This window comes from Manihot esculenta, chromosome 9, assembly GCF_001659605.2.
Source record: "Manihot esculenta cultivar AM560-2 chromosome 9, M.esculenta_v8, whole genome shotgun sequence".
Taxonomy (NCBI): Eukaryota; Viridiplantae; Streptophyta; class Magnoliopsida; order Malpighiales; family Euphorbiaceae; genus Manihot; species Manihot esculenta.
In genome coordinates this window covers 4,048,110-4,163,565 of record NC_035169.2, presented here as the reverse complement: position 1 = coordinate 4,163,565, position 115,456 = coordinate 4,048,110, and the positions used below count along the sequence as shown (strand labels likewise).

At 29.7% G+C, this 115,456-nt stretch overlaps 9 protein-coding genes and 1 long non-coding RNA gene across 21 annotated transcripts; 2 read left to right on the top strand and 8 right to left on the bottom strand.

The window, feature by feature from the left end:
- Window positions 1-2,686: 2,686 nt before the first annotated feature.
- Window positions 2,687-4,712, bottom strand: LOC110622482 (heat stress transcription factor B-3). Its single transcript, XM_021766987.2, has 2 exons — window positions 4,194-4,712; window positions 2,687-3,318 (listed from the first exon to the last, which is right to left on the bottom strand). Exons 1-2 carry the CDS (start codon window positions 4,449-4,451, stop codon window positions 2,851-2,853), a joined length of 726 nt encoding a protein of 241 aa, XP_021622679.1. The 5' UTR covers window positions 4,452-4,712; the 3' UTR covers window positions 2,687-2,850.
- A 5,923-nt stretch (window positions 4,713-10,635) lies between these two features.
- LOC110623515 lies at window positions 10,636-11,454 on the top strand. The gene is made up of 2 exons (XR_002489299.2): window positions 10,636-10,920; window positions 11,023-11,454. It is a non-coding gene; the product is annotated as an uncharacterized LOC110623515 (long non-coding RNA).
- Window positions 11,455-25,770: 14,316 nt separating this feature from the next.
- On the top strand, window positions 25,771-34,964 carry LOC110623439 (thioredoxin reductase NTRC). Its single transcript, XM_021768384.2, has 10 exons — window positions 25,771-26,029; window positions 26,721-26,928; window positions 27,052-27,157; window positions 28,047-28,312; window positions 31,349-31,628; window positions 32,196-32,303; window positions 32,972-33,058; window positions 33,229-33,333; window positions 34,416-34,546; window positions 34,709-34,964. The coding sequence occupies exons 1-10, from the start codon at window positions 25,807-25,809 to the stop codon at window positions 34,767-34,769; spliced, it is 1,575 nt and encodes a 524-aa protein (XP_021624076.2). The 5' UTR covers window positions 25,771-25,806; the 3' UTR covers window positions 34,770-34,964.
- A 5,911-nt stretch (window positions 34,965-40,875) lies between these two features.
- Window positions 40,876-52,817, bottom strand: LOC110608317 (putative disease resistance protein RGA1). 2 transcript variants are annotated; one of them, XR_006352080.1, is made up of 4 exons: window positions 52,335-52,817; window positions 50,032-52,236; window positions 49,755-49,912; window positions 40,876-41,047 (listed from the first exon to the last, which is right to left on the bottom strand). XR_006352080.1 is itself a non-coding variant. In XM_043960229.1 (3 exons), exons 1-2 carry the CDS (start codon window positions 52,641-52,643, stop codon window positions 50,032-50,034), a joined length of 2,514 nt encoding a protein of 837 aa, XP_043816164.1. In that variant the 5' UTR covers window positions 52,644-52,817; the 3' UTR covers window positions 41,373-41,552. The 2 variants fall into 2 exon arrangements, 1 of the variants encoding a protein (XP_043816164.1); XM_043960229.1 differs by lacking the exons at window positions 40,876-41,047; window positions 49,755-49,912 and adding an exon at window positions 41,373-41,552.
- On the bottom strand, window positions 40,876-61,954 carry LOC110608318 (putative disease resistance protein RGA1). 10 transcript variants are annotated; one of them, XM_043960231.1, is made up of 6 exons: window positions 61,536-61,953; window positions 59,223-61,426; window positions 58,787-59,099; window positions 58,566-58,656; window positions 58,322-58,434; window positions 57,775-58,197 (listed from the first exon to the last, which is right to left on the bottom strand). In XM_043960231.1, exons 1-2 carry the CDS (start codon window positions 61,842-61,844, stop codon window positions 59,249-59,251), a joined length of 2,487 nt encoding a protein of 828 aa, XP_043816166.1. In that variant the 5' UTR covers window positions 61,845-61,953; the 3' UTR covers window positions 57,775-58,197; window positions 58,322-58,434; window positions 58,566-58,656; window positions 58,787-59,099; window positions 59,223-59,248. The 10 variants fall into 10 exon arrangements, with proteins under 10 accessions (XP_043816169.1, XP_043816166.1, XP_043816171.1 ...); XM_043960236.1 differs by having other exon boundaries at window positions 58,322-58,676; window positions 58,787-58,823; window positions 58,983-59,099; XM_043960235.1 differs by having other exon boundaries at window positions 58,322-58,656; window positions 58,787-58,823; window positions 58,983-59,099.
- Window positions 41,515-44,399, bottom strand: LOC122724569 (putative disease resistance protein RGA1). Its single transcript, XM_043959864.1, has 3 exons — window positions 43,982-44,399; window positions 41,697-43,863; window positions 41,515-41,552 (listed from the first exon to the last, which is right to left on the bottom strand). Exons 1-3 carry the CDS (start codon window positions 44,288-44,290, stop codon window positions 41,515-41,517), a joined length of 2,514 nt encoding a protein of 837 aa, XP_043815799.1. The 5' UTR covers window positions 44,291-44,399.
- A 6,713-nt stretch (window positions 61,955-68,667) lies between the features above and the next one.
- On the bottom strand, window positions 68,668-74,549 carry LOC110622679 (ABC transporter G family member 15). Its single transcript, XM_021767274.2, has 9 exons — window positions 74,290-74,549; window positions 71,677-71,756; window positions 70,882-71,343; window positions 70,628-70,750; window positions 70,404-70,538; window positions 70,041-70,322; window positions 69,532-69,804; window positions 69,332-69,439; window positions 68,668-69,194 (listed from the first exon to the last, which is right to left on the bottom strand). The coding sequence occupies exons 1-9, from the start codon at window positions 74,531-74,533 to the stop codon at window positions 68,832-68,834; spliced, it is 2,070 nt and encodes a 689-aa protein (XP_021622966.1). The 5' UTR covers window positions 74,534-74,549; the 3' UTR covers window positions 68,668-68,831.
- A 3,190-nt stretch (window positions 74,550-77,739) lies between these two features.
- Window positions 77,740-83,424, bottom strand: LOC110623738 (short integuments 2, mitochondrial). 2 transcript variants are annotated; one of them, XM_021768758.2, is made up of 8 exons: window positions 83,103-83,424; window positions 82,915-83,019; window positions 82,744-82,821; window positions 81,260-81,401; window positions 81,054-81,124; window positions 80,378-80,474; window positions 78,910-79,127; window positions 77,740-78,139 (listed from the first exon to the last, which is right to left on the bottom strand). In XM_021768758.2, the coding sequence occupies exons 1-8, from the start codon at window positions 83,265-83,267 to the stop codon at window positions 77,888-77,890; spliced, it is 1,128 nt and encodes a 375-aa protein (XP_021624450.1). In that variant the 5' UTR covers window positions 83,268-83,424; the 3' UTR covers window positions 77,740-77,887. The 2 variants fall into 2 exon arrangements, with proteins under 2 accessions (XP_021624450.1, XP_043816285.1); XM_043960350.1 differs by lacking the exon at window positions 81,260-81,401 and having other exon boundaries at window positions 81,054-81,119.
- A 5,949-nt stretch (window positions 83,425-89,373) lies between these two features.
- Window positions 89,374-90,529, bottom strand: LOC110623671 (protein MIZU-KUSSEI 1). The gene has a single exon (XM_021768679.2). The coding sequence runs from the start codon at window positions 90,383-90,385 to the stop codon at window positions 89,570-89,572; it is 816 nt and encodes a 271-aa protein (XP_021624371.1). The 5' UTR covers window positions 90,386-90,529; the 3' UTR covers window positions 89,374-89,569.
- A 7,442-nt stretch (window positions 90,530-97,971) lies between these two features.
- LOC110622095 (agamous-like MADS-box protein AGL18) lies at window positions 97,972-103,394 on the bottom strand. The gene is made up of 8 exons (XM_021766478.1): window positions 103,192-103,394; window positions 101,851-101,932; window positions 101,398-101,462; window positions 101,103-101,202; window positions 100,967-101,008; window positions 100,586-100,627; window positions 98,398-98,564; window positions 97,972-98,059 (listed from the first exon to the last, which is right to left on the bottom strand). Exons 1-8 carry the CDS (start codon window positions 103,392-103,394, stop codon window positions 97,972-97,974), a joined length of 789 nt encoding a protein of 262 aa, XP_021622170.1.
- Window positions 103,395-115,456: the final 12,062 nt, after the last annotated feature.

The following is a 115,456-nucleotide window of genomic DNA, read 5'->3' as shown; positions in this document are numbered from 1 at the left end:
ACATTAATGAGGTCAAAGATATTAGCTCTCTAAATCACAAACTTTGAGATTTTTTATTTTCTTTTGTTGGGATGTGGGCAAGAATTTGTGCTGACTATGTCCAACCCCCAATCAATTCTCCTATTTATATATGGACATTTTCAATGATTAAGTACTCAATTATCAATTAATTCTTTTTGCCAATGTTTAAAAATAGAATTCTTAGTGGTGGGCTCTACTCGTAAAAAATCTAAAACTTTAGGCTCCGTTTATGAAAAATAATTTATATTTAAAAAATATTTTTTAAATATAATTTATTTTTATTATTTAATTTTAATTTAAAAAATAAAATTTATATATAAATATACTAATAAGAATCTCAAGCCTAAATTAATCTTGAAAAGAATTTAACATTAATATTTACGCTAATAAATATATTTTTAATTGCAACTAACAAAATATCTATAATTATAACAACATACAATGATTATATATTATTGTTATATAACACTAAACTTTATATTTTTTATAACAAAATTTTTACTCCAAATTTTAGTAAAACGTGCATGAAAAATTAATATTCAGCGTTTTAATTAGAATATAATAAATAATTAAAAAACAGTTTTAAGTTTTCTTTACTATTTTTTTATAAAAAAATTATTTTCAATTTTTTAAATTAAAAGCAATGTGATTTATAATTAATCAAATTGATAAATTATTTAGAAAATTATTTATTTACAATGATAAAAATTTAATTATTTGTTTTTAGGAGTCCTTAAAAAATTTTAGAAGTTCTTATAATGATTTTTTTTTCTTAATTATGAATGGAAATAAATATTTCTTAATTATTGACAAGTGAATATATTGTTCAATTTTTCAATTTCAGGAAACCCAAATCTAAATAATATGTATTCAATTACTACACTTTAAATTATTGAATCGAAACAAAATGAGAATAATGAGTTTCTTAATTCTTACAAAATTTATTAAAAGTTGAATTTTGAAAACTAGAGAAAACTTGTAATTAGAATCTGACCTGCAGTTGATTCGATTTTAAATTAAGCTAAATTTATAAAATTAAAATTTTTAAACATTTAAATCGAATCGAACTGATATTATATAAATAATTAATAAATTAAATACTAAATAATTAATTATCATTATTTTTTAATAAATATGAGTTGGAAATTAAAAGAAAAGAGAGCCTAATCATGAATTTCTCATATTTTGAAATTTTAAGGTAGTATGATCATATTTAAAAATATTATTAATTTCGAGGAAGGAAATAACTTTTATTTCCTCAATTTTGATGGAAAGTGAGTGAAATTTTTATTTATTTATTTATTTACTTATTAAACAAATGAATAAAAAGAAACTAATTTTTCAAAAGTATCATTTTTCCATAATGGGAAAGACACTACTCAAAGGATCTTATTGCAAGTGGTTATAATACCTATAACTAATTATTACATAAGTTTTAGAGATTTTATTTGATAATATTAATTATTATAATAATTCTTTTATTTTTAATATTGAGAAAATATTTCTATTAGTAATAATTAATATTTCAAAAATTTATTATTTAATTCTTATGATATAGAGAAATTATTAATTAGTTCTTTAATTTTAAAATATATATTAAAATATGCCTAACATTTTAAAAAATCTACTAATTAGTCTAAATATTATAACCGTTAAGTATTGTGAAAAATTATAAGATATTCCTGATATGGAAGAACTAATTAATAAATTTTTTAAAAATTTAAAAAATTAACTAATAATTTTTTTAAAATTATAAAAGTTAAATAATAAAATATTTAACGACAAAATGAACGAATGAACTAATTCATAATTTTTTTAAAATGTTATAATTTTTTAATGTATTTTTTAAAATTAAAAACTAATTAGCGAGTTATCTATAAATTAAGTGTATATGAAGTTCATTGTTGGACAATTTGTTTTTCTATTCTTTTTATTTATTATCTCATATTTGAAATTTGAGATTAAAACCTAGCAAGACTTAAGGAAAAATAAATAGGCGAATTATCAAATTATTATAAAAATATATAATTATTATATTCTATAAAATACAAGAAATTAAGGTGTACACAATTTTTTAGTCTATTTTAGAGTGTTTTGAAATTAAACCGCAAAAAAAAAAAAAAAAATCATTTTCTGTTTTTCTTTTTTTTTTTTTTTTAAGCCATTCAAATTAACCATCTATCTACATTAAAAAAATCAATATTTTTTTTATATATTTCGTACTTGTTTAATTCAACCAAACTGTAAAGACCTCCATTAAACATTAGAATTTAATAATTATATTTAATAATTATATTTAAAATTAAGAAATTTGTAATTCTACCGCAATATTTTTTTTACCAATCCTTATGTGTTGAAATGATTTTTTTTTCTTATGCTTCAAAAAAATTTTCATTCAAAATAAATAAAATTTTATTTAAAAATTTATTTAAATTCTTTTTTATAAATAATTTATTATAAAATGTCTATAGAAATGACAAGGGTTATCCATATATATGCATACATGCATGAATATTAAAGCTAAAAAGTGAAGTAAATAAGAGTTTAAGTAAATAAGAGTTTAACCCACAAAACAAAATACATGGCAAAGCAATATAGTTCAAGTACAAAACAGCGTAAATATATATATAAATCAATGTTGCTAACGTTGTATTGAATTAATTTACTAACGAGTAAAATGCTCTTAGCGAGTATTTAGTTTATTTATAAGATCAAATTTTAATTTTATTAAAAGAGAAAAGTGTCGAACCATTTATTATAATGTTTATTGGTTTCCTATTGCTTATTTGATTATTAATCGATTGATTCTATATTATAATTAAAAACAAGTTATTTGCATGATTGAGCTAGTAAAATAGTTGCATACTCTCTAATCTCATCCCTCTTTCTCTTCCTTTCTCCCCCAACTTCTAATCTCACACCAAACAACTTTGGCCTCTCATCATCATCATCACCATTTCCATTTTCTTCTTTCTCCAAATGTGCATATTTAGCCACCATTTCAAGTAGCTCCTTGCACTTCCTTTTTGTGCTAGTGAGCTCCGAACTCAATACCCAATTTTCTTTTTTGAGACGTTTATTTTCATCGATAAGAGTACTGTATTCAGATGATGAAGAAGTTGATGACGATTTTTGATCTTCATCAGACTCTTCTGGTGTAGCTTGAGTTGGTGCAGTAGGTTGTTGCTTGTTAGTCCATGCTTTTCGTCGACGAATTTGACAAAGTAGCTCTCTTTCACCCTTTCGAAACATGTCATTGCAGAACTCCCATCGGCTAGTTGCTACTTTACGAAAACCCTATACCCACATCACAATGTAATACACATGCATTATAGGTTAAATGATAAAGATTGAGAAATTGTCTATCATTTTGAATTTTAGGAAGTTTACCATACATGGAATGTTAAATATTCAAAGGCCAAGACCTACCATCAATAAATTCAAAGCAACTTTTATTTTTATCAATTTTTTAATTTGAAAAAATAAAAGGAAAGCAAAGAAACTTGACTGTTGAATTATTGAGATGTAAAAAACTTTGAAGCTTCTGAGTTAAGCTAACATGTATCACAAAAAGATTTAAAAATTGAGAAATTAATTAATTAATTCGTTGATGCATCAATAACCTATTCTATCAACCAAGAACAATGACCTATTCTATCAAAGCAAAAGGGTTTAGACTGAACCATTTAATTAGTTGATGCATCATTGAAGACCAAGTAACTATAAAAGCAAATGGGTTGGTTTAGATAGTACCATTCAACCTATTCTATCATTCAACAATCAATGATAACCTAAAAACTAAAAGTTCGAACTTATATGCTCGAAGCGAAAATTATTATTTATAATCGTAACAGCGATATTATTTAATTCAATTTAAATTTTTTACTTAAATTTTATTATTGTAATTAATATTTATTAATAAAATTATGTTTTAATTATTCATATGATAAAATTATCATAATCAATTATTATAATGAATTATTTACTCATTGTATACAATAATTTTTCCAAACAACACCTCTATAATATTTAAAATATATATAAAAAAAAATATCACATACACTAGACTGCGTGAAAGCTTTGTTATTTGAATTGGTCAAAGGTTAATATACGAGCAGGTCTTTATTATTTTGTACCACCAGCAATAATTATTTTTTTCTCTATAGACTTACATAGGTATTGAGTTGCCGGATGAAGCTGGAAAAGTTGCTGTGCTTGAACAGAGTCGGTAGGAGATCACAGGCAAACTGTGCCGGCTGCCACACCACGAACCCTATTCCGTCTTCATTCCAAGAAATCACGTGGTCGGTGGCCGGATCTTCCACCAGCATGTAGGTTTTGAGTAAGAACGGTGGCGGAGTAGATTTCCGAACATATTCCAACAAACGCTTATTAATGTTATTATTATTATCTGTAGCTGCAGACTCCATGAGAAACTAAACTTGGAAAGCAAAGAAAAGAAAAGAAAAGAAAGGAAAAGAAAAGAAAAGTAAATTAAATTAAGGGGGAGGGAGAGAAGAGAATAAGAGCAGTAATGAACTCCCAGCCCCAGCAGTAGAAACCCAACACGACTCCACAGTTCATGAGAAATCCAATGGCTAATTCATGAGAAATCCAATGGCTGATTTTCTTTCTCTCTTCTCTCTCTCTCCCTCATCAGAAGAAGAAGAAGAAGAAGAAATAAATGATTGAAACGTAAGGGTAGCTATCCTTATATAAGCATCGACTGGTTTATGAAGAAATTTATCAAAAATTACGTGCATGTCGGTCCATGATTATCGCTGAGGAACCCACGTTTTCAACCCTAGGATCTTATTACGAATCTTATTTAGTCTTTGATGGCTAAAGCCATGTAGTGACTGGTCAATAAACAACAGTGAGCGACACACTTTTTCTCTGCCACTTTCCACGGGGAGAATTTCATGACTAGCCTTCTAGAAGTAATCAAGAGTATTTAAATTATTTGTTTTAATTCCATTTGTAATTTTAAACTAATTTTTTTTAAAAAAAATTATATTTTATATGTATATGCCAATCATTATTAATGCTCCATTTATTCTACAGAAAATATTTTCAGTATTTTTTTAATGTTTTAGAGCATCTAGAAAATTCATAGAAATTTTTTTTCATATTAAAGAAAAAAATAAACCATTTTAAAATATAAAAAATAAATTATCTGATTCAAAATATATTTTGTAAAAAGTATTTTTCAAATATAAGTTATTTTTTACAAATAAATAAAGACTAAAAAGGAGAAGAAAAAAAGGAAAAGAAAAAGAGAAAGGAAGAAGAGAAGAAACCACTTGATCACTTGGTAAATTAATGAAACAGGTAATTAACTAGTACATCCTTGACTTAATATTTTATTGCAACTATAAGATTTATGAATTTTTAAGATATTTATTGATTTATATCTGTTTTAAAATCATTCGATTAAAATATTTTTATATTTTATAAAACTTAATTTCATAAGCATTCTATTTAAGAAATTATGGATGAATGTGTTTTAATTTTAGTCACAAAGACTAAATAATATGAATTAAAATTTTAAAACTAAATAATACATATAATTAAAATTATAAAAATTAAATAATATAAATATTTAAATCGATTAATTTTATTTTTTTAAAAAAAATATTAAATAATTGGATATTATAGAATAAAAGACGTTTTAATTGAGTAATTTTAAAATATGAATAAATTAGTGAATATTTTACAAAATTTTGGGGACTTAATGGTAATTCGCTATATGAAACACTAGATCCTCACAAATCAATTTCATTTCCTTGATATCTCCACATTTTAAATCTTGAAAAAATTTATTAATTTAAGCATATAAGCACATAAATTAATGGCAAAGGCTATATATAGCCTAGCATTCTACTTTTGCACTTGATGTAATAATTACCATAACTTAAAGAATTAAAATAAATTATTTTATTTATATTAAAATTTTAAATTAAAAATTTATTGCAAAGTTCCTTATCCTAATTAAGACTCTTTTGATTTAAGTTAATTATTGTATTCCTATAAATTATTATAAATAGTTTGAAGAAATTGATTAACTAATAGCAAATATATATCAATTTTTTCAATTTCTGTATAAAATAACTAAACCTCAGAGATTATTTATAATTGTATCCATATTTTTAAATTAATTTTAACTAAAAAGAAATTTATCTAAGAGTCTATAAATTTTTTGTCGCCACCGACTCGTTCAGCTCATTGTTGAAAAATCCAGATTAATCTCACTGATATAAGAAAAGAAAAGGCCCTATTTCATCTCCACAGCACCATATTAATATAAAACAGAATGAAAAAAATAATCGAATCATAATAGTTTCATTAAAGAAAGAAGGGTAAATTTCGTCGCTAATGGTTCAAAATTAATCATTAATACTTTTAGACTATAAGCCAATTTGGGTAAATTTTCATCCTATGGCGGTGCCAACAAGTTGGATTCTATGATGGTAAATAGAGAGTGAGAGACTTTTTTGGCAATGTGAATATATTGATTGATACTTACTAGTCGTACAGGTAGTGTCACAAGTTGACCACCAAACACTTAACAATTTTAAATGACAATGCTTTCCAAGAAAAAGGTGATTTTGAGAAAGAAAAATATTTATAAAATTCAATAAAATAATGTTTTTTATTAAAAAAATTACTTTTTCCTTTTTAAAATTCTTACTAATACTTTTATATATAAATTTATTAATATATTTTATTTTTTAAATTAAAAATAAAAAATATTTTAATACTTTTTACAAATAAATGGAGACTAAATATAATTTAGTACCGTAAAGATAGGGAAATAAAGTGAGAGGAAAGAAAATAATTGGAATAGAGTTTTAATCAAAGAGAATTACTACTAGCTTTTTGAATTTTTTAAAAATTAATTAGTTTATTTTTATTTAAAAATTATTAAATTTTCATATCTTTGTATTTTATAAAATTAAAACTATTGACTTCTTTTGTAAAAAAGTCGTTCCTCAACTAATTTTAATTTTTATATATTATATATAAGTTTTTTTTTAAATATTTTTTAAAATTAAACCATTAAATTCTTTTATTTTAAATATAAGAATTAATAAAATTTATTTTTTTAAAAAAATTACTTTTACATCCTTAAATTAAATTTAAAAATAAAACATATGTCCGTTAATTTTTAAAACTTAATATATTAATTTCTATATTTTAGTTTTAAATTAAAAGTTTCTCCATCAAAATACTATTTTTTTAATTTAATAAAATTAAAATATATGAATTAAACTATTTTTCTTAAATTTATAAATATAAATATTAATTTTTTATTTTAATTTGATTATCGCAAAAATAATAAATGAAAAATTAAATGGAAATACTTGCCATTTGACCAATTCTAAATATAGAAATTAAATTATTAGATTTTAAAGATAAAAAGATGTATATGTTAATTTCTCAAAAACGTAAAAATATATATTTTTTTATTTCAAACAGCAATGTTGGTGATGTAATTGAATCTGAATAAATGGAATTTAGGAATGAGACTTTCTATTCTTTAACATGCACTACCAACTAAAAAAATAATTAAAAATAATTTTTTATTAATTTTGTAATTATATTTATTTTAAAAATATTAATTTTTTAAAATAAATAAAATAAATTATAATATTCAATTTATATATTATTATAACATAAGAAAAAATGAATAATAATTTTAAAAAAATAAACAAAAAAGAGTAAAAAAGGATTGTTGGGAAATAAAATTACTATAACGGAATGGTGACGATTTTCTCTCCCATTAATATAAATTATTCCTTTTCTTCTTTTAATGCCATCTTTTCTTTTCAAAAGTAATACTTCTCTGCTTTTGTTTATTATATTTTGAATGAATTTATATTTAAAATCTTATCATTTTATAAACAAATTTCATTATTATTTGATAATGGTCGGGCTCATTATTCTTGACAAGACCAGGCCTATAAACATAAGACAGGCTCAAAGCCTGCGAAGTCCTTTAGATTGACATATCAGTATTTTAGGTTCTAACTCAGACTTGCAAAACAGGTTGGATCACTCGCGAACTCGGGTCCAGCGAGAAAAAATTCAGTCCGGTGATGTGACATTAGGAAAGATAATAGACACAGTCACTTCGTAATCCTACCCACATACGCGTCGAAAAAAATTAAATGACCATCTGGCATGAAGAGAAGTCTGACATATCCATATATATGTACGGATTTGAGTGACAAAGACAGATAGCACAGTCGCAAAGAGACTGTTAAACGTCACTAGTAAATAAAAGAAAAAAAATAAAAGAAGAACGTTTTTCTCAAAATCTAAATTTATATTCATACCATAAATTCTATTTTATGGATCTCAAAATATTATTATTAAATTAAAATTTAAATATAAAAAATATTTTGATAATATAAAATTTTTAATATCCATAATTTATTTTGAGGTACTTAAAGAAACACGTTTGTTCACGGGTCAAACTGTCTAGAAGGAAGACAAAGAAGACAAGATCCTATTTAACCCACATGTTAGATGTTTACATAATAAACAAAGAGTTTCTTCTTGGTATATATACTCAATTTTGTTTTTTTTACATTTATCCTCTGCTTGTTTTCTTAAAAATAACTTATATTTAAAAAAATAAATATAATATTTTTCAATAAAATTACTTATTTTTTATTTTTAAATGTAATTTAAAAATAAAAAGTATTAATAAATTTAATATAAAAATACTAATAAAATTTTCAAAATTATTTTTTAAATTATAATTTAATAATATTTTTTATTTTTAATTATAATTAAAAAATAAAAAATAAATCATTTTGATTAAAAAAATAAAATATTTTCTAAAGATATTTCTTGGCTTAGCTTTTCTATTCTTCCTATCTTCCGCCACCAACCAATGTTGCACTCTTTTAATATTATTATTTTTAGTATTATTTATATTATTTTAATTTCTATTTAATTTTGCTGGCTACAATCTAACTTGCCAAAACTATTCGTCTGTCACACGCTACCTCTTTAATTTCTTCACATTTTCATTAATTATTTGCCAAAATTGTTTATTATGAAATTTTCACTACTTTTTTTAATTTAAATTAAAAAAAAAAAACAAAATGTTATACACAAAAATAGCTAATTCTATTTTTAAAATTAAAATAAAATTTAAACGATAAATATTATAAAATGGAAATAGAAAAAAATTAAAGTCACGCGCTGGGATGTGACGATGAAAGCAGTGGAAGAAAAAAAAAATACAAGGTATTTGGACATAATAATGGAAGGTTCTGATTTTGGTCGGGGAAGCTTGGCTTTCTTGACTTATTATCCTGTTCTTTTCTTTCTTTTTTTTTTAATTTTATTTTATATAAATTCAATATTAATTTTTTTAATTGTGAGCTATTTGTGCTTTTCACCTACCGCTGCCTTTGTGTTCCCATTTGCTTATAACTCTTCTCAGCTTGCATTAATTGCAGTGTTTAAGAATAAATTATTAGTTTTTAAAATTATTTTTAAAATATTTTTATATTTTATAAACTAAAATTTTTAAACTTCTGTTAATGTTAATCTATTTGTTTTAGTTTGTTTTAAACGTGTACATTATTTAGTTCATAAAATGTTAATAAAATTCTTAAATAGTAAAAAAATGATTTTTATTTTTTTAAAAATAATTTAATTTTTTATTTTTTATTGACTAATTTTTTTGAATATTAAAAAATATTTTTCAATAAAATAAATAGAAAGCTTAGATGTAATTAGGGTTTATAAAATAATTTATACATTTTTAGTGGGGTCCATTTTATTTTTATAATATATAGAATTCATTAATTTTTTTAGTGATATATCAATGTTTAATTAGCGACTTTTGTGAGTAAGCCAGAAAATATTATTTTAGATATGATATTTTCTAATTTAATTTAATAAAAAATTGCTTTTTTGAGTTTGAAGGAACTCCTATTTGGTAATTGTTTCTCCTTGGATAAGAAAGAGCGTAATAATCATTATGAATAAGAAATTATAATTGAATTCAATTAATTAATATTTTCAAATTCATTGTTTTCGATTTCCTTCTGAGTTTTAGATTTTTAAATTATTAATTTTAATTTTGAAAGAATTGCATTATAATTTATAACAGAGAAGACAAAATAAACTACAGCTGCATTTAATATAAATTTTCTCCATAAATAAATCTAATTAAATTCTTATATTTTTATTTAAAATTAAAAAAAATTTAATTTAAAATTTTTGTTTATTTAAATTTATATACTTTTATTAAGAGTAAAATAAATCCAGCCATAATATAATAATAATTTTAACAATAAAATATTATTTTTTATAGTTTAAAATATAAAAAATTAAATAATATTAGATTAAGTGAGAGTCAGTTCGACCCTATAGTAAAAGTTGTTTAATTGGAAAAAAAAATAAATGAATTTATTTGCTCATTAATAAAATAAATGAATTTAATTGGATTTATATTTAAATTATATAAATTTAAATATAAATATTTGATGTAATAATTATAAATTTCGTTTTTACATGATCATGAACGTGATTGTCACTCGCAGTTGCGCGATTACGGAAGAGACCGTGGGCAACAGATGCCAACAATTAACTGCTACACTATGCGTGCTTTAGCTACTGTTTTCATTTTCATTGTATGGTATGAAACCGATATGGTCGCGACTCCGAGGATAAGAATCGGAATCGGAGCCGTACACACCCACCGCCTCACCATGACCTCCACCTCTCTTTCTCTTCCTCCTCACTCTCTCTTCTTCCTCGGAAATCGCACAGTCCCTGCTTCCCGTCGTTCTCTCTGTGTCAACTCGCTCATTTCAACTCGTTCAACTACTCTCCGAGTCAAAGCTTCCTCCGCCGAGCCGCCCTCTTCCCCAGGTCTCTCTCTCTCTCTCTCTGTATATATCTAGCTGGAGAGCAACATAGACTTGAGTAATTCTACTTACTCGCAATATGGAACTTTGATTTCCTCATTTTCAGGGCATGTCATTTTGGTCCAAATTGCAGTTTTTATTGAGTGTATTTGTTCTTGCTGATTGAAGCCCTTTTGAAGATTTTGCATGGGTTTGATTCGGTTAGAAATAAACCATTTCTGGAATGTGGTGATTATATAACACGGCGAAATTTATGACTAAATTATAGAATAAGCGGTTGCTGTTGGTAAAGTAAATTACTGACTATGTACTGATCATCTAAAATACAACGATTGAATTACCCTCCATTTACGATGAAATGTCATAGTTATTTTCTTGTAGTGATAAGTATTTAGCTTTTGGTTTATATTGGTTCAGGTTTGTTCACTGGACATTGGCTAGACTATCTAGGCATGTAGTGTTGATACACTGTATTTAAACTATCAACATTCTGAAGATTAGACTGATTTGTTTCCAATTATTTTATTTTGGCTGTCTCTTGCTTTGGAAGCGATTAAACAATTGATTATGTATATATAATAATAGGAAATGAAACATTGAGGTTCTTCGCTTGTAGTTGATGCTCCTCTTGTTTGCCTTTATGACAATTGGTTTAAAACAGAAGACCGGAATCCCCAAGATCTCCCGGATACAAGTCCAGGATCCCTAAGATCTCCTGGCAATGAAGACCCTGAGACATAGAGACCTCAGAGGTGGAAGACCGGGATTCCCAAGATCTCCCGGATACAAGTCCAGGATCCCCAAGATCTCCTGGCAATGAAGACCATGAGACATAGAGACCTCAGAGGTAGAAGACCGGGATCCCCAAGATCTCCCGGATACAAGTCCAGGATCCCCAAGATCTCCTGGCAAGGAAGACCCTGAGACATAGAGACCTCAGAGGTGGAAGACCGGGATCCCCTAGAACTCCCGGGAAAACAAAACAAAAACGGCCGGTGAGGATTTTAAAGACCTCTCGGAGCACGAAGACCGGGATCCCCTAGAACTCCCGGGAAAACAAAGAAGACCGGGATCCCCTAGAACTCCGGGGAAAACAAAGAAGACCGGGATCCCCTAGAACTCCCGGGAAAACAAAACAAAAACGGCCGGTGAGGATCTTAAAGACCTCCCGGAGCACGAAGACCGGGATCCCCTAGAACTCCCGGGAAAACAAAGAAGACCGGGATTCCCTAGAACTCCCGGGAAAACAAAACAAAAACGGTCGGTGAGGATCTTAAAGACCTCCCGGAGCACGAAGACCGGGATCCCCTAGAACTCCCGGAAAAACAAAGAAGACCGGGATCCCCTAGAACTCCCGGGAAAACAAAACAAAAACGACCGATAAAGATCTTAAAGACCTCCCGGAGCACGAAGACCGGGATCCCCTAGAACTCCCGGGAAAACAAAACAAAAACGACCGATAAGGATCTTAAAGACCTCCCGGAGCACGAAGACCGGGATCCCCTAGAACTCCCGGAAAAACAAAACAAAAACGGTCGGTGAAAGTCTTAAGGGCCTCCCGGAGCAAAAATTCCCAATATCATGTGCAGGGACAACTCATAAAAACACAGCTCCGATCTCACGCGAAAGATGAGTCCTAAGCTACCAATGAAAAACCAAATTCCGACCTCCCGAAGGAGCTCGGGGCACAATAGCCAAGAGCGCCACAGCTCCATGCCGACCTCAAAAAATGAGCTCGGTACTGGAAAATCCAATAAGAAGACCGAATTAAAGGCCAAGTGAATCCTAAGCAAAATACGTACCAAAATACAGAGAAACAGGGACAATCATAAGAGGCACCGACCTCGCGAATTGACCGCTGACACTAAACTAGCTCAACTAGCCTAGAGAGAGGTCTAAACAGCAAAGAGCCCGAAAAATACTCAGGGGTACAAGAAGCATCACAGCCTGTAGGCATAAAAGCCTAAGCAAAGGGCAAGGAACCGAGCTCCCAAACTAAGTCCGACCTCACAAACGAGCTCGGGGCACCAAAGCGAAAAAAGCGAAATTCCGAACTCCCGAGCTCGCAATACAAGAAGCGTCATAGACTGTAGGCATAAAAGCCTAAGCAAAGCGCAAAGAACCGAGCTCCCAGCTCGGATAGACTCGCAATATGAAACACTCAGGAAGAATGAAGCTAAGCATGGAGGAAATAATAGAGAACCGAGCTCCCTCTATGAAAAGGCCCATAAATGCAGGAACACATAGGAGGATAAACGAAGGCAAAGGACTGCGCTCACAGCTCGAGTCAGTTTGCCATGAACAAACATTTAGCAAGAATAACCCAAGAAGAAGGAAAACGACAAAGGCCGACCTCCCCATCCCAGTGGAGCACGCAGATTAAGTTGCACTGCCTGACAAAGGATCACCTCGAGGAGGACCAGACATCCGAGCTCACAACCAGAAAGCAAAGTAAAATCGCCTAAAAGGAAGCCGTGCAAGTACAAATGAAGTATAGGGATCTACTCCCTCACTATTCATGTAATAAATACTGAGGAAGTAAAGGGGCAATCCAAGGAAAATCTAATGGCATGAAGCAGATAAAACCTCAGCTCCAGTCCCTGTCAAGACAGAACTAAAGGCAGAAAGACGAGCCCTGCTCATCATCGCGACAGGTACATGATTTGACTTATTATTACTCAGCAAAGGCTGTGCGTCCGATCTCACATTAATAAAGTAACGAGGATAAAAACTTGTAAATTGAAAGCCTTGATCACTGTTAAAAACAGAGCTCACGAGTGCAGCTAGCCCAACTCGGAAAGAGCTTACGGACAAAAATGCCTTAGTGAAACAAATAAATCTATAGGTCAAAAGTTCATAGCGGATTCCTTAGGAAAATTCCGAAACACATAGTTTAAGTGATTCATTCTTGATAAACAGAGATAAGTTCAAGTATGAAGGAAAAACAAGAAGCAGTCCAAATAAGTGAAAGTAAAATTTCATTAAAAGAAAAAATATGTCACAGCCTATTCTAAATCACCTACTCCGATGAAGGCAAAATTGTCCTTAAAGGACTTACATGTTTAGGCATATCATCATCCACACTTACATCATTATCATTCACACTATTTACATTACTATCTACGGGAGGACTATCATCTTCTTGCCCAGAGCCCCTCGTACCAACAAAAGGTACGATCTCCTGCCCTCGAGGCCCAGCGTCTTCATCCCCTTGCTTGGGTTCTGCCTCAGAGGACCCAGCTACAGTGCGAGAGGTTCCTTTGGGTAAGGGCAGATCGTCCTCACCATATAACACATCCTCACCATCGGAGTCCACCTCAGCAGCTCGGAGCTTTGCTAGAGGGGTAGAAAGAGCAAGTCTGGAATCTCTCAAACCTCTATTGAAACCGGACACCTACATGCGAAAGCTTTTATGCCAAATAGCGACCTTCATCTCATCAGAGGCTTTATACTCCGCAAGTCGTGACTGGCAGGCCTCAGCTATATTTGCTTTCAGTTCGGGAGAATCCTTGTAAGTTTGAAGATGAGCTTCATATGCTTGTTCAATCTTCTCCTTTAGCTCAACTGATTCCTTATACTCCATCAAACGCCTCTTGCACTCCAGCTGGATCCTGTCCTCAACATGTTTGGCCTCCTCGAGCAGGGCTGAGCATTTATGCTCCAAAGTCCTGACTTCTTGACTAAGCTGTTGATTATGAAGTTTGGACTCCTCCACCAATGAAGCCAGGTCTCTGATACGCTCAGAACTTCTGCTCAGCTCCTGCTTGAGAACCTCCACCCGAGCTAGGGCTCCTTCCTTTTGAACCTTCACCTTATCAAGGTGAGCTTGAGCTCCTTCAAAATCAGCCTTCAGGGCCTCATATTGACGCTGGACCTCATCCTTCTGACTCACAGGCTCGTCCTTTTCACGAAGGGCCTCCACCATGGAGGACAGCTGCTTCAAAACTTCTTCACATCGGACCTCCGCTGCAGCCGCCCTCTCATCAGACTCCTTGAGAACCCTGCGAGTATGAGACAACTCTGCTTCCAGGGACTTGGTATGCTCCAGTGCCTCAGCCGCCCTCCCATCAGCTCTTTTGAGGGCCTCCAATGCAGAATGCAGCTCCACCTGGAGGGACTGGGTATGAACTCGAGCTGCTGCGAGGTTGCCCCTGGCATCACTAGTTGCGGATAAATTCTCCTCCAGACGCGCCTCCTCAATCCGGCGGTCCACAGATTCCCGGAGAGAGTGGTCGCGAGCATCCACCTCCATAAAGAGGCCCGTCACCTAATACAAAGGAAAAACTGTTAAAACAAAGAAAACCAGAATGAAAACAAAGGAGGTAGCTTAGCTTACCATCAGAAGCATCTCCCTGATTGTGTCTCCGAGCTCCCCATGAGGTCGAGAACGAAACGCTGCTTGCTCCCTAGTAGAGCTAGCTAAGAGACCAGTGAGAGCAAGCAAGCGTGGATCCGAAGCCTCCAGGACGCCACCAAACATCCGCTCCTTGACAATCTCAGCAACCACGCTTGCCGGAGACTGATGAGTGATATCCTCTGCTTTCAGAATTTCGTTGTCAGGAGTAGACAGTAGTGGTATCACGGGGACATCTTTCTTCTTTTCAAGAGGAGGGAGAGCCGGAGTTGATGCTTTGGAACCTTCTTTCTTCTTTCCAATAGGAGGGAGAGCTGGAGCTGATCCCTTGGAAGCCCTGGACTTCTTCCGAGCTGGAGCTGGGGCAGGCACTTCAAGGGAGGCAGGACGTTTGTCCCCTACCTTCTCTATAACACCTCCGTCCTTGGCAGGGTCAGACCCCACCTCTTCAGGGGCAAGAGCATCATTGGTGGGAGACTCCGAGACATCCTCGTCCACGAGAATAACCTCCTCTCTTTTCCCTGGAGCTCCCTCTTCCGTAATGGGGACCTCGAGCCTCCCCCCGGGGACCTCCTCTTCAACAGCAGCGGAGACCCCAAAAGCGCTCACAATAGGAAGGACAAGGTCCGACCTCACCGATCCAACGCCCTTAGCCACTTCAGAGATAATCCTGGAACCCTCTTCCGTCCCCTCGTTAGAAGTACCTTGGGGCCGGGGGGCTTGTATAGACTGATGAGCCGAGCTCGACCTCCCGTGGCTGGAAGGCCGGGACGACCTGCTGCGTCGAGAGCTGGGCTTAGAAGCCCGAGAAGAGACCAGAGGAGGAGGTCGAATAGCCGACCTGGAGGAAATAGTTTCTGCCACTTTTTGAGTAGCCTCTCCCACGGATCGCCCCGCCAGCAGGACGTCCAAAGCCGCATCCATACTCTCTCGGGACAATATGAGGTTCTTGGGAGGCTTGATTTGGTCCATCTTGGAGTCAGAAGCTGCAAAAAATATAAAATCAAAACAGGTTAGCATAATCCCAGTAAAAATCACAAAGACAAAGCAAATCGGCTGGACAAGGTACAATACCCGCATCCTGGATATCCCTAAGGTTACAGGCAAACATACACTTCTCGACGTCGTACTTCTTGTCAACAGAAGTCAATCTAAGGTACCCAACCTGCTTGGTAAGGCTCAGCTGGGGCAGGTCGTTACAACCCAGAGAGACCTCCCCCCAGTCGAGCTCCACCCCCCACGATGAACCAGCGTCTTTTTTCAGCTCCGCGACTACAAAACCCTCTATCCAACCCTTTATGGAATCCTTATAGCCCGTGAGGATGGATAAACCCCCACGGGGGGAAAAGTAATAAAAATTGTTACTTGCTCTGACTAGACGAAAAAAGGTCACGAATAGATGAACCATGGGCGTAAATCCCCAGCTCAAGCAAATGGATTCAAAGCAACACATGAACAAAATAGAATTTGGGGATAGCATTCGGGGAGTTATCCTGAAATATTGGAAAACCTCGGTAAAGAAGGAGGTAAACGGAAAAGTTAGACCAAAGTCCCGTTGTTTAACAAAAAAGACTATGCTACGATCCTTCTGGGGATCTACCAAACCGGGAGGAGGAGGATCTGGAAGAACAATCCTCTCGTTCCGGAGAGGAGCTCGGATAAGATAAAGGGGAGTGTCCAAATACCTCCGAGAAAAGAAGTTAGTTATGGTAGAGAGAGTGATACTGGACTTGGTATTAAAAACTTCAGGAAGCTTAGAAATTTCCATGGAGACAGAAGAGGCGTACCTGAAAAGCAGGTAGAGCAGAGGAGCAGAGGAAATCGAAGGAGAGCAGAGAACAGGAGAAGGCAAGCATTCCGAGAAGACAAAGAAAATTCAAAAGGCAAAGCAGTGATGAGACGAAGAGTGGCTCTGAACAGTTTTGTCCTGGGGCGGCGCGGTCATTATTACACTCGTAGTTTACCCCCTCATCAGTCGGACAATAACTGACGAGAAGGTAAAGGGGCAATTGATGAATGCTGGATTTCTCCACCCCGGTCAGGGGCCAAGCCCTCGATCACGGCCCATCGCTCGGAGGCCCACGCGACCCCAATACAAACAGGTCCAGCCCGTTCGAACCTTGATACAGGGTCCATATGGATTTCTCAACCAGGCCGACCCGGTTCCCATTGCCTCTCAGGCCAGGCCAGCCTTCACTGCTTCTCAGGCTGATCCTCCTTGGGCTCAGTATTATTCCTATCTCCCGGCCCAGCCCGGAATCGGGAAGAAGGCCCCACCTTCAGCCTTGTAGACCCATCCACACACGCTCGAAGGGAATCAGGGGCCGTTACGCATGAGACAGGTACCGGATATCCTCGTACAATCGTATCAATATGGCAGAGACAGGTGGTCCAATGATAGCCGGGCCGTTGCACGTCACTGGCATAGGAGGAAAAGAGATAAAAGGGGAATGATCCTCCCCTAAGCTCTAAGTTTTTTTTTATTATTCCAAAAACCTCTGTAAAACCCTATTTCTCTGGATCTCAGATCATCAGAAAGATAAATTAACTATTGTTAAAACTGTTTTATAATAATTTACTAAATGCAAAAATGTAATTTTTGAAGTATTTATAAAATTTTTATGCATTCAAATTTAAAATATAACAATAATAGACTATTAAAATTTTAAAATAAAAATAACTTTATATATATTATTATAAAATAAAAATTAAATAAATTTAAATAGTAATACACATAGCCAAATAATATATTATAAATTTCAATTGAGTTGAAAATAAATTTATATATTAAAAATTAATAATTGACTTCAAATCGAGATTAGTAAATGCGATCCCTAATAGATTTTAAACAAAGCTAATTTTCATTTGTAAATATCAATTATGGATTTATATTATAATACAAGCTTTTTTTTACCGTGCAAGAAATTGTATTAAACTGGTTAAAAAATAGGTCACATTAATAAGGGATTAACTCAGTAATAAACTAAATTTATAGCCCAAACTCAAAGGTGCCCAAATCCAAAAAAACAAACAAGAGATTGCAAGAAGCCATCCAAAAGCACTGCACTGCACTGCATCGACATTAGGGGAAGGTATATCTCAAATCAAGAAATGGAATTGAATGCGATAAAGGTATATCTCAATTCAAATCAAGAAATCGAATTGAATGGGATAAATAATCGAGTAACTAAATTAATTGATTTTATTATATACTATTATACTAATCCTTACTTAATTCAATCAAACAGTTTAAATTTAACATTTTTCTTATCCTGTCTTGTCCGACCTAATGAACAGTTTCAAACGTGTTAAATTTATAAATTTCAATTTTAATATAACCGAATTGATTTTATTCAGTTTAATTATATTTTAATAATTAATTTAGTTGAATTTCTAATGTTTTTAAAATTCGATTTTCAGATTTTTTAGACCTAATCAACATAATTGCGTCGCGGATCCACACTAACTATATTGTCCCAACCTCAGCAGCGAGAACAATAACAAATTTCACACAATTGCAAAACCACCCAAACAAAATAAAAAGAGAAAAAAAACTAAAAAACCTACAACTGATTCAACAAAAACTCAAAACAACATCATTCCCATTTGATTGTACCATATAAAACTGTAAATATGCAATTGGAGATCCACGAAGAATCAGTACCACTATCTGCCGAAAAAGAGGTCGGCCCTTTTTAGTCTAATATAGCCTAGCATCAAGAACAAACTTAATGCTTCTATATCGAGACTCACTAAACCCTTTCACCTCTAACAACAGTGACACAATTAAAGCTTAAAATTCACATCTATGAAAACACTCTTGTTGAAAATTAGAATGGGTTATCCATATGGGTTAACTCAATTTTATCAAAAGACATATCCTTATGAAAAATGTGACCGTACGAATAAACATGTTCTTATGAATGAACATGACCTTATGAAAAGTCATATCTTAACGAAGGGACATATTTTTAAGATAAATATGAAGAGTCGCATCTTTTCGATATAACTCTTGAACTCTATATATAGGTGTGCCTAGGTTATACTACTTGACTTTTGAAAACGCTCATCGAATAAGTATTGAAAATCTTTTATTCTATAAATAAAATACACATTTAAATTGTGAATCCTTAATATGGTTTGTATTAAATGCATGTGACTATATTAGAGACTAGTGATATAAATGATAGTCCTCATGTAATTATGTATAGACATTTCTTCATTCGTATCAAAGTCCTAATATTTATTTTTCTAATCTTCTATATATGTTTAACATGTTATAATGTTTATGTTGAATTAAAATTTTTTTCAAATATTTTTTGATAAAAAATTTAAATTTTGATATATGCATTATTTTAGACTTTAGTATTTCTCCAAAATAATATGTTATTTGAAATAAAATAATATGTCATTTTATATGAAATAATATGTTAATTTACCCAAAATAATATGATTTTTCAGATGAAGTGTTTTATTCTTTCATTTAAAAAAATATATCATTTTAATTGAAAATATATCTTTTTTAAAATAAAAAGATGTGTTTTTTTTTTTAAAAATGTGTGGTTTAAAATGAAAAACAATTAAATTGAAAAAATTATATTTTTTCAATTTAAAAAATTATATCTTTTCAAATTGAAATGTTGTGTCCTTTCAACTAAATTTTTTTTTTAATTATAGGGACACATAGCCTCACATGATTGCTATATATGTATGGACATAGACCTTTCATACACATGTATTGAATTTGTGTGGGGCATATATCACATCTCTAAATTTTTTTAATAGTAAAAAAAAATTAGTGATCTTAAATAAAATTTTGTACACTTTATATTTTTTATATTATTTATTTTTTAAAAAATAAATGAATTTCTTTATTGTAAAAAATTATATAAATTGTTTAAAATTTATTTTAATTATTTTTAAAATTTTAAAGTCACCACATTGCCTTAAAATAATTTATTTTATATAAATAAATTATTTTATTATCATTTAAATTTTTTGTACATAATATAAAAAATATTAGCAGCAAATTCATTATATATCTCGATAAGAGTAATTGATATGAAAAGATATAAAGATTTAAGTTTAGTTTGATTATTACTCAATCAAATAGGAATACAGATATATTGTGATATAAATTAGATCATAATATTAATAATTTTTATAAGTAATTGGATTAAAATTTTATAAAAAAAAAATGCTAACTAGATAGCAAAGAAGATTGCGAGTCATCTTATTGAATTATCAATTGTTAATAAGAGATATTAAGAGACAGAATCGTGATACAAGATTATGTAAAGTTGATTGTAAGCACATTTAGACTTAAATCTTGATTTTATTAAATATTAAAAGTTTTAAATCATGTTTATTTTATATTGAATAGTATGTTTGTTTTCATAAATTCTTTATATAATAAGTCATGTATATGCATATAAGTTTTTTTTTTAATATTTCAATATTTATATTGATATTTAATCTTGAATTTCTGTAATTTAAGATTATTGTTCTTTTATATAATTAATTATATTAAACTTTGCATATTAGAATCTCCTATGATAATTGGAACTTAATGAACTTTTGATTTTAAATCTACTATGAAATAGATACTAATATACTTAATTACGATATAGGATAAATAGTATATGAATTTATTCTTGCTGCATTATGTCTCTTTAGTTTATATTTATACATCAATATAAGAGCCAAAACCTTATTGTTATTGATTTATTTTAACATTTGTGATTCAATGAATGCAAAAGTAAGGCAAGGTACAAGATAATCTATTTATTAGTCAGTTACCACAAGTTTATATAATATATGAACTAATACAAAATCCGATTTAAGTACTTAAAAATTGTGGGTTGTGCTGCTTTTGTTCACATTCCTTCTTATATATATGGAAAATTAAATTTAGGAGGGAGGAAGTATATCTTTATAAGATACTACGATAATTAAAATGATATATTTTTATTAGTGAATAAGATAGTGATATAGTCATTGAATGTGAATTATAAGATGTCACATAGAGAATAAATTTCTAAAAATAAATCAAGACGTATCTCTATATGAAACTATTTGAATCCATCTGATGTTGCTAGTTCCAGTGGGAGTAACTATAATATTGATAAATCAATTTATCAATCTTAATCGCGATAAGCAATAAGCGAGTCGACTCTCCATCATCGCTATGAGATTGAACGGGAAGATTTATAGTTACTTCACAATAATTTAACTTGAGAACAAATGATTTTTCATTTTAGTATTGTCTACAACTCTACAAGTAGCTTAGTGACTAAGTATAGTTCCTAGTATAATTGAGTGTATACAATAGAGCTATTGAACTAATAATGGTCTATTGTGGTAGTTTATATTCAATAATTTATATTAAGAATCTCAAGTAATATGGAAAAACAAATCATATTGATATTAAATATAATTTTATAAGAGACATAATTTTAAAGAAAGAAAGCCGTAAAATCCTTTATAAAGTCTGTTACAAAGATCATAATAGGCATGCTAAGTCATTGGATTTGCATGGATATTCATGTAAGTTACATTATTAAAAATAATATTATTTATACTTAAAATTATTTTGTGATTCATATACATAATATTGTATATATGTTTAAAACATATATTAAGACTTGAAAAGTATGCCAGACAGATAAGAATATGTTAATATAGTTCGATACAAATGACGTGATTTTATGAAAGGATATGACTTTATAAAGAAAAATATTCTTGCGAAAGGATAAGTCCTTAGGATAAATATGAGAGTCACGTCCTTTCGATACAACCCTTAAACTCTATATATAGATGTGTCTATATTATTTTATATATAGGCATATAAATGCACTTAGTACTTTTAGAAATTCTCATCCAACAAATGTATGAAATAATTTTTATTTTATAAATAAAGTATATTTAGATTGTGAATCCTTAATATAATTCGATATAAATGATGGTCTTAAAATATTATACATAAAAATAAATTAGAATTCATGTATAAAAATTCATGTGTTGAATATATTATTATTTTTTTCTTCAACCCAAAACTAGTCATCAATGCAAAAACAAAATCCAAATAAAGAAAACAAGAACTAAACAAGACATGATCGGACACCCTCCGCCCTTCTAGATATCAACAGCCACACAACTCTACCATTGTAAGGTATTAATAATAAAATAGAATAATTATATTGTAATACAAGCTAAAGACACATACTTTACGACATTTGATTCGATAATTCATGCTAAGGAATCAACTATTCATGAAAGATCCACGACATTAATATACAAACTAGTTTTAATTTTGATTGGATAAAATAAATAGTATAAATAGTTAGAATTAAGTGATTTAAGAAGTATATATTAAAATAATGTTTTTAAAATATCAACTTAATGTTTAAAATTTTATTAATATCATCCAAGTTTCTATATATATAAATTTCCATTATTTTTATTTTTTGACATTTTTAATCAATTATTGACTAAAATTAACTTTCCGGTCCTAAAAATCAAAACTAAGACCGACTGTAAACAAGCCGCCCCCTAACTTCGCTCCGAATTGGAGCCATTGAAAACCGATCCTAAATGATCCGATATAGGGCCGATACTATAGTATTCTTTCCCGTTAAAGGCTCGTCAAATTTGATTTAGTGAGAGTAGGACGAACTTTTTTACGTGGAAAACAATGATTGGGTGAAAAAAATGTGCTTTATTATCTGTTGTGGCTCAAATCATCTGGGTTTATCCTACCTGGAGATCACGTGCTCTCAGCCTACCAAAATTGAACGTCCGAGGAAAATGATCATTCCGAAGGAAATATTGATAGCCGTTGATGAAATCCAACGGTGTATGATTCTCTCAAGAGGTCCTCTTCTACAGATAATTCTATATAATATAATAAATTAATATATATATCTTAAAAAATAGATGAATAAACTTTTAAAATACAATAATTAATTAATAATGTTTTTTAAAAAATACTTCTTTCATTTAATAATTTTTATTTATATATATTTTAATTATTTTAAAATTACTATTTACTTTTTTATATTATAATAATATATAAATTAATTATTTTATTTCTCAAAAAAATTTTAAATTTTTTTTTAATATTTAATAAAATTTAATATATTTAAAATAAATATAATTAAAAAATTATAATAATTAATATATATTAAAAATAAAATAAAAAAATAAAAATGATGAAACAGAAAAAAATTCTATTTTTTAGACACGTACTTTTATCCTATTTGACTCACCGTTGGAATTCTATAATTTTCTCCTACGATGAGAAACTTCGAGGAGAAAGGAAGCGACAGACTAAACTGTGCCTCATCTTACTTGCTCGCGTGTACTATCATACTTTACTCGCCTGTGTATGTCTACACGTTGTCTTTCGTGTAATAAAACATTTTCAATAATTAAAACGCTTGTTTACCTTTTATGTATGAATTAGAGATATGGTTAATAATTATAATTTATATATTAAGGGTGTACAGTATTTACTTCAAATTAAAAAAATTAATTGAATTTAATTAATTTAAAATTTTAATTTAATTAATTATTTATTTTAATTTAATTAAAATTTTAATTTTAAAAATATTAATTAAAAAAATAAAATAAAATAAAATTAATTAGTGATAATAATATATTATTTTTAATAATATAAAGATTAAATTATAATTAAAATTAAAATATTTTAATTAAAATTTAAAATATTAAAAATAAAGTATAAAAAATAAAAAATTTATTAAAAAATTTAACTAATCAAATTAAATGGAATTAATCTAAATTAGATTAATTTGATTTAAATCAATTTTTTTTCAAAATCAATTTAATTTAATTTTCATAAACACTAAAATTTCAATTTTTAATTTATTTAATTCAATTTAATTTTAAATTGAACCAACCGAATACTTGTAATTTATATATATAATAATTTTTTTACTAAACGTCTATTCTCTGTGATTTATTTCTTATATATGTATAAATAAGAAAACTATACAAATATTTTACATTAGATTTTGTTCTTAAATTCACTTATAAAATTAATTTATAGGAATTTTTCTTAATTATAAAAATATTTAAAGCATATATTTAAATAAACTATATGTACAAAATGAATTATAATTTATATGCCATCAAATTTTCATTATGTCTATATTCGCAAAATCTCTTGCTTAATAGTTGATACCAATTAAATTTTTAAAAAATTTCACAATTTATTTTATTTCATTACAATATAAAAGCAAATACATACATTTTTACACATTTATTTTGAATTAAAAGCAATTCATTATATTTACTATTTTTATTAATTTACTGATTTAACGTCGGAATAATAATTATAACAGCCAACACTTTATATATATATATTTAAATTTACCAACTACAATTCAGCGTTATTTCAGCCACATTAATTAATAAATTTATATATAAATTTTAATTAAATTTTCAAAATATAAAAAATAACTTAAAATTAAGAAATTATTTTTTAAAAATTAAATTAATATTTCTTTTTAATGAAAAATATTTTTCATTGATTAATGTCTTGAGTATTTCAAATATTAAAAAATATAAAAATTATTTTGTCTATAAAACAAACAAACCCTAAATAGATGAATTTTTTTTTTATTTTAATATTTCATTAAATACTTTGTTTTCTAATATGTCTTTCAATAAGTGGAGTAATTATAAAATATTAATGATTTTCATTGTATTTATATAAATATTTTTATTGAAAGGATAATATAATTTTTATTTATATTTTTATTAAATACAATATATTTATTATTATCCTTAATTCGTCTGAAAAATATTAAACAACAAATAAAAAATAAAGAGCGTAATAATCATTATGAATAAGAAATTATAATTAAATTCAATTAATTAATATTTTCAAATTCATTGTTTTCGATTTCCTTCTGAGTTTTAGATTTTTAAATTATTAATTTTAATTTTGAAAGAATTGCATTATAATTTATAACAGAGAAGACAAAATAAACTACAGCTGCATTTAATATAAATTTTCTCCATAAATAAATCTAATTAAATTCTTATATTTTTATTTAAAATTAAAAAAAAATTAATTTAAAATTTTTGTTTATTTAAATTTATATACTTTTATTAAGAGTAAAATAAATCCAGCCATAATATAATAATAATTTTAACAATAAAATATTATTTTTTATAGTTTAAAATATAAAAAAATAAATAATATTAGATTAAGTGAGAGTCAGTTCGACCCTATAGTAAAAGTTGTTTAATTGGAAAAAAATAAATGAATTTATTTGCTCATTAATAAAATAAATGAATTTAATTGGATTTATATTTAAATTATATAAATTTAAATATAAATATTTGATGTAATAATTATAAATTTCGTTTTTACATAATCATGAACGTGATTGTCACTCGCAGTTGCGCGGTTACGGAAGAGACCGTGGGCAACAGATGCCAACAATCAACTGCTACACTATGCGTGCTTTAGCTACTGTTTTCATTTTCATTGTATGGTCTGAAACCGATATGGTCGCGACTCCGAGGATAAGAATCGGAATCGGAGCCGTACACACCCACCGCCTCACCATGACCTCCCCCTCTCTTTCTCTTCCTCCTCACTCTCTCTTCTTCCTGGGAAGCCGCACACTCCCTGCTTCCCGTCGTTCTCTCTGTGTCAACTCGCTCATTTCAACTCGTTCAACTACTCTCCGAGTCAAAGCTTCCTCCGCCGAGCCGCCCTCTTCCCCAGGTCTCTCTCTCTCTCTCTCTCTCTGTATATATCTAGCTGGAGAGCACCATAGACTTGAGTAATTCTACTTACTCGCAATATTTCCTTTGATTTCCTCATTTTCAGGGCATGTCATTTTGGTCCAAATTGCAGTTTTTATTGAGTGTATTTGTTCTTGCTGATTGAAGCCCTTTTGAAGATTTTGCATGGGTTTGATTCGGTTAGAAATAAACCATTTCTGGAATGTGGTGATTATATAACATGGCGAAATTTATGACTAAATTATAGAATAAGCGGTTGCTGTTGGTAAAGTAAATTACTGACTATGTACTGATCATCTAAAATACAACGATTGAATTACCCTCCATTTACGATGAAATGTCATAGTTATTTTCTTGTAGTGATAAGTATTTAGCTTTTGGTTTATATTGGTTCAGGTTTGTTCACTGGACATTGGCTAGACTATCTAGGCATTTAGTGTTGATACACTGTATTTAAACTATCAACATTCTGAAGATTAGACTGATTTGTTTCCAATTATTTTATTTTGGCTGTCTCTTGCTTTGGAAGCGATTAAACAATTGATTATGTATATATAATAATAGGAAATGAAACATTGAGGTTCTTCGCTTGTAGTTGATGCTCCTCTTGTTTGCCTTTATGACAATTGGTTTAAAGCTGTTAGGTGCTGATTTTTTGTTTATTCTTGCAGCCAAAGGTGTTGAGAATGTGGTAATTATAGGTTCCGGTCCTGCTGGATATACAGCAGCCATATATGCTGCTCGTGCCAATTTGAAACCTGTAGTATTTGAGGGGTATCAGATGGGTGGTGTGCCTGGTGGACAGCTTATGACTACCACTGAAGTAGAGAATTTTCCTGGGTTTCCAGAAGGAATAACTGGTCCAGATTTGATGGATAGGTAATGGAAACTGCGGACCTTTTATTTACATGCTTTTTTGTTATGTTACGTTCCTATTCTTGTATGGAGATGATATATGCATATAAGAAGCAGTTGTTTCAAATGACTTTTTTTATTGACTAGGATGCGGCGGCAAGCGGAACGGTGGGGAGCTGAACTGTTCCAAGAAGATGTGGAATATGTTGATGTTAAAAACAGTCCTTTCACTGTGAAAAGCAGTGAACATGAGGTGACGTTTGGTCTTATGGCATGCTGTTTTATAATTATGCTGGATAGGTTACATTAATTTCAATTGCTGAAGTACTCGGAATCTTGCCTTGTGTGCTAACCCAAGACCTTGATTTGAGTCTGCCCGGAAAGGCCTTTTCTGGTTTCAAAATTGATTTAGCTTGTCATCAAATCTGATGGCAGCTTATTACTGAAACCAGAAGATTTATTTTCTTCTATCTTGTTATGGTTACTGTATGACTTGGCATGATTTATATATGTGTACATGTTGGCATTTGTTTTTATATCTCAGCGGTTTTTCTTATATATCTTGTGCTGATTAGAAGGTAATTACATGCATACATGCATATATTCTGTGGGCTTCGGGCTATGAGTGATGTATCCCTTCTTTCATGGATACATGTCTCCCCTTTTAATGCCCTTCCTACTTCGCTCATTCATTGTGCTAAGTGGCAGCTCTAGAAAAATTTTTCAGCGGAGGTAATGCACACACATATATAGTGATGTACTGAAAAATTGTAATTATTTGGTTTGCATGGAGGCATGTTTAATATTTAGTGGGGTATAATACATATACATATAATTAATGTAAAAAAAATTCTAATTATTTGATTTAGGAGACATTAAAAATTTAGCAGAAATAATTTTATAGAATTATAAATTACACATGAAATTTTATGTGGACAGTAGGGGCAATTCTGCAAATAATTCTTTAGAAAATTTATAAAGAAATAGTGGGTTAGTGGGAGAAATTGCCCCCCATATAAATCTGCCAGTGGTGCTAATAATATGATGTTATCATTATTAATTGGTGTTTGAGAAAAGATTAAAAGAAAAGAGCATCATTGTGATATGATTTTTTTAATAATTAATTTACATTAACATTTCAGGTGAAGTGCCACAGCCTAGTTTTGGCTACAGGAGCCACTGCAAAAAGGCTCAGGATACCCCGTGAAGATGAATTTTGGAGTCGGGGAATTAGTGCTTGTGCAATTTGTGATGGAGCCTCACCACTGTTCAAGGGGCAGGTTCTTGCTGTTGTTGGAGGTGGTGATACAGCTACAGAGGAAGCATTATACCTAACTAAGTATGCCCGTCATGTTCATTTGCTTGTACGAAGGGATCAACTTAGGGCATCTAGAGCAATGCAAGATAGGTGAGTTTTTGATGGAATCTTTTTTTATTTCCATTAGGTTCTATGATTGTTCAGAAGTTGGATAAACACGTCTCTACCAACTACCTTCAGCATATCTCCCTTGTTAGTTCAATGCTGAATGCAAAATTGTAGCATGCTTTGAAGTTCTTAATGGCTAATTACTCAAAAATTCTAAACTTATTGAATCAGTTGGGGGGCTTGAGAGGCGGTGGTTTACCTTGTGGTGGATGTCAACAGTTTGAGTCTGTGAACTTCAGTTTTTTTCTTTCACAAATATACATTCTATTATTATTTTTTTTTATCAATGTTTCACATGAACTTTTAAGATTATCTTAATTTAATTTCTGGTCACTTTTGGGCTAGTTGGAACTGGAACTTGCCAATATGGAATCTGAGACCAATTAAAAAAAAACCTAATTTGGCAATATAATGTTGATTCAGCAAAAAAGTTCCCAATTGATTCCTTTTACAAAATACCCTGTTTAGATTAGGTCTTCCACTCTCTCTCTCTCTCTACTTGGCCTGTGCTTATTTCTTGTTTTATTTTCCTTCCTATTCATCTCCATCAATTGGACCTTCTGTCTAGAATCAAAATCATACCTGCTTTCCATAATTCCATCAATTCAACCATCCATAGAAATATATACACAATGCCAAATTGTTTTGAGTAGCCCACCTGGCATAGGCTCCAAGATCCACAGACTCGCCCAATCTTGGTACTCTCGGAGCTTTTGATGCTAGAGTTCAATATCACCATCCTGCGAGAAGATGCTGACCTAGTCAGAAAGCTCTTTAATTTGGAAAGATAAACAGTGTATTTGATGTTTCTGAGTCAGCTTCTTCTTCTTCTTCTAATTCTTATTCTTCTTTTTGTAAAAAAAAACCTAATTTGGCAATATAATGTTGATTCAGCAAAAAAGTTCCCAATTGATTCCTTTTACAAAATACCCTGTTTAGATTAGGTCTTCCACTCTCTCTCTCTCTCTACTTGGCCTGTGCTTATTTCTTGTTTTATTTTCCTTCCTATTCATCTCCATCAATTGGACCTTCTGTCTAGAATCAAAATCATACCTGCTTTCCATAATTCCATCAATTCAACCATCCATAGAAATATATACACAATGCCAAATTGTTTTGAGTAGCCCACCTGGCATAGGCTCCAAGATCCACAGACTCGCCCAATCTTGGTACTCTCGGAGCTTTTGATGCTAGAGTTCAATATCACCATCCTGCGAGAAGATGCTGACCTAGTCAGAAAGCTCTTTAATTTGGAAAGATAAACAGTGTATTTGATGTTTCTGAGTCAGCTTCTTCTTCTTCTTCTAATTCTTATTCTTCTTTTTGTAAATTTTCGATTGGCATTAAAAAGCCAAACCTTTTGTATGTTTTGGCAATTTAATCCAATTCTTTAAACCTGGGCATGATATTCCAGATTTTCAAAATTGTTTGCTTGCAGTGTATCCAATTTTAAAATTCAATTTAGAAGACGTGTGTATATCTCACTTGGGCTTCTTTGTTCCTTATACATGGATTCAACATGACACACATAGCGCATTTTTTTTTAATGAATACATGGTAAAATTAGGGATTTTGTTTCGTGAATTTACAACAATAGTAACCATGGTTCATTTTTGTTTAAAAAAAAGGCTTATGTGCCATATGGGATCCACATAAAGAATACAAAAAAGTTAGTTGTACTACCATGTGGGATTATACACACTTCCCCAAGTTGTATTTCAAAATTCGATAAAATTGCAACTTTGAAAATCTGGACTATTATATTAAGATTTAAAGAATTGAATTAATGGTGTATTTGGTTTAGATAGTTGATAAATATCTATACAACTAATCCGAAGTGTTTTGTTATCTTTAAAAGAAAAACAAAGGGTAGCTGATAGGCAATTGATATGAGGCGAATCAGCTGCATTTCGGATCAGTTCTAAAAGTAGACCTAGTTGATATTCTAAAAGCAGAGCTATTTCCCATCAACAGGTAGCTATTTCCATTAGTTGGTAGCTGTTTTGATTTTATTTTTTATTTAAACCATATTACCCTCTTATAATTTATTAATTATAATTTTTTTAAAATTAAATTTTTACATAAATAAATTATTTAAATTACAATACATCATGCATAAATTAAAAATACTATAAATGTTAATTAAACTAGTTATAATATTCATTATTATAGGATAAAAATTATACACGTACATAAAGAATATTATGTTTTAAAATTTGATTTTTAATTATTACCTATGTTGTATAATAAATTAACACTTTAATATTTATTTCATCAATATCATAATTTGATATATATTCTTATTAGTCATTTTACATACCAATAATAACAGTTAGACATAATTTACCAAACCAGCTGTTCTGCTATCAATTTTTAGCAACAGCTATCATCAGTTATATTCAACAATTAAATCAAACAAGCTCTGTAGTGACAAAACATGCAAATATTTGGCTTTTTCATGTCAATAGGTCTTTGTTTATTTATTTATTTATTTACTTCTATGAGTCTCAGATGCCATGTCAATAATAATTTCTAGTACCAGTTAGCCAAAAGCTGGAAGGTAAAATTGAAACACTTTAAAAAGTTCAGCTGAGACATTAATAAACAAGTAGAATGAGGAGCTATAATTGAGAAATAAGTACTGGATTTTTGTTTTTGGTAATTAGGCCTTTTTGGTGGATTTAATTCCATAATTTTCCTTAAACTCTGTGAATTTTGCAAAATTTTCTTCTAGATATTCCAATTTTAATAGAAGTAAAACCTCTATAAAATGGAATTCTTTGGAACCTGTGCTTGAAGGACTTTGCTGTCCTCCTCTGCCTCAATTAGCTTGTTAAATTCTGGGTCATTACATCAAATTCTTAGTTGTTGACAGTTTGTTTTGTAAATACTATTTTCTTGCGTCTTTATCTGATTGGTTGCCTTGATACCCTGAATATATGCTACTGAACAATTTGTTGTTGAGTTTTCAACTCCCTGAATGTTTGTTTAACAGGTTGATTATCGCGAATGTTTCAGAGTGTTCAACAATCCAAACATCACGGTGCACTTCAATACAGAGACAGTGGATGTTGTTAGCAATACTAAAGGGCAGATGTCTGGTATTTTGACTAGAAAAGTTGATACTGGAGAAGAGTCTGTACTTGATGCAAAAGGCTTGTTCTATGGCATTGGTCATTCGCCTAATAGCCAGCTGTTGGAAGGTCAAGTTGAACTTGACAGGGCAGGCTATGTAGTAGTTGAGGAAGGTTCTGCAAAAACCTCTGTTGAAGGTGTGTTTGCAGCTGGAGATGTACAGGTAATCTTTCAATAAGTTGTTAAATTGTTAGGATGATTGGTCTAACAATGCTCATTATTGATTCACTTTAATTGGCGAAAAAAATGTGGTTCAAGAATGTATCATTTTATCTGTCGTGGCTCATCTTATGATTGGAATAAATCATAATATGATATGCAGAGTAAATGGTAAAATTTCCTTAATGAAGTCCTGGTTTCGAACTTTGAGCTGATGTGTAAAATATTTGCTGTCAAGATCTCAGTCATTTGCATATAAACTTTAATATAAGTGATTCTTGCTATAAAAATAGAACTAATTGTTTTCTTTGAAAATTGTCTGGCTTTGCGAAATTTGAAGAATGATGAGCTATTGGTGCAAGCTTGAATGATGGGCAACAGAATTGGATTATTGTGGTGAACTTAACTAGTTCAAATAAATGTTGTGAACCACATGTTCTAAGCATGGTTACTAACATTGTATTATGTTGCCAATAAATTTGCATAACCTTCTGATTATGAATTTCTTTTGTTAGGAAAACCCTGTAATTGTTGCATGTTTTGTAATTCAGCTACTTAATTTGTTGAATAGGACCACGAATGGAGGCAAGCTATAACTGCTGCTGGATCTGGATGTGTTGCTGCATTATCAGTTGAGAGATATCTTGTTAGCAATGATCTACTTGTAGAGTTCCATCAGGTAATTCCCTATTCTCCTCTTTTTTCTGGAAAAGAGAAATGAGAAAACATCCTGTTATTTTTAAGCCCACCTTTATGCCCTCTACTTATTTCTTAGATCAACCATATGGGATCTGTTTTATGACCTTGTCGTTTTCAAATAGTTGTTTCTCACGTAGTTGTTTTATGATCTGTTTTATGATTATTCATGTCCCTTTGGCACTTGATTATTTATATTATTATATGCCACCATATACTCTTCTATTACTCTAACTTCAACAGGAACCAATACATGAAAGTTAAAAATCTAGCATGCATATGTGAAAGATTGCAATTTGTGTTGGAAATTCAAAATTTTAGGTGAATGTCATTTCTCTAATATTTGGATCAATACGAGTTGAAAAACTCTCTACTCATTCACATTTTGGTATATTGAAACAAATATGTTGGAAATATTCATTCATACAGACAAGGATTTGGACTTCTGTGTTCTGTTAAAATATGTTTGTTTGATATTGGAATCAATGCATGAAAGTTAAAAAATCTAGTGAGAGGCTGAAGTTGGCTCGAGTTGAGATTAGATCCTCTTGTTTATAATTTGGTATTCTGAAATTTGTTTTCGTAAAATCTCGAGTTATTTACCCAAAGTCGTCGGCAACATGACACATTCTTCATGATTCTGCATGACAGCCTCCAACGGAAGAGGTTAAGAAGGAACCGACTGACAGAGACGTTAAAGAGGGCTTTGACATTACACAAACAAAGCACAAGGGCCAGGTTTATATTGTTACCTTAAAATAAAATGCCATCTGATGCTTCTTAATTTTCATGAATTATATCTGAGCACTTTTGTGATAGTCTTCCTTGTTGATCTCATTAAGTTTTCATGTTTTTTATTCTTAATTTATTCTTTGTTTGCTTTTTCCGTACTTATTTTTCTTCTGCAGTATGCTCTACGAAAATTGTACCATGAAAGTCCACGGCTCATTTGTGTACTGTATACATCACCAACTTGTGGTCCATGTAGGACTTTGAAGCCGATTCTTAGCAAGGTATGTTATTTCTAACATGTTAGGGTTTGTTTGGTATTGCTGTTGAGAAAAAAAAATTCTTGAATATATAAGTTAGAGAGTGTTATAAAGTTGATTTAACATTAAATTTGACATATTTTAGTTATAACTACACCAAAATAATAAAAGTAGCACTTTCCAAACTGCTTTATTCAACATATCTAAAGTGATGCTTTTTCTTAAAAGCACATTTATGAACCTGAATTCCAATTCCAAGCAGGCTCTTAAACTGTGGCTAGATCTTAATGCCCATGTATTTTGGCCTTGATAATATGATATTCTGAACATGACTTCGATCATTGTGTCAATTCACCTGTAAAATTTATTATGGGAATATGTTTGGGTGGTGAAATATTGCTAGAAGTTGAAACATGTTATCTTGTTCAATTAATATTTCACATCCTAAGTCTTGTGAGTTCTGAAGATGATAAACCTTCAAAACCTTGAGGTGGTAGAAGACAAAATAAATGATGAAACCATTTTAGATATGTTATGGAATCCTGTATTTTAATTGCCAAGACTTCTAGAAGGCATAGTCAAGCAAATGTGCCTCGAGGTTTTTGATGTGCATGACAAATTGTGTTATGACAATTGCATAATACTAGGAACACATGCACTCATAATTACAATAATAGAGAAAGAGACATAAAAAATTTAACGGGATTCAACCATAAGGTCTACATTAATGGGCAAGGCAAAAATAAAGTTTCATTATGATTGAAAAAAAGTGAGTCTCTCAAAACTTTAGCCCCTAGCCCCAATATTTCCTAAAATCTCTAATTACTCAGGAAAATGAAAAAAATATAATTATTTATAACTCTCCATATGAGAAAAAAAAATCCTATTGGCCCTCGCCCTCTGCTTCCAATATAAATTCCCATTTTTTATTCAATTCGAGTTGCAATGCAAATTTTTTTGAGTCGGATCACAATTTGACCCATAGAAAATATATTCAAAATTCAAGCACATAAATAACAAATTGTTTGCTCTTATTTTATGTTGATTGACATTCGAGTAAGCGCACATATTGCTATGCTCATGACCTTTATCGCGACTAAATGCAGGTGATTGATGAATTTGATCAAAACGTGCATTTCGTTGAAATTGACATAGAGGAAGATCCAGAAATAGCAGAAGCAGCTGGAATTATGGGCACCCCATGTGTGCAGTTCTTCAAGAACAAGGAGATGCTCAGGTTGGCTAGATTATGTTATTTGCATACCTCTTTCATTATCCGTATGCCTCTTCATCGATCGTTCTTTCGATTCTTCCTTCCATTTCTTCATGTAAATTTCTTTATCGTTTGCATGATTTATTGATTCTAGATGCTTTAAAATGTTATATGCTGGTCTTGCAGAACTGTATCAGGTGTCAAAATGAAGAAAGAGTACAGAGAATTCATTGAAGCAAATAAATGAAAGAGCACTGAATTTGCAGTTGCCATCGTTTTTGTCATTCAATTTTGTTCCTAGCAAAAGAGTTGTAGCCAAAATACTGCATTATAATTCATACAATGATACTTGTTATTGATAAATACTGCATTGTAGATTATACATCCAGAGCCTCCAAAGCACTTTTACATATGTAAAATTCCAACCTTATATTTCCTTCAACCTTATAGTTCTTTGAGATTTGACAAAACCTACAATTTAATTTCTAACTTTTCTAGCGATCAACAATTTAGTTTCAAATTTTCATTTTAACAAAATAATTATTTTATTAAACTATAATAATTTAATTATTTAAATTTTATTTTTTTATGACAGGTTATGTTTACTAAATCTCTGTGACCCTCTATAAATTATATATAGAGAGAATGCACATAGACAACATGAACAAATGATTAACTTCAATCAGCGTATTGTAATAAATTTAAATTAAACTTGAGACCTCTTAATTTTCTGAGTTCTTAGTTGTAGCTAGTTTGTTAAGTTCTTAGTTTGTTAATGTAATGAGATAAGAAATAATTGGATAATTTTAATGTATTTTTCTATTGGAATGGGCGGGTATATATACAAATTACAAAATTTTGTTAAGGTAGCTTCTAATAATTTTCTATCAATCAATTAGCATGTGATTATGTAATTTCTTATAATTATGTGCAAATTATATTCGCATTTTAACACTCTCCTCAAAGATATTTATCATATCTAACTTGTTAGAAAGATATTCTATTCGAAATCCATTTAAAGTTTTGATGAGCATATTACTCAGTTGCTCTCTTGTTTTCACATAACTGGTGAAAATTAAATTTTATTGGATCTTTTCACGGATGAAGTAATAATTAATTTCAATATGTTTAGTCCGTTCATGGTATGCTGGATTGAAAAAGCAATGTGAAGAACAGTCTGATTATCACACCAAAATTTCGTGGGTAACACAACATCCATACTAACTTCCTTCAACAGATGATTTATCCACAGAATCTTATAAGTGGATTGAATCATGGCTCTATATTCTGACTCGGCACTGAATTTGGATACCATATTTTGCTTTTTACTTTTCCAACACACTAGGTTTCCTTCAACAAATACACAGTAATCTGTAGTCGACCTTCTATCACTTTTAGATCCCACCCAATTAGCATCAGAAAAACACTCAAGTGCAGTATGTCCATTATCTTTGTAGAGTATACCGAGTCCAGGAGTCCCTTTTAGATAACATAGAATTTATTCTAGAGTGGCACAATGTTTCATCGTAGGTGCAGACATGAACTGACTTGCAACGCTTACTGCAAAAACAATATTTAGCTGAGTCATTACCATAAGGTAGTTCAGCTTTCCAACCAATTTCCTGTACCTCTCTGGTTCATTATAAGGGTCTCTGTCATCTTTTATAAGACATATATTAGGAATCATTGGTGTGCTACATAGTTTAGCTCCCATCTTCCCAGTTTTTGCTAGCAAATCAAGGACATACTTCCTTTAATATAAAAAAATTTCCCTTTTACTTCTCAAGACTTCAACTCCTAAGAAATATTTAAATTGACCAAAGTTTTTGGTATGAAAACTCGCATGCAAGTAGTTTTTGAGAGAAGAGATCCATGTACTATCATTCCCTGTACTATCATTCCCTGTAATGACAATATCATCAACATATACAACAAAGAGAATAATATCAGTATCTCAATTTTTATAAAAAACTGAATGGTCACACTTGCTTTTTTTCAACCAAAATTTTTGAACAACTTCACTGAACTTGTCAAACCATGCGTGGGGATTTTGCTTCAAACCATACAAAGATTTCTTCAAATGACAGACTTTCCCATACTTCTCCTAAGTAACAAACTCTGGTGGTTGCTCCATATACACTTCCTCTTGGAGGTCACATGCAACCATATACACCTCATTTTGGAGGTCACCATGTAAAAATGCATTCTTGATATCTAATTGGTGTAAAGATCAATGCTGAGAAGCAGCTAGGAAGATGAACAAGCGAACTGAGGTCATTTTTGCCACAAGAGAAAAATTGTCAGAATAGTCAATGTCATAGGTTTGGGCATAACTTTTGACAAGACCAGCCTTAAGTTTCACTATGGAGCCATTTGGATTGACTTTGATGGCAAAAACCCATTTACAGCCCACAACCTTCTTGCCAGGGGGTAAATCAACTAGTTCCCAAGTATGATTTTCATCTAGAGCCTTGATCTCCTCAAACATTGTATCATGCCATCCAGAATGAGCCAGGGCCTCTTTAACTGTCTTAGACAAAAAAATGGAATCTAAAGAGACAATTAAAGAGGTAGAAGAAGACATGTGATTATAAGACAGAAAGTTAACAACAAAATAGATAGATTTACACTGTCGTTTACCTTTATGAAAACTAATGGGGAGGTCAAGATCACTCGATTATGGGTCTGATGGCGAAGAAGATTCTAGTGCAGAACATGTATCATTAGGTACTAATCTCCGAGAGTAAACTTGAATAACTGATGGTTTAACAGGAGGCTGAGTATTAGGACAAATGTTACCATCAGATTGTACAATAGAAGGCATACTCGAAGAGGTCCCACCATCATCTATGATTCTATAGATGAGTCACTCATCATCATTCTCTTGATCAGGAGATGTTTGTGCAACAGGATAAAAAGAAACTTGCTCAGAAAAGACTACATCTGTTGATACTAGATACTTGTTGAGGTCTAGAGAGTAACACAAATACCCCTTTTGAAGGCGAGAATATCCCAAAAAAACACACTTCAAAACTTTAGGATCAAGTTTAGTCACATGAGGTCTGATATCTCGAACATAGCAAGTATTGCTAAACAATTATGGTTCAAGAGGAAATAATAGCTTTTTAGAAAAGATGATATTATAAGGAGTATTACCGTTTAGTGCTGCGAAATGCATGCGATTAATGACAAAGCATGCAATAAAGATAACATCGGTCCAAAATTGCTTAGGAACTTACATTTGAAACAACAGAGCTCTAGCAATCTCAAGGAGATGTCAATTCTTCCTTTCAGCTACCCCATTTTGAGTGGGTGTATCAACACACGACGATTAATGAAGAATACCATGTTGAGTCATATAAGCCTAGAATAATTCTAACATATATTCTTTAGCATTGTCGCTCATCAAAATTTTCACATAAACATTAAATTGAGTCTTGATTTCAGCACAAAAAGCAGAAAAATAAGAAAATACTTCTGTATGATGCTTCATAAAATAAATCCAAGTCATTCTAGAGTAATCATCCACAAAAGTGATAAAATATCTGAATCCAGCCTTATATCCAACAGGACATAGCCCCAAACATCTGAATGAACTAATTCAAAAGCAGACTTAGCTCGTTTATTAATTCTAAAACTTAAAGAGTTTCGATAATGTTTTGCAAAATGACATGACTCACATTCCAATAAAGATATCTTATGAAATTGAGGGCATAACTTCTTTAAAACCGGTAAAGAAGGGTGTCCCAACCAACAATGTGCTTCAAATGGAGACACGATACTGGAACAGGTAACAGACTGAGGCACCCATGCATCTAAAATGTAGAGACCCCATATACATGTCCTTTACCAATAATCTACTTCGTCACAAGATCCTGAATAAGACAATGATCCAGAAAAAAAGAAAACACAACAATTTAGGTCTTTGGTAAGTTTACTCATAGAGATTAAATTAAAGGTAAGATTAGGCAAACTTAGCACAGATGATAGGGTAATAGAAGGAGTAAGTTTAACAGTTCTAGAACCCTCAATATTATAGATTGACCCATCAGCTATAATAAAAGGAAAAAGTACTTTATAAGATTGAAACCTAATAAAAATATGAGGATTGCCTGTCATGTGATCCGTGGCACCAAAATCAATGACTCATTTATATGAAGAGGAAATAAGACGCGTTTTACCTGTCTCAGCCGCTACTAAAGACGTTAGAATAATTTTAATAATATGAGTCTTACTGTCAGAAACCATTTCAACCAAAACCCTATACTCCTATACCTTCAAACGAATTAAGGGAAGATAACAAAATCTAACCTAGTGAACAGTATCAAAAAATGCCTCCACCCAACACTCAAACGGCAAACGAACCACAGATCTGACAAGAGGGCTGCAAGGCGACTTTGGCATCCTTCTTAGGTGGACGATGAGAGACAAATATTACCCTAAATGGGTAACACAAAATAATAGGAGCCCTAAGTCTCAAAAAATTTAAAACTTGACAGGAGAGAAAAAATTAAATCTCTACGGGAATGACTCTGATACCATGTAATAAGATAAGAAATAATTGGGCAATTTCAGTATATTTTTCCATTGAAGTAAGTGGATGTATATACAGATTACAAGGTCTTGTTAAGGCAACTCCTAATAATTCTATATTAATCAATTAGCTTATGATTATGTAATCTCCTATAATTATATACAGATTATGTTCACACTCTAACAATTAACATACTTCAAGAACATTGCTAATAAGTTAGATAATTTAAAATTTAGGATGAAATAGTAATTTATAAGTGAATATATATTGATGATTTGAGATCCAGATGACTGTAGAGAGTAAGATTTTGGTATGTGTGAGTAAGCTTAGCTCCTTGGTTCACCCTCTTTCTTCCTTGTATCTCTTCTCTTTTGTTTTCTAGCGACGTGTCATTATCACGCAAGACCGTGTGTACGAACGTTCCCTTATTTTCATTGTCAGGCGGCTATTTAATTCCTTCCGGTGTCTATATGGACCTGATCCTAGATGTATAGGGTTTATAGCCTTACCCATCAAATCAAGTGAGCTGGATTTTGACTTCTTACACCCTGATCACGTTAGATCAAACATAAATCGAGTGAGCTAGATTTTGACTTTTTGAAACCTGACCGTATTAGATTAAACCTGTTAGCCCGATGTCCGGACCACTGGCTAAGGAAGTAAACCGGTGTGTTGAATTGTCATGAGACTCTAGCCCGACTCTCTCTTATGGATATATATATATATATATATATATATGAAATACTAATGGTTGAAGTAGACACGGTTAAGATTTTGAGCTCAAAAGCTTTTTTTTAGAAGATAAAAGTTTCATCTGTAAATACACATAAGGCTCGTAGCTCATTAAAAAATTAAAGATTAAAAAGATTACAGTGGGTCCAACTACAAACCTAGTCCATACAAACAGTCCAACCTATACAAAACCCCAGTAGCCAATTCCAATCAAATTCAAGGAAAACTTCCAAATACACTGAACGTTCTAACACAATTCTATGTGATGATCGCTGGACCACTGACACTTAGGCCGTAGTCAAGCCCTTGTAGAAAAGTCAGGCTCAAAATCCATCATAGCTCAATACGCAAATTGGTCGATTAGCGCACAACTCAAACCACAATCGAGTAGATCGGGCCGACCGAGGCCCGAGCTCATAAAAAAGGACCAACTCACCTGACGTGACGGGTCAGTGGAGGAAAGGACTCGGCTAAACTATGGCACTATCAGCACGAGAGCCGGAGGGGAATTAAATAGCCTCCTGATGATAAATAGAAGGAGTACGTCCGATAAGTACGACTCTGTATGATAGCGACAAGTGACACTATAGCAGGATGACAATTATACGTCACTAAAGGATAAGAAAAAAAGGATTAAAAGAGGAAGGTCTGAACTATTCAGGCTAAGCTTACTCGCACGTACCAAAACCCTTCGTTTTTCTGAATCTCAGATCATCGCTATAAAAGTCTCAACTCAAGGGAAGGGGTTGGAGATTGAAGGTTTGATGTTTGAGAAAATAAACTATAAATAGTAGTTACATAGTTTCAATCACCCAACCAAAAAATGATAACTCAACCGAGAATCACCATGCTGGAGAGCGGGAGACTACAACCAAGGACATCAGGAAGAGGAAAACGAGAAGATAGCGCACTCTTGAAACAACCAAGCCCCACATAAACAAAACAACAACGAAGGCGATGAGATTTAAAAGACTTGGGCAGCATTGACTTGATATGTGGAGCTCCATAATGAATAATGGAAAAAAAAATGTAATACAAGAAATTGACCTTCAAGTAAAGAGATTTTGTATCCCTTGCCATCTTTTTCCTTCATGGCTAAATGTAAGCCTCCAAGAGATGTGCAGGAAACCCATGACCTCTTCTTCATCTTCCGAAGATTGCCCATCACGTACGGACACCCAAGTGAACAAAGAAGAAGATTTGTAGTTTTAGCAATTAGAAATCAGTTTAAATTAGCAACAACCAGCTTCAGCCAACAACTGCTGTATAAGACATATATATTCTTAGTAAGATGCAGCAATTGATTGTAATAAAATAAAAATTCAATGGAAAACTGAAATGGAAATTCATTTCTATGACATTTATTCATATCCAATTACCCATTTGTTTTAATTCAAGGTAATGAACTTTAACTCACCTAATTTATAGCCATCTTTGCTTCTTCAACACACAGGCTGGAGAGGAGGAAGAGAGCATCCACGAGAGTTGAAAGACATCAAAACTACTATATATATATATATATATATATATATATATATATATATATATGTTTCCATGCATACAAGCAATATTTCGCAGAAGCACTAGAGAAAAATAAACATATCATATAAAAATAAAATAAAATAAACAATAGTTTAGAGATACATACAAACAGTAAAATTAATAACGAGTTTTAGGAGTTGTTGCAATATAAAACAAGACAACATCAAATACAAATATGGTCACATTAAGCAGTAGCCTGTGTTCCCTTCCCATTATGTGTATCTGCCAACAAAAACAACAAGTAATTTTAATTTAAAATCTTAAATAAAAAGAAAATTGAAAAAAATCTAAAACTAACATTAAAAGCAAATGAAAATATAATTTATACAATACCTAATCTTCTGTTGAACTGATCTCAGAAGCAACCTTCATTAATAACAATTTTAGGGATATGAGCGATTTTGGACCAATCTTCACCAACTTCACGTTCACATCTGCTGCTTAGTTTAGCACAATCGTTAATCACAAGTTGTTGAAGAGATGTCATATTATGTAGGCAAGCAGGCAATTTCTTGAGGTTTCTACAACTTCCTAGTGCTAATAGTTGCAGAGAGTTGGTGGATCTTGCAAGAAGCCATTCTGGTATCGCTACCAATTTTGGTAACCATGCAAGTATCAGCTTTTGAAGGCTGAATTGAGCCAAATCTTGATCATCTACCTCCCAAGTCAAATTAAGGTTTGTACAATTTACAATATGAAGAGTCTCTAGTGCAGTGAGGTATTTTATACTTTGTGGCAAAGAGATTAAGCTGTCACAGTCATAAATAATCAATGTTCGAAGATGTTTGAGACCTTGCATGTCTTCACACAGGTATTCTAAATTTTCATTTTTATGAATCCCCAAAAATCTAAGAGATGTCAAGCACCCTAGTCCATTCTTTGACAAACGCTTCTGCTTTCGGGGAAAAATTAGAAATCTAAGATTGATCAAGTACCTTATATTACTGGGCAAATCCTCAATTTCTTCTCCAAGCCATAAAAATTGTAAACTTTGTAACTTGCAAAAAGAATTGGGGATCTTTTCAACTTCACAAGCTTCGGGTAAACATAAATACCTCAAATGCTTTAAAGAGCCAATCTTTTCTAGCCATACCTCAAATTTGGAATCGCGAAAGTCCAACACCCGCAGAGATTGGAATCTTAACAAACATAAATTCAAGGCTGATTGGCTCATTTCCTCAGTGTTAAAAATAGCAGTTCGCACATGGTCTAAGCCTTGTAAGAGAGTGGGAAGATTTTGGGGAATTGAAAGAAATAACAAATGGCGAACGCCCTTTGAGATGTCTTTGGTGCTTGTGGTTATTGTTGAAAATTCATTTTGTGTCAATGATAATGCAAGGTCATGCACTAAATCATGCATTTTACACGAACTGAATAACTTGTTTTTCGAGTCTTCCTCAAAATCTTGGAAAAAAGATCTAGACCTCAACTCCTGAATATAGCGCAACCCAATATCTTCTAGCTCTTCATTTTCGTTTGTTGATTCAAGAAGTTCATGTGCCATCCAAAAGTGAATTAATACCAAATGAATGTATTCATAGTCCTTTGGATAAAAACAACAATAAGCAAAGCACCTTTTCAAATAAGCAGGTAAATGATCATAACTTAATCTTAAAGCAGGTAAAATATCATTTTCCTTCTGCTCTATTTGCCATAACCCATTATCTCTTATTGATTTCCAATATCTTTCATCTGTTTGCGTAAAAAGGAGGGATGCTATTGTCTTCACTGCTAATGGAACCCCTTTGCATTTTCTTACAATTTCTTCCCCAACTTTCACCAAGTTTGGATAGCATTTCTCTTCACCTGCTTTAAATGCACATTTGGTAAACAAAGCCATACACTCATCATGAGGAAGACCCTTTAACTCATATTCTGAAACACTGCCCATAATTGATGCTACTTTATTGCTACGAGTTGTCACCAAGATTTTGCTCCCATTAGCACCCGTACACAAAAGCTCATTCAACAAATTCCATCTCAAAGGATCATCATTCCATACGTCATCTAAGATGAGTAAATACTTCTTATCACCAATTGTTTCTCGCAAGATTCCTTGTAATGGCTCCATTTCCAAATGCCTTATGTTCTCTCTACCATTGGTTATGCATTGAATAATTTTCTCAGTCAAAAGTTTTACATCAAAATCCTCTGATACACAAACCCACATCTTATGTTCAAAGTTGTTTTGCACTCGTTCATCATTATAAACTAATTTGGCGAGTGCAGTCTTCCCTAAACCACCAATTCCAACAATAGCAATAACATCAGTTTTACCACTATCATTAGGCTTCTGTAAAAGTCTAATGATATTTTCTTTATCCTCATCTCTTCCAATAACATTAGAAGCCTCTACAAAGGAGTGAGTCATTGATCTTTCTCTGGGTATAACACGCCTTGCTTCTTTTCTTTCTAGATGAAACTTGGCCTTATGAGATGCAATTTCATCTAATCTCTCCCTTATTTCTTTTATCCGATGACCCATTTTAAAACGGAATACAAGGGGATTAGAGGATGAAAGAAAGCGACCCACCTGAGATTAAATGTATAATATATATAAATAATTGAGATAAAATATATATATATATATATATATATATATATATATATATATATATATATATATAATTGAGATTATAATTACTTCATACCTTTTTGGCAGTGGTTCCATACAATTTAAGGACTTGTTTTCTTTGCTGCTCACATTCAAATTCATCGAGGAGATCTTCAGCATCATAAAGAGCATCTTTAAGCTTAGCCAACCACACTCGCAGCTCGTGATTCTCCACTTCTTTTTCCTCAGCATCCAAAAGTACAGCTTTGATAGTAGTCAAGACATCCTCAAGCTTTCTGAGTTCCCCATGGACACCCCACGCAATTGAAATTTCTTGATAGGTGTTAGAAGCAAGCTTTTCAAGGACTTTGTCAGCAACAATGGAAGCAAGTGATTCTAAAGCCATCTTATGAAAATCTGTTTATGGGTTTGAGTTTCGTTTTGGGAATGAAGTAATTATGAACTCTGGATGAGCCTATCTTGTATACACTTTACACCAAAAATCAGTCTTCTTCATGAGTCTTGGTCTTTGTCTTTTTATTATTTCTTTTTCCAAGAAGCAGTAATGAAATTTCTTAGAAATATCTCAACCGAGAGCTTGTTTGATTCTTTTGAATTATTGCCTCCACCTCTTCTACAGTAAACCCGTGAATCCTGCTTTTGGATACAGCGAAAGTGGGGCAGGAGAAAAAAAAAAATTAAGTACAAAATTTATTAATTAATTTCTTAATTTTAAATAATATATTAAAAAGTAAATTATATTTTAATTAATAAATAAATAAATTTTTATATTTTTAAAATTAAATATTTAAATTTTTTTATAATCACTCTTTTCAAATAAAAAGTTATTTATTTATTTTTTTCGTTAAAAGTATAAAAATATCATTATTATGTTTTTTAAATAAATAACTATATGTTTAGTTCTTAAATATAATATAATTAATAAATTAATTTTTATATTTTTAAAATTAAATATTTAAATTACTCCGTTGATTTAAATTCTAATTTTTTTATTATTTTTTATAATTAAAAATATAAAAGTATTTTTTTAAATTAAAAATATTAAAAATTAGAGTTTCATCCATTTTACCTCATCTATTAAAATTTAAACATTTTAAATTTTTATTTTTCTTTTAAAATAACACTTAAATTCCAGTAATTTATATTTCAATTATCAAATTCAACTAAATTTTAATACTTTTTATTATTCAATTTCCATTTATTAAAATACTCTTGATAATTTGAAAAATTTTAGAAAATATTTATAATTTCAACTATTCTTGAGTGGTATAAAAAAACTTTTAAATAGATCATAGATATTTAAAAAAAATATTTTAAAAATAAATTATACTTTTAAAAGTTTAACTACCTACTATTTTTAGAATAATGTATATAATGGATAAAAAAAATTTTAATTTTAGATGGAATGAATACATAGAAATTTAAAATTTTAATTTTAAAAATACAATATCTAATCTATTAATTACGTTAAAATTTAAAAATTAAAATATAATTTACGTAATATAAAATATTTTAACATTGATAAAAATTTAAACGTTTATAAGAATATTTTAAATATTTAAAATATTTATTTTTTTTAATTTGTTATTAACGAAATTATGGATAGATGAAAGGCTTTCTTAATTAATTTTCTAATAAATTAAATATTATGGTACAAAACTCATTAATTAATTTTTTAATTTTAAATTAATGTCTTTATATTTTTATATTTTTAAAATCAAATACTTAAATTATCCTATAATTTCGTTTAAATTCTAAATTTTTTATTCATTTCTTAAGATTAAAAGTATGAAAATATCTTTATGTTTTTTTTTTAAAATAAAAATATTAAAGAGTGAGGGTTTCATTTATTTTCTTTATCTATTTAAATTTAAACATTTTAATCCTTTAATTTTAAAAATATAAGAACTAATATATTAATTATGCTAAAAATTAGAGACTAAAATATAATTTACGTATTTAAAATATTTTATTCATATTGACAAAGATTTAAGTGTTTATGAGAGTATTTTAGGTATTAATCTCCCTTTGATTTGTATTATAAATAAAAATACTTCTAGCTAAACGGACTCCTATTTAGACGGACTGATTATAAATAGATTTAAGTGTTTAATTTTAAAAATATAAAAATTAATTTATGTGATTTATTTAAAAAATATATGATTTAAAGTATAAATTTATGAGGAAAGAAAATAAAATTTTATAAAGAAATGTGTAATTAATTGTTGTTAAATTTAATACTAAAAAATTGGCAAATAAAAAAGCAGTGGGTTATGGACGTCTTTGAATGGATCAATACATCTTGATTACCGCACCAGCAATATATTTAATGTGACAACTCACTCAGTCCTTTAAAATCTGTACTATACTTTTTGGATACAAGAAAAGTGGGGATGGCCTGCCAGCCAGTTTGAAGTCCTCTGCGCAATCAGGCTTACCCCCCAACCTTTTTCCCTCCCTATATTAAAAAAATTGGAAGGAAAATAAATTAGAGTTAGTTACATTTTTTAAATTGAATACATAAATTTTTTTATAATCACTATGTGCAAATGAAACGTTTTTTCATTTATAATTTTATTAGTCAATAAGTTAATTATTGAATAAATATTTTAAATATCTAAAATACTCTTGTAAATGTTAAAAATTATTGTAGTCAATATCTATATTTTTAAAATTAAACTTTTAAATCTTTTTATATTCTGTCTTTCTAATATCAGACTCTTTTTATCCATTATAAATATTAATTCAAAGTTACTCGATGATCAAACTTTTAAAAATATAATTTTTTGTAAAAGTATATATCATATTTAAGAATACTTAATACTACTTAAAAATGGTTGTAGTTACAAACATTTTTTAAAAATTGTATGAAAAAGTAATTTCTAAAAGTATTTAAATGAATGAAAAATTAAAGAATAAAAGTGTTAAAAATTAATTGAATGTGATAGTCTATATAAAAAGAATTAGGGATTTAAGTTTTTCTCGAATGAAAAATAAATGATAAGGAAAAATGGTTGCAATCTTATTTTCTTAACAATTCTAATTTTAAAAGAGGCAATAAAAACATTTGTACACCATTAAATGCATGAAAGGATTGGAGTCGAATGCTTATTATAGATAAATTTAAAGATTTAATTTTAAAAATATAAGAATTGATTCGTTATTTATATTAAAATTTGAAAATTAGTATAATTTATCCTAAAAAATGCAATACAGATATTTATACGCTTTTAACCGTACGAAATGAATGAAAGGATTAGAGTTTGGATAAAATAATTATAGAGAGACTTAAGTATCTGATTTTAAAAATATAATGATTAATTCATTAATTATATTAAAATTTAAAAATTAAAATATAGTTTATTATTTATATTTATTAAAAAATTAATATTAAATTCTGTGATATATAAAAGTTTATTAGTTAGTATATCAATTTTAAAAATAAAATTTAAATGTTATTGAATTTTTTTAAAAATATATTAATTAATATTTCTATTAATTGTAATTATTAGTATAGAAGAAAAGTCTCAAATAAACTCGATATAAATTTACTGATTAGTAGATATTTTTATAAAATTAAAAGATTAATTAATAATTTTTATATAAGTAAAAATACTTAATAGCTAAATTAATATAAAAATTAATTAATAATTTTTTTATAATTTAATATATATTTTAATATAATGAAATAATAAATTTTACCATTTCATTGGTGAAATTTGTTAGACAAATCTCAATCAAAAGCTTTGGTTATTTTCATTTTGCCTCCACCTTATATTTACTCAAAAGCATTTTTTATTTTAATTTTTTAAAGTAAATCTATTTTTTGCAATTAATTGTATTACATAAAATATATGATATTAAAACTTTATTTTTTATGAATAATTATCAAACTAATAAATTATGTGACGCTTTCAGTGAATATAAAAAACATTAACACTTCAAGAATTAAAAATAATAGTATTTTTTTTTAAATAATAGAATAAAATATTATTTTTAATTAACTATAATGTTATTAATTTTTAATATATTTTTGATATATTAATTTAATAAAAATATATTTATACATTTGATCATTCAATTTTATTAATTTATTATATTTTTTGTAAAAATAAATATCACTTTGTGTACATTTTTCATATAAAATCTATAAAATTTCTATATATTTAGTTTGTTTTCTTTGGCAATAAAAACTACCCAAAGGAATCTAGAAAGGGTTGAAAATACACTCAACTTTTGTTGGCACCTTCAACGTGAATGATAGAAAATTGGGTTTATTATTTAAGTAATGTAATTTAAAAAATAATTTACAAATTTATTGTGGTTATTTACATAATTAATGTTTACTTTAAAAAGGCCAAATAAAAAAAAATTCTTTAATATTGTGTTCTTGAAAATGCTATTTAAAGAAGGGTTTTCATATCACAACTGAAATCAGAAATACTTTTAAATTAACACTCCGGTTAAAATCACGTTTTTTAAAATAATCAAAGGCTTCTAAACTAATTAGACAGAAAAATTAAAAAAATACGATTATTTATAACTCTTGATATGAAAAAAAATCCTCGCCCTCACCTTCTGCTTCCAATATAAATTCTATTTTTTATTCAATTCGGATTGTAATGTAAAATTTTTCGAGTTGGATCACAAATATAAGCTAGATGGATCTGTCGATCGATTTAAAACCCGATTAGTGACCAAAGGCTTCAACCAACTATCTGGTATTAATTACATCGATAATTTTTTTCCAGTAGCCAAACTAGTTACTGTGAGAATGTTTGTGACCATAGCTACAGCTAAAAACTAGCCAATACACCAATTAGATGTCAACAATGCCTATTTACACGGACATGTGGAAGAAAACCTATATATGCTACTCTCGAAGGCTATGACAAAGCACAACCAGAACAGGTGTGTAAACTAATCAAGAGTATTTACGGCCTAAAACAAGCAGGAAGAATGTGAAATAAAGAACTCACCGATTGTTTGAAGCAATATGGGTTCAACCAATATCATTGCCTGTTCATAACATCACAAAAGGACTATTTCTTAGCACTACTTGTATACGTTGATGATATACTTTTAGCAGGTCAATCACAAGAAGACATCTCAAATGTAAAAGCTTACCTCGATGGACTCTTTACGATAAAAGATTTAGGCTATGTCAAATGTTTTATGGGATTGCCCAACACGAGGCTTATTTTCTCCAGCCCAGAACACCTTCAAGAACCGGGGTTTTTTTTGATGCAGACCGGGCATCTTGCCCCATGACAAGAAAATCCCTCACCGGGACTGCATTTTCCTTGGTGACTCACTGATATCCTAAAAAACCAAAAAACAAAATACTATTAACAGATCAATCGTAGAAGCCGAATACCGAAGCATGACGATTACAGTCTATGAACTAAAATGGATCACTTACCTGTTAAAGGAGTTTAGCATATCGCTGGAGCTCTCCATCCCTCTGGACTGCAACAACCAAGCCGCTCAATACATAACAGCCAACTTCGTATTCCATGAAAGGACGAAGCATCTGGATATAGACTGCCACCTTATATGAGAGCAACTCTCCAGAGACTTCATTTCAATTGTGCATGTGCCATCCAGACAGCAGAGACAGCAGATCGCTGATCTGTTCACCAAATCCCTCGACACAGTGCATTTCTATAACCTTCTCTCCAAGATGGGATTCCCAAAACTAGGGCATCTCCATCTTGCGCGGGGTTTGAAGACAATATGCAAATATATACTTAGTAGAATGCAGTAATTGATTGTAATGAAATAAAAATTCAATGGAAAATTGACAATTACCCATTTGTTCTAATTCAAGGTAATGAACTTTAACTCACCTAATTTATAGCCATCTTTGCTTCTTCAACACAGAGGCTGGAGAGGAGGAAGAGAGCTTCCACGAGAGTTGAAGGACATCAAAACTACTATATATATATATATATATATATATGGTCACATTAAGCAGTAGCCTGTGTTCCCTTCCCATTATGTGTATCTGCCAACAAAAAACAAGTAATTTTAATCTAAAATGTTAAATAAAAAGAAATTTGAAAAATTATAATTTAAATCTGAAACTAACATTAAAAGCAAATGAAAATATAATTTATACAATACCTAATCTTCTGTTGAACCGATCTCAGAACCACCAAGAATAATTTTTGGGATATGAGCAATTTTGTACCAATCTTCACCAACTTCACGTTCACATCTACTGCTTAGTTCATCACAATAGTAAATCACAAGTTGTTGAAGAGATATCATATTATGTAAGTAAGCAGGCAATTTCTTGAGCTTTTCACAACGTCCTAGTTTTAATAGTTGCAGAGTGTTGGTGGATCCTCGAAGAAGCCATTCTGGTAACTCTACCAATTTTGGTAACCGTCCAAGTGTCAGCTGTTGAAGGCTGAATTGAGCCAAATCTTGATCATCTACCTCCCAAGTCAAATTAAGGTTTGTACAATTTTCAATATGAAGAGTCTCTAGTGCAGTAAGGTATTTTATACTTTGAGGCAAAGAGATTAAGATTTTACAGCTAGTAATAATCAATGTTCGAAGATGTTTGAGACCTTGCATGTCTTCACACAAGTATTCTAAATATCGACTTCTTTGAATCCACAAAAATCTAAGAGATGTCAAGCACCCTAGTCCATTCTTTGCCAAACACTTCTGCTTTGTGGAAAAAATTAGAAATCTAAGGTTAATCAAGTACCTTATTTCACTGGGCAACTCCTCAATATTTTCCCTAAGCCATGTAAATTGTTCCCCGAGCCATAAAAATTGTAAATTCTGTAACTTGCAAAATGAATTGGGGATCTTTTTAATTCCAGAAACTTCATGTGAAAATAAAAACCTCAAATGCTTTAATGAACCAATCTTTTCTAGCGATACCTTTAATCGGACTTGGCTCATGTCCAACATCCGCAGATATTGAAATCTTAACAAACATAAATCCAAGGCTGATTGGCTCATTTCTTCAGTGTTAAAAATAGCAGTTCGCACATGGTCTAAGCCTTGTAAGAGAGTGGGAAGATTTTGGGGAATTGAAAGAAATAACAAATGGCGAACACCCTTTGAGATGTGTTTGGTGCTTGAGGTTATTGTTGAAAATTCATTTTGTGTCAATGATAATGCAAGATCATGCACTAAATCATGCATTTTACACCTAATGAATATATCATATTCCTCAAAATCTTGAAAAAATGATCTAGACCTCAACTCCTGAAAATAGCGCAACCCAATATCTTCTAGCTCTTCATTTTCATTCGTTGATTCGACAAGTCCATGTACCATCCAAAATTGAATTAATCTCAAATGCTTGTATTGATAATCCTTTGGATAAAAACAACAATAAGCAAAGCACCTTTTCAAATAAGCAGGTAAATGATCATAACTTAATCTTAAAGCAGGTAAAATATCATTTTCCTTCTGCTCCATTTGCCATAACCCATTATCTCTTATTGATTTCCAATATCTTCCCTCTCTTTGCGTAAAAAGAAGTGATGCTATTGTCGTCACTGCTAATGGAACCCCTTTGCATTTTCTTACAATTTCTTCCCCAACTTTCACCAAGTTTGGATAGCATTTCTCTTCACCTGCTTTAAATGCACATTTGGTAAACAAAGCCATACACTCATCATGAGGAAGACCCTTTAACTCATATTCTGAAACACTGCCCATAACTGATGCTACTTTATTGCTACGAGTTGTCACCAAGATTTTGCTCCCATTAGCACCCGTACACAAAAGCTCATTCAACAAATTCCATCTCATAGGATCATCATTCCATACGTCATCTAAGATGAGTAAATACTTCTTATCACCAATTGTTTCTCGCATGTTTCTTTGTAATTGCTCCATATCCAAATTGCTTGTGTTCTCTCTATCTTCGATGATGCATCTAATAATTTTCTCAGTCAAAAGTTTTACATTAAAATCCTCTGATACACAAACCCACATCTTAAGTTCAAAGTTGTTTTGCACTCGTTCATCATTATAAACTAATTTGGCGAGTTCGGTCTTCCCTAAACCACCAATTCCAACAATGGCAATAACATCAGTTTTGCCACTATCATTAGGCTTCTGTAAAAGTCTAATGATATTTTCTTTATCCTCATCTCTTCCAATAACATTAGAAGCCTCTACAAAGGAGTGAGTCATTGTTCTTTCTATGGGTATCACACGCATTGCTTCTTTTCTTTCTAGATGAAACTTGGCCTTATGAGATGCAATTTCATCTGATCTCTCCCTTATTTCTTTCATCCGATGACCCATTTTAAAACGGAATACAAGGGGATTAGAGGGTGAAAGAAAGCGACCCACCTGAGATTAAATGTATAATATATATAAATAATTGAGGTAAAATATATATATATATATATATATATATATATATAATTGAGATTATAATTACTTCAAACCTTTTTGGCAGTGGTTCCATACAATTTAAGGACTTGTTTTCTTTGCTGCTCACATTCAAATTCATCGAGGAGATCTTCAGCATCATAAAGAGCATTTTTAAGCTTAGCCAACCACACTCGCAGCTCGCGTTTCTCCACTTGTTTTTCCTCAGCATCCAAAAGTACAGCTTTGATAGTAGTCAAGACATCCTCAAGCTTTCTGAGTTCCTCATGGACACCCCACGCAATTGAAATTTCTTGGTAGGTGTGAGAAGCAAGCTTTTCAAGGACTTTGTCAGCAAAAATGGAAGCAAGTGATTCTAAAGCCATCTTATGAAAATCTGTTTGTGGGTTTGAGTTTGGTTTTGGGAATGAAGTAATTATGAACTCTGGATGAGCCTATCTTGTATACACTTTACACCAAAAATCAAAGTCTTTTTCATGAGTCTTGGTCTTTGTCTTTTTATTATTTCTTTTTCTAAGAAGCAGTGATGAAATTTCTTAGAAATATCTCAACCAAAAGCTTTGATTCTTTTCAATTATTGCCTCCACCTCTTCTACAGTAAACCCGTGAATCCTGCTTCTGGATACAGCAAAAGTGGGGCAGGAGAAAAAAAAAATTACAAAATTTATTAATTAATTTATTAATTTTAAATAATATATTAAAAAATAAATTATATTTTAATTAATTAATAAATTAATTTTTATATTTTTAAAATTAAATATTTAAATTTTTTTATAATCACTCTTTGCAAATAAAAAGTTCTTTATTTATTTTTTTCGTTAAAATATAAAAATATCATTATTATTTTTTTAAATAGATAACTGTATATTTAGTTCTTAAATTTAGTATAATTAATATATTAATTCTTATATTTTTAAAATCAAACATTTAAATTGGTTTAAATTTTAATTTTTTTATCCATTTTTTATAATTAAAAATATAAAAATAATTTTTTTAAATTAAAAATATTAAAAAGATAGAGTTTCATCCATTTTGCCTCATCTATTAAAATTTAAACATTTTGATTCTTTATTTTTCTTTTGAAATAACACTTAAATTTCATTAATTTATATTTCAATTACCAAATTCAACTAAATTTTAATATTTTTTATTATTTAATTTCCATTTATTAAAATATTCTTGATAATTTAAAATTTTTAAAAAATATTTACAATTTCAATTATTCTTAATGGTATAAAAAAACTTTTAAATAGATTATAGGTATTTAAAAAAATATTTTAAAAATAAACTATACTTTCAAAAATTTGACTACTTACTAGCTTTAGAATAATGTATATAATAGATAAAAAAATTTTAATTTTAAATGGAATGAATACAGAAGAATTTAAAATTTTAATTTTAAAAATACAATAACTAATTTATTAATTACATTAAAATTTAAAAACTAAAATATAATTTACACAATATAAAATATTTTAATATTAATAAAAATTTAAACATGAGAATATTTAAAATATTTATTTTTCTTAATTTTTTATTAACGAAATTATGGATAGATGGAAAGCTTTCTTAATTAATTTTCTAATTAATTAAATATTACGGTATAAAATTTATTAATTAATTTTTTAATTTTAAATTAATGTCTTCATATTTTTATATTTTTAAAATAAACAATCAGTTCATTTAAATTCTAATTTTTTTTATCTATTTCTTACAATTAAAAGCATGAAAATGTCAAATAAAAATATTAAAACATGAGGGTTTCATCTATTTTCTCATCTATTTAAATTTAAACATTTTAATCCTTTATTTTTTATTTGAAAAAACACTTAAATCTCCATTAACTTATATTCAAATTATTAAATTCAACTAAATTTTATCATTTTTTATTATTCAATTTTCATTTATTAAAATATTCTAATACTTAATAATTTCAAAATTTTTAAAAAATATGTACGAATTCAATCATTTTTAAGTAATATAAAATAATTTTTAAATAAATTGTAGATATTTATAAAAAAATATTTTAGTAATAAATTATACTTTCAGAAGTTTGATCACCCACTAATTTTAAACTAATATTTATGATGGATGAAAGAATTATAAATTTGTATGACGTGAATATAAAGAAATTTAATAATTTAATTTTAAAAATATAAAAATTAATCAGTTAATTATGCTAAAATTCAGAAATTGAAATATAATTTATACATTTAAAATATTTTATTTACATTAATAAAAATTTAAGTATTTACAAGAGTATTTTAAATATTTAAAATATTTATTCTCTCTTAAATTTATATTATAAATAAAAAAAATTTATTTAAATTAAACGTTTAATTTTATAAATATAAAAATTAATTCATGCGAAAATTTAAAAATTAAAGTGTGATTTATTTAAAAAATATATTGCTTAAGATATAAATTTATGATGAAAGAAAATAAAATTTTATAAAGAAATGTGTAATTAATTGTTGTTAAATTTAATACTAAAAAATTGGCAAATAAAAAAGCAGTGGGTTATGGACGTAGTTGAATGGATCAATACATCTTCATTACCGCACCAGCAATATATTTAATGTGACAACTCACTCGGTCCTTTAAAATCTGTACTATAATACAACCATCGTCTTTTTGGATACAAGAAAAAGTGGGGATGGCCTGCCAGCCATTTTGAAGTCAAAAGAGGCAATAAAGACATCTGTACACTTTTAAATAGATGGAAGGATCGGGCATAAGAGTTTTTTAAATATGTAAAATATTTTTACTCATTTGAACTTCTTGTTAATAATGGAATATGTAAAATATTTGTACTCATTTGAAAATTTAAATTTAAAGATAACAAAGGCAAAGAAAAGCCGTTTTGTGAAGAGCCGTTATCGAGCCGCATGGGTCTAGATATTTACCTCTCATCACTCTTTTAATAACTGTTGAGGAGATAAAAAAGATAATTGGTAACCGCTGGGCTCCACGCGTCCTAAGAGGAGGTTGGGCCCATGAAAGCAGTTCTGGTCCAAAACTCATGAAGCTTCCCTGGTAGATCAGTCCAACACTTTCAGCCTTGATTCAGATCCACGGAGCGGACCAGGCCACTCACCAGTCCAGGTCCCTCTGGAAGAAGCTCAGCCCGGTGAGGTGACAGGAGGAAGGACAACGGGCCCAGTCACTTTGCAGTCATATCCATACGCATGTCAGAAGAAATTAAATGGCCGTCTGGCGTTGAGAGGGCGTCTGACGCTTCCGTACGTACGGACTTGCATAATAGACTAGCAGACAAATGTAAAGGAATAAAAAGAGAGAAATACCCCCTCTCATAATAAGCTTACACAATTACTGTAAACCTATTTTCTATATCTCAAAACATCAAAATTTTTAAATTTTTTTAAATGAAAATAAAAAATTAGGAGAGTAGAATTTGAGATATCTCAGATCTACTCAAATGCACTTTCTTTTATATTTAATCTGGCTAAAGTCACAACCTTTCTATTCATTATAAATATTAATTCAAAGTTATTCAATAGTTAAATTTTTTAAAAATATAATTTTTTTATAAAAGTATATAACATATTTAAAAATATTTGATACTATTTAAAAATGGTTGAAATTACAAATTTATTTAAAAAAATTATATGGAAAAATAATTTTTAAAAAGTTTGAAGTTATGAGGTACTCAAGTATTTTAATAAATAAAAAATTTAAAATGTTAAAAATTAATTAAATATGATGGTCTAGATACAAATTTTTAGGTAAATGAAAAATAAATAAAGAGAAAAAATGAATGCAATCTTATTTTCTTAATAATTCTAAATGAATGCAATCTTATTTTCTTAATAATTCTAATTTCAAAAAAGGCAAAAAGACATGTACACTTTTAAATGGATGGAAGGATTGAAATTAAATGACCTAATTACAGATAAATTTAAAGATTTAATTTTAAAAATATAAGAATTGATCTGTTATTTATATTAAAATTTAAAAATTAGTATAATTTATTCTAAAAAATATAATAAAGATATTCTTTTACTTTTAACAGTATGAAATGAATAAAAAAATTAGAATTTGAATAAAATAATTATAAAAAAATTTAAGTGTTTAATTTTAAAAATATAATAATTAATTTATTAATTATAATTATTTAATAATTTTATATTAACTATTATATTTAATTTAGAATTACTGTATTCTGTAAAAATTAAATTTAAGCATACAGTTTAGCGTTACATTAAATATTGGTAAATTTATGACGTTTTTGTCTTCATTACCGCACCAGTAATATATTTAATGCGACAACTCACTCGGTCCTTTAAAATCTGTACTATACTTTTTGGATACAAGAAAAGTGGGGATGGCCTGCCAGCCATTTTGAAGTCCTGTGCAATAAGGGCTTACCCCCCCAACCTTTTTCCCTCCCATGTCACCTTATCTTCTTAACAATTCTAATTTCAATCGAAGGATTGGAGTTGAAAGGACTGATTATCGATGAATTTAAAGATTTAATTTTAAATTTTTTTAAGTTAATTTTAAATTCTTTTAGGTTAGATCATTAATATATATACTTTTAATAATTTTGATACCGTTTTCATCATGTTTCATCGAACTAAATAGAATGCGATATTTTTTTAGATGTGCCATATAATAAATTAATAATGGGCGATTAAATAATAAATATAAAGTTGGCTAGTTCGTATTTACTGCGCATGTAAATTTATGATTCTGATGATGTAGCAAGAAAAAGACCTGTGCGTAGGAGATTGACATCTTATCGCAGTCTCATCAAGTCATACTCAGCTTACCCAGTTTATATCGAGGTAGACTCTCCAGTCACGAAGGCCTATAGTGTCCATATTTAATTTCCATTTGTGGTATGAGTTTTAAAGCAATCCAAAATTAGTGATTTGATATTCGTATTCCTACTTAGTCAGAATTGGATAGAAAGATTCCCACAAACTTTCTAAATTCCGTATACACGTTTCATAATCTTAATGGACTTTTTTTTATACATTATCAATTTTTAACTTTTATAATGATGAAGAATTTAGTTTGAAAATTTCATTTTAAGAAAATAATTATTTTATTAAACTATAATAATTTAACTATTTAATTTTTATGACAGTTTAGTGTTTATTAATCTCAATGATCCTTTATAAATTATATGCAGAAAACATGAATAGATAACATGAATAAACAATTAACTCAATTAAAAATATATTAATAAATTTAAATTAAACTTGAGACCACTTAATTTTCGAGGTCTTAATTTTAGTTAGTTTATTATCATATTTCAAGATCATTGGCCATAAGTTAGATAATTTAAAATTTAAGGTGAAATACTAATTTTTAAGTAAATATATATGCATATATACATATTATAATATTTGCCAATAAACTTCTTAGTCTAATATAATGGTTGAAGTAGACAAGGTTGAGATTTTGAGCTCAAAAGATATTTTTTTTAGAAGAGAAAAGTTTCATTGGTAAAAAAAACTTAAACTCTAGTACATATAAGGCTCATAGCGGATAAAGAATTAAAGATTAAAAAGATTATAGTGGGTCCAACTAAAAGCCTAGTCCATACAAACAGCTGATCCCATACAAAACCCTAGTAGCCAATAGGAATCAGATTCAAGGGAAACCTCCGGATACACAAAGAGCAATGCCGTTCTAACACATTTCTATGAATGGCAGAAAGGCCTGGTCTCAACTCAAGGGGTTGGAGATTGAAGATTGAAGGTTTGATGTTGAGAAAAAACTATAAATAGTAGTCATAGTTTCAATCACCCAACTTAAAAATAAAAAATTAACGGAGAATCACCATGTTAGAGAGCGGGAGACTACAACCAAGGGCATCAAGAAGAGAAAAACGAGAAGATAGCGCACTCTTGAAACAACCAGGCCCCAGCAGACAGTCATAGCAGCAATCTACGAAAAAAAACAATAACGAAGGCGATGAGATTTAAGATTTACAAGATTTGGACAGCATTGACTTGATAAGTGGAGATCTGTAATGAATAATGGAAATAAAAATGTAATACAAGAAATTGACCTTCAAGTAAAGAAACTTTTTCCTTCATGGCTAAATGCAAGCCTCCTAGAGATGTGCAGGAAACCCATTACCTCTTGTTCATCTTCCGAAGATTGCCAATCACGCACGGAAACCTAAGTGAACAAAGAAGAAGATTCATAGTTTTAGCAACCAGAAATCAGTTTAAATGAGAGAGTTCATGTGGTTTCTTCTTTTACCTAAAATGTAATATAACTACTACATTAATTTTAAATGTACAAATTACCTTTGAGTTTGCTTTGAAGCAGCAACTATGTATTTTGTCAAAATTTGAACTGCTTTTTTCTCGGACAAAGAAGTCCAGCTTCAGCCAACAACTGTTGTACAAGACAATATGCTAATATATACTTAGTAGAATGCAGTAATTGATTGTAATAAAATAAAAATTCAATGGAAAATTGCCAATTACCCATTTGTTTTAATTCAAGGTAATGAACTTTAACTCACCTAATTTATAGCCATCTTTGCTTCTTCAACACAGAGGCTGGAGAGGAGGAAGAGAGCATCCACGAGAGTTGAAAGACATCAAAACTACTATATATTTATATATATGTTTCCATGCATACAAGCAATATTTCGCAGAAGCACTAGAGAAAAATAAACATATAATATAAAAATAAAATAAACAATAGTTTATAGATACAAACAGTAGAATTAATAACGAGTTTCAGGAGTTGTTTGCAATATAAAACAAGACAACATCAAATACAAAAATGGTCACATTAAGCAGTAGCTTGTGTTCCCTTCCCATTATGTGTATCTGCCAACAAAAAAAGCAAGTAATTTTAATCTCAAATGTTAAATAAAAAGAAAATTGAAAAAAATTATAATTTAAATCTAAAACTAACATTAAAAGCAAATGAAAATATAATTTATACAATACCTATATAATCTTCTGTTGAACTGATCTCAGAAGCAACCTTCATTAATAACAATTTTAGGGATATGAGCGATTTTGGACCAATCTTCACCAACTTCACGTTCACATCTGTTCCTTACTTCAGCACAATCGTTAATCACAAGTTGTTGAAGAGATGTCATATTATGTAAGCAAGCAGGCAATTTCTTGAGGTTTCTACAACTTCCTAGTTTTAATAGTTGCAGAGAGTTGGTGGATCTTGCAAGAAGCCATTCTGGTAACGCTACCAATTTTGGTAACCATACAAGTATCAGCTTTTGAAGGCTGAATTGAGCCAAATCTTGATCATCTACCTCCCAAGTCAAATTAAGGTTTGTACAATCTTCAATATGAAGAGTCTCTAGTGCAGTGAGGTATTTTATACTTTGAGGCAAAGAGATTAAGCTGTAACATTCAAAAATAAACAATGTTCGAAGATGTTTGAGACCTTGCATGTCTTCACACAAGTATTCCAAATGTTCATTTCTCAGAATCCAAAAAAATCTAAGAGATGTCAAGCACCCTAGTCCATTCTTTGACAAACGCTTCTGCTTTCGGGGAAAAATTAGAAATCTAAGATTGATCAAGTACCTTATATTACTGGGCAAATCCTCAATTTCTTCTCCAAGCCATAAAAATTGTAAACTTTGTAACTTGCAAAAAGAATTGGGGATCTTTTCAACTTCACAAGCTTCGGGTAAACATAAATACCTCAAATGCTTTAAAGAGCCAATCTTTTCTAGCCATACCTCAAATTTGGAATCGCGAAAGTCCAACACCCGCAGAGATTGGAATCTTAACAAACATAAATTCAAGGCTGATTGGCTCATTTCCTCAGTGTTAAAAATAGCAGTTCGCACATGGTCTAAGCCTTGTAAGAGAGTGGGAAGATTTTGGGGAATTGAAAGAAATAACAAATGGCGAACGCCCTTTGAGATGTCTTTGGTGCTTGTGGTTATTGTTGAAAATTCATTTTGTGTCAATGATAATGCAAGGTCATGCACTAAATCATGCATTTTACACGAACTGAATAACTTGCATTCCGAGTCTTCCTCAAAATCTTGGAAAAAAGATCTAGACCTCAACTCCTGAATATAGCGCAACCCAATATCTTCTAGCTCTTCATTTTCGTTTGTTGATTCAAGAAGTCCATGTGCCATCCAAAAGTGAATTAATACCAAATGAATGTATTCATAGTTCTTTGGATAAAAACAACAATAAGCAAAGCACCTTTTCAAATAAGCAGGTAAATGATCATAACTTAATCTTAAAGCAGGTAAAATATCATTTTCCTTCTGCTCCATTTGCCATAACCCATTATCTCTTATTGATTTCCAATATCTTCCCTCTCTTTGCGTAAAAAGAAGTGATGCTATTGTCGTCACTGCTAATGGAACCCCTTTGCATTTTCTTACAATTTCTTCCCCAACTTTCACCAAGTTTGGATAGCATTTCTCTTCACCTGCTTTAAATGCACATTTGGTAAACAAAGCCATACACTCATCATGAGGAAGACCCTTTAACTCATATTCTGAAACACTGCCCATAATTGATGCTACTTCATTGCTACGAGTTGTCACCAAGATTTTGCTCCCATTAGCACCCGTACACAAAAGCTCATTCAACGCATTCCATCTCTTACGATCATCATTCCATACGTCATCTAAGATGAGCAAATACTTCTTATAACCAATTCTTTCTCGCAAGATTCCTTGTAATTGCTCCATTTCCAAATGCCTTATGTTCTCGCTACCATTGGTTATGCATTGAATAATTTTCTCAGTCAAAATTTTTACATCAAAATCCTCTGATACACAAACCCACATCTTATGTTCAAAGTTGTTTTGCACTCGTTCATCATTATAAACTAATTTGGCGAGTGCGGTCTTCCCTAAACCACCAATTCCAACAATAGCAATAACATCAGTTTCACCACTATCATTAGGCTTCTGTAAAAGTCTAATGATATTTTCTTTATCCTCATCTCTTCCAATAACATTAGAAGCCTCTACAAAGGAGTGAGTCATTGCTCTTTCTATGGGTATCACACGCATTGCTTCTTTTCTTTCTAGATGAAACTTGGCCTTATGAGATGCAATTTCATCTAATCTCTCCCTTATTTCTTTTATCCGATGACCCATTTTAAAACGGAATACAAGGGGATTAGAGGGTGAAAGAAAGCGACCCACCTGAGATTAAATTTATAATATATATAAATAATTGAGATAAAATAAAATATATATATATATATATATATATATATATATATATATAATTGAGATTATAATTACTTCATACCTTTTTGGCAGTGGTTCCATACAATTTAAGGACTTGTTTTCTTTGCTGCTCACATTCAAATTCATCGAGTAGATCTTCAGCATCATAAAAAGCATCTTTAAGCTTAGCCAACCACACTCGCAGCTCGCGATTCTCCACTTGTTTTTCCTCAGCATCCAAAAGTACAGCTTTGATAGTAGTCAAGACATCCTGAAGCTTTCTGAGTTCCCCATGGACACCCCACGCAATTGAAATTTCTTGGTAGGTGTTAGAAGCAAGCTTTTCAAGGACTTTGTCAGCAACAATGGAAGCAAGTAATTCTAAAGCCATCTTATGAAAATCTGTTTGTGGGTTTGAGTTTGGTTTTGTGAATGAAGTAATTATGAACTCTGGATGAGCCTATCTTGTATACACTTAACACCAAAAATCAAAGTCTTTTTTCATGAGTCTTGGTCTTTGTCTTTTTATTATTTCTTTTTCTAAGAAGCTTCGATTAAATGATTAAATTTCTTAGAAATATCTCATTTACGGGTCATCATTCGGTGGGTTGAATTTAAAATTGAATTGAATCGAATCGATCTGATTCGGTTCGATTCGATTCGGTTTGATCGGTTTTAATTTTTAATAATTTTTTTTTATTTTTAAACTTTAATTTTAGTATTTTAAAATTTAATTAAAATATTTTAATTTTCATATGATTTAATTTCTCTATATTATTGAAAAAACATATTATTATTACTAATCGGTTTGGTTCAATTTTTTCAATTTTTTTTTAATTAAAATCGAATTCAACTTAAATAATTAAAATTTATAAAATTAAAAATGAAATTAAATTAAAATATATAAAAAAATTAAACTATATTTTTAAATCAATTCGGTTGAATTAATTTTTTTAATTTAAATTAAATATTGCTCAATCCAAAGCTTCTTTTATTCTTTTCAATTATTGCCTCCACCTCTTCTACAGTAAATCCGTGAATCCTCCTTTTTGAATACAGCAAAAGTGGGGCAGGAGAAATATAAAAAAAAAAAAAAATTACTAACATATAAAACTAGTTAATTAATCACTTCATTTTAAAAAATATATTAAAAAATATAAATTACACATTAATTTTTAAATTTTAATATAACTCACAAATTAATTTTTATATTTTCAAAATTAAACACTTAAATCATTTTATAATTATTTCATTCAAATAGAATATACATTTAAAATTCAATTCTTTATTATCAGTTGGTCCAAATAGCATGTTATTTCATTCATTTTTTTTAAACATAAAAATATTTTTATTATTTTTTAAATGAATAATTATACATTAATTTTTAAGTTTTAAAATAATTAATAAATTAATTTTTATATTTTTAAAATTAAACATTTAAATTTTTTTATAAACAGTGATTTAAATTTCAATTTTTTTATTTATTTTTTGTAATTAAAAATATGAAAATATTTTTATTTCCCTTTTTAAATTAAAAATATTAAAGAGTTAAAATTTCATCCATTTTTCTCATTTATTAAAATTTAAATATTTTAATTTTTTATTTTCATTTGAAATAACACTTAAATCTCTAATTTATATTCAGATTCTCAAATTCATCTAAATTTTAACACTTTTTATTATTTAATTTTTATTTATTAAAATATCCTAATACTTATAATTTCAAAATTTTTAAAAAATATTTATAATTTTAACTATTTTTAAGTGATATAAAATAACATTTAAATAGATTATTCATCTTTACAAAAATATTTTAAAAATAAATTATATTTTTAGAAATTTAACAATCCACTTACTTTAAATTAATATGTATAATGATAAAAAAGACTGTAATTTTGGACTGAGTGAATACAGAGAGATTTAAAATTTTAATTTTAAAAATATAAAATTATACTAAAATTTAAGAATTAAAATATAATTTACACAATATAAAATATTTTACCGATAAAAATTTAAATATTTTTAAAAGTATTTTAAATATTTTAAATATTTATTTTTCTCTTAAATCGTTGGCTAATAGAATTATGAGCGAAATATTCATTAGCAAAAAGATATTCTGTTTAAACGAATTGATTATATATAATTGATTATATATAAATTTAGATGTTGAATTTTAAAAATATAAAAATTAATAATTTAATTATATTAAAAGTTAAAAATTAAAATATAATTTATACATAAAATATATTGATTAAGATATAAATTTATGAGAAAAAAAAAATTTTGTAAAGAAATGTGTTATTAATTTGTTCTTAAATTGAATACTAAAAAATTTCGCAAATAAAAAAGCAGTGGGTCATGCATGACGTCTTTGAATGGATCAATAATTCATTTACTCAAAAGCTTTTTTAGTTTGACCACTCAGTTCTTTAAAATCTGTACTGTGATGTCATCATTTTGGATACAAGAAAAGTGAGGATGCCCTGCCGGGCATGCAATCAGGGTTTACCTCCATACCACGCTATAACGACTTAAAAATTAAATTGCTATTGAATTTAGAGTTCAGATGGATTTAAAATTGTCAGAATTTGAAGCAAGTTTATTATACATCCTGTTACACCTAATATAATATCATACATGATCACACAAATAATAAAAATATCTAATAATTATATGAATCAAAACTCAATTTGTGCATGCATTATAATTGAAAATATAAAATTCATGCTATAATTCTCATCAAATGCTTTAATATGGCAAACATAACATGACTTAAATTTAGTTTAAACATAACTTATACTTAAAAATTTTTACATAAAAAGATCATGAAACAGGGATTATAAGGAAGAACTTGGGCAAATCACAACTCTAATCCAAAAATTAATACATGTCTATAGTTATACTATTACAACAGGTTATACCAGCAATTCAGCCAACTTCTAGAACTAACTCTGATCTTGCTAACCTGGGGTTAGGGGAAAAGGGATAAGTTACAAGAATCTAGTGAGCAGAACATATAAAAAATAGTTTAATAAACATATGATCGAATGCTTCCCAATACAAACAATTCACATTAATATGGACTTGTCACCAATAACCCTCTACAGATTCCAATAGTATTTGGCCCATGACGGGTGCTCCTCAGGACTTCCTCTTAAACATAAGATAATATAACATATCCATAGTGCTAGGGGAGTAGAATAGGTCTCGACCTGAACTTTCTCTTATATAGTGTCAGGGGCGTAGAATGGGTCTCGACTTGGACTTTCATATCCATCGTAACATATCATAATATACTCGAGCGCTAATGGGTCCAATATCCATCCACAATAATAATAAATTATGTAATGCATCATATTCATGAATTCTAATGCAAAACAATCTAATTATATATACATCGCATCCGTGATGTATGAGCATGCTTAAAAGGTTTGATTTCTTTAAATAATGATTCAGTTTAGTTCTACTCACCTCTAGCTGACGCACGTCTAATACTAAAGCAGTTATCTCACTGCAAGCCTCTGCAGTCTCCCAATTCAAAGTAGAAGAGGCCTCAACTATCATATGTGCCATTTGTGTGCATTGATTCTTATTCTGTAGTTTCTGATATGTCTTTTTAGCATATTCAGATTCGCGGTAGTAACAACAAATGATTCCTCTTGAGTCAAAAGTAGAACCTGTTTTTCCATAATGCTGAGATCCTTTACTACCATTAAAATATCCTCTTTGCCCACCCCTATTATTCTATCTGCCACTGTCATTGCGGCTAACAAGGGCACTAGTGGGGTGTGAAGTAATTGGAAACTCTGTACGCAACACCTTAGTAAACACATCATGTAACGATAATATTTCAAAGTCATAAAGAATTTGAGATTTAGCTGTCTCAAACTTTGGAGAGAGACCTGCAAGAAAGCTTATAACAACTATTTGCTCTCGTTGAACTTGTTGAGTTTTCACATCTGTACTAAAAGGCATCAATACATTAAGCTCTTCGTAAACTCTTTTAAAATCCATAAAATAGAATGTTAAAGTTCTATCATTTTTCTCAACTCGGTAAAATACCATACACACGTTATAAATACGGAAAATATTCCTTTTATCAGAATGTAGAAATTCCAAATAATCTATTAACTCTTTAACAAATTCACAGTAATTAATAAGATTAATCACCTCACTATGAATAAAATTTCGGATCTGCAGAAACAATCGAGTATCATCCCTCATCTAAACTCTACAAGTTTCATCAGTTGGAGGATTCTTGGTAAGATGATCATCAATTTCAATACTTCGTAAATAAATACGGATAGTCTTACTCCAATCCAAAAAATTAGATCCATTTAATTTGTGTTCCGTAATTTTAGTCATCATAGGAATCACATCAGTTACGGTGGTTTTAACTTCAGCCATAAGGACAATCAGCCTAAAGCAATCAAAATAAATACAGAATCAAAAGTAAACAGTACCCGGTGAATAGTGGCTGAATATGAACAGTACCATAAACATCTCCACCCAACACCTGAATGGAAAACGAACCTCAGATCTGACAAGGGAACAATGTGGTGACTCCGGCAATGGTGACCGAGCAGGGATTCGCCTTCACGCACAGGCGCGTGGAACTGCGGTAGATCGTTGTGGCGGCGCGTGAGGCCCACTCGTTGGCCGAATGCCTGTCAGCTCTTCAGGGAAGCTTCGCCGACGCTCTGACGTCCTTCCTAGATGGGCGATGAGATCCAAATATTACTTTTTATGGGTAATTCAAACGAATAGAGCCGTAAATCTCCAAACGAAATTTTAAATCTCTATGGTTGAGACTTTGATATCATATAAAAAAATAATATTTATTGTATATTACAATAGAAATTACAGCCTATTTATACATAAAAGACTGTATCTATATAGAAAAGAAAATTAAGTCTATAATCATACCATTCTAAAATTATGCAACTGACACATTTATAAATATTTATTTTTGAATTAACATATTTACTTTCTATAATTTATAATATTGATGTGATAATTAAAATAAAAAAAAATTGTATATACTCCGATCAAAATAGCATTTCATAGAGCATTCAAACAATTCTAAAAAACGATTGGCATTTTAAAAAGTAAAAGAAAAAATAATAATAAAATTTTATTTTTTAAAATAATATTTTAAGAAACATTTAATTTCTTTAAAAATGTTACTCTAACCAGTGTTTTTAAGAATTAATATTCTGACGTCTCTTGTTACATCTAGGCCTGTGTAGATTTCGGTTTAAACCGAAAAACCGAACCGAACCGAATAATTTCGGTTTTTCGGTTCGGTTAATCGGAATGATCGGTTTGGTTCGGTTAGTATATTTAAAATTATTCGGTTTTCGGTTCGGTTCGGTTTAAACGTGTTAAATAACCGATCAAACCGAAATAACCGATTTCCTACCTAAAGGGCAGTTCTCTCGGTCGAGATGTATATTTTTGTATATTTTTTATTGGAGTTTGACGGTGGTCTCCCTCATCGCTTCTAATTGTCGGCATTTATGGGTTTGTATATGGTCTTGTTTTGGCTTCATTTCCAGGTCGCCGATTTTGCTAGCTTGAGGGTTGTTTCTTCGATATGGTGATGATCCTGTTACTGGGGTTGTGAGAACATGCTTTTGTTTTGCTGGGAGGGCTTTGCATGTTGTTGACGGTGGATTCACAGGGAGTCGTCGATGCGTCCGGTGGTTCATCTCCCTTCGGCCAGTGTTTGCCATGGGCTCTTCCTCAATCACCTCCTGGTTATGCTTTTTTGTTGCTTAGCTGGACGATCTGGATTCTGGGTTCTATGGATGTTTTGGTGCGGTGGATCTTTTCTGTTTGAGACGTTCCTCTTGGATTTCGATTTCGATGCGGCTCTGTTCGGCCTGACAGTGTGAAAGTCGGTGGAGTTTGAATCGAACCGATAAATTTTTAAAAAAAATTGCAGATTTCGGTTTGAATCGAACCGAACCGAACCGAACCAATTTTTATCGGTTCGGTTCGGTTCGGTTATATCATCATAATCGGTTTTTTCGGTTTTTAAAATTTTAACATTTCGGTTTTCGGTTTTTTCGGTTCGGTTCGGTTCGGAACCGAACCGACCGATTGCACAGGCCTAGTTACATCACGCCTAAAAGTAATTATTTAATTGACATTTTTTTGTTGGTGTTTTCTAAAACAAACAATATTTTTATAACTGGTTTGAAAACTACCTTAGTTTTCTAAATGTGTTTTTGATTCACATCCCTAGAAATTCATATATCTCATCTACTATTCTACAAGCTTTGATTCCACTCTACTTTTGGATGAAGAAGATAGTTGAGATGAGTTTTGCCATTTTGGATTTCAAAGTATCAATTCGTTATTTTGATAAGATCAAAATAATTAATAAATAATTTTTAATATTTGAGGCATAAAATTAATATTTTATTAATAAAAATTTAATTAAAATTTCATTTATTTTTTAAAAAAATAAAAAAATAAAATAAATTTACTAAACATCGTAAAAATATGAAAATTAAATATTTTTCCTTAATTTTTTTTTTATTATTTCTCCTTCGTCCCCTTACGTTTTCCATTATGTTTATTGTGCAGGTGTTCTTTAATCTTTGAATCTCAAACTATTGAAAGTCTCTCATTTATCAACGCCGGAAGCATTTTCACTACTAAAAAAATACTTCTCAAAGTATTATTTTAAATGAGATTTGAAAAAAAAAATAGAAAAATATATTTTGTTATTTTCGGCTTTCTTTTTGTTAAACCATGTTACTCAACTATTTACGAGTAATTTCCCGATAAATTTTATAACACCTTTTTAATTCTAATTAAATATTAGTAGAAAAAAAAATTCACCTATGTCGAGTCTATATGGATAATAGTATAAAACGATAATAACATTTATATAAAAATTTTATATTTTTATACTATAGACTTTTGTGACTCGATTCGGATAAAAATTTTTCTTAGCTAGAACCGTAAGTTGACTACTATGCCATGTTTTTAACTGTGCTTTTGTAAGAATATATGCCAACTTAGTGAAATCGCAAGTTGATTACTATGAAGTGTTTGGTTTAGCTTAACTTTAAAATTGAAATGACTTGTTTGTTTATAATAGTATACAAAATTTATAAGCATAAAAAAAGTTAGGGTGATTTCTCCAAATTTTTATATCGTGCCTTTGGCAGGGCTTTCATAGGAATATCAGCCAACTGAACTTTAGATGGAAGGCAGTGAACTTGCAATTCCCCTTTAGCAAATGAATAATGTGAAAACCAATTTTAAAGTAGATGAATGGATTTGAACTTATTTCCTATCATTTATATCCTTAATTAATTTACAAACCTAACTACCATAGCATTTGAAAAATTACATATCAATGCTAAGGCAGTGGTGATGCAAGGCCTTCTTGAGAAGACAATGGATGGAGAGGTTGGTGTCTCTTAGAGAAGCTATAAGTTTCCCTTCTAAAAGAATCTGAAATTCTTTTGATTTGGGATTGAAAACTTTGCTTGGCATAGAGCCTGCGCAACAACAACACTGCTCTTTCCTTGTACTTTAGTACCATAAAGAAAACAAACCTGTGACATAGAAATAAGAAGAAGAGAATAGCCAAATCCCACCACTTGGAATGTCTCGACTTCACTCCTAAATCTGTCTCAAGTATCCTCTCACCTTTGAGCTTTAATTCTCCAGGCACCCATGGTTCGAACTCAAGTCCAATCACATCATTTTTATATTGACCCTATTTATGATCGAGATATTAAAGCAAATATCTACTTAGAAGATCAATAAAACTAGAAACTTAAATCGAGACAAAATGATGCTTAGAAATTTCCGATTTCTTTTGAAAAATTGCTCCCGAAGCTAGTTTAGCTTTACCTGCACAGCCCATGCTGTAACACTGATATAGCTCATTGGGTATTTCCAGAAAACCTTGGGAAGATAAGCCAATGGCCTATAAAGTCCAGATGCAATCGTCAAAAGCATCTGCATTGAAAGACGATAACAACTCATACCATGAGTTCCTCTAAAGAGCATGCAACTGATATATAGAAGTAGAGTTGGAATCTTTTACTTACAATTACAGCAGATGAAACTCCTATACCCATCAAGAAGTTGGGGACAAGTAATGCAACAATCATTGTTATACTCTCCATAGTAGACAGGCAACAGAAGAGATTGATACAAAAATAACAATAGATGGAGAATCCCATATGAAATTTCACCATGTAAAAGATTATAGTTGCAGATGATAGAGTGATCATCACCAAGAAAGGAAAAGATGAGAGGAAATTGGCGAGCACGAACACGCCCTCTCCATAGTGTCCGTTGTATCTTTCATAGTACACTACCTATGCAATTGAACCACATTAAGTAAAAAAGCTAGTTGGAGGATGAGAAATGCTTAAGGCATATGAAAGGCTAAAGATTAAATGGAAAGATTCTGATACTAGCTCTGATCTAACTCATTTGCAAAAGTTAATTCAAGAAGAGATAGTATTCGATATCTTATAAAAACATTATTGTATCTTAAACCGATGTAGATGTAAGGAAGTTTGATATCGTTGTAAGATATATTCTATTTTACCTTCCATTCTTCACTGAGAGAGGGTAAGCCTCCAACGCACAAGCAAAGCAAGAAGTCATAAAAATATGTGTAACATTTAACTCTTGCTAGGATTGATGAATTTGATAAGCCAATATCAAAGAACATAATTCCAGCACCTAGTGCAATTAGGGCACAAAATAGGATTCTTATCCAGTAATATGCTAGATCTCTTGTCATGTTTGTGAATGAACGATTAGTTAATGTGCAGAGCTGCTTCCACCAACTAATGTTGTTCATGTTCGGACCAGGCACAAGCTCTTCCTACATTGGTTTCAAATTTTAAGGTTATAATATGATTGATTATAAGTAACTATTAACTTTGTTCAATGTTGAGTTACTTACAGTATAAAGGGTAAGTTCTCGAATTCGTTTTCTTGTATCTACTGAATATGCAGAATTCTTGTATTTTTGGAAAAGAATTTCTCTGATATCTTCTGTGCTCAAATTGATTTGGGAACTCGAAGGTTCTAGAGATCCCTGCAACACAATTATGTATCAGAAAGTTGTTGTCTTAGTACTATGAAATACAATTTAATTCATGAGATTAATGTTATATGACTACGTACAAGATCTTTTTGTGATCGTAATCGAATCGCAGCTATCTTGTCGAAATCTGAATTGATACACCTAAGAAAGTGATCCGAAGGGTTTCTTCTTGTTGGACAAGGAAATCCAGCCTCAGCAAAGAACTGCATAATATGATAACAAAATCAGCAAATTTCTTATTTTGGAAATAAACACAGAATATAAGATACCCATTGGTCAATTGCAATATTAATGGAAAAAAAAAGAATGGATAACAAAAGAACTGCATAATTACCTTGATGGCTGCATTTGCCTCTCCAAAATAGATGGTTTCTCCACTTGAAAGGAGGCACAAGTCATCAAACAAATCAAAGACGAAACTACTAGGCTGGTGAATAGAACAAATCACTATTCTTCCATCAAGAGCAATGTTTCTCAGAGCTTCAATGACAAAGAAAGCTGAAGCACTATCAAGCCCAGAAGTTGGTTCATCAAGAAACATCACATGAGGCTGTGTTAATATCTCAAGACTAATGCTAAGTCGCCTCTTTTCACCTCCACTTATTCCTCTCAAATGCCAATTTCCAATCTTTTTATCAGCACAATCCTGCAATCCCATCTTCATCATTGTGTCTTCTACTACTGTTTTGATTTCATTCTTTGTATATTTTGCAGGAAGCCTTAACTTTGCTGAGTATGTGAGGGTTTCTGTGACACTCAGAGTCCCCAAGAGAAAATCTTCTTGAGTGACATAAGACTGCAAAATAACTCAGAATCACAAATCTAGGATGAAAATTGAAGAGAAACAAAATGCACAAGGAAAAAAATTGCATATAAAATAATTAATCAAAGTTTACAAATCTATTTTAAATTTCGGAGGTCTTCACCGGACATTTCAGTATACCATCGACTATTTTTCTTTATTTTACAGATTTCTTTTTTAAAATTAAGTATAACTATAAACATATAAATATTTTTACGTTTAAATTTTCTTTTTTTATATAATTTTTTTTTCTCAGAAAGGTTAATAAATTATAATTAAGAATATTAAAAATTACATGAAAATTAAATTAGACTCTTAGTTACTTACAATGTTTTTGCAGCCTATTCTCCTTTGCTTTCCATTCAGCAAAACATTTCCAGACATTATTACATTGGGTGAAAGCCTTCCTGTCAATAAAATGCTAAAAATTATTAATTGTTTTTACAAATTAAAGAAGGAAACTACCTAATTCCATATTGCAATTTAGAAGAATTACACTGCTTTCAAATGTTAAAAAAAATTAATTTTGACGGATATAAAAATTAAATTATTGAATTTTATAAATAAAAGAATATATGTAATTTTAATATAATTCATAGATAAAAAATAATTTATCTTAATTTTAGCTATTAGGTTCAATTTTAACTATTAATTTCAATTAATTTTAACTAAAATTTTTTAATTACCAGTCATGTCGTGTGGATTATTTTTATAACGAGGCTATTAAATAAAAAAAATTATAACTAAAATTAAATATTTTTAATTTATTATAATTATAATTAAAAAAATTAAATTAAATATGGAAGAATTAATAGTAAATTATTATATAGTATTTAAAATTTTATTTGAGTGATAAAATAATCCTTAAATTATATATTTTTATTTCAATAATATTTATATTTATATATTATGAAATACATATAAATATATGATATTTATATGCCACATAGTTTTATTTATAAAATACATATTTATATTATTTTTATATTTTATAAAATATATACTTTTATTTTAACAATATTTATATTTTTATAAAATAAATATTCAACAATATTTATTAATATATACATATATATATTTATTTCAACAATATTTATATGGATAAAAATATTATTGAAATAAAAATATGTATTTTAATCACTATTTTATTTGTTAAATAAAATTTTAGAAATTATTATAATTTACCGTAAAATTTTTAAATTAATTTAATTATCTCAATTATAATTTTGATAAATTAAAAAATATTTACTTTTTATTCTATAAGATTTAAAATTGTGAATATAAATATAAATTAATAAAATATTTAAATTTTTTGTATTCAATAAACCTTTTAAAAAATAATTCACATAATATAAAAGATGTACAAAAATAATTAGTCAAAATTAATTGAAATTAATAAATAAAATTAAAGTAGAATTATTTCATCCATCTACATTTTTATTATTTACCGTAGACGGAATACTGAGCATTAATCACAAGATAAAAATATTTTTTTGTCTGTATATTTATTTTTAAATTTAAATATTACTCTAATTAGAATTTTTTTTATTAATTAAGAATTTTTATGTTAAAAATAAATTTTTTTATTAATTTTTAATAGAAACATAAATGTTGAGTATAATTATAAAAATATTATTAATATAAAATATTTTTATTAAAAAATAATATATAATTTAAAATTTTTATGGACATTATTTTTTTAGAATATAAATATGAGAATTTGTAAATCTTTAATATTTTTTTTAATAAAAGTATTTTTTAAAAAAATAAATATTTCTATTTTTTGATGTGACAGATGACATAGAACTACGCATCGAATAATTGAGCAACAAGTGCCTGTAACCATCTTCATCAATGATAGCTAAGTGTTCAACCAATGACTACGGATCATTAATGCTGGAAACTTTCTCACCTTTGTCCTATTATATTATTTTAAATTTTATTATGCAAAATAAATTAATAATTTATTTTAAAAAAATGTAGAGTTTTTTTTTAAAAAAAAATGTAGTCAATAAAAATGTTTTTTTTTTTAAAAAAAAATTTGGTGAGATTTTATTATTGAAAATAATAAATTTGTACAACTACCTAGTGTTATTCAATTTTTGTGCCTAAAAATAGCAGAAAATATTTTCTAAAACAAAATTCTTTAAAATAATTTCAGTACAGATTAAATAAAATGACAAATTATAAATTAAAATTTAGAGTTTTCCAACTTTATTCATCTATTAAATCTTAATTTTAATTTAATAAAAAAATATCACATGATGATTTGTAGTTTGTTTTGAAATTTATATTTTAATTTATTTTAAAATTAATATTTGAGTTTATATTAAAATATTTTAAATTTCTGTTTGTAGAATGATATCCTAAATTATTATTTTTATAAAAATTAAATAATAATATTTTAAGTAAATTAAAGATTTCGAAGTGAAAAATCAATGAAATAATGGGGTATTTATTTTTTCTAGTAAATATGAATTAATTTAATGAAAATTTATTTTTTTTTCAAAATTTAATATTTTAACTATAAAAACTCACGACCTATACATATATTTTAATGTAATTTTAATATCTTTTATATAAAAATTAAAAAACCCAATTCTAAAGGATTCTAAAACTAATGAAAGAAAGTAAATGCAGATGTCCAAATAAGAAAATGAAAAAAGAACTTCTCCCCTATTTGGAATAAATCATTTATAAGAAAAAAATTATTAAAAAAAAAACAACAACAAAATTATTGATTAAATTATAAAAAATATTAATAAAATAAATTATCGACTATTTATAAAACATTAAATTAATGATAAAATATCTTAAGTATTTTTTTACCTTTTTATAGTTATATATTAATTTTGTTCGTTTAAATTATAATTTTTCAGCTGAAAAAAAAATTAAAATTTTGAAATATGAACTGAAAAAGTAGAGAGAGAGATAGAGTACCAGATAAAGCATCAAGCAAAGTGGATTTGCCAGAACCAGAAGGACCCATAATAGCCATAATTCGACGAGGTAAAGCAAACCCAGTTATTCTATTTAGCAAATTCCTGCAATTTGCAGGCTTCTTCATTAGGAAGCTTTTGTAGTAAGTGTCTGCCATTGTCGTCACTGTCACTTCTTCCCATACCAAATTCTTTAACCCACTATCTTCCATTTCTTCTTCTTCTTCTTCTTTGTTCATCTGCATTGCGCTTTACTCTTCACCACCAGTCTTTATATAGAGAATAATATATATATTTTAAGCACGTGATGATAAACATGTTATGTATTGGTGGGCCAGTCGCCATATGCAGAAGCAGACTTAATAACTAATTTTGATAAATCATAAAAATCTGATAATAATTCATTTAATTTAAATTTTATAATTATTTGTCATTTATATCAATGAGAAAATGGTCAAATGAGATTATATTTAAGGAATAATTTGCTTTCAAAAAAAAAATTAAGGAATAATTTAATTAAAGTGGTTGAATATATTAATTTTCATGATTAAAAAGATGGTGAGCTCAGGAATTGGATTGCTGGGACCCAATCACGTGGTTAGAAAACTTCCCAAAGAGATTTAATATTCTAACAGGGACGGATCAAGCATGGCCCCTGAACTTCTTAAATTTATCAGGTATTGTTTTTAATTTTAAATAAATAAATAAATATATTATTAAAAAATATATGATTTAATTTTTAATTTTAATTTTAATTATCAATTTAAATTTTTATTTTTTTTAATTCAATTCGATTTTTATTTTTAAAAAATTTTAATTATTTTAATTTAATTTAATTTTTATAAAAATTAATAAAATTAAATCATTTCAAAAATAATTATATTATTTTTTATAATATAAAAATTAGATCATATTTAAAATTAAAATAATTTAATTAAAAATAAAATATAAAAAATAAAAATTTAAATATAATTTAATTTAATTTTAAATCAAAATGATTACACCGAACCTGTAGACTAAGCCCATAACTTGCAAATAATATTAATCATGGTAATGAATGAATAGCATAAAGTCAAGGAAGTCAAGGTGGTTGCAAGAAAAGGGTAGCATTAATTTTAACAGATTTCTCCATTGGGTGAGGATCTGAAGACATTGATGAGTTTTACTGACATTATATTAAATACTTTTTAGTAAAAATATATATTTATTATATATATATTAATTAATTATGTATAAATTTCATTATAAAATATTTAATTTAATAATTATTAAACTTATTTTCATATAAAATTAAAATTAAATTGAACACCATTTTTCAGTATTTTCTGTCGTGTGAGAATTATAAGTTCCATTAATGAATGAATTTAATAAAAAAAACATAAAGGGTAAATTTTATCATATGTTTCTCAACTTTAAAAATAATTTGTATTTATTTTTAATTTTATTTTGTTGCTATAAAAAATCGTTTAATTTTCAGTTTTTCTCAGCAAAAGTCTCTCTTAACTGCAATAATAAATTTTCATATTAAAATTAATAATTATTCTCTTCGTTACTTTTATTTTTTTTATTAATTTAATAGTTAAATTAACAAAATATTGAGGGACAAAAGTTAGGTGGATGTTCATAAAAAGCAACTTGTAACACTTAAAAAAATGAGAATCGGATGATGAGATTCTTGTTATATCCATTAATAATATTTCGTTAAATGATTTATCACATTTTAATTTATTGGTTTAAAATTGTAAATTATTTTTATTCAATTATGAAAAAGTAAGATGTGATTTTATTCACAGGTCTGCGAATGATGTCACTCATGATCTAATAACATCGATTCATTCTGAGTCAGATCAAGAAATTTAGATTTATATCCCTCCACCTCATATAGTTTCTTTAATCGTTTTGAGTAAATGATATTTCTCTGTTTTTTAAATGAAAATTTTTAATTTAAATTTCACACATTATTTTAGGATAATAAAATAAATACACATTTTTAATATACTTTTTAATAATTTGATGTGAAAAAGCATGACCATCTAAAAATAGTTTAGACAAATTATTATAATTTTTTTAAAATTAAAATTATTAAAAAAATTTTAAATAACAAATACTATAGAACGGAGCTGGTAGACATCTTCATTAATTATGAGTCCAACCTCTAGCGACTTCATTGTTCAGTATTTAATACATGAACATGAGCTGTCCTTTCAATCTTTTTTTTATAGCATGCATATGTCATGTCTATTAATGCTATAACTGAACAAATATAACATGAGGTATTCAAAATTAACGCATACAATCAAATTTTCCATTTGTATATTCTAAATATCAAAGTCTAATAAAACACAATAAATAAAAATTACCTATTTTGATTATGAGATAAATAATAAAAATATATATATAAATTAGTAAAACAAAACGGATGGAAAATAATTATTCTTTTGCAGTGAAAACAAAATTTTTTTTTATATATATATAATTAGCTTCGATTTAGATTTGAACTAGAAAGATTTTTCAATTTTGAAAAAAAATTCTAATATTAATAAATTAAAATTTATTAGTAAAATAATATTACTTTAATTATATGTTAATTATGACTTCAACCAGTAAAATAAAACTTATTGGTAAAAAAAATAATTATTTGTAATTGCAAAATTTAAAGTCAAATAAAAATATTTGAACCACGAAAATTAATGGAGAGTGTAATATTTGACTGCTTGCACATTTCACGATGAAAAAATAGAAAATTAAAATTATATATTAATAATTAGTAATAAATTATTAAATAATTTATGTTAATTATTTTACATCAAGTAAAAAATAAATTTAAAAATTATTTGAATCAATTTGAATTGAATTATTTCAATTAGTATCAGAATCACTATATCAAAAAAATTAGCTAATGACTATTTTAATTAGTATCAGAACTACTCTATATTAAAAAAATTAGCTAGTAAAATTGCGAGGAAAATTAGCCGGTGAAACTGCAAGAAAAATGCTATCCGAATGAAAGAGTACTAGCGAACCACAATACATAATTTAACAAGAAAAAATGGAGAGTATGATATTTAACTAATTGCATATCCCATATCGACAAAATACGAAAAATAGATCTAAAAATTATTTGAATCAATTTAAGTCAGACCGTTTTACTAACCAATTTAATTGATAAGATGTAAGAAAAACTTGAGTAAAAAAAAAATCCAAACAAAGAAAAATTAAAAAAACAAAACTCAATATTGAAGAGAGAAATCAAATTTGCCTATAAAATCTTATATTTGTTTAAAAAAAACATAATAAATCTGGAAATAAAAAATAAAAAAGAAACTACCAGTAAATTATCATATAAAAATAAATGTTTTATTTTTACTTGCCATTTGCTTTATTTGATTATTAGTAACTGACACGAAGGCTCACTCACCACCATGAATACATTATCTCCAGAAAAAGAAAAGAGGAAAAAAAATGTTTTTCTTAAAGATAAAATGTTACAAGTAAAGGTGATGTTGCAGAGTATATGCAGCACACAAAGAAAGAGCCTGAGAAAAAAAAAGGAAACAGATAAATAATTAATAAATTAACCAAAAGAATTACAGCAGATCTTATGATATAGAGTTGAGTTCAGGGACGTCATCAAGGATGAAGGGGCCAAGTTTGCCAGTCCTGAACAGAGTAAGAAACTTCTTTGATACCATCAAACGAGCTTCAGATGTCTTGTGAGGAATCTTCAATGCCTTCTTTAGGACTTCAAATTGCTGTTCTATAAGATTCTCTAAATCATTTTCATCTTCCACATTGCCATTGAATTCTGCAAGAGTTTTATACAATGCGCATTGGACTTCAGTCACAAGATCCTGCAGGTTAACAGCAACAAAGAAACAAAAAAATATTAAGAAATTACACCAACAAATGAAGGTAACAACTGGTTGGCCTTTGTATCCCATTTATAATTGCAGACTATAGCTGCAAAATTTTCTGGGTACTCAATCGGTAATTATTTCAAATGGCCAGTAAATAGTTGATAATTTACTTTAGCGACCACTTTTTCCCTAATTTAGTCGGTAAATTCCATCGTTATTGTTTACTTTTATTGTAATGAATGCCTAGAAGTTAAAAGTATTCCAGAAATTCATGATGGATCTGAAACAAGATAACTGAATGAAGCTCTTCAACAAAATTTTATGGTTCCTTCAAGGGAATATGAAGATCATCTCCTTTCAATTATTTCAAGAAAAAATAAAGGATTGCATCACCATTTTGTATTCCACAAGTTTTAATGCAGCAGGAGAAAAGAACAGGGAAAGGGGAATGATCTTTCATTACCATGAATACTTGTAATGCTGGAAACTTCAAAACATTGAAACAAACAATAAATCAAATGCAAAAATGAAACCCAAAGTCCTAACTTTATACAGCATCTCATACAAATATAATTATTTTGACAGTGACAAGCCATCACAGATCATACAGCAATAACAGTAATATAGCTTTCGCAATTGCTGCAGAATATAATTTGGATGATACATGAATAATGAGCTGTATTTTCATCATAGTATTAGCCATTCTGTATTCATATAAGACAGACAAGACAGAGAGAGAGAGAGAGAGAGAGAGAGCTTATGACCTCAATATACACCACATCTGATGTATTTGGTGGCTTTTTCCTCTTTGGCAGAAGATCTTTAATATTATACTCATGTTTGTCCTGAGATTCATATCGAATCCCATCCATTTTTCTGTTATTCCAGTGTCTCCAGTGAAGTGGAGTGCCTCGAGTATTTAGAACAGCCAACAGGTATTGAGCAATGCGCTCTTCACCTACAACAGAATCTTTCACCGATCCTGCATATGCATTCAAATATATACTTTCTATTCAGAAAAAAAGTATATTAGACCATGAGAATACTCATTGGATGGCAGCATATGAGCAGATGGAAGTTCCTTGAGGCCTACTTGAAGAAAACAGTTTTCTGAATTCCATTTCAGTTTTAGGATGATATAAGAGGCCAAATGATGATGGAAATGCCGGTGGTAATGCTAATATCATTCATGTGGTGGCAGTAAGAATGATGATGATTAGTGGTAATCGTTGCAGTGATAGTGCTAATGGTAGTAGATTAGGCAGTGGGGACACTAATGGCAATGGTGATGGTGGTTCCAAGATGACAATGTGGTGATAGTGAGAATATAAACCTTAAGGTCATGTATGTGCTAATAAAGGTGTTGCTATGGTGGCAGGGCGAAGTAGGTGGTGGTAATATATGTGCAAGAGTAAAAAGCTCTCAACTGAAAAGCTGTGTTTCACAAGAGAACCCTGCTAAGTAAGGTTTCCGTTTGTCAACATACAATTACCATCAAAATAAAAACTGAACCTGAGCTATCACCGAATCGATCATTATTATCAGCCCAAATACAATCAACAGCAGAACAATGGAATCAAATCCAGTTGATCAGCTCTGGATGGGTTAACTCAACATTCAAAGAGCTATAATTTTGGTAAAAACATTAAATAGGCATTACAAGTGCTAAAAGGTCTTACAACCACAGATATTTTATTACCTAATTCTACTGTGAAAAACAAACAAAGAAATACGCATCCTACATTCTATTAATGCACGAATGCATTGAGGCAAGTAAGACTATACAACAAAGTGCAGCGCTCCCCAAAAGCAACCCCAGAAAAAGTGCTAGAAAAATAATTTTTGAGTTGCAATACTGCATTTTGACCCAAAAAAAAAAAAAGAGAGTTGCAGTACTGCATAGTATCAATTACATTTCCACACAGAATACGTAAGCAGTAAGCTTTCTAGAATTATTTCCCATGTTTTTATACCCAAAATATCAAACAAAGCCTAATATATCGAATGCATCATGGGATTTATGTAGTAATTCAATTCTTTTCCAATATATAACAAACAATGACTAACAAGATCAGAAAATTTAAAAGCTGTAGAATGCATCGACTGATCTACATTGTTATTCTCATCTTGCTAAAAAAAATAAAAAATTAAAAAAAAAAAAAAAGAAAGAAAGAAAAATGAAGGTCATTTAATAGAATGACCAAAAAATAAAAGAAAAAGAAGAGTTTAAACCTGCAAGAGCTAGCTTTAATCCTGTTTCAATATCTGGAATGCTGGGGACCAATACACCTGGAGTGTCCAGAACGTATATACTAGGCTGGTGAGCAATCTGCACATCAAATGTTAAAAGCATAAGAATCCAACATTTAGTAAATGAATATGAACAAGAAGAAAAATCATGACCTTTGTGACTGAAATAAAACTAGGAAGAATTTCATCATCAAAACAAAAACAGAGAGAGAGAGAGAGAGAGAGAGAGAGAGGAAAAGCAAAGAAATGGAGTTATTTTAGAAGTCCTGGGAATGGACCCTCGAGAAGTTTGAGAGTGATTTGGCTGCAAAAAATTTGTATTGCAGGAGACCAGATCCAATAAATGTCTCAACAGACTTACACTAAAGGCTCAAGCAGTTAGTAACTTGGGTAATTTAAAAAATAAATAAAAAAAAAAAAAACAGAAGAGGGCTGGGGAGCACCAATACAAGAGCCTGAAGATTGTGCCCATGATTTACAAAGCCACTAGCAATATCATACTTTATTAACTCTTAGAGTGCTGATGCCTGCTTCTATGGACATGTGCTAAGACATGCGCATGGAAATAGGTAGATCAATAGAAAGACGTAAATATGTACACATACTGAAAGTAGTAAATTGTCCAAAGAGAAAGCATCAAATGAACAAATAACTTCACCTTGTATCCTGCAATATCTTGAGTAACACCAGGCAATGGGCCTACTGTAGCTCGCTTCATTTTCTCCTGCACTATGTAGAAAACTCAAACCGTCACTATTCAAAAAGACTTCAAGATCATAATTACAGGTAATTGAGTTTTAACACCAAACTGTGGTTCATTTTCTGAAGGTATCCCATCTTTACTATCAAATAGTAACAACTTACCAGGAAAACGAGAAGATGCTATTTGATGGATAGAATTTATCAAAGCTGATTTCCCAACATTAGGAACACCAACCACCATAACAAGAAGAGTAGGTTCCCTCGAAATCACCTCCTTCAGTTTGAACTCCACAAGTTCAAGAAGCTTTTGACATGGGAACCACAAGGAGAAAAAAAAGAGTTGAACAAGAACGGAATTATACAAGCAAATTAGCCAAGGAACTCAAAATAAATTTGAAGAAATCAACTGGTAGAGTCAATCAAACAAATTGTAACTCTATCAAGGGCAAGTAATTGCAAAGGACAAGACAAGATCAAAGCTAATGCAAGTATAGGAGTATATCTGACAGGTAGTACAACAGAACAAAAACTGAAAAGGCATCTTCATTTCAAACTTCTAGAAATGTGATGCAAAGCTAGTAAAAGAGTGGAAATACTTCTACCATCATGAAGCAATTTCCGGAAAAGGAAAAAGAAAATCTTTATAACCAAGTGTCCAAGGTGTAAGTGCCCACTTACACAGCAGGATACAAGCTGCACTATATATCAATGCTATGAACTTGTTTAATTAGGGAATAGGGACAGGGCTTTTTCCTAGATGCAACAGTTATATATTGATAAGCATGCTACACATTTATATTCCACTCCACTATATTACAAAGCTTCTTTGTTTCCTCTACTCTTTGAAAATAAGTACCCGCTTTTAATTTCCTTGCATGTGGAATATTATAAGCTAGTTTAGTTGGGAAAAAAAAGGGAACTAAACCCTTACATATTTTGTCCAGCTATATCACTTCATGTGCATAATATACTAACATAGAAATATTTTTACTTGCTTTTAAATGATCTGCATCAATTTAAGATTTTTTGTTCCCCGTCAATTTCAGATTAATAGCACTATAGAAACTACTGTCAATTTGTAGAGGGTAAAAAACTTCAAATGTTTGACCTCCATGTTCAGCTTATTTTAAAGGTGTTGGATAGGTTCAAACTTTCTATCTGAACTTCATGATTTTCTAACTGTAACTTTTTGTGTATGTGAGTACAAGTGTACAACCACAGAGTACATCTAAGAATGGTTTTGAATGTATCTGATTGGCAGAAAATGTGTATAATAAGTGCTGCTGTTTTTGACTCCCATTTAAGTTGGCCGCACAAATTGTGTCCAATACATTAAAACTTATAATCAATGGTACTAGATACAACATGCTCTTTCTTAACTTGGTTATAGAACTAGTGTGCAAAAAGTTATAATACTAGTCTGAAAAAAGTTATAATTATTGGCACTGGATAGAACATGCTCCAGCCAAAACTATCACACTACTGACAGTAGCACAGAAAAATCAGGACTCTCCCATCTGATAAGAAATTTTCCTATCCTTCACTCTTAAGAAATTAAGAACATATCATAACAATAACAATCGTACAAAAAGGGGGAAAAAAGATAAGTGGTTCAGTTGCAAAACATGGATCAGATGTCAACTAACCTTCTTAACAGAACTCTTGCTGTGGGCATTTATTGGAATGCAATCCTGCTTGCAAGAATCAAAATAACTAACCCATTTCTGTAAAAAATAAAAAGACACAAACGTCATCATCTTGCGTGTTCCAAATATAAACATAACAGAAAAGAACCCATTACAGGGAAGAGTATTTACATGCATTATATTAGGATTGGCTAAATCTTTCTTGTTGAGAGCGATCACACGGCGTTTGGAGGAGAGCTGAGGCTGTAAATCTTTATGTGCGGAGGATAAAGGAATCTGTTCAATACACAAAACAACTCAAACTTAAGAAAGAGCACAACGCACACAGAGAGAATTTGTGTATGGAAGTATGTACGGACACGGGAGTCGCGGACTTCAATAACAAGGTCGGCAAGCTTAAGACGAGATCGTATAGCGCGGGTAGCAGCAGCCATATGGCCTGGAAACCAGTTGATGACTCCTCCCTCTGCGTTAAAACCCATCTCTCCCAATCCCTTCTTCACCAGACCCTTTAACACCCCCATTTACTCTCTCTCAGACTCTTTGTCCTATATGGGTCTTTCTACTCCAGAACGCTAAAACCCTATGCTGTTTGTTTACAGGGAAAATGATTTTCACTTTCAGAACAGGCAGCAGGCAGAAATTAACAAAGAATTTCGCAGCTCCCGTGTCTTCTTTAGAGCTTCTATTCATTAGAAGGGCATTTTTGAAGGCTCATAGCTTCAATCCATTGAAGCCCATATCTTTGTTCCAATAGGCCAAAACCCAAGTTGGCCAGATTTTGTGCTTCAAAGCTATTATTAAATTGTAAATTAATTTTTTTATTTCAAATTGTTAATAGATTTTGAAAATATCTCTAAATTATTATTAAAAAACTAAATATATCTCAACAAAGTCAAATAGATTGAGTAGAGCGTATTCTCCACTTTCAGATTTTGATAAATAATAATTTTATTTGATATTTTTATGATAGTTTAAGAATAAATTTTAAAAAAATAAAATTTAATATTTTTAATTTCTCCCTTATAATTTAGGGGTAAAATTGGACTTTAGGGTTTAAGATTTATGAAAGAATTTTTTAAGAAAGAGAAAGAAGAAGGGCTGTGTGTTAAGCAGTAGTAGTGGTGTTATGTACGATGGTTCACCAACAAGCCAAATCAAACTTTATATAATATCTCTAAATAATAATCCTTTTGAAGGAAGCACACAAGGCAGCCACAACTATGGATATATATATTTAATATCTATGTATTTTACCGTGAAAGATATACGAAGCCATAAAGTGAGGAATCCATATATTTTTGTTTCATATATAGAAGCTGCGATCTTTCAAATAATGAATGATGATTCGACGTGAATAAAAAATATTTTATAAATAGGTGTATATAATTTTATAATAGCTTTAGATAAACTTAAAAATTATCTCAAACTACTATACGTTATAACTAGATTAGTTAGTCCATCTACAACACAAATTGTTTAACTATATATATGTCTAAACCTTATTTACCAATTGATGTATAAGAGCGGACGATATTGATTTAAAACATTAGTATAGCACAAACTCTTATCTATCTCAGTTTCGCAATACTCACTTTAAATTTTATTTCAACCATTAATTGTTTAATTTTCATATTTTATACTATCTGAAAACTAAATAATATAGTATGGAACTCTACGTCTGTTGAAGAACAAACATTCAAACGAATGTATTAACCGTATAACAATGCTTCACATCAACTGCGCAAGACCCATGCATCTCCTCTTAGATTATTTTTAGCCACCCATCCGTGTTTAGTTTAATCCATAAGAAAGATTAACTAGCAATATTTATCAATGTTCAGATACAATATGAAATTATATTATTTTCCATCTTAAAGTTTATCAATGTTCAGGTACGGTATGAAATTCTATTATTTCCCATCTCAAAATTTTCTATTTAGATTGATTAATTAGATTTTTAATTTAAAAAAATATATTAAAATATTTATAAATTTTATAAATTTATTAATACATCATTTTATCCATTTATTTTTTATTATTTAATCTTATGGTATGCAAAAACTTATTAGTAGTGGAATCTTTAATTTTAAAAATTACGTAAATCCTTTATTTTTTATAGTAAATAGTTTTAATGTTGATTAAATAATTTTTAAATTTATTTTATTAAATTTTAAGTTTTAAATAATTAAGTAAATCAGACATGCAAAAAAAAGAACTAAATAACCGTTGGATTGGCCTAATTATATTGTGATTAAAATTTCCTTCCTACTTTGATTCTTATATGTATAGGAATTAAAGTTGTACTATGAGTTTAAAACTATCCTTTAAATCGACATATGACTTTTTAAATTTCTAATTATTTTGGATGATGAGATGGTTTGAATATCGAATGTCAAATCAAACTCAAATGTTTGAGGTAAGATTACTAATAATTTGAAGTCCCTCTCTTTTTCCATAATCCATCGATGCGAGAATTTTTACATAATGGTTGTGAAAATCAGTTTCCAATTGAAATGAAGCATGCGCAGAGAATTTTGAGACTCTTGCTTGGCCTCTAATCCTGTTGGCATCATCAGGGAGTATTCACTCACTTTGTCCATTTACTCTTTGATGTGTTGTCCAATTCATTTATTCCTAATTTATGTTTATTATGGATATAATCTAAAGGAGCCTTAGATTTTTTTTTTTTCTCTATTTATTTGCTCAAAATCATACTGTAAGCTTACCATCAAGACTTCCAAGTTGCTACTTTCATGAATATTTTGTACATGATAACAGGGGAAAAGAACTCTTTCCATGTAAAAATGATTTTTGAATAAGTGCTTTATATATATCCATTTTGATTAATAACTAAAATTAATGCAAAGTTCTTTCTATTTAATTTGCCATCGGAAGGCCATAAAAATAATGACAACAACCCTCTACCGTTAAATAACGTTGTTGTTAATAAATTAGGAATAAATTACTATTAAATTTATGAGTTTTAAACAAATTACTAATTTATTCGTATTTCAAAAATCATTCAACTAAAAATTTTATATATTTTGTAAATTTGCATTTTACATAAAACTCAATTGTAATTTATAACAATTACACTTTGCAAATGATTGTTTTTATTGTGTCTTTCTCTTTAAGATATATTCTCTCTATAGCTCTTTTATTTTTTAACTACCTGTACTGATTGCTTTTCTGTACAATCTATGAAATTGCGTTTATACCATTTTGTGTGATCTCATTCTACTGTCCTATTTGCATGATTTTTCTTTTTTTTTCGATACTTACAATCATGAGCTTTCTATTTGTATGCCACTTTTACCAACGTACTTTTACCCTCACAAGATGGCATTGTCTCCTTATGAGATATTACGGTACTGTATTGCGCTGTTGTTAATTCTTCCCTAAAGAAAAAAAAAACCCTAAAAGAAAAAATCTCTTTCAAAAAGAAAGATTTCAAAGAGGAAGGTCTCACTAAGATAAGACTCAAAAAAGCAAACTACTAAGATCAGACTAGAAAAGTAGATTATTAAGGTTAGGTCGGAAGGGCAAGACCTAAAAGAGCATAACACTAAGGTTATGTCAAAATGGCAAGGCCGGAAAAGCAGTCCACTAAGGTTAGGCTAAAAGGGTAGACCATTAAGGTCATATCAGAAGAGTAGACCATTGAGGTCCGGTCGGAAGGGTAAGACCACTGAGATCAGGTCGGAAAAGCAAGACTTGGAAAGACAGATCATTAAGGTCAGGTCGGACGGGCAAGACCGAAAGAGTAGACCGACAAAGCAGACATTCTAAAAGGAAGACCAGCAAGGTTATACTATTTCAAAAGGAATATTACCATGGTCAGAAATTTCAAAAGGAAGACCACCAAGGTTCAACTTTTCAAAAGAACAGACAACGAAAGTTAGATCTTCCAAAGGAAGAACACTAAGATTAGACATTTTAAAAAGGAAAACACCAAGGTTAGACCTTCCAAAAAAGTAGACCACCGAATACAGATCTTCGAAAGAAAGAACATTAAGATTAGACCTTCAAAAAGGAAGATCACTAAGGTCAGACCTTCTAAAAGAGCAGACCACCAAGATCAGACTTTTCAAAAGAGCAGACCACCAAAGTCAAACATTTCAAAAGGAAGACTACTAATGTCAGGCTGAAAAGCATACCACTAAGATCAGGCTGAAAGAGCAGACTACTAAAGTCAGGCTGAAAGAGAAGACCACTAACGTCAGATTGGAAGGGCAAGACCCAGAAGAGTAGACTATTAAGGTCAAATCGGAAGGGCAAACCACTAAAATCGGATCGAAAAAGCAGAGCCGGAAGGGTAGACCACCAAAGTCAGACCTTCCAAAAGGAAGTCCAGTAAAATCAAACTCTTTCAAAATGAAGACCACAAAGTTTTGATATTTCAAAAGAACAAACCATCAAAATCAGACCTTCTAAAGAAAGAATACTGAGATTAGACATTTAAAAAAAAAACCATCAAAGTCAGACTTTCTAAAAGAATATAGCGTCAAAGTCAAATCTTTTAAAAAGAAGATCGTCAAGATTAGACCTTTCAAAAGAAATGTCACTAAAATTCGACCTTCCAAAAAAGCATACCACAAAAATCAGACTTTCCAAAAAAAAAAAAAGAAAAAAATATTTGTTATAAAAAATAAAACCTTAATATATTTAAAGAAATATCAGCATGTATCAGGCGAATTTAAAGTTAGTTGCGTAAATAAAGTTTAGCATTTGTATAAAAAAAAAAAAAAAGAAAACAACACTTTCTATTTATTCCAACCCTGAATTACTATTAAATTTCTAAATTTTTAAAAATATTTATTAATATATCTCTATATTTATATTATTTAATTTTTATAATTTTAATTATATATATTATTTAAATATTCATATTATTTAATACTTTTAATCAATATTAAAAATTATTTTTTATAAAAAGACTAAAAATCTATATTTTATAAAATATAAAAATATTTTAATTAATTAATTTTAAAATACGGATCAACTATTGAATTTATAAAAAATCAAGGGACCTGATATTTCTCCCATCCAATAATCTAGTTTTGGCAATGAATTGTTCTCTAACATGTGACCACGTGTCAATTATAAGCTTAATATATGTTTCCCAAGTTCAAAATTAGATATATTTTCACCATGATCTCTTAATTGCAGTTAAGGGAAAATAAATATTAAAAACATATTTTAAATTAATATGATACGTGTCAATTGTTGAGTTTGATTTTTTTTGAAAAAAATTCTGATGAGTAAAACATTGTATTCGTTAAATTTTATTAAATATACTTATTTAGTGTAGATTAATTTACATTGATTAGAAAAAAAATAATATATAAAAAATATAAAATTTTATATTATTAATTTAAAATAAGTAATAAATAATAAGAAAGTGGGAAAAAAAAAAAAAAAAAAAAAACGAAAGAGAAAGCCGAGAGATCGGCTTATATTTAATTGGGCTGTAGCTTTCTTTGATCTCTTGAATAATATTTCCCTTTCGATAAAAAAAAATTGCTGAATAATAAAAATGGTATTTAAAATTTTGACACGTATGATAAATTGTCCAATTATATTAATTTATTTAATAATTTAAGCTTGCAGATAGCAACATGAATTATTTTAATTAATTTTATAAATAAAATAAATTGCTCATAATATTATATATATAATTAAAATTTTTTAAAAGAGACACATAACATTTAAGATTAAAAAGACATCAATTATTGAATTAGATATGAATGTTTTTAATAAATTTCGTATGTAAATTAAACTGCTTGCAATATAATAATTAATTTTTTAAAAATATTATAAAATTTTAAAAAATATATAATATTTAAGGCATTCAATGATTGAATTATATATTAGAGAATGACAGCATCTGCTTCTGTTGGATTCAAAATAAAACTGAATGAATTAAATTAAAATTTTATTATTTAATTTTTATAATTTTAAAAAATTTATTATTAAATTTGTTTGTATCAAAATATTTTAAAATTTTACTATATTTAATGATTAAAATTAATAAAAAATTAATTAATAAAATTTTTAAAATATTAAAAATATTTTAATATATTTTTTAAAACAGTCAAATTAATAAATTTTATTATATCAGTTTTATCATATGTCATATATATGATAGATTAAATAATTAATTTCTCATTAATTAATTTCATAAGTCAAGGGAATCATCCGTCCAGCCAATAATGACCCACGCCTTTATTTATTTAATTACTATATTATTACACTATGGAAACATGCACGCTTGCATATTTTTGTACTTGTATATTTGGCTTTATGAAGACAAGAGAGGCCAACTCCTATTCTCTCTCTTAAAAATCTCTCCTTCTAATTTTTTCAGCGGCTAGCTTTTGGAATAATTTTTCAAAAGTTTAATCCTCGTTTATAATTAAAAAATTTGGAAGATTTTAATTCATTTTAAAATTTTTTCCTTAAATTTTCATATTGAAAATGAAAAAAATTATTCTTTTTTCTAAAAAAAATTATTGTGTAATAATTTAATATCTTTTTTCAATAAAGCTTATGGAAAATGGATATGGGACTTTGGGCTACATCTATATCATTTATTCTAAAAATATATATATTTTATAAAATAAAATATTTTTTATAGACAATATTTTTTATTTGTTTATTGCAATTAACGAAGAGAATTACATTAATTAATTAATTAATTACTAAACAAACATCTCCTAAATTACATTAATTACCTGAAGTAAATTCCATCAACAAAGTCTTTCTTCTTCTTTCTATTTTTCTTTTTTTTTTCTTTTTTCTATTTTTGCTATTCTCCTTTTTCTCATATTCTTAGAAGAAATATACTGAGTTCAGGCCCTCCATTTCCATCTGGGTTCATCATATAAAACGCCTCCGAGTCACGACTACCTACAACTCGCTCAAACTTTGCTCTCATATACAGCAACTCACCCTCTGATTCGCCGCTCTTCCGGCCATCTTCCACCATCGGAATAACCCCAGCTCCAACAGAAACGCTCTGCACGGTGCTCAGCACGTACCAGTCTAGGTCTGAGCACGTGCGCGACACTGCATACCCGCACTTCCTCCCATTACAGTACATAGTCCACATTGGTTCGTTAAACAGCTTCTTCCCTGACCTTGTGCCTCCACCCTGAACCGGAACGTGAACCTTGTCGCACTCCAGGGCTATCCGGACCAGACCAGACGACATTTCTTTCACTAACATGGACGTCGACATGGCTAGTTCCAGTAATAACACCGGTTCTGACCTGGGATCGTCCTGGACTGCGAAGCTGACATGTCCACGGCGGTGACCAAAAAGGGTACCGGAGACTTTCCGGCCGAGAGATGGTGTGATAGAGAGATGAGTAGGGAAGGAAAGCCATTTACAAGTAGGGATAATTATATTGGGAAAAGTAACCATCTTGAAGATAGAACGTAACAGAGAAGAGAAGCTTGAATGGATTTTGTTGAGTCGTTGCACCGGTGAGTCTCTACGGAGGATAAGTTTATCGGAGAAATCTTCCTGTTCAGGTATCGGAGGTGTTGATCTCATGTGCTTTGAAGGGATGATCTTTCTTGTGCTTTTGCTACAGCTACTGTTTCTTTGAAGGGTGACGAGTTCTTGGCCTTTCATGCTTCAAAGAAAGAAAGAGAAACTCAATAGCTGCAGCAATGGAGATTTCTTGTTTCTTGAAGAAGAAGAGAGAGAGAGAGAGAGAGAGAAAGAGAGAGATTCAGAGGCCGACAAGGTGATGATGGTGTTTCATGGTGGCCAATATAAAGGGCGTCTATGGAGGCTTATGGTGACAATGATCAATTTCTTAAGACACTCTTATATGTATTTGTTCCCTGCAAACCACACCATGATGGTTCCTCCTGCTTCAACACTCCTCTAAGTGATCTCCACCATCCATTATAATCCAACGTCAACAATTGGTTTCCATTTGATTGTGATATGGTTAGAGAAGTGGGATTAATCTGTTGTTGATATCTGCTCCCTCGTTACGATGATGATGATTTGTTATATGGTTGGTCCCCTTCGGTAATAATTTTATATGACCTAATGTTGACCGTTGGATTAGAATCAGGAAAGAGGTGGTGGAAATACGATCGGGACTTTTATATATATATATATAAGAATATAAAGAAATATTAATGGATTTTACCAATAAAGTTAATTTTATTGGTAATTATCAATGAATTTTAAAATTTATTATTATAATATATTATTTACCAACGGTTTTATAATTCATTGATAATCAATTTGTGGATATCAATGAATTTTTAAACTCTGTTAGTAATTTATTAATAAATTATAAAATTTATTAGACAAAAACCTTTATTTTAAATTTCTTAATGAATTTTAAAATCAATTGATAAATTTAAGATAAAAGATCCCGCTTTTCTATTTTTGGAAGTCTCCCTCTTTTTCATTTATTTATCAAACAAAAATTTTGGTCTTAAATTTATCCCGCTTTTCTATTTTTGGAATTTCCATTTTTTTTTCATTTATCAATAGATTTTGAAGTTTATTGACAAATTAGCACAATATTACCATGGATATTATAATTCGTTGATAATTTAAAAAAAAAACGACCTACTTTTTTAAAAAATTTATTATGAACCAATTTAAATTTTTTTTAAACATATAATGGAGTCGCATTAAAAGTCCATAGAATCACTAAATTCAGAGTCAAAAGATAAAAATCTGAGTCGAATTTAGAGCAACCAAACCACCCATTTCAACTCAGTGTATTCGAAAGCCTCTGGAATCCAACCCAGGCCATCACCACCATATCACTATGCAGACGGAAGGAGAAAGAAAGCGTTCAATTTCGACCACCGTAGAAGCCATCTAAAACCATGTCATCTAGCGCATGTTCAGAAAAACAACACCCAAAAGAGAACCAAAATATGCAAACCAACAGGAACCAGAAGAATTAAACACGAGAAGAGGAACCAAAGCCAAACACAATCGAGACCAAGCGAGCATAAGTGTTTGAATCCCAGCAAATCGCACGTAGAGAAGTGGCTCGACAGAGCTCATTGCCACTTTAAGGCCGGCGGGAGCGTTTGTCATCGGATGTAGCGATGCGGTCTCCAAGATACCAAACTGAAGCTAACTGAAACCTCTCTATATACAAGAAGTCGACCATGCAAGAACCACTACAGATTCGAACCAAAGAGGACCAGATGACAAAACAAAATAACAAAATCCCAAAATTTTCTACCCAACAAAACAACAGTAAAAGAAAATAAGACAACCAAAGAAACTATGCAAAGTATACACACCGACGATGGTAAGCACGCTCGATCTAAAGGGAGAGAGGTCCAACGCCATCAGCGAGATGCCGACTAGGGGTGTAATCGAGCCGAGCCGAGTTTTGTAAAGTTCAAGCTCGTTTATTAAAAAAGTTTGGAAACTCGAGCTCGAGCTCGAGCTCGACTCGAACTCTAATATTTGATTCGAGCTCGGCTCGAGAATTAAATATTATAATCGAGCTCGATTCGAGCTCGACTCGTGAAAGGCTCGTTTGATTTAATAACGAGCCTAATTCGAGCTCGAGCTCGAAAAGCTCGATTAAGAAGCTCGTTAATAAAATTCGAGCTCGAATTCGGAAAGCTCGATTAAGAAACTCGTTAAAAAAGCTCGAGACCGAGCTCAAAATTAAAAAGTTTGGTTTGAACTCAAGTTCAGACTCGAGCTCGAATTAATAATTACACTTTAATCAGTTTTTAATCATCATTAATTTAAATAATATAAAAAACAGAGAGTGTACATAAAAAAAATTACGTAACACAATTTATAATTAAAATAACACAAATAAATATAAATTCAATGACATAATAAAATTAGATTACACACAAAGTTTAATATCAAACGAATAAAGTTGATTCCAACTTCCAACAGTTGAAACAAGCTAATATAATTTAATTATCTTCATAATCATCTTCATGCTTGTTCAATTAGTTAACTTAAATTTCAACTTCAACATCCATATAACCTTAATTAATTATTATTAATATACTTTGATAATTATTATCATCTTTTATACTGTATGCTTAATTATATATAAAAAAATTTTTATAATTATATTTTAATTTTAAAATGTATATAATTTTTACAACTCAATTTATCATGTAGTACTATAATTTTAAAGAATAATTATTATAATAATTAATATTGATTATTTGTGATTATACATTAATTTTATGGAATCTTATTATAATAATTATATACAAAAGATTTTTATAATTTAATTTTAAAGAATATTAATTATAATAATTAATCTTAATTATTTGTAATTTTCAATACTATAATTTTCAAGTATTTATAATAGTTTAAATTTTATAATTTTATAGTTATTTTTATTTTTTTAATAATATATGAACTTGTTCATAAATTTATTTAACGAATTGGTTCACCAATTTATTTAAACAATATTACTCACGAGCCTATTTAACGAGCCTGCTCGTGAGCCTTCTCAACGAGCTTGCTCACAAGCCTTCTCAACGAGTCAGCTCGCGAGCCTAAAAACGAGCCAGCTCGCGAGTCTTAACGAGCCGAATACTATGGAGCTCAAGCTCAGCTCGTTTAAGTGACGAGCCTCAAAATTGAGCTCGAGTTTGGTTCGTTTAAAAAATGAGCCGAACTCGGTCGATCTTTTATCGAGCCGAGTCTCGAGTAGCTCACGAATAGCTTGGCTCATTTACAGCCCTAATGCCGACTCTCAACCAGGTTGGTGGCTAAGGGTTACAATCTGAAGGAGTTAACTACAAAGATTCTCACTAGTTACAAAGATAAGTACTATGAGAATTTTTATTGTAATTGCAACTATGAAGTCTTGGCCAATTTGTCAAATGGCTATAAACAATGCTTTTTTACATGGCTCTCTCAAGGAAGAAGTCTTCATGCAACCTCTCCAAGAATACATCAAAGTCATGCTAGGTCAAGTATGCTTGTTAAAAAAAGGCCTCAAGATAGTAGAACATAAAGTTCACTGTTTTCCTTTTGTCTTTGGAATTTACACAATCCTCCAATGATCACTGCCTTTTTACTTATTCAATTGTTGATATCTTTCTCATTCTTTAGTTTATGTCATTACCTCAGGAACATCCCTACATCACATAGATAAAATAAAAAAGGCTCTCCATGACAAGTTCACCATTAAGGACTTTGGTTTTCTCAAATACTTTCTTGGATTGGAAGCTTCCAGTTCTGCTAATGTTACTCTCATCACTCAAAGAAAATTTATTCTAGATCTACTGGCTAAGACAGGAATGACGGATACAAAGGTAGCTGCAACCCCTAAAATTTATTCTAGATCTACTGGCTAAGACAGGAATGACGGATACAAAGGTAGCTGCAACCCCTCTTCCTCCTGGCCTTCATCTCTTTAGTGAGGAAAGAGATATTTGCCTGATCAAGACAAATTTAGAAGACTCATAGGAAGGCTACTATACATCTACCTTACTAGACCAGATTTCAGCTATGCTGTTCAGCATCTCAGTCAATTCATGGTCCAACCAAGAATGCCTCACTGTCTGCTGCTTTACATGTCCTCATATACATGAAGCACTATCCTTTCAAAAGCTTGTTTTTTCTTCTCAAGGAGAATTCCATCTGACTGCCTACCGTGATGCAGACTAGGGAGTACGTACTTTCTCTCGCAAATCCTTAACTGGATATTGCATTTTTCTAAGTGGTGCTTTGGTCTGTTGAAAAACAAAAAAACAAGCCACGGTCTCAAAGATCTCAGTTGAAGCTGAATATCGAGCCATGACAGCTCTCTATGTGAACTACAGTGGATTTCATATACCTTAAAGGATCCATATGTTGATCTCCACCTACCCATCAAGTCTGTTTATAGATTTTAGCTTTATTATGACCTTTTTCATAATATTTTATTAGAATATTCCTTTTTAATATAATTCAAATTAAAAATAATTTCTAAAATTAAAATCATCAGAAATAACTAAAAGAATTTTCATTAACATTTTTGCCAAATAACTTATTTTATTGGATATTTGTAACTTTTCAATCTTGATTCATTTTTCTTTATTTTTCATAAAAAAAATCAAAAGTGAAAATTAAAAAAATAAATAATTTCAATTTATATAATTGATTTTTCGTATTTATTAAAGTTTATTAAATATGTTAATATTATACATTGGAAAACGATATAATAGTAAAAAATATATAATGACAAACATAATTAATAAATCTCAATAAATAAATATAATACTATACTTATTAAAAAACGTTATATAATTAATCATCACAAAGTTAAAATCAATAAACAATTTGGACGGTTCCAAACTTTCGATGGTCTAGAAATCAATTTCTTAATTTGTGTATGGCTAATTTCATTGGTGGCCTACCCATTGGAGGTCAATGATTAGTGACCACTCTGTGCATGCCATGTGGCAAATATGGCACCACTAACTGAGAAAATTAATTATTAATTATTATATAATATATGATTATCATATGTATACAATCTTATTATAACCACGTATTATCTTGGATCACATATAAATTCAATTATAAGAAATTAGTCATTTTATAAAAATAAAAATCGCTATTAAATTTATAAAAAATTAGTTATTTTATAAAAATAAAAATTGTTATTGAATTCATGAAATGCACTATTAAAATAATTATCGATAAAATTTAAATTCATGGTTATGTTGCCATAAAAACAGTGATACTAAAAATTTTAATGATAAATTTTATAGATTCATTGATAATTTTTTTCATTAAAACTTTACTATAAGAAGCTTACGTTGTTATGGTAAACTAACTATAATTAATAATTATAATAAAAGAGATTTATTATTTAATTTTTAAATATTTTTATTATTAATAAATTAATTTCTATATTTTTAAAAATCTATTAAAACTTGATTATCTTTTATTTCTTTCAACGAAATAATCATTTTATCTTTTTTACGTTAAAAATAAATGAATGAAATAGTCATTTCATTTTTTTACATTAAAAATAAATAAAAAATAAAAAAAATAATTTTTAAAACTCAATTTTACCCTTAAATAAAATCCTTTATTTAATTTTTGAAAATTTTCTTAAATTTATTAAAATATTCTTATCTTTTATTTTTATCAACAAAATAGTCTCTCATTCTTCTCCTCCTCAAAGAAGAAGAATCAAAATCGAAGAAGAAAAAGAAGTAGAATCAAAATCGAAGAAAAAAAAGAAGGAAGAGGAGGAGGAGCTTAAAAGAAGAAGAATTAAAATGGAAGAAGAAAAATAAGATGAAGATGAAAAAGAAGAAAAATAAGATGAAGATGAAGAAGAAGAAAGAAAAAAGAAAAAAAAGGATATTTTAGTTTTTTACTATATTTTTAATAACAGAAATACATGCAAATATTATTTTTTTGATCGATAAGAAAGATGGAGATATTTTAATAAGTTTCTGAAAATGTAAAGACTTATTTATTAATAATAATAATATCCAAATACTAAATAATAAATCTCCCTTATAATAATTATATTATTCGTCTTATAATTTTTATTTTTTTATTTTTTTATATATATTAAATAATATAATTTTTTTTCTTGAGGAAAAAAAGAATAAAATTATGAAACAGTAAAATATAAAATTTCTAGAGGCTCACATTTCCATTTCACTCTCAGGAGTATGTCATCATCTTGAACAATTTAACATCACCATCATCAATTAGACAATTACCCTTCATTTTTAAATATAATTTAATGTATTATTTAGTTTTATTAAATATGAGTTTGAATGATCAGCCATCAAATTAAATAAATTGCTATTATTAGTACTAATTAATTAGGCAGGTCTAATGGTGCCACATGTAGGACCCACTTTTTGATATGTGTTTTTAATTTATATATAATTAATGACATCAGCTTTGGTGACCAAGTGTTCAACTTCCCAAATTAAAAAATACCATACCAAGGAATATACATCACAACTTACCTAAAGCTATAAACAAAAACATGTTTAGTAAACTATTATAAGTTTAATTCAATATAAGAGTAGTGATAACAGCCGAGATGTATTCGGTTTAAATTAAAAAAAATGATCGAACGAAATTAATTTAAAATTTTAGTTTAATTTTTATTTATTTTAATTTGATTTAATTTTTAATTTTAAAATTTTCAAGTATTTACTAAAATTACTTTTGAATTATATGTCGAGAGCTAAAAACACTCAGTAGATTTAGTCTGGTGGTATATGCATTTAGGGGTGAGCAGTATTCGGTTCAAATAAAAAAAATCGACCGAACCGAATTAATTTTAAAATTTAGTTCGGTTTTTTATTCAATTCAGTTCGATTCGATTTTTAATTTTAAAAATTTCGATTATTTTGGTTCGATTTGATTTTAATTAGAAAAAATTAAAAAAATTAAACCGAACTGATTAGTGATAATAATATGTTATTTTCAATAATATAAAGAAATTAAATTATATTAAAATTAAAATATTTTAATTAAATTTTAAAATATTAAAAATAAAGTGTAAAAAATATAAAAATTATTAAAAATTAAAACCGATCAAAACGAACCGAATCAAACTGAATCAGACCGGTTCGGTTTGATTCAATCTCAGATCAAAATCAGTTCAATTCGATTTTTATAAATACTAAAATTTTGATTTTTAATTTATTTAATTCAGTTCGATTTTAAACCAAATCAGTCGAATGATCACTCCTATATGCATATGAGTAAATCTAGCTCTACTCCCCTAATCTTCACTTTAAAAGAAAAAAAAGCTAAAAATTATTAATTTTTATTTTTTTTTATTTAAATTTGCCACTAAATATCATTAAAGAGACCGAATAGAGCGTAGATAAGTGATGATTTTATTTGATTTTTTAATAAGAATTCGACAATAATTTTAGATTGAAAGATAAAATTTAATATTTTAAATTCCTATTATATAATTTAAAGATAGTTTTTAAACTATTTATGAAATTTCAAATTTAAAAGGAGAGTAATATGATTAAAATAAATAAATAAAGTTATTCATGATATTATTCAGGATCAAAGATCAACTTTTAAAAAAAAAATATTTTTCATGCTAACATTATAAATTCATAAATTGCATCTTTCTATCTTCCAAATCAACTAAATTAATTATTAATTGCCGAAAAATGCTACAATTAAACTTCCCTTGCTTGCTGTTTTTCTTCTTAAGAACTAAACTAGAGAAGGTTGTCTCTCTCATTGAATCACTCTGAGGCCACTTGACTCCCTGAATCATTGTTCATGGATTCAATTTTGCTTGCTTTCCTCTTCCTGTTAACGTTACAAGACAACCTGAAAAAATAAATAAAAAATTTTGATAAAAATAATTCTAATGAATTTTAATTCAGTTCAATGTGATTCGATTTCATCATAATTTTTTAGTTAAAATTTATTCCACTAATGGTTCATTCGAATTTCTACCTATAAATTTGATAATATATTTTATTTTCAAATTAAAATTAAAGAATTAAAAAATAAATTATTTTTCAAAAAAAATACTTTCTGTAAAAAATATTTTTTAAATATAAATTATTTAACAGAAACAAATTTAACATAAAACACCCTCTAAAATAAAGAAAGCAAAAGGAACATAAAACAACTATCTATGGAGATGCATAAATGCAACGTACCCCAATTGCAGTGAAGTCTCTGATAGATCTTCTTCTTCTTCTTCATTTTCTATTAGACCATAGCTAATAGTTTTGGTTGTTCTTGCAACAGATAATCTCCTTTCTAATGGATTAAATTCCAGAAATTCTGATTTTGACAATGATGAACTTCGTTCAAGCCTCTCCACCTATATAATATATATTTAAAAAAAAAAAAAACACCAGATATATTAAGCAAAAACCAAGAACATCGTAAATTAGAGCCAATTAAACACACCATCAGACCTCCCACTACACTCAAACTAAAATCTGTCCGATGTAAGAATTATCGCAAATAGAGCTCGAAAACTTAAAACAAAAAACAGTGAAACTACCCTAAGATGTAGCTGTGCTATTAAATAGATAAGCAATAACATTGACTTGCCACTAAATAATTAACTGCCTATATAATTAATTAACCACAAACCATATAAGTGATAACTTATTAGGTATAAGACTCTTACAGGACATGTATCTACGGTTCGACTAGACTTTGACAATAAAAAAGAAGACGGTCAACACCCTTGACCTGCCAAAATCCAAGGTGGATGGGCAAATCTCTTCAAAACTCGGTAGTATAACGAGACATTAAATGCGGGTGTCACCGATCTTAGAGAACAAAAGGAAACCCACTATGAAATCAGAGTAAGGTGCGATCTTCAACATAATGGTCTACCTCTCTAACCCCTCCGAAATCTTTAATGTACATTCATCCAGCTTGACTCTGTCAAAATCTAGAGTAGATGGACAAATCTCTTCAAAACTCGTACTATAACGAGACATTAAATGCGGGTGTCACCGATCTTAGAGAACAAAAGGAACCCACTTTTATATAAGTCGAGTGAGCCGGACACAAACTGATGAAATCAGAATAAGGTGCGATCTTCAACACCATAGTCAACCTCTCTAATCCCTCCGAATCTTTAATGTGCATGCTATACATCCGGCTTGACTTTACCAAAATCCGAAGTGGATGGGCAAATATCTTCAAAACTCGTACTATAACGAGACATTAAATGTAGGTGCCATTGATCTTAGAGAACAAAAGTAACCCACTTTTATATAGATCGAGTGAGCCGGACACAAACTAATGCTGATCTTCAACACGGTGGTCAACCTCTCTAATCTCTCAAAAATCTTTAATATGCATGCTATACATCCAACTTGACTCTACCAAAATCCGGAGTGGATGGGCAAATCTCTTCAAAACTCATACTATAACAAGACATTAAATGCGGGTGCCACCGATCTTAGAAAACAAAAGGAACCAACTTTTATATAGGTCGAGTGAGCCGGACACAAACTGATGAAACCAGAGTAAGGTGTCGATCTTCAACACGATGGTCAACCTCTCTAACCCCTACGAAATCTTTAATGTGCATGCTATACATCCTATACATCCTAACTGACTCCACATTTATTAGCTAATTGTCAGACATTAATGAGCCACCTGACATATATGCATGATATATCCATCCAAAAGGTATAAATACTCTTGAACCAACTATACAAGAGAGCTCTCTCTCTCATACTCTCCTAACACTCTTACACATACACTTCCTACTGCCCTTCAATACTCTTTCTTATTTTCTCTTTACGTTAATGCATCTCTTTAAAAATTTTAGATCCCACTTGAACGTCAAAAGACTTTCATTGGGTAACTTTTATTAGGTATCCTGGTCGATTCCTAACTATCTTTTCATTGGGTAACTTTTATTAGGTATCCTGGTCGATTCCTAACTATCTTTTCATATTTTACAGACCCCATCCTCAAAATTGAGTATGGAAAAATCTATATGAAATCTCAAGAACATTCACTCCTCGTCGAGCCAATCACAGTTTATTGATCGGCTCAATAAATCAAACTCTAATACAAATATCTAGGTGTGGATACTCCAGCAGATCTCAGTTCATCAATAATCATTTTCACATGTTTTATTAACCTTATCAAATATTTTGAAAAAAAATTGAATTTAATTGATTTTTTTATTAATTTTTTAAACTGAAATTAAAGAATTGAATTTTTTAAAACAATTTATTTTTTTAAAAAAATAAAATTATACATGATCTTACAAAAATTTATTTAAATTTGTTGTTGTAAAATGAATTATTTCAAACAAAATAGAGCTCTGGTTTATCATTAATTAATTAATTAATTAACTGCAATTACCTGTTTCCTCAACGTTTCATTCTCTTGGATGGCCATCTGCTCCTGATGAAAGATAAAAAAAAAAATATTCAAGGACTATAACACAGCAAAGCTTTAATAGCATTTTGTTAATATATATATATATTATTTGAATATAGATTTTAAATTATTTATAAATTAGTATCAATTTAAATTCACTTTAAAAAACTTTTAACAAGTAAAATAATGTACTTTGAAATCCGTAATTTATTAATAATATTTACTGAAATTAAATTAAAGTCCTCAATTTCAAATGTGAATATCCAAACATGGCATTAGCTTATTCATATTGCTAGATGCTTATCTATAATTCTTATTAAACATGTTAAATTGCCAAATTTTCAAATTAATTTTAATAATTACCTGCAATTTAGAGATTCTAAGCTGCTCCAAAAGAACTTTTTCCTGCAACAATAATATAGTGATTATCATCAGCAACTCTTTAACTATAAGCTCATGAATTTAAAAAAAGAAAAAAAAAATCTTGAATTTAATATACCTTCTTATCCTTAACAGAGAGCATCCCTTCACTTAATTGATGTTCTAGGTGTTGAAGGTCTTTCAAGCTGAGGCCATCTAGTTGTTGACCCATCATTTGCCTATACATAAACTTGAGATTATCAAAAACTGAAGATTGGTTACATCAAATTTAAGAAAAATTTTACGATTATATATACAACAGTTCTATTTAATCACTCGATTCTTATATTATTTCATTATAATTAATAATCAATATCTAAACACAATAAATTAAATAATTTGTGCAAATTCAAGCCAATACATCAATCACTTACGAGCATGTCAACCGTAGCTTGGAAACTTCATCTTTCAGTGCCCTCACTTCTGCACTTTGTGTATTCTGTTTATCAAATGATCCACACAAAAACTATCATCACCATCATTTTCATATGTGTATCATTGTAATTTCAGTCGTATTTTTCTATCCGTCGTAAAATAATAAGTAAATCGCTGCTTTATACTCAGTAATGAGAATATATGTAATCGTTTCCAAATATTACTATTGATCTATGACTACAACTAAAATATATAAGGAAATAATTTACTACCACAGCTTTAAACCTGCTTTTGTAATAGTATAGTCAGGACAATTCTTGTTTAGATAGAGTTTATATGAATTAATATTTATAAATATAAATAACTTTATGATTTATATGAACTCTAATACAATTTTATATATTGGGTTTATGTAAATCAAATTTAAATAAAAAATTGCCATTTAAACATACCTCTATTGCAAATTCATCAGGAGAATGTTCAAGGCATTCAAATTCCAAGCCTTTGTTGTACCTTGAGAGAGTGTTTTCCATGCTTCCAAACGTAAACAGACAATTCGTCATAAGAAAATTAATCAAAAAGAAAATTATTTATGATTATATTAAAATTGCTGTAAATACAATGGTTATAATATAAAATTTCTTTAACCAGAGATTGCTCAAACTTTTTTCCCAGTAATAAATATCTTTTTTTCCTCCTTTTTCATGGATACTGAGTTAAAAATTAACCTTTTTTTTTCTAATTCATTTAGCTCTAAACTAAATTCAAGCTCAAATCTAATATTAATGGTTTGGATATTAAAATAAAGTTTATTCATAGTGAGTTTTTTTCCCACAGGAATTGTGTTAGTAGGTCATTTCCAGCAATCAGATGGTAATTGGGTGATATTTGCAGGTATCCAAAAAAAAATTATTCAAACATTTATAATTTCTTTACATGATATTTTAAATAAATGAAATTTAAATATTGAAAGAACTATTGTTTTAAATCATTCTAAGAAAAAAAAAGTCTGTTTGGGAGAAAACTTGAAAAACTTATTTTAGTACAAAAATCAAAATAATTTTGTTAAATTTTTTAACTTCTTAATTTAGATTTTTTGAAAGCAATTTCTTAATTTAGATATAAAAAAAACATAATTTCTTTATTTTTCCAGTTAAATTCCATACTTTCCTGATTTAAAATATATTTAAAATAAAAACAGTTTTTCCTAATTTGTAAACTAAATTAACTCAAACGGAAACTTTTAAGCTAATTTAGTTAAAAAATAAAATTAAAAATGGCTAAATTAAACTTTTTAATAAATAAAAAAGATGAATTTGAGTATTAAGTAAAAAAAACAACTTGCTTGAAAATTTTGTCACGACCTACTATAATAAGAATTTTACCATAAACAGTATTCCTTTTTATATCATCTTTCCAAAAAAAAAAAAACAAAAAAAAAAGAGAAAAAACCCTAAACAGCTTAAAATTTTAAGAGTTCTTTTACTAAACCTAACCCTTTCTTATTATATCATCTTTCCCAAAAAAAAAAAAACCCTAAACTGCTTAAAATTTTAAGATTTCTTTTCTTAAACCTAATCCAATCTTAAAGAGTTGTCCTCTTCTTGAATCCCAATATCCTCAAAAGTTCTAATTTTCAAGACTCTTAAATTACTCCATAACCCAATAAATCAAAACTTAATCCCATAATCTCTATAGAAATAAATCCAGAAACTAAAAATCTTCAAAAGAAAAAATTAAAAAAAAAAAAGATTTTAGAATGAAAACAATAAACAAGAAAGAAAGAAAGATACCTAGTGCTGGAGAATTCATAGAGCTTGCCTGTGCTAGAGAAGACTATAACAGCAACTTCAGCATCGCAGAGAACAGACAATTCCTTAGCTTTCTTCAGCAACCCATTGCGACGTTTTGAGAAAGTAACTTGTCTGCTGTTCAAATTCTCTATCCTCTTTATCTCTATCTTTCCTCTTCCCATCTTCTTCCTCTCTTCTGTCATCTAACAATTTCCTTAAAAAAGTATTTATTTTTACAATATTAATTAATTAATTTCTCTTCTCTCTGTAAGCATACGAATGGGATGCTGCCTTGTGTGTGTATATATATTGAGAAGCAAGAAGAAGAAGAAGAAAAAATTGTTGAATAATAAAAAAAATTAAACAGTCACTATATATAAGAGTGTGTGTTGAATTTTGATAAGGATTCTGTGGGTCTAATGAAGGAAAGGATGAGCAGAATTAGGATAGATCATGGAAAGCTGACAGATTAGATACTATTTCTAGCATTTTATCCAATTTCGGTTTCTTCTAATTACTTAGGGAGTCTGTATTTTCCCTCTTTTGGAACTTTTTCTATTTAAACCCTCTCTTTGATGGGTCCTTTTTTTTTCATGCAAATAAATAAATAAAACCCTTTTATAATATATTTATATATAATTGAGTGAATTTTTATAAGATAAATTTTAAAATACAATAGGTAAAACAATCCCCTCCTATATAATTATAATTACAATGAGTGTTTGTATTGCAATCAATGATTAAATAAATGAATGAATTTATTTTAAATTTTATGTCTCTAATAAAAAAAATGTGTAAAACCCCTCGCATACAAAACTTTAGTGGGGTATAAAATATTTAAGAGAGGTCCAACGTCAATAGACTCTGATACTATATTAAATTTAGGTTAAATTTGACTCACTCCAAAAATTAGCTTTCGAAGTGATTTAGATGTAATCCAAATTTAAAAAAAATTAAATTAAATTAAAATGAATAAAAATTAAATTTATTTTAACCATACAATAAAATAAAAAATACTAAATTTCATTATTCAGTCAAAAATTACTTTCAACAATTATTAAAACTTAAATAAAGCATCGTTTGTCAGTTTATTTAGATTTATTTAATATTTAATGATGATTTAAAAGTAAATTTAAATCAAATAATAAAATTTAATATTTTTACTTTATTGTATAGTTTAAAAGTAAATTTAGCATTATTTTCTATTAAAATAGGTGTTATTACCTTCATACATGTGAATATATATAGAAAGACAAATTACTAATTTAATTAGTAATATATACAAAAAATAGAGCTAAAAATGGTGAGTGAAAGCTGGCTTACTTATGATAGAATGGATTCCAAACATGTCCTTACCAAAATTGGGAAAATAAATTAGCAAAAATTTGCTATTTGGTAGCAAGCGTTAAGAATTGGACGGTTTATATAAGAATTTTAACGTTGCATTGGATGAATATGGGAAGTAAATCCTTACACACTTGCCAACTTTGTTTTTATACTCTATTTTGATTTGATACGTTTCAGAAGTTCTACCACCTTTTTGCTGGTTTTTTAAATTCATTTATACTCTCATCACCCTATTTTAAAATTATTAAAATAACAGTTTTATAACAGTTTAAAAATATTATTAAAAAAATTTAATTATTTACTATGTAATAATATATTTTAAGAAAATGTTTACTTTATATTTAATAAATAATAATTTTCATCATATTTTTTATCTATTTTGAAAAAATAAATATTAATTATGTTATTTTAATTATATTAATCTTTACTGCTGACAAATTGAGAAGATTATAAAATAGGGAATATTATAAAAATTTATATTGTGGTTACGCACAATATTAAGTTTATAATAAAGTGGTATTTTATATATGGTTACATGCAATTATCAAATAAAAATATTTTCCAATAGTATTATTAAATATCATTGATAAGTCAGAAAAATTATAAGAAGTTTCATATTTTTAATTAAATATCTAAATTAGTTTATGACAGGAGTGATAATTTTTTATTAATATTATAAATTTTAATAATGTGGTATTAAATAAATAATTAAAATATTTTTTTATTATTAAAGTAAATTCCACTTAAAAATAAAAATTAAAAGATATAATAAAAAGTAGAGAAAATAGTTGCAGCTAATCTACTCCCTTGCAAAATTATTTTGTATTTTTAAAATATGTTAAAAGATTGATTAGATTTCGTTCGGAGTTTTAACTAATATTATTTTATTAAGACGATAGAAAAGAAATGAGAGATTAGAAATTGAAAAATCTTATTGAAATTTTTAAATTTCATCCAAAATTTTAACTAATATTATTTGATTAAGACGATATGAAAGAAAATGAGAGATTAGAAATTAAAAAATCTTATTGAAATTTTTAAAAATTAAAAAGTAAAATTTCAAATAGTCAAGAAAAATCTATTTATAATAGAAAAAATCCTGATATATAAAATTATAAAAATATTTTAAAAAAATAATTAAAATGTAAAATTAATTTTCTAAAAGGTGAATTTTTACCTTGAATTTTATAATAGATATGTGACTCTCGTCATACTTTTAAAAGTCGTGCACTTTAAAATTTTATTTCTGAAAAATTATTGTAGACTTTCATCGAACATCGACAATAAAAATTAAATTCAGTACAATTCTGTTATAAAATCTAAAACTAATTATTTGCATCACTCAAATATACAATTTTGTAGTCCTTCAAATAATAATCCACAATTATTAGCAAAATCAATCTATGTGACTCACTAACACATGACAATCTCACCTCTGGATGAGCTTACAAATATTAACAACTCAAGGATTAGAGTGGATTTGAGGGTGACATGAGTCCAATTGCTTTTTTTTTTTTTTTTTTTTCAATGAGACTCATATTTATAATTAAATATTATTTTAAATTAAATATTCAATAACTTATCATCAAAATTTGCAAAAAAATTATTAATTTTGTATCAATTTTCAAATTTGTTAAATTACAAATCCCATGATTTACGTTCCATCTTACAATTGCATTTATTTCTTCAGGAGTTGTTTTAATTCGGCTGTTAAATACAGTTAATAACGGATATATATATATATATATATAAATAATTAAATTTTAGGTGTTTGATAAATTTTTGAAACAGTAACTGATAGCTGATATCTACCTGTATCAGCTGTATTTTTTATATTTCTACAATTAGAGTGGTTTCTCGTTAGTTGATCTGATTTTATTTTTTATTTAAACTATATTATTCTTTTAAAATTTTATTAATTATGAAAAACTCTTTTAAATTAATTTTTTGATAAAAAATTATTTAAAATTATAAATATACTAAATGAATATAAAATTATTATAAACAATAATTAAATTAATCATAACATTCCCTTATTTAACTACTTCCAGAGCTAAACACTTAGCATATATATCTTAAATAAATGGGATAATTTTTATGTACAATCACTTAAATTTAAATTTTTTAATGACATCACTTAATTCTAATTAAATAATTTTAATTTTAATTATTATTAAATTATTATGATCGAATATTACAGATTTTCGCATCAAGCTAAATTAATTTTCGTTCAAAATTATTTAATTTTAAGTATTTTTTTTAATATTGTCACTCAATATTTTTCTCAATTTTAATTTGAATAATATAAAGTTTTGATTATATGTAATTATATTATTTATAGTGATAAATTTGTAGTTTTTAATATTCTAAAATACTTAAATATTAAATTTGATTTTATTTAAAATAATTTTTCATTTAAATTTTAATATCTTAATAGGTTAAATAAAAATTGAAGAATAACGATAAAAAGAAATTCAATTTGAACTCTACATTCTGAAATCAAAAGTGGATACAATTAAATTTATAGAAGGATGAGAAGCAGAATCATATTTCAACTCTAATTTTCAAACAAACTGTGTTATAAACTACGTTATAAGCATAGTATACTTGACGAACAGAGTTCAGTCTCAAATCCAAGAAACAATCGGATAAGAAGTACTCAACTTTGATTTTACCTACTTGTATTTAGATTAAGTTAGGACTCTTAGGACATTTTGATATATCTCAGCTCATCTTATATCTTATCTCTAGTTCTTAATTAGTTTAGAAGGCTGAAAATACTCTTTTCATTCTGGTGTTTCAGCTATGAACATATGCGTCTAAATTTCTTCTTTCAGTTAAAGGATAATTAAAATTTCAGTTCAAGGATAATTAAATTTTCAGTTCAAGAATAATTAAGGTTTTAATTCATTTAGTTGTGAGATTTATGCGATTCTATTATTTCTTTAATTATTTTTATATTTATATTATTTTTATAACTAGTATTTATTATTATTTTATTGATTATTATAATAAGAGTCCCTTGCACAATTATTAGAATAATATATTGTTATTCAGTTTGATTAAATTTGTAATTATTTAATTTAATGTAAAATAAATTGTGAATTAGGTTGCGTGAGGTCTTCCCGAAAAAAAAACATCTAATTTAAATGAACCAAACATCCAAATTTGTTAGTTAGAATAAGATCCTTCTAAATCTTAGCATTGTAATTGAATTAAATTCTAAAAGGTCTGTTATTGCTGAAGCTTTGGCCTTGCGTCAATGTTTATCTTATGCTAGAGATTGTTTTCTTCAGGCGGGTTGTATTTTTACGGATAACCAATCCTTAGCCTTGGCTATTCGCTCTCCTCTGGATGACTTTTCAGAGTTTGGATTAGTTGTTTCTGATTGCAAAGATATTATGCGGTCTCAGGGTAACATTCATGTTTGTTGGGTACGGCGTTCAGAAAATAGAGCCGCCCATTTATTAGCTAGAGAGTCTATTCATCATGTTAGATTCAAGATTTGGATTGACATTCCTGATTGTCTCTTGGATTATTATTCTACAAGATAAATAAAGTTTTTCTTGATTCAAAAAAAAAAAAAAAAGAATGATTGAATATCCAAAAAGTTTTTGATATTTATAATACTAATTTATATTTTAAATTATTTTTAAATCTGTAATCAACCAATAAAGTTGAAATTAAGATTATTCTTTTGACTAAATATTTCTCATTTTAATTATTTTTTTTAAATTTAATTAATTATTTCTTTAAATTAATTTTATTTATTTTTACGTTTTTGTCCATTTTATTTTATTTTATTTATATCTTATTCATTCCATAAAATTAATTTACTTATCCGTTTCTGTGTGATCAACTTTACTTATCATTATCACAAATTTTATTCTAAACATAAAATTTATTTTTAATGATTTTACGCCCTACAATACAACAAATTAAATTTATTACTCTCTCGTTATGTATCCTTTCATCTTATTTAATAAAGCTTAATAAATTTTAAATATTTAAAATTACAACAATGTATATATTTATAATAATGACATCAGATGATGATATACTCACTTAATAATTTTTTAAAAAAATTATGAATATTTAAATAATTAATGTGATGTAAATAAATTTTTTTATTTCAGCATCAATTAAAACCATTATTAATAAAAATGAAATTTTGCTATTAATTTATTAACTTTTAGTTATTAAATCTTCAAATATAGATATTAAGCTTTGTTTTTGCTTTTAAATAATTGAAGATTTAATTTTAATACTGAAAAATTTAAAAATAAATCTCAAAATTTATTGAAAATATTAAAATAATAAAAAATCAACATAGGATTTTTTAAAAATAAGACGGGCAGAAATTAGTATAAAATAGTAGTATCAAAAGAGTTGTATCAATTTTTCGTAATTTATTTTCATATAATTATTAAAGAGTGGTGTCACCTCAGACATATTGATATCTCCTCCTCAACTTGATTATAAGACTCATTAGGAAGAGTGACTAGTTGGCCACCAGTGAGAACTGAGCCTCATTAGAGAGAGTGACTAGTTGGCCATAAGTGAGAACTGAGCCCAGCTAATTAAGTCCTTGTGCTGTGCCTCCGCCTCTTGTATACATACATTCCTCCCTGTTTGCAAGTGGTGTGAGGATCATTGTATCGAATTGTGTAATGATGGTTTCCTCTGAAATGGAATGAGTAGCCCATTTTATTAAAATCTCTATGCCTACATGCAATATTTGAATTGTTTGTGCCATTATGCTTGTTTGATAATATATATATATAAAAGTTAAGGAAAGGTATGGAAGAAGAATTATGTTCTGATCTTCCGAATGTATTTTGGAATAGAAGACAGTATATAGTAGACTTACCTTATGAAGAAAACTTTGACGAAAGAACTATCTCTACTAAGGCAAGACCAATTCAAATGACACCAGAATTATTGGAATATTGTAAAAAAGAAATCAAAGAATTAGAAGATAAAAAATTAATAAGAAAGTCAAGGAGTCCTTGGTCCTGTGCAGCTTTTTATGTAAATAAAAGTGCAGAAATTGAAAGAGGAACACCTAGACTAGTTATAAATTATAAGCCGTTAAATGCAGCATTAAAATGGATCAGGTACCCCATCCCAAATAAAAAAGATCTTTTAAACAGATTATATAATGCAAACATCTTTAGTAAATTTGGTACGATCGCTTTAGATTTAGAAGCCATACATGTTTCTCCTGAAGAGGAGGTCATACCTTGAAGGGCTTTAATTACTTCCGGTGATTGGCTCAGTTCTTCAATCCATTTTTTAATTTCTTCCTGGGTTTTATCAGAGGTTTGGGGTTTTAAGGAGGCTTTACTGGGTTCAGTGGTTTTATCCATGATTTTACTGATTCTTTCCGATTGTTCGGAAAGGGCTTTAGTAGGAGAGCTGGAACTGGACTTTATCTCTTTCCCTTTATTCAAGTTTAGTACCAAGGAGATTTTGGAATAAAACTAAAGAAAAATTATCCACGGCAAATAGGACCAAATTAAATATACTAGGTAAAACAGAGGCGTTAATAGTAAATCAGGATTTAGAGATAAAAACTGTATTTCTATTATCCCAACAGATAAATCATATGGTAATTCTTTTTTATTTATTACCCTTTTTATTTCTGAAGATTCTGAATCATCCGATTTTACTGTACTTGCAGATCTACACAAGAAAGGATCCATTTCTAAAATTTTGAACTATGTTACGGCCACTGCCTGTTATACCCTAAGATGCCTAACACAATTGGCTAACATGGGTTCAGTCGGCATACCCAAAACATATTTTTTCAAAATTTTTTCAAAATGTATTCTTCTTTATATAAACCTACTCATACACCAAAAATCCTAGGCTCTGATACCAACAAAATGTATGGACCGTTATTTCACTCCAAAAAATATTTTAAAACCTCAGGATTATTGTAACGACCCGGAACCGATACCCCTCTGTAACGGTCCGAACCCGCTACCGGCGCTAGGATCCAGATCGGCTTAAGGCCGCCGGGACCCGTAGCAAGCCAAACATACATCCTATCACCTGGTCAAATCCCATACATGATCAAAACTGTAACGTAAAAACTGGAACATCGGATGTACAAACTGAACTTGACCTGTATGCGACATAACTGAAAACATAAAAGGACCCCCCTACTAGAGCCCTCAACAAAACTCTAGCTGGGTCAACATAACATACATCAAGCCGGAGTCACATCCAAAGAACCAAATCTAACCTGTGCATGCATCAAACCACAACACAAGACCTCCACTAGGGTCCTCATCTATTACCATAGCGTGGTAAACAACACATGCCACACTAAACATAACATACATCATGTATTAAACAGGGACTAATCAAGTCTTAGGGCCAAGCACAGTACTAATCCAATAAACATAACTTTACATTACAATCTCTGACAAAACATTATATCAATGTACAATACATGTCCACACTAAAAATACTAATCTAATACTATTACATAGGCAAGACTTTTACCCTTGACGTCTTCCTGGACTACCTCTGACCTGCAAAACGGGGGTTAGGGGAGAGGGGTGAGCTAAAAAGCCCAGTGAGTAGAAACAAGGAAAACAGTTCATTAATTACATGCTTTCATGAAATGTGTCACAGCACAAACATTCCACATAACAGACAGACATGACCACCAAAACTCCCTCCTAATGCCCGACCCACAGAGAGCTCACACAGGACTTTCACATGCAGTTGCCCGGCCCACAAAGGAGCTCGCACAGGACTTTCGCATACAGTTGCCCGGCTCTCAAAGGGCTCACACAGGACTTTCAATATGCCTGGCCCGGCCAGGTCTTTCAACATCTCTAGGGCTATTGGGGTCGCCTTGGTCCATCCACATCATCAACAGTAAATAATGCAATGCGTCATATTCGTGTAACTAGTGCAATCAACCTATTACATATAAACATGATGCATGAACATGCTTTAGGCATTTTATTTCGTAAAATAAAAGATTAAGTTTAGTTCTACTCACCTCTGGCAGACGCTGGACAGACTCTGCAACTGCTAACACTGATGGCCTCCTCGATCCCTCAGGTCCGATCCTACACAGGTGGACTCGAATGAGGTGCCAACACACTCTAAACAACTCATAAACAACTACCTAAAAACCCCTTAAAACATCACTTAAACATGCATAGAAAACAACCTTGAAAAGGCTGGACAGGGCACTTTCGGCGGCACCTTCGGCGGCCGAACCCTCTCTCCAGAGACGAAACTCGGGCACTTTCGGCGGCACCTTCGGCGGCAGAAAGTCCCACTCCAGAGACGAAAGTCAGACACTTTCGGCGGCCGAATCCTTCCTTCGGCGGCCGAAAGTCTGCTTTCAAGCCAAAACTCAACTTTCGGGGGCAAGGTTAGGCGGCCAAACCATGCATCCAAAGGCAGGTTCGGCGGCCGAAACCACCTTCAGCGGCCGAACCTGAGTTCTTCCCAGAAGGGCAGAACTCAGCTTCTCATGCATTCAAGCCTCCCAAACCTTCCAAACACCCCAAAACAAGCACCCAACCTTACCAAAGCATGCATAAATCCTTAACCATGCACAAAGGAGCTTAATAGCTTGATTAAACTCCAAAAACAACATCAAAACATACATAGATAGCTTATGACCCACATAGGCCAAAACCATCAAAACAACCCATAATCTCACTTGCTCTTTCCCTCTCATGCATACACTCTCCCACATGCATAACCTAGCCTAAACATTCAACATAGCATCATATAAACATACATGAGCATCACATAACATACATTGGGCATAAAACCCACATAAATCCTAACATGCATATCTACCCATATTCTACCATTAAAACCTTCATAAAACTTCAAAAGACACTAGAAAAGCAAAGATCTACACTTACCTCTTGAAGATCGAGGGTTGCGTGATCTCTAACTCGGAGGTGTGGAGAATCCAAGCTCCAAAAGCTCCAAGCTCCCAAAACTTCGATCTAAGCTTTAAAACTCTTCAAAATAACCATGGAACTCATGAAAACATGAAGGAGATGAAGAAAAACATGAAAACGGCCAAGGGAGGACAAAAACTCACCTGAGCTCGAGAATGGGGAGAAAACTCGCCCATTTCCGATCTGAGGGCCCTTTATAGGTGGCCTGGTCGAAGACCTTCGGCAGCCTAACGTGCCCCCTAAACTCATGCATGTTCGGCGGCCGAACTTGACTTTCGGCGGCCGAACCTTGGCTCGTTCAAACAAGACTTTCGGAGGCCAAAGGCGCTCCTGAAGCCTTTCCATGTTCGGCGGCCGAACTTCACTTTCGGCGGCCGAACCTGGCAAATGCCTCCTTGGTCTTTTCTTTTCAAAACTCAATTCTTTTTCATTTAAAACCATGAAATCAGTAAAAGCCTTTTAGAAAACACATTTTACCCCTCTAGAAGCCTCTGGCATCCTTAGAAATTCCAGATTCCAACAGAGATTTCGCCGGAAGGTAGGGATTCCGATGCCGGAATCTAGCCGGGTATTACAATTATTATCAAAGTATTTTGGAAGAAACTGGATCTGTTAAAATCAAGCATAATTTTGATAAAAATCATAAAGAAATAATAGCTTATTCTTCTATTCAAATAAAGAGTGTAGGATCTGTTGAAACAAGCCTAAGTGAATGACCCATATCTTTTGAAGTATATCCAGATATGACCATTTCATTAAATGATTTAAATATTTTGGAAAGTATAGTTTTAGAAGTTAAAACTCACAATTATTATCCAGACCTTAGTAAAACCTAGATATTCAACCTCGGATATTCCAGAAACAAACCTTAGAATGAAAGAAGTAGATTATAGCTCTTCAGTTCCTCAAGCAGTTTATAATTCAGTAGAAAACTATTTAAATCAACAGGCTAATATGGCACCTTGATTAATCGACATGTTTCGTTGTGCAGATCAACGTATCGATATATCGGATGACTTATTTTGATAGTGTTTAAGTCAAGAGCTACACGGTCCCGAGTGAGTGACAAAGGCTGAGCTCGTGACATTCTCGTTATGGAAATTGAAATTGGAATGGAAAATCGATTTCTTAAATTTTTTAAAATTAGAATGGGAATTGAGATTGGTACGATTTAATATGTTTTTTATTTCAATTTAATTCTAGTATCAATTTTTATTTTAATTGCGATTTCGATACCATTCCGGCGAGATTTTTGATTCTTAAAATAAAATTTAAATTTTATTAAAACAATTAAATACTTTAATATAGTATTAATATTTTTTATAATAAACTAACAAGCAGTGAGTGACAGATTCAGAAATTTTATTCAGGTTCAAATTAAATAAATAATTAAAAAATAATATATATTCAGAAAAAATACATTATAAAAAGTTGATAAGTAATTACAATAAAATTATAATATTCCTCATCAACTTTTCATTACTTAAAATCTATTTATAATATCTTCATTATTAACATTTATAAATACATCGCTTTCGATATAAGTTACCAAATAATCATTCAATAAATTATCTCCTATTTTATTACGGAATCCATTTTTGATGATGTGCATTGTAGAAAATGCCATTTCAACTATGGCTGTAGCAACTGATAAGAGCTGACAATTTAACCAACGTATACACCAAAAGAAATACGATATGTTTTCTTGTAGCTACCATATTTTCAGCAAAAGTTTCAATTCCTTTCACATCAGAAAATTTCTTGTTCATACGTATATTAATGTAATACCCGGCTAGATCAGGCATCGGAATTCTTACCGTCCGGTGGAATTTGAGGATGTCGGAGCTGCTAGAAGGGTACGCTAAGAGTTTTCTAAAATGTTTTAAGTATTTTCTATGGTTTGAATGAGTTTTGGATTAAGTTTTGAAGAGAAAAGACTATGGAGACTTTTGCCATGTTCGGCCGCCGAAGGTAATGTTCGGCCGCCGAAAGTGCTATAGATTCGGCTTCCGAAGGTCATGTTCGGCCCCCGAACGTTGCATGGTTTTGCATGCAGGTTTGGCTGCCGAAGGTGAGTCGGCTAGCCCTCTATTTCAGCGCCTCCAGTCGGTGAAATGGATGGATTTCTGTTCCTTTCACTTCCTGAGGTGAGGCCACGTCCTCCATGAGTCACTTATTTTGTTTTTATCACCTTGTTAAGTGTTTTTGGGTTGGTTGTGAAGGGTTTAAGGGAAAAGAGAGGTTTGGTCGTTTGGAGAAGGTGAAGGGAAGGTGGTGCTTATCCTTAGGTTCAGGTTGATCAGCTTCTGTTTGTAGGAGGTAAGGGCAGCTTTTTCACTTGTTTTAATGATTTATTATAGCTTTTAAAACGAGGGTACGGGTAGAGTTGCATGTATAGGGTTAAGTTTAGGTTTTTGAGTTATGCATGCAAGCTTCTATATGTGTTATGTTTGTTGTTTTGTTGGGGTTGTAAGTTAGTTTTGGACCCCTTTGTTCATATACTTGAGTATATGTAAGTTGAGGTATGAAGTTATGCATGTTTAGAGAGGTAGAAAGGATGGAGGAGCTAGGTTGCGGGAGAAGCTGAGTTCTTGAAGAACTCAGGTTCGGCAGCCGAAGGAGCATTCGGCCGCCGAACCTCTTGCATGGTGGCTTAGGCTGCCACAGCTTGCCCCGAGTGTTTTTGAGGTTCGGCTCTGTTTCGGGGATTCGGCCGCCGAAGGTGCCGCCGAAGGTTAGAGACTTTCGTCTCTGGAGTGTGTTGTGGCCCCCGAACCTTGCCCCCGAAAGGGTTCGGCAGCAGAAAGTGGAGATTCGGCCGCCGAAAGTATGCGAGTTTCGGCTCTGGACAGGGCATTCGGCCGCCGAACCTGCCGCCGAATGTGTTCTGTCCAGCCTTCTTTTGCATGATTTATGTGATTGTTTTCAGAGGTTCAGAGGGGATTATAGGGGATTGGTTAAGAGTTGTT

Excerpts from the sequence above, each read along its gene's own strand:
- LOC110622482 (XM_021766987.2), bottom strand. The coding sequence starts at position 4,451 with ATGGAGTCTGCAGCTACAGATAATAATAATAACATTAATAAGCGTTTG. Across the intron at positions 3,319-4,193 it reads TCCGGCAACTCAATACCTAT|GGTTTTCGTAAAGTAGCAAC; the intron begins GTAAGTCTATAG and ends ATGTGGGTATAG.
- LOC110623439 (XM_021768384.2), top strand. The coding sequence starts at position 25,807 with ATGGTCGCGACTCCGAGGATAAGAATCGGAATCGGAGCCGTACACACC. Across the intron at positions 26,929-27,051 it reads GGTCCAGATTTGATGGATAG|GATGCGGCGGCAAGCGGAAC; the intron begins GTAATGGAAACT and ends TTTATTGACTAG. Across the intron at positions 34,547-34,708 it reads AAGAACAAGGAGATGCTCAG|AACTGTATCAGGTGTCAAAA; the intron begins GTTGGCTAGATT and ends CTGGTCTTGCAG.
- LOC122724569 (XM_043959864.1), bottom strand. The coding sequence starts at position 44,290 with ATGGCTTTAGAATCACTTGCTTCCATTGTTGCTGACAAAGTCCTTGAA. Across the intron at positions 43,864-43,981 it reads ATGGAACCACTGCCAAAAAG|GTGGGTCGCTTTCTTTCATC; the intron begins GTATGAAGTAAT and ends ATTTAATCTCAG. Across the intron at positions 41,553-41,696 it reads TAAAATTGTTATTAATGAAG|ATACACATAATGGGAAGGGA; the intron begins GTTGCTTCTGAG and ends TTTTGTTGGCAG.
- LOC110608317 (XM_043960229.1), bottom strand. The coding sequence starts at position 52,643 with ATGGCTTTAGAATCACTTGCTTCCATTTTTGCTGACAAAGTCCTTGAA. Across the intron at positions 52,237-52,334 it reads ATGGAACCACTGCCAAAAAG|GTGGGTCGCTTTCTTTCACC; the intron begins GTTTGAAGTAAT and ends ATTTAATCTCAG.
- LOC110608318 (XM_043960237.1), bottom strand. The coding sequence starts at position 61,844 with ATGGCTTTAGAATTACTTGCTTCCATTGTTGCTGACAAAGTCCTTGAA. Across the intron at positions 61,427-61,535 it reads ATGGAACCACTGCCAAAAAG|GTGGGTCGCTTTCTTTCACC; the intron begins GTATGAAGTAAT and ends ATTTAATCTCAG.
- LOC110622679 (XM_021767274.2), bottom strand. The coding sequence starts at position 74,533 with ATGCAGATGAACAAAGAAGAAGAAGAAGAAGAAATGGAAGATAGTGGG. Across the intron at positions 71,344-71,676 it reads GAATAGGCTGCAAAAACATT|TCTTATGTCACTCAAGAAGA; the intron begins GTAAGTAACTAA and ends GTTATTTTGCAG. Across the intron at positions 69,195-69,331 it reads TTACAGCATGGGCTGTGCAG|GGTCAATATAAAAATGATGT; the intron begins GTAAAGCTAAAC and ends GATCATAAATAG.
- LOC110623738 (XM_021768758.2), bottom strand. The coding sequence starts at position 83,267 with ATGGGGGTGTTAAAGGGTCTGGTGAAGAAGGGATTGGGAGAGATGGGT. Across the intron at positions 81,402-82,743 it reads GCAAGAGTTCTGTTAAGAAG|CTTCTTGAACTTGTGGAGTT; the intron begins GTTAGTTGACAT and ends CCATGTCAAAAG. Across the intron at positions 80,475-81,053 it reads AAGATATTGCAGGATACAAG|ATTGCTCACCAGCCTAGTAT; the intron begins GTGAAGTTATTT and ends TTTGATGTGCAG.
- LOC110623671 (XM_021768679.2), bottom strand. The coding sequence starts at position 90,385 with ATGAAAGGCCAAGAACTCGTCACCCTTCAAAGAAACAGTAGCTGTAGC.
- LOC110622095 (XM_021766478.1), bottom strand. The coding sequence starts at position 103,394 with ATGACAGAAGAGAGGAAGAAGATGGGAAGAGGAAAGATAGAGATAAAG. Across the intron at positions 101,933-103,191 it reads TATGAATTCTCCAGCACTAG|CATGGAAAACACTCTCTCAA; the intron begins GTATCTTTCTTT and ends TACGTTTGGAAG. Across the intron at positions 101,203-101,397 it reads AAGCTACGGTTGACATGCTC|GCAAATGATGGGTCAACAAC; the intron begins GTAAGTGATTGA and ends GTTTATGTATAG.